A 144,179-nucleotide genomic window follows, 5' to 3' on the forward strand; every position below is an offset into this window, starting at 1 on the left:
TAAATCTGTTTACTCTTAAATCCTGAATAGCCTAGGAAAATGGTCCCAAATCATGCTTTTAAAAAATCTCTCTCTCTCTCTGCTATTAAAGAGCTTATGTTTTAATAAAATTAAAACCACACGATTCTTTCCCCTTACCTCAGAGCATCCAGCTAGAGGAAAATGGTAGCATTTTAAAATAGTGGTTTAGATTTCTGTCCTGTTTTATCTGTATATCATGTACCAGGATCCATTTGCTAACTTTACCTCATTGAAGTTCCCTCGTGCACCAATCACACATCAAAACTGGTCATGACCAGTCATAATTTTATATCAAGAGGAAGCCAGCTTCTAAAAATACGACATGAATCAGAAATTATGTGCAGCTTAAATAACAGAGCAATCTTAGAGTAAATTGCCTGCTCGCTTCACAGAGGCAGGGAGAGAGAATTAAACACTTCACCACTGCAGTTTGAGAGGTCCACATTCTTCCAGGGATTTGAATAAACAGAGGTGGCAAAATGTAAGAAAACTCTTATCTCCCTTGATATCTAGTCTTAGGCTCACATCAACAAATGCTTTTGGTGAATATCTGTCTGTTTGTCTATTCCTGTGTATGTTTGTCTGTCTCAGTCTCTGTAGGTCTGTTTCTCTATTTCTTTTTTCTCTGTGTCTCATTCATTCTGCCTGTTTCTTTGTCTCTTCATAATCTTCATCTCTATCTCTGCTGCTGCTTCTCTCTCTCTAAAAACTTAGTATTGGGGGCAGCTGGGTAGCTCAGTGTGTTGAGAGCTAGGCCTAGAGACGGGAGGTCCTAGGTTCAAATCTGGCCTCAGACACTTCCCAGCTGTGTGACCCTGGGCAAGTCACTTGACCCCCATTGCCTGGCCCTTACCACTCTTCTGCCTTGGAGCCAATACACAGTATTGACTCCAAGACAGAAGGTGAGGGTTTAAAAAAAAAACAAATTTAGTATTATTAAATCTAAAATTAAGTTGTATTTATTTAATATTATATATTGTTACATAATACATTAGTATACCATATATTTATTAAATCTAAAATCTAAAACTTTACTTATTTTATTTTCTGTCTACTTCTATGTGTCTCCTCTTCTCCAGGTCTTCTTCCACCTTTTATGACCTTTCTCCTCTAGAAAAAGGAGGATTCATATGATCTGCCTTGTTTATCAATTCCAGAAATCCATGTAGCTGGGTTCTTGAAGTTTGGAAGTTAGAGTTAAAATTAGGGTCAGATTGCAAGGGCTCAGTCAGTCTCAAAACCTGACGACTTTTGTATTTGAGCCAGAAAAATATAAGATCCTTGAGGACAGGAACTGTTTCATTTGCCTTCTTGTTTCTCCTTATCACAATGTCTGATTGCTGATTTGATCCAGCGACCTCAGTGCTAGGCAGAGAGTGCAAGAAGGCCAAAGACAGAAAATGTGTGTGTATAAATATTCAGAATAATATTTTCTGTGGTGACAATAAAATGGAAACAATATATATGCTCATCATTTGGCGAATGGCTGCACATGACATGGTAGATGCATGTGATACTAGATTACTTTCCAAAAATAAGTCATAAATATGAAGAATTCTGAGTATAGAAAAACTTATATGAACTAATTCAAAGTGAAGTGAGTAGAACCAAGAAAGTTCTGTATTATAACAATGGGCATAAAGAGAACAAAAAATGGAACTCAATACACTGTCATAATAATGTAATGTAACAATGTAATAATAATGACCAAGGCTGGCTCCACAGAAGAGTTGAGAAAATGTACATTCTTCCCTTCTTTAAAGAGGGAGACCATGGAAATAGAAAGATTAATATCCTGATAGAATTCATTAATGTGCTTATTTATCTTGCTGAACTGCTTTCTTCTTTCTTAAACTGTGGTTGAGTCACCAGTTAGAGTAGGAGGGGAAATATATTTTTTTAAAAGTGATTGTGGAAAGGAATAAAGAAATGGAGGAATTCCATGTGAACTGGAATGACCTCCAGGAACTGATGCAGAGTGAAAGGAGGAGAACCAGGAGAACATTGTACACAGAGACTGATACACTGTGGCACAATCGAATGTAATGAACTTCTCCATTAGAGGCAATGCAATGACCCAGGAAAATCCAGAGCAATTTATGAGAAAGAAGCTGTCCCCATCCAGAGAAAGAATTGTAGGAGCAGAAACACAGAAGAAAAACATATGATAGACCATGTAGTGTGATAGGGATGTGATTAGGGTTTCGATGTTACAGAATTGCTCTACTACAAATATGAATAACATGGAAATAAGTTTTGAACAATGATACTTGTATAACCCAGTGGAACTGCTTGTTGACTTTGGGAGAGGGTAAGTGGGGGGGGGGGGGGATCATGAGTCATGTAACCATAGAAAAATAAAAAGTTCATCATTTTACTGCTTATGGTTTTGCTGGTAATGTCCTCTTTTCATTCTTAAAGATATATTTTAAGGTTCAGGTCTATTATGCAAAGATAAAACAAAACATATCTATTTTTCAAATAAATCAGACTAAAAATGTTGTTAATGCCCTCGAATTGGAATGTAAAGTCCTGGTTATTTGTACAGATGGAGACTCTCCACTTAATTTCCCCTTTTCCAGGTGGAATTTATACCCAAATGTCCCACACAGATTTGCTGTTATATTTTAAAATTTCCAGTGGAATACATCTGGCAAGTTCTGGTAGAGGTTTATAACTCCCACTAACTATCTTTTGGGGACCAGAGCCTTTCATCCCTCATTTTTAACTTGATGTCCCACCTTTCCTGGATCACCCCACCGCAGCAGGACTTGTTGGTCACAATGGATCACTCAATTAAGCCATCAACTGATTTCAGGTTTAGATCTGAATAGGCCTGGCTCCCATCTTCTTCAGTCTTTCCACAGTTTGCTTAACTTTGAGCCTTCCCCAAAGAGTCTTTCCTTTCCAATCCTATCTGTGGAGCAAGGATGAGAAGAAGAGGTCAGCCTCATTAAAGCAAGACAGAATATAGGGTTCTAATTTCAGTGCTTAGGGATAGAAGAGTGGAGAGAAAAGAAAAGGTACAGCTTACATTCTATTCATACCTAGCTGATCATATTTCCAGAGCTGGGAGGCAACTTAAAAAAATATTAATAGCTGATATTTCTACAGCACTTAAAAGGTTACACATTTCTTTCTTTAAAAAATAAATACATAAAACCCCTTACATTTCTCCTTAGAATCAATGCTATGTATTGGTTCCAAGGCAAAAGAGTGGTACAGGATAGGCAATGGGGGTTAAGTGATTTGCCCAGGGTCACCCAACTAGAAAGTGTCTGAGGCTAGATTTGAACCCAGGACCTCCTATCTCTAGGCCTGGCTCTCAATTCACTGAGCTATCAAGGTGCCCCTGGTTTGTACATTTCTCTATGTGTATTATGTCACTTATTACTTATAATAATCCCAGGAGGAAGATGTTATTTCATCCCATTTTCATGAAAATAAAACTGAGGCTAGAAGAGTTTAAGTGACTTGTTCAGGGTTACACAGTTAATAAGTCAATAAAGTAGGGTTTTAATTCAGGTTCTTTTGCTTCAAAGTCCAGTGCTATGTACTATACTATGTCATCTCCCAAAGAGAGAATCTAGTCCAATCCTTTCCTTTGGCAGATAGGGAAACAATGCTGAATGATAATAATAATAGTAATAATATCTGACAGTTAAATATTAAAATACTATCATCCGTATCAACAATTAAATGTAGGTTCTACTTCATTTCATTTTACTAAAATATTATTTTGGTGTACTTTTGTATAGTTAATAAAAAAGCAACTCTTACTTTATTTTTGAGAATGCTGACTTATTGTCTTTGAGGTTTTAGTAAAATGATGCATTATGAAATGTAAAAATAGTACTGCTATTCCATTCTCTAGTCTTTTTTTCTCTAGTCTGCCAATATAAGTAACATTTTGAAATATTTCAAACTTTAATGTCAGAAGCAACAAAATGATCTTTAAAATTCTCTATTTCACACAAAAAAAATGAATATTGCTCTCAGAGGCCTACGATAAAGTATTTCTTTCCTCCTGAAACAATGTTTTGATTTATGATACATTTTTTATTTTTATTCATTGTTGCAAAAAGGAGCAACATTCTTGATTTTTCTAGGAGTGATCCTGAATACTTTTAACATGCTCATTGTTATTATTTTTATCAACATAATCATCTCTGGGCATGGTCAGGAGTCAGGAAGACTTGTTCAAATTTGTCCTCAGACACTTAGTAACCTTGTAACACTTACCTAACTTGTGCAAATCATTTAACTTCTGTCTCAGTTTCCTCAGCTATAAAATAAGAATGTAATAACACCATCTGTATTCCAGGGTTGTTATGAGGCTCAAATGAGATATATTTGTAAAACATTTAACACAATGCTTGGTACAATTTAGGTGCTATATAAATGCTATCTACTAATAGTTGTAATAGTAGTCATAGTAGTCATAGTCTTAGTAGTAGTCATTGTAGCAGTAGTAGTAAGAGGAAGAGGATGAATGGCAATTGCAGCAGCAGCAGCAGCAGCAGCAATAGTAGTAGTAGTAGTAGTAGTAGTAGTAGTAGTAGTAGTAGTAGTAGTAGTAGTAGTAGTAGTAGTAGTAGCAGTAGTAGTAGTAGTAGTGGTAGTAGTAATTCAAATATTCAGCAGAGTACTGCTGTCCTATACATGCTTAGAATTAGGGACAGCCAAATAACACAGAGGATAGACTGTTGGGCCTTAGAGATGAAAAACTCATCATCTTGAGTTCAAATATGACCTGAGATACTTACTACCTATTGCTTAACCCTATTTGCTTCAATTTCCTCATCTGTAAAATGACCTGGAGAAGAAAATAGCAAAACACTCCAGAATCTTTGGCAAGAAAATTCCAAATGGAGTCACAAAAAGTCAGACACTACTAAAAATGACTGAACAACAACAAACAATGATCTGCTTACAATGGGTTTTGTGTACTGTGCTCCCTTAAAAGAGAATCCTGAACCCAGAGTAGAATCTATACATAGGACATTCTCTCTGGAGACACCCTGGTCTGGACAGCCCACCTTCCCACATTTCCTTTGACTCTGGCAGTCTTCCCTTAGAAGATCAATTGGCTGAATTGCTCAGGAACTGCTGAGAGCATCAAAGGCTTTGAGAGCAATGGGAATACAGCCCTGCCCCCATGCTCAAGTTCCCCAACACACACACACACACACACACACACACACACACACACACACACACACACACACACACATACACACAGAGTTACAGCTCCACAGCTCCTCCAGTCCCTCTTGGCTCCTATCACAATCTTGTCTCAGATCAATGGGCTTGCTGGGGGTGGGTAGTGTGGCATTGTCTTTGAATTGAATAAAACATACTTAAATCAGGAAGGGTTTTCAATTCATTCTAATGATTTCTCTCTAGTTTTTATTTTTAATTTCTGAATTCAAAGTGTTCTTGGAAATAAATAGGTTGAATTTGTTCTAAAATTTACCCAAAATAAAAAAAAAATCAGAAGATCCTGAGTGTTTTTAAGGTAAAAATCCAGTGTTGTTTTAATTTGCATTTATTTTATTATTATTAATTTCCTAATTGTTTACAATTCTTCTTTTACAAACTATTTGTTCTTATCTTTTAACTACATCTCAGATACCAAGTCCTAACCAAAGAAATTTGATACAAACTTTTCCCCTCATTTGACTACTTTCCTTCTTATTCTAAAAGCATTTATTTTGATTATATAGAAGCATTTAAGTTTCCTGCATGTAATTAGTTATCTATTTTTTATGATTTATTTTTGCAATTGGATCCACTCCTTTTTTCATTAAGTATAGATTTCCTATTCATAACAATGTAAGACAGGTGGTCTTTTTCTCTTTTAATATTTTTTTAATAAAAGCTTTAATGTTAAAGTCATGTATCTATTTTGAACTTATAGAATATGATGTAGGATGTTGGTCTAACCCTAATTTCTTCCAGTGTTTTCCAAGTTACACAGTATTTTTTGTTTTTTTATCAAATATGGAATTTGCTCCTAAGTAATTGGTATTATCAAACACTGTGCTACTAAAGTTTTTGTTTGTGATTCTCCCTTTTCTAGTCAGCAACTTTTATCTACTTCCTTTTAGAACATTTTCAGTGTAGTATAGAGTACTAATTTAAGTTCTAGCTCTTCCATTCATTTATTGTATACCTTTCTTTGAATTTTAGTTTCTCACTAGTAAAATGAAGAAGAAAATCAAATAATTTGTCTTGAAAGTATTGATTTTTCCACTACACTTAACTGAGTTGGACAGATGATCTCAAATGGTCCCTTTTAGCACAAATATTCAATGATGTTGAAGCGTTGAGGTGCTCAAAGGATTGTGCACTTGGTGATGTCTGGCCAAAACACAGGAGATGGACTAGGGCTGAATATATGAAAATGGGAGTCTTCTGCATGAATATATTAGTTGTACTTATGGAGTTTGTGAGTTTACTCAGAGAAGGAAGAGGGAACAGAGCCCAGGGCAAAACCTTGGTTTGGGAGCAGAGTGGAGAGGACTCAGTTAGGGATTAGGATATGGAAGATGAGGCTCCAAAAAAGGAGGAACAGTTATCAGGAAGGAAGAAAACCAAGAGAGAGTAGGTCAAAGATGAAGACTTACGAAAGCCCATTAAATTTGTCAATTTAAGAAATTGTTGATAACTGTTAGAAAGAGTGATGAACAGATGAATGATGACTGCAAAGTGTTGAAAAGTGAGGGAGAGGATAGGAGGCTAAGTTATTGATTATAGACAGCTTTTTCAAGGAGTTTGTAGAAGGGAAGGTAGCTATAGGACAATAGCTTGAAAGGATGGTAGAGTAGTTTAGTGAAGGTTTTTCTAAGAATGGGGGGGGGATTTATGCACATTTGATGACAATTAAAATAAGACTCAGTAGGTTCAGGAAAAGGATGGGGGAGGAAGAGAGGGAGAGAGAGAGAGAGAGAGAGAGAGAGAGAGAGAGAGAGAGAGAGAGAGAGAGAGAGAGAGAGCACATTCTACAGATGGTTGCTATCATTGTTGTGTTTCTATAAAACTGAGAGATAAATATCAAACCCAGAATCCTTTAGCATAACCTTAACAATATATATGACCAATTTAAAAAAAAAAACTTGATCTAAGCATTTATACAATAAAAACTAGGCACATATAATCTAGAGATTTTATCTATCAGAATATCCACCTTGGACAGACTTTGCAAATGGACAATAAGATGTACTCAGAATTGACCAAGAGGAGGAATGTAGGGTGGATAGCCTTTGGGAAATAGCAAAATTGGCCTAATGAATGCAAACTTCTCCCTGAAATAAGACCAATCTTTTTAATAATAACGTTCTATTGATGTTACATAGTTTCAAGTTGTAGGCCACTACATAGTCTCAAGAGCCTTGAGACAAATTGGGGAAAATTGAGTATGGGTATGTGAGCATGTGTGTGCCTCTGTGTACAAGTGTCTCCAAAGGTGCTTAGAAATTTCAATTTTAGCATGAAAATCAAGCTTCTAATACTTCAACCTGAAGATGTTCTAAGCAAAGAAGAAGAAGAAGAAGAAGAAGAAGAAGAAGAAGAAGAAGAAGAAGAAGAAGAAGAAGAAGAAGAAGAAGAAGAAGAAGAAGAAGAAGAAGAAGAAGAAGAAGAAGAAGAAGAAGAAGAAGAAGAAGAAGAAGAAGGAAGAAAGAAAGAAAGAAAGAAAGAAAAAAAGAAAGAAGGAAAGAAAGAAGGAAAGAAAGAAAGAAAGAAAGAAAGAAAGAAAGAAAGAAAGAAAGAAAGAAAGAAAGAAAGAAAGAAAGAAAGAAAGAAAGAAAGAAAGAAAGAAAGAGAAAGAAAGAAGAAGAAATGAAGCCCAAATTCTCCATATCAGAAAATTTTTCAGATAATTTTGCTTAGCAATGTATCAGAGTTCAAAAGAAAAGGGTCCAGCCATATGATCTGAACACATGCATATACATATGCATTCTGGGAAACTATCAAGAATAACAAATATACTCATTCTCATTTTTTTCTACTCCACCTTAGATTGTCTGAGGAAGGTCCTAGATCCCTTTAGCGGTAATGTTCCCATTTATTAGGTCCACTCTTGCACATTTGGGCCAATGGATCTTCTCAAGGGATAGAGGGGAATAATCATGCAGGGACTGAGTTGAAGGGAAAATACAAGTCTCACCAACTTCAATGTGCTATTTCCATTGATTCTATTCTTTACTCTTCTCACCAATTGCAACCTATCCATTTCTTGCTTGCACTTAATCAATGACTCCTCCAAATGTGATCTGATCATTTCCACTCTCCTTTCTTGATTGCCATTAAATGAGTAATGGCCACAGGCAATTATTCTACTTCATCTATGAATAATATAGAAAAGAGACTCAAAAGGTCTTCCTCCTGACCCTCCTTCAGTATTTCATGGCCACTGCTCCTCTGAGGAAGTCCTTTAAGGTCAAAAGCTATGAGAACCTGAGCAATTCTAGGCCATACCTGCCTGCCCATGGGCAGATACCTCTAGCCCACCAAATCTTCACAGCAATGTCTCTAGGATAGTGATGGTGAACCTATGACACATGTGTCAACACTGACACATATAGCCATTTTTGATGACATGCAGTCACATCCAGGCTCAGTGCGCCTCAGGGCCCAGGAGTTGCCCAGGGAACCACGTGCCATGGCCATGCCCTGGCCCGACTGGGGTGGAGGGAGGGCTGCTCCATGTGCTGGCCATGGGGCTGGAGTCTAGTGACCTATGGCATGCATCACGTGACTGGGGAGTGTAGGGCTCCCACAGAGGCAGAGAGAAGTGTGTGCATGGAAGGAGCACATGCAGGCAGGCAAGCTGGTGGGCAGCAGCCACAGCTCTTGCAGTGCTCCAGGACCGGCCTGCTGGGAAGGGGTGGAGTTGGGTGGGGCTTGGCAGGGAAAGACTGGACAGAGCTCCAGTCCACAAGCAATGGAGGAGTGCCTGGAAGCAATTACCAAACACTTTTAGCACCCTGAAAAATACTCACAATTTTTCCCTCTATGTACTTTTGTGACACCTTATTCTCAGTGTTAAATAATACCAAAACCAACAAAAGAAACAGATTGACAGATGAAGTTAGTAATGCTTGCTTGGGCTTTTGAAGTGTACAAAATACTAACCTTCAATTGAAGTTTTAGCCAATGAAATTCAGCAACAAAAAAGTCACTAATAGGCAGGTTAGTTAAAGAATTCCCCCTCCCCCTCACTTATCTTAGTTCACAGCAACCCACACAAGTTAAATAATATCAAGACCAACAAAAGAAACCGACTGATAGATGAACAAAGAAGACACTAAGCAGGTAAGTTAAAAAATTAATTTTTTGATTTATTAAATGCAGTTGTTGACAAGGGAAAAAAACATAGAACTATTAAATAATCAAAATCACTCTTTAATCAAGGGAAAGGGGTTCAATGCAATAGTAGGCCTTGACACAGAGCTGTGTGCCACATGACTGCACAGAGTCCAAGGATTGAATTCTGGCCGCTCTGGACACCAGGATCCTTAACCCTTAAGCTAAGTAAACTGAGGTTCATTTAATCTTTCTAGGATACAAGTTTGGGGATTCTAGATTTCATGCTGACACAGTTACATATTACAATTGTACATCTTTGTTATTTAAACTATAAAAATCATGAAATTATGGGTTTTTTCTCGAAGTGACACACCACCTGAGTTATACTCTATTTTTTGGCAAAATTTGACACCCCAAACTCAAAAGGTTGCTCATCATTGTGCTATAAGAGTGGCCAATTTGGGCCTGAGAAGTCTGTTTATTTGTTTATCACCTGAAAAGTAATGGGGAGATACATGATTAGGGTAAGTAGGCTAACACATTACAATTAAGGAATTATAAAAGAAAATTTGAGTGCAGTTATGTGATATAGTGTATACAGTACTGAACTGGAAGTCAGGAATACCTGAGTTCAAAACCAGTCTCAGAAATCTGTGTGACACTGGGCAAGTCACTTTACTGTTTGTTTCCCTTCTTCCCCCCAAAAGAAAAGTGGAGTAATGGTATTGTCAAAGAATCCCATTAAAAAAAAAACAGAAGGAAAGAAAATGGGTTGGTCACATGGAGAATGTCAACTTGAAATCTGGAGACCCCAAGTTTGCCCCTTTCTCCTGAGAACTCACCCCAAGGGAAGTCCTAATAGACTTAAAGGTAGATGTAATAAAATATTAAGTAACCTTTTGACTTAGTAGTTTCTCCCATTGTATCAAAGTCCTCTAACAGGTAGCCCAGCCTTTGACTGGACCCTTCCATTTTGTATCCATTATAAAGCATCAGGCTCTCCCTGATAATCCTGCCTTGGGATCCCTATTTCCTTTTAACCATGGTAATACCAATCAATCATACTTCCCTGCCTTTAGTTCTCCAAAAGGTACTTAAGTTCCCCAAGTTCTATTGTTCTTTGGAGAAATTATCTAGCAAAGTGCATTCTCCCAGGGATAGGTCCTGGGAGCCCCAGGGAGGTGACCCTGGAGAGTTTTTGGCACTGAGCTCTGTGACAGTGGCTGATTACTGGACCTATCTCTTTCCTGATCAAAGACTTGGTTTTTCTGACTACTTTAGTAGTTCTATGTTGTTTCCAAGTGAACAAGAACATAAGTGATAACTGAATGAAACGTTCTCTCCTCATCACCACCTCTTGACTTCCTTGGTTTCCTTTAAGTTCCTTCCTCTTCCTGGAGGAAAGCAGCCACCTGAACACTCAAACAGAATCTGTACTGGCACTGATCACTTTCATCTCACTCATTGATCAGTCAAGTCTCATCTAAAACCCCACTAGTTACAAGAAGTCTTTCCTCATCCTTCTTAATCCTTCTACTGATTATTTCCTATTTATCTTGTATGTAGTTTATCCAGACATGAATGTTGTCTTCTTCATTAGAATGTGAATTCCCTGGAGGGCAGAGACAATATTTAATTTTTCTTTGTATTGTAGTGTTAAGACTCAGTGCCTGGCATATAGTAGGTACTTAATACATGTTTGTTGACTGATTAATTAAATAAATAACTGAAATTACACATATTAAAGACTTCCTATATACCAATCACCATGTTTTATTTTGTGTTTTTTAACCTTTAACTTCTATCTTAGTATTTATACTAAGTACTGATTCCAAGGCAGAAGAGCAGTAGAAGCAAGGCAATTGGGGATAAGCGGTTTGCCTAGGGACACAAAGGTAGGAAGTGTCTGAGATAATATTTGAATCCAGACATGACTCCAGACCTGGCACTCTATCCATTATAACACCTAAATGCTCCTGGAGCACCACTCTTAAAGAGTACTTAACTGAAGAAGATAATACACATAGGAGGTGTTAACTTGGAAATAACAAACTACTAAAGTAGTCAGAAAAACCAAGTCTTTAATCAGGAAAGGGAAAGGTGCAGTAATTGGCTGTTATCCCAGAGTCCAACCCCAAAACTACATAGGGCCTAAACCCTGGGGCTCCCAGAACCTACCCCCAGGAGAATGCACTTTGCTTGATGATTTCTCCAAAGAACAATAGAACTTGGGGGATTTAAATACCTTTTGGAGAACTAAGGGCAGGGAAGTATGATTGATTGGTATTACCATGGTCACAAGGAAATGGGAATTCCAAGACAGGATTATCAGGGAGAGGCTGATGCTTTATAATGGATACAAAAGGAAAGGGTCCAGTCAAAGACTGGGCTACCTGTTAGAGGACTTTGATACAATGGGAGAAACTACTAAGACAAAAAGGTACTTAACACTTGATTTAAGTCTATCTCAGGGTCTATTTCTACATCAGTCATGCCTCCACCACATTTGTAGATGAACGATGTCAACATCTTGCCACTGCGCGTGAACGCCGACACCAGGCCACAACCGCACCTCCCGTAACAACTGGAGTCCCAGGCCCCATGTGCCACAAACTCTGCGCCTCAGCCTTTGGACTTCAAAGCCACGTGAGGGTACACCGTAGATGAAAACGCACAAAGACGATTTAATCGTCATTTTCGGTTATCAAGAGACTACTACTACAGGGTCTATTGTTCTGTCTGAAATGGGAGAGGTTGGGACTTCCCTTGGGGTGAGCTATCCTGGAAGAGGCACAGAATTGGGATCTCCAGAATTGAAGTTGATAGAAGGTAATGTTTGTCCTTCATTTTCAAAGAGGACCAATGACATCTTGGGCTGATGTCTTGAGTTGCCCATGAATTGAGATAAAGTTGCATAAAGTCATCAGCTTCATTTTTTCTTCCAAAGTCATCCAAGTCCAGTAGCAGTACAAAAATCAAAAGACAACTGGCAATGACCCCAGTGTGGTGGATAACCTTGACATCTTCAATATCTAACAGGGTTCTAAATTCCACTATTCTTGCTTCAGTTGCCTTCATAGCCACTGGAACAAATTGTTCTTATCCATATATTTAACTGGGGAAAGTCTTCACATGCTTGGGGTAAACCTCTCCCTATTTCACTGATGGGTTTAGTTTTGTTAATTAGCCCACCTACTAAGATAGTGTGGCCATCAAGCATGCTATAATTTCTCATAGCCTCAGATGAGAGCTGAATGCCAAGTGGACAACAAAGATGGGTGAGCAACCCTGAAAAGGGTTCAGCAAGCCCACACACCAGAAGTGTAAATCCTATAGCAGGGTATAGGTACAAGGTTAATGGAAAGGTCTAGGATTCCTTAAAGTACAACCTGGAGGGGACAAACCTATCACCCACTAGGAAGAGGATGTGGGTCAAACTTTAGACTCAGTCCAGGAAGGATGGGGAAGAGGGGCTGGGGTTGGGTCATCAGTGCCTGACTGGAAGGATAAAAGGGGAATGCAGAATTGGCAGAAGGTTGGAGGGCAACTCAGGGATGTTTGACTAGGAATGACCTTAGAATGACCCACAATTACAGCTAGGACCATCCAGGTCCCCCATGGGGACCTACATGGCTTGGGATCAGGGAGGGAAAGCTTATTGATCTACTGGTATTGACATGGGCATTGTGCCTCCAGAAACTCAGGCAAACTATTATCAAGGAAATTCCTTTGCTCCCTTATATCCTCATGACTCCTAGCCTAAAACATCCAATGACCCCTACAGGACCCTGAGATGGCTGATTGTCCTTTAGATTTAAGATGGACAGAGAGATGCACCTCCACCCTATACCTCGATCCTATCAGGCTAAATCTCAGACATTTGTCTGTTCCTTAAAACTAAGGAATCTTTATGAGGGTCATTCCCCATGTCTCCAGGCAGACCCCAGTCAGATGACCAACCCCCCCCCCCCAATGCCTGAGTGGCTACCATTCTAGAGTCTCATCCACACCATGACACAGCATTTATTGTAAGAGTATAAAATCCCCAGAATTGATAGGTTCTGGGAGCATCTTCCATCTTGCTGTTCTACCTGTTCTATCTTCCTGGCCATTCTCAACATTGCTTTCTAAATTAATAAATTTCTCTTTTCATTTTTAAGTCAAGTTTTGAAGTCTTGCATTCTTGCAAAAAGGTATCCTTCCCAAACCCCAGGGGTGCACCTCTTCACTCCCACAACAGTATCATCTTGAATAGCCCCTCCCTAGTCATGTTAGTAGACCCCCTTAGAGGGAATTTGCAGTGGGGAAGCATATGAACAAGAGTGACCCAGGCTGGGCATGCCAGATTGACTTGCAATCTGCCTCCTTAGAAGTAACAGCATCACCAATGTGTCCACACTGATCCAGTGTTGTATTTGAATATTATTGTGGACTCCTGGGAATGAGAATCAAACAAGATTTATTTTTTATTTAAATCCCCAATACCAAAAATAGATTTCAGCATCATTAATTCCCACCCTCCCCCCTCATTTTCCAGTCCAACAAATATTCATCAAGTCACTCAGCTGGGTGCTAGGAGACGCAGTTCCTGACTTCATGATACTTCTGTTCTAATAGCTGGGTACGCCTGGAGCACAGAGAGCTACAGAATGCATGGCACAGGATGCTCATGACAGAGGTGAAAATCAGAAGTTCTTGGGGAGGTCTTAGGGAAGGTTGCTCACAGTCTAAGTGGCCTGACCCGCTCCTCTTAGAAGATTCCAGAGAATTTTCTTGTTAAATGCACTAAACTAATTATAGCTGTACTCATTCTCTTCGCTGAGCTTTGGGTCAGCGCAGCGCTTGCAAGGACTGTCATGGTTTACGGCACTGCCTCCAAGCCTCCTTCGTCAGCATGCCTCTTCTGGGCTGGCTCATCCCCTGACTGCTTTGTGCCAGAGAGTCAGCTCTGCCTGTTCTTCTCATTTCCCAGCTGCCAGGGCCAATGGTGCGCTTCTCCAAATGGAGGGCAAGCTAAAGATGCAAACCCGCCGGGCAACAGAATGAATGTTAATCCCCTCATGAGTTTCTATTCTTAACTGTTCGGCAAATAGGGGCCGAATGTGTTGTTTCCAACAATGAAAGAGTAATGAGCTGGAAAAACAGATGGCTGAAGGCCTGAAAGGCCTGACAGGGTTAACCAAGCCCATGGCTGGAAGAGGGAATTGTGCCATCTCCAGCTGAGTTTTCTTCGCAAACTCCAAGTCGAACTCATTCTTTTCTGGGGAGAAAAAAAAGACTTCTTCTGGGAAGGAAGATTAAAATCTGGAAACACTAACAAGAAAGGAAGAAATTGCGAGCTCGGCTATGGGTGGAAAAACTGTTCGGTGCCAGTTCAGATTTCATTGAAATGCCCAGTGTGGCTGCTTTCCTCCAGGGAGGGAGATGGAATTTCAAGAAAAGCCTTCCCTGGGCTACTCGGCATTTATTGTGCTCTCCAGGATACTAATGCTTGCCAGATCCTTGTCCTCTTTCTAATGACCTTTGTGCCCAGAATTTGCCATATATAATTAATTCATCCTCTGTGAAGGTCTCTGTCCCCTATAAAATGTTAATGGGAACTAAATATGCCTAGCAAAGAACACTTCCCACCAAGGAACGCTGAAATTTGGAGACAAAGCTGAAAATTGAAGGCGAGGGCTGCAACTAATTCATCCTCTTGCCTCCTGAGTATTCTAGTTCAGCAACAGCACAGAATAATACGGAGAAGGCAGTAAGATGGATAACGGGTACTTTATGGTTTCCAAAGAAGGTAGTACTATTCTCCCCATTTAAAGATAAGGAAACTGAAGTCACATAACTTGTCCAAGTAACTCACCCAACCAACATGGGCAACGACCATGAGAAGGAGGAAGGAGGAAGAACTTGCCCAACCACTTGTTCTTTGTTGTTGTTATTAAGTTATGTCTGAGTCTTTATGACCCTGTGGGCCAATACTGTTCATGAGATTTTCTCAGCAAAGATACTGGAGTGCTTTGCCATTTCTTTCTCCAGTGGATGAGGGCAAACAGAGGTTGAGTGACTTGCCCAGGGTCACATAGCTAGCAAGTGATTTGAATTTGGGTCTTCCTGTTTGACTTCCTGACTCAGGCCCAGAGCTTTATCCACTTAGCTACTTCCTTTTAAATTCATACTTACCATACTGTGATTATCTTTTGTTTAGGAAAACATCATAGACAGATAAGAAAATACAAAGTGCTTTCAAGAGGGAGAAAACAATAACTGAGTTGGAATTGGGGCTCAGGAAATTGGATAAGCTTCATGTAGAAGCTGTTCTGTGTTTTACTGGAACCTGAGGGTTTAGAAGGAAGGAATGCTTTTGGCACTATAATAAATCAAATGTATCTGCAAATCCCTGCATTAATAATAGCTAATTTATATACTGTTTTAAGACTCATGAAGTGCTTTGCCAACATTATCACATTTAATCCTCACAACAACCCTGGGAGGTAGGTGGTGTTATTACCCCTATTTTACAAATGAGAAAACATTATGGGCCTGTTTCGAAAAAAGCAGTTCTGTTTCTTCCAAGTTATGCCTGACAGGGAGGTTTCTGCTGAAGGGTGCTTTGTGGAGAATAATGATGCTGTAAATTTGCAGATGTTTCCAGCCCCCAAGTTTTATCACTAAATCTTAACTTTCATCTATGTGGCATATATATCACCAGTTACTGCATGCTCTTTGTATCCTCTTATTGGGAATTTCCAGTGAATCATTGCTATTCAGAGAAGGAGTCACTTTCCAGACGCAATGCAAGAATACCTTGTAGGATGTTTTATAATATTTAAAGCAAGTTAACCTATAATGCTAATGTTTATCACTTGTCCTCTCAACTCTAGAAAATGTCCTTTATCATTTATGGGAAAGGTCTCTTGAACTGTTTATACCTCTAGTTCTTAAAGAAACAGAATGGGCTCCAATAAAATGATCTGGGCCACCACTTCTGCAGATTAACAGGGGAAGGTTACGTCCCCCCATTTTTACTTCAGTGATTTTACAATCTTACCAATGCAGATATTCTACAAGAGCAGATGTTGGTCCTAATGTGCCTTCTCCCTCTACAATTTTTGTCTATGACTATTTCTAAATATGCAATGCTTCTGATCGAATGGGAATATTCTTAAATATAAGCCATTATTAGCTTGTAGAATCATCAAATTTGACCTGGAAAAGACTCGAGCCCATTCTGAAGCAGGGTTTAAACCCAGAACTTTGTGATTCCAAATCCCAGTGTCCCATCCACTATGCCATCCTGACCCTCACTGGCTAACTAATGAATGATTAAAATGACAGACCAACAGAGCTCACGATGTTTAGCCATTCTGCATTTATAAACTCAAAATTAATTTAAGGTCTTTTCTGAGAAATTCCAGTGAACCAAATCTAAGACTAAAAAAACCCATTTGGGTCTATAATGATTGATAGTGAATGAGTCCAACTACACATTAAATATGACTATTATTATCTAAAGCAATTTAGAACAGTGTATATAGAACATCTAGATCAGCAACAGTGTACTAGTTAGAGCAGAACACCACTCAATTGGACATGTGGAGATAATGGATATCAGAAACAGTCATTGTGCCCTTAGTAGAAGAAGAATAACTAAAACCATGGTGGAACCACAATAATACTTCATGGAGTATTGGAATATAAATCACTGGATCATAGGAACTTAGTGATCATTTCATCTAATCCCCTCATTTTACAGATAATTCAAACCCAAGTCTCATAGGCTGATCATCCTCCTGAACAAGGTAAGGAGACTCAAAGAACACTTTTTTTTTCCTTCTCACCCCAAGTTTTTAGATAGAATGATATGTCCTTAAAAACAATAACAGCAAAAATAATAAATAGTACTACTATCAAACACAATGAAAGCTTCAATGAGAAAATGGGGAAGGAGAATCTAAGTTGTAGTCAAGGGACACATCCTTTGTGTGAATTTTAGATTTACTCCACCCTGCTTAGTCTTTAGAATTCTAGCAACCAGGAACGTATACACCCCCACTTAAGGATTAACTGAGGAGGATGACCTATGACCAACATGTGCTAGCAAGTGACAAATCAGAAACAACAGACAGACCCCCCTGGGCTGTCCTAAGCTAAGCTACCATTGGTACATGTGCCTATTTATTTCTGTCTCTCTCTCTCTCTCTCTCTCTCTCTCTCTCTCTCTCTCTCTCTCTCTCTCAGAGAGATTGGACTCTCTTGGTGGTGTTGGGAGCTCACTGGGTGACTTTGGGAGCTCTGGGTGGTGTTTTGGTGTGCTTGTGGGTTTTGGTTTAGATGAGGTGTCTTCCCTGAGAGATCTTGGTGAGTGGTAAGGCTGCTGATTCTTCCTTTCCTTGACCTCCTTAAAGGCACTATTCTTTGAGGAAGCCCCTCATCTCGAAGGAGACCTTGTGGCTGGAAGTCGAACTAGATTTAATCTTCTGAGAAGGCCCCTTGGCTGAGGCCTCTGAATTCCCTTTGACTTACTCCAGGGTGGAGAAAATCTCCTACCCTTATCCTATTTTCCTTCTTCTTAATTTCTTCCTCTTATTGTAATTAATCCACCATAAAAATCCCAAACTGACTTGAGTATTTTATTGGGATTGAATTTAAATCCCTTGTGATCACTAATATATTCAGTCAACAACCCTAATTTTACCCTTAAAATCTGTCAGGGTGTTCAAAAGTGAAAGGGTGTAATACAAAAAAATGAAGGGGAAGAAAAGGAAAACTGCACAATTAGGGCTTAAAAAAACTTAATTCCCTTCCCAAAGAGAAGGGAACTAGAGGTTCTGAGGAAGAGGGAAGATGCTTTTCCTTCAAAGTATGATATACAAAAGCTCTCAAATGAGAGATCAGCCAATAAGAGTTCAAGGAAGAAGAAAGTAGTGGTAATCAATCAGTCAGTCAACTAGCATTTATTAAGTGTGAACTATGTACCCAGACTGTGCTGTTCTGTGCACAGAAATTAATGAGGATGAGGGGGAGGGTTGGGGAAACAGTCCCTGTTCTCAAGGAGCTCATAGCCTAGTGGAAGAAAAAGCAAAAAAACAATACTAAAAATAAATAAGATCTAGAAAAGACAGTTTGGGGGTAGTCTCGGAGGATTAAGATTAAGGAAGGCTAGGTAGGGCTTCTTGCACAAGATGGGACTTTAGTAACTGGGGATTCCCTGCTTTAGGCTACCAAAATAGGTATTTGTATACCTGTTGACAATAATAGAATCTATTGTCTTCCTGGGGCATATTTCCAAGACATAATATAGAACCTCTCAAGACTTATCAAAATGCAGTGATAACTATCTAATCGTAGCGATTCACATGGAATCAAATGATACTTCCCAAGGGAACCTACAAAGTACTGCCAACAGTTACGAAATCTCCGGCAAACAACACAGACCCTAGGGGCCCAGGCTCAATTTTCCTGACCGTTCACTATTAAAGGTAAGGGATTCAGGAAGAAAAAAAATCACTTTGGAAATTAATAACTGACTAGGAAGAAGTGGGTTGAGATTCCTATTTCATTGTTTCAAATTCAAAGATGACAGATTCCTTGCTAGAGATAGAATAGATGGAGAGAATGCTGTCAGGAATGTGTTCTCTGGCTGTCTTGCACAATTGATTAAGAAAAGAGAAGGCTTTAAACCAAAATGATTGGAGAAAGAAGACATATATGCATGTATGTGTGGATTTATCTACCTAAATATATGTATGCACACATGCATATTTTGTATATGTATAGATGTAAGCATATGTTTTATAGTACATGAAGATATGCTATGGTCCACAGTATTTAGCTTTGATGATATATATGTAGATGCATTTAACTTGGGTGAGATCCAAGATTAGTTATAGAGAAAGAAGAGAGATTGAAGTTGAGACACCCAAAAGTTCACCAGAGGAAAAAACAAAGTCAAGAGAGCATTGAAAAAGTTATGACCTCAAATTTTTCAATAAAATGCCCAAAGTTTAGACCAAAAAAAAATGATCTTGGCAACAGCAAGAACTGAATTCAAATCCTAAGACAGTCACTTACTAGCTATGTGAGACCCTGGGCAAGTCTTATAACTTCCTTCAGTCTTAGTTTCTTCTTTTGTAAAATAGGGATAATAATAGCACCTACTTCATAAGGCTGTTCTGAGAATCAAATGAGATCAGATATGTGAAATGATTTCAAAGCTCAAAGTGTGACTTTAAACATGCCTAGCTATCATTATCATTATTATTAGTTCCAATGCTCTAAGAATCCATGATTTCCCAATGTGTTTACTCAACACTCCGATGTGTGATATAGTCAGAAGTGTGCGGCAGCCAGCTCCAGCTTTTGGGACCAGACTGTTAAATTTCAGTGTAAAGCTTTACACCTCAGAAATTGGCAAATGCTACACATTGGGGTTTAATTTATTGTTTTGCTAATTGTCTAGACTTAAGAAAATGATGACATAAATGTTTGCAATGCAATTAAACTTAAAACTGTGTCACATGCCTACATTCTGAAGTGAGGAAGACCTGAATTCAGGCACTGAATAGGAGTGGGGCCCTGGGCAAGTCACTTAACCTTGTTTGCCCCAGTTTCCTTGTTTCTAAAATGAGCTGAAGAAGAAAATGGCAGGTCACTCCAGTATCTTTACCAAGAAAACTCCAAATGGGGTCACACTTACTAACTGAAAAAAACCGAACAGCAACAACAAATATTCATCAGGTCTCCTTTAGCCTACCAGGTGGTAAGCCTGAACTTGGTCTATCCTTGAACAGCAGATATAAAATCTATGGACCTATCCTAAACTTTTCCCACTTTATAGGACAGAGTTTGCACTACACTAATATAGCCTTTGAGAACCTAAGGACGCCTCTCTCTGACAACAAGCCACTTGCTTGCAGGGACACTGTAGTACAGGCCCTCATTACCCTCACACTTGGATTACTGCTACTGGTGGATCTGCCTACCTCAACTCTCTTCTCCACTCCCCATTCAGCCACTAAGATTATTTCCCTAAAACACAGGTCTCATCATGTCACCTCTCTACTCAATAAAGTCCAGTGGCTCCTTATTGTCTTCAGAGGCAAATAAAAATCCTCTGTCAGGCATTCAGAGCCCTTTATGACCTAGTCCCCACCTAACTTCCCAGTCTCCTTGCTCCTTGACATACTCTTCAGTCTAATAACACAGGCCTCCTGGCTGTTCCATTAACAAGACACTCCATCTCAACCAGCTCTGGGCATTCTCTCTGCTTCTACCCCTTCCTTTTAAGTCCCAACTAAAATCCTACTTCCTGCAGGAAGCCTTCCCCAAAATCTTTTAATTCCCGTGCCTTCTCTCTGTTGCTTTCCATTTATCCTGTATATAGCTTACATTGTATGTGTGTATTTGTATGTTGTGCTACACCCCATTAGATTGTAAGCTCTTTGAGGGATAAGCCTGTCTTTTATCTCTTTTTGTAACTCCAGCACTTAGCACAGTGCCTGGTAGATAGTAGGCACTTCATAAATATTTATTGAACTGATTTGATTCTATATTACATTAAGTGCATACACAACAATTCAAACTGATTTGGGATCTCATCAGTTTGATTGTTCCCTCTGGCAAGGAGATCAGAATCCTTCCATGCATTCATACCTACCCATTCATACCAATTTCTTTTGACTTCCATGTTCAACTGTAAGTTCCCCAAAGAGAGTCGATGCAATGAGCTAGAGGATACCAGTGGAACATTGGCTGTCCTGTTCTTCTTCTTCAGACTTGTCTATCTTCTCTTTCCATCATAGGCTTCTTTGATGATTTCCTCTTACTCCTGTTTGTCTTCAGAATTCTTCATTGACTACCTATTGCTGTCTGTTTACACCCACAAAAGGTTTCTCCATTACTTCTGTGTGGTTCTTATCTTTCACTCTTCAGAAGAAGTGGTATACACATTTAATGGTCAAACAGCCACCTTAATAGAGAGTTGGCATAAAAAGTGTTTCCAGGAGGAGCTTGGGATCATTAAAGAAAATTTCCAATGTCCTGAAGGCAATACAAAAAAAAAAAAGAAATCTAGATGTAATAGGCAGTTAGGAGGATACCTACTCTCATCCCTTTCTTTCAATTTATCCCTTAAACCAATGAGTTATTCCCTAACACGCTGTCACCTAGACTAGCCCTAGTTGCAGCAACTCTTCCAGACTTTATCCTGGAATCCAGGGATCAGTTTGAAATTCCCTAAATTTCACAATTAATATATCTCTGAAGTGCCTTGTCAATCCTCAAAAAATCAGATATAGCATTGTAAATACACGCACACACACACACACACACACACACACACACACACACATTTGCTGAGGCCCTTAGGTAGCATATAGAATATTGGACTTTGAGAAAGAAGACTTGAATTCTACTATTGGCTCAGACATTGACTAGCTGTATGACCTTTGGGTAAGTCATTTCAAATGTCTTTGCTTTAGTTTCCTCACTTGTTAAATTGGAGATAATGGCACCTCCCAATAATCAACTTCCTAGGGTTGTTGTGAAGATCAAGGGAGAAACTATATGCAAAGGGTTTTGCAAATCACAAAGAGATTTATAAAGGCTAGGTATTCCTATATTATTGTGTATCAAATTATTTGAAAAATAGTCATCTGTGCATAGCCTAATTCATATTTATGAATATTAAAGGTTCTACGAGTTTGTCAGGGTAGGCATTCCCTCCACTCACACATTCTGTACCACATATAAGCCTTAGTAGATGGTCTTCCATGAAGATGATGATTTAAAAATATTTTTTTTCCATTATCTGTTGGTCAAAGTGGGAATGTCTCTCTCAATTTAGTATAACTCTTGATCAGTTCTCTAGTGTTAAAGTTCATGATAACTTTATAGTTTTACAGTTTGGACTAGAGTTCACCATCATTGGTAATTGGTCTCCAGCCCTGACCCAGCTAGATGACCTTTTAGAATGAAGGGTTGGCAAAGTGCCTCTGCCCATGTACCAGTCTCCTGTTAAACTGCTGTCCAGGGTGAGATGATAATACGAGGTGGGAGCCAGTTCAGGGTTTTATGTGATTTCTAGTACCGTGACTCAGCACCAGTCAGTAGTACTGAATCAGTCAGCTTTTAGCACCACCAAGTAATCTAGACCTCAGCAAAAAAGGATGGTGCTCTAATCATAGCAGGCATTGTAAGACTATCCAAGAAGATAAGGCTCTCAGATGTAGGCGTGTTCTTAAAGGCTTGTTAAAAGGAAGACAAGGCATAGCATCTCATTTGCCTTGAGGTAGGGTGGGAAGAGAAGGAGGTCTTCTCTGGATACAATATCATATGCAAGCACAAGAAGTCATTGAAGACATGGACAGGGCAAATGATTCTTACTGGCTAAATGCTAGATAAATCAGGACACAGGCAATCAGCTGGAAAAAAAAGCCTTCCTATTGGAGGAAACAAAACCTTGAATGGTCAGATCCTCTGGATTATTGCTACAAACTGAAAATAGGTTAAAATCATTTAGATATTTGTAACACATGAAATGCCTTTCCAAATGTGGAATTAATTATAGTTTTAGTTTAGTTGTTTTTTTCTTTGTCTCCCTCTATTTGCTCCCCACCACTACCTCTCGTCCTGTTTCTCTCCCTGGCCCTCAAATCATTAATGGTGTTTTTCACACATCCAGGCTCATAAAACTCTATTTGCTTTCTCTGTGAAGCCATCTCTGCCTTCACAACCAACATGACTTTCAGCAGACATTAAAGGTTTAAACTTGGATACAAAATGAGTAGATGCTTGTTCTGGTCTCTGTTAAGTTCTGTAATCACAGGGAAGAAATTCTGCCAAGATGAAGATAAATAGGAGGGGGGGGGGGTGCGGAAGAGGGGGAGAAAAACAGAGACGAGCACCATGCTAAAAACAGTATAGACTTTTTGATGAAAATCTATCTGCCTGAGAGGCAAGGAAGCATGGAAATGGTTTATCCAAAATGAGTCTTAAAAGCCTGCAGTAGAGTCAAAACTACCATTGTTGACTTGGCAACTGTATCATGACATCCTATTTCATGTCCCGTGTTGGAACACAGCACACACTGATTATAGAGGGATAGTATTCTATTTCTGGGATTTCCCAAAACTGGACCAAGGTCCTTATTCCTTTTTAGAGTGAAGATTCAGCTCTTCAAAATGCTCTGGATCTGTTTGGTAAACAAAATCCTTTTATGTGGTTTGTTTTGCCTTTTTTTGGTCTCATAAAATTAGGGCTGATATTCATATTTCTTTATATTGAACACATGAATGTTGGAAAATTATTGGCCATCTGTCTTTGTAAGCATCTGTGCACATGTATTCAATTTTCTAACTATCAAGAGTAGGGCTGTTTTTAACCTTTGTGTGTCCTGGACTTCTTTTGCAATCTATGAAGCCTATGGCTTCTTTCTCAGAATGATGGTTTTAAATGTATAAAATAAAGTGTGTACACTTACAAAAGAAGCCAATTATATTTAAATTGTTATCAAAATATCTTATTTAAAAAAAAAAACAAGTTCACAGGCCTCAGGTTAGGAACTCCTGGTTTTGAAGTACTTATCTCTGAAAAGTTTGTCTCTGATGCTTCATTTTGTCAAGGAGATGACCCTGGGTTCTTGATGACTGTCGCTGAAGCACAATCTTTGGCAGGATATACAATCCTGGTAAGACTTCTATAGACTCCTGACAACAGACTAAATCTACTTTTCCAAGAATCACCACCATCATCATCACCAGCCTAGTCACTTGGTATTGGTTTCTTTGGTCATGGAACCTCACAAAATAAAAGAAAAATTTAAATGGAACTCAGTCCTTCTTCTACATTACTAACGACAGAATAATGAGAGAGGGAATTAAAAATCCCACAGTTTTCAGACTATCAATAAAGTTTCATTTTCCTATTGATACTCTAAATGTGAGATCCTTATCTGATGACCACTGAGTACTCTTACCACTAGAGGAAATGATTATATCAATCTTGACATTCTTTCTATAAACAAAAAGAAGAAGAAGGAAATTGAAACCTAATGAAAGGTTGGGTTTTCATAGACTTTCCTTGGATAGGAAATAAAGAAATTATATGAGTCTCTCTCATTGTTCACCCAAAGGCAATAAGAGACATCATTTCATGTGATGTCTGGTTATCTCATATTGAAGTATTTGTGATAACTATTTGTAAAAATAAAAACAAACAAAAATAATTGTAGATTGTGCCCCAGTGCCTGTTGTAGAAGATGAAGTAGAAAAATTCTAACAAAAAATGATAAAACTGTTCATATTAAATCAACACATACTTTATTACGTGGTGATTTCATTCAGAAGTTAGCAATAAGTCAGAATGGAAGGCAATGCCTTAGAAAACACACCAGGAAACCAAATGAAAGATGTTAGAGATTTGCTTATAACACAGAAAGTTCATGCCTATTTATCATGAATATTTTTAAAGAAAAGAATGAGGACCCTTTGGATATGGCTAGCATCAAATATTTCAAAATTGAATTGACTTACTTAAATCAAGAAATGACAAATTAAGAATGTGGTTATGAGCACCAACCTGGATTAACTTGTTTATTTACAGTCAGACTACGTACCTTTTAGTCCAAAAATCAAAATTATACAAAGCTTGAAGGAAATAATTGAAATAACTCAATTTTAGCCTAAGAAAGACATAGAAATAGACTAAAACAATTTTATAGATGTTTGACTAGTAAAAATCAACTCCCTTAAGAAAGAGACCAAATGAACTCCAAAGGTAACTTACTCATCAGTGCCTATAATTTGCCAAGTGGAAAGATATGGCAAAGGTACCACTCATTTCAACAGGAATTTATTCTGTCTATGTCTATCTATATCTATCTCACTACCACCTCTTATTACCTATCAACTCTTTCTGTTTGTCAATCAGTTTGTCAAATATTGCTGAGGATAATAGAAAATTATGTACCCTATCATATCTCTAAACAAAGGATGAGGGGGCAGCTGGGTGGCTCAGTGGATTGAGAATCAGGCTTAGAGATGGGAGGTCCTAGGTTCAGATCTGGCCTCAGGCCCTTCCCAGCTGTGTGACCCTGGGCAAGTCACTTAACCCCCATTGCCTAGCCATTACCACTCTTCTTTCTGCCTTGGAGCCAATACACAGTATTGACTCCAAGATGGAATGTAAGGGTTTAAAAAACAAAAAACAAAGGATGAGCCTATTTTAAAGAAAGTCATGAGAGAGAACCAAATAAACAAATTCGTCCTGCAAACATGTAAGAATGAAATAAAAATAGAACAAACACAATAAGCAGAAGAATGGAAAGTACAAAGAAAAAAAAATTATAACAAACTAGTTTTTTTTTTTTTTTTGTGCCAAGAATGGCAGATTCATCACATTTGAATCCTGACATTGTAATAACAAATGCTTGTACTGGGGTGAAAGATGAGGGTAGGGTAGGAATGGCACTAAAGAGAATAAAAATGAGAGAAGCAACTGAATTAGACCAAATGTGTATAGAGATTTGTACTGGAAGCAATTATGAGAGTAATAAGGAATTGATTCCCAGGGTATCTGAAGGAAGGAAAGAAAGCAAAATTTCAGAGTTTATTAACACTCAAAAAGGCAATTAAAATAATACCAATTACTAAACCATATGCCTACTTTACCCTTTAAATAAAATGTGATGAGAATCATCTACATATATATCAAAGATACTTATTCATAGGGGATAGGCATACAGTCACAAACAATATTCTACCATAAACCATATCTTTAACAACCTACTGTTGGCTGAAATACACAAAAAAATGCAAGATCCTACTGTGCTTATTGATTACAACACACACACACACACACTGTAAAGATTAAAATTTTAGGGGATACTGAGGCAGGTAGAAATTAGTTTCTCTCTGAAAGGAGTATTATATTTTTTAGAGGTTTATTAAAGGTTAAGGATTAAAGAAAATACAGAATAAGAAAGCACATGCCTAGGCCAGAGAGGCCTAGACAGGATAACCTCACATCATGGAAGAGACGCGTCTGTTACAAAACGAAAGTCCAAAAGAGCCCGAGCCTATTCACAACCAGGTTTAAATATCCCATCTCGCTCTCAGCCCAGGTGAGATTACAAAGCTTTCTGGGGAAGTGGAGCAAAGGCTTGTGGGATTGAAGTGCTGGATTTGAGTCTATTTTTAAAACAGGCATGTCCACATACACTCACACACAAAATTATGCAGAGTAAAATGCCACCATGGTGTCCCCTATTCACATAACAGAGATAATATTGTTCAATGCCACTCTGGTAAATATAAGGCAAGATAAAACAACTACAACAATAATAAGAATGGAGGAGTGTACTTGCCACAGGCATTGCCACTGTCATGGAAGAGATCCCATGCATAATTTGAATTATTCCAGATAAATGGTGAGACCTTCCAGATACCCCTCTGGTAGATGACATTGTACAGATTGCATAAAGCCTGGTAACACTACAGAGTCTCTTGGAGGAGATCTGTAACCATTCATTCAAGGGAATTTGTCTTGACTATCCACACAGGAAAAAGGGAGATAAATAATATCTACTGCCCAGTTATGATATTATGACATTCATTTAGGAGGACAAATTATAGTGAATGTGTATATATGGTTATATGTGACTATATGTGATATAATACATATATGATGTTTTTATATAGGGAGGGAGAGAGGGAGGAAGGAAGGAAGGAAGGAAGGAAGGAAGGAAGGAAGGAAGGAAGGAAGGAAGGAAGGAAGGAAGGAAGGAAGGAAGGAAGGAAGGAAGGAAGGAAGGAAGGAAGGAAGGAAGGAAGGAAGGAAGGAAGGAAGGAAGGAAGGAAGGAAGGAAGGAAGGAAGGAAGGAAGGAAGGAAGGAAGGAAGGAAGGAAGGAAGGAAGGGAAGGAGGGAGGGAGGGAAGGAAGGAAGGAAGGAAGGAAGGAAGGAAGGAAGGAAGGAAGGAAGGAAGGAAGGAAGGAAGGAAGGAAGGAAGGGAAGGAGGGAGGGAGGGAAGGAAGGAAGGAAGGAAGGAAGGAGGGAGGGAAGAAGGATATAATCATTTGTTAAGTACCTACTATGTGTTAAATATTTTAGATAGAGTGATCAAGGTAAGCACTAGGGATACAGCTACAAGCAAACAAGATTATCCCTGCCTTTGGGAAGCTTAAATTCTTCTTTAAAAATGTGGGCAAGACAACACATGAAAGGAGCTGGAAATGGGTAGGGGGAAGGGTATGACACACTGAGGAGCAGGTATGAAGTGACATGTTGACCTGGTTCTGGGTAAGATAGGATAAAAAGCTCCACTATCAGAGTTGTGAGACCTGGAGGATAGAATCCAAGGTTACAAGGGCTGGGGAGGCAGATGATGAGAAGATGGTGAAGTGAAAGTTGTACATTTGCCAACTAATAGTCTGCATATTAAGGAGTCATTCTTCAGGTGAGAATTTTCTATATAATCAACTTCAGTGATATGACTTTGAATCTCCTAGTACTTTCTGATCATTTTCCAGGCAGCAGAGTATGTATTTATGTCACAATGCAACTCTGAATACTTACCCAGACTACATTTTGTTAAAGGGCAAGGTTCAAAATTGATCTTTTTTTGTTTCAGAGACTTTTGAGCTAGGTGGTCTAGCTGGACCTGGAGGCAGGAAATCCAGAGTTCAACTCTTGGAAAATTCCAAGCTGGGTCAACCTGGACAAGTCACTAAATTTCTATTTGCCTCAGTTTCTTCAATTATAAAATGAGGAAAATAATAGCACCTACGTCATGAGCTTGTTGTGAGGATCAAATAAGAAAAATATTTTTAATGTGCTTGCCTAGCACTTTTCCTTGTTTCCTTCTCTCCTTATTGATATTAAGTATTCCTTTCATCAGTGCATAACTCATTGTGCCCGGAGGTGAATGCTGCTCAGATTGGCTCTAAAGATGTGATTATTACATTTTCAAATATCTCCATGATTCTTCATTTCACCAATAGATATGGAGTGTCCCCAGAAATAGCTTTGTAGTAATGCCATTCCCACCTTTCACTCCAGTTTGGTGATCCCAAGAATGTTCATTGTATGATTGAGAAACAATGGAAAAGCAATGATTCAGAAATTTAGCAAGCATCTAAATCCACCCAGATTATATATATATACAGAGAGAGAGAGAGAGAGAGAGAGAGAGAGAGAGAGAGAGAGAGAGAGAGAGAGAGAGAGAGAGAGAGAGAGAGAGATTAGGGCAATATGTTAAAATACAAAGTAAAAAGACAGGTACACAGGCAACAAAAAGCCAAGGCAGGCAAGCGAATGGTTATAGGGATAGAACAGAGTAAAATGGAAGGATTTCTACAGGAATCAAAGGAACAAGGTCATATGGGGAAGTGAACACACAAAAGGCACCAGAATCCAAATCCTCAATTCTGAAGTCAACCCCTCTCCCTTAAGTCCCAAGGACTTCATTTTCCTAATGTTTATAGGTGGAAGCAGGAAAGTTTTTGAACCAGGTTAAAATGTGGAAAAATAAGAAGAGATTCCAATAAATACCTTCTGATTGGTTACCTTTCATCAGGAAGTAGGCATATACAACAGGCCAAAAAACTAGAATTAGATTCCTCTCAATATCTCTCCTCTATTGTCCATGAGTACTTCTGGATAAATAGTAGACAATTAGAGGATTTCTTTCCCTGGCTCACTTTTGCCTGGATATTTTCACATTTAGAGGGCATATTAGAGTTTAGAAAGCACTGTCTTCATGTTAAGCCCAAGAATTTTCTAGGACTCCATTTTACTGATAAGGAAATTGAGGGGCACAAAGATCAAATGACTTGTCTAGGATCACAGCAAGGAAGTTAATTAGAGTTGGGATTCATTAAAAAATGGAACAGTACTACCTGATAGCACACCTGTGACTCAGAACAGTTAAACCTGGATTCACAGGATCCATAGTTCAAGACTAGCAAAGGTTTTTGTAGTCTACACATGGTTCCTTCTACTTGTGTAGGATGGTTTTTTTCCCTTGGAGAAATGGAGAATATATCTGCTTTTCTCTATTACTGATAGGATGGATCATTTTTAAAAATATTTATTGTCTAACTTAGAATCAATATTGTGTATTGGTTCCAAGGCAAAAGAGCAGTAAGAGTTGAGCCATGGGGGTTAAGTGACTTGCCAGGGATCACACAGTTAGGAACTGTTTGAGGTCACATTTGAACCCAGGACCTCCCATCTCTTGGCCTGGTTCTCCAGTCACCTGGTAACCACCCTGCCCTGAAATAAATAATGATAAGAGACTATATTGATTGGTATCAATTGGTATCAATTACCAATCAATATAGTTCCTTATTATTATTTATTACACTCCCCCCCCATCATTCTTAAAGAACTGAACGTGATCTGCTAATTTTTACATTTCAAAACAATGAGTCTAGATGATCAATTCTAATAACTATGGGAACTGGGTAGAAATAGGAAGTGTTTTGGTTCTTTTCATCATGTAATTTCACAGTTGAAAAATCAAAGGGCAATAATGGCTACATGCTAAGATTGAATGAAAAGTGCTCAAGAAGCCAAAAGAGAAAACTAGGATCCTCATAAATAGAAGAACGTTGACCTTGTGCTCAGTGTCTGTAGACTTGTTTCATCACTATTTCAAATCAAATCTGAACTCATCCTCATCTTTAAATTTTCTCCACATCCCCACATTAGCTGCCTACACACTGAAGGAGGCATTACCATTGCCCCAAGCACAGAAACTTGGAAGTGTTTCTGATGACTCATTCTTCCCTCCCCACTGCCAAATGCAACAGCTCCTCCCCACCCCACCCCACCCCTAGCATCTTAAGGATCCTTCTGTAATTTAATGAGGGATCCAGACCTCTCAGATGCCCAAGTCACACTTCTTATTGTTACAGGCTGACTTTAAACTCCAACTCCGACCAGCTCTTTGTAACATGATCTGGTTCATTCCCCTAAATGTTCGTACTTCATGTTCTCTAGTATAGTTTAAAAAGGGGGGGGGGTCTGAAGTTAGGAAACCTGGGTTCACACACTAGCCCACATACCTAACAGCTGTGTGATCTTCAAGGGACTGAACTTTTCTGCACCTTGCTTTCCTTGTTCATGAAAACAGTTTCCTTTTGTCTGTTTTTTCTCAAGACCAAAGTTGTTGCTAATTCCTAAGAATTAGGTGGCTAGGTGGCACAGTGGATAGAGTACCTGTCATTTAGTTAAGGCAGACTTGTCTTCTTGAGTTCAAGTACGAATTTAGGCACTAACTAGCTGTGTGACCCTAGTCAAGTCACTTAACCTTGTTTGCCTCTTTTTTTCTCTTCTGTAAAATGAATTGGAGAAGGAAATGGCTAATCACTCCAGTATCTTTTGACAAGAAAACCCTAATAGGGTCATGAAGAGTCTGAAACAACTGACCATTTATTCCCAAGGTCTTTTGCCTAACTTGGGACCAGAGTATCCCTTACAAATTCATCCCATTAAGGGTGCCTTTAGTAGAAATGGATTTTATTCCAAGGCTTCAAATTGTTCAATATGATCCAGAAATGGAAAAATTTGAATTATAGGCACTCTCTTTCTATTGTGGGAAATCCAGGATAAGACACTAAAAGAATCAGTAGTGTGAAGGTTCACAATCTTCATTTAAGCTGGCTGGACAGGTGTAAAAGGTAATCAAATTCACAAAGTGTATTTGGTAAATGCACTTATTGTGCAAGATCACTGTCCAAACTGAGAGTCCTAATAATATCTAGCAAGGACAGTGCCAACTTCCTTGCTTTCTCAATCATGTAAAGGAAACACATGGTCTTTATGACTCCTGAGATGGTTAGGTGAAGGGCTAACATTCACACAAGTAACTTTTCTGGACCTCAGTTTCCTCATCAGTAAAATGAGGGGTTTGAAATCAAGACTTCTCCAAATTGCTAATAAGAAAAATGTAAACAAAAACAGCTCTGAGATTTGTTTCACTTTGCACACAGAAAAGTGAGAAAAATGACAAAAATTGGCATTATTTTTGTTTCTATAAAAACTTTTTAATTTGATGTAATCAAAATTATTGATTTTACATTTTGTGATTCTTTCTAGCTCTTGCTTGGTTTTAAAATCTTTCCTTTACCAAAGATCTGACAAGTATACTATCTGTGTTCACCTAATTTGCTTATAGTTTCCTTCTTTATATTCAGGCCATTCACCCATTCTGAGTTTATCTTGGTGCAGGGTGTGAGGTGTTGATCCAGACCTAATCTATCCCACACTGTCTTCCAATTTTGCCAGAAGTTTTTGTCAAATAATGGATTTTTGTCCCAGAAGCTGGGATCGTTGGGCTTGTCATAGACGGTCTTGCTGAGGTCACTTGCCCCAAGTCTATTCCACTGATCCTCCCTTCTGTCTCTTAGCCAGTATCATATTGTTTTGATGATCACTGCTTTGTAATATAGTTTGAGATCTGGGACTGCAAGGCCACCTTCCTTTGCAGTTTTTTCATTATTTCCCTGGATATCCTTGATCTTTTGTTCTTCCAAATGAACTTTGTTATGGTTTTTTCTAATTCAGTAAAAAAGTTTTTTGGTAGTTCAATGGGTATGGCACTAAATGAGTAAATTAATTTGGGCAGGATTGTCATTTTTATTATGTTAGCTCATCCTACCCATGAGCAATCAATGTTTTTCCAATTGTTTAGATCTAGTTTTAGTTGTGTGGAGAGTGTTTTGAAGTTGTGTTCATATAGGTCCTGTGTTTGTCTCGGCAGATAGATTCCTAAGTATTTTATTTTGTCTGAGGTGATTTTGAATGGGATTTCTCTTTCTAGTTCTTGCTGCTGAACTGGGTTGGGGATATATAGAAAAGCTGATGATTTATGTGGGTTTATTTTGTATCCTGCAACTTTGCTAAAATTGGTGATTGTTTCAACTAGCATTTTGATTGATTCCCTGGGATTCTTTAAGTAAACCATCATATCATCCGCAAAGAGTGATAGCTTGGTCTCCTCATTGCCAATTTTTATACCTCCAATTGCTTTTTCTTCTTTAATTGCTACTGCTAGTGTTCTAGTACAATGTTAAATAATAGAGGTGATAATGGGCGTCCTTGTTTCATTCCTGATCTTATTGGGAAGGCTTCTAGTTTATCCCCATTGCAGATGATGTTTGCTGATGGTTTTAGATATATACTGTTTATTATTTTTAGGAAAGGCCCTTCTATTCCTATGCTTTCTAGTGTTTTCAATAGGAATTAATGTTGTATTTTGTCAAAGGCTTTTTCTGCATCTATTGATATAATCATGTGATTTATGTAGGTTTGCTTTTTTTAAACATTCTTTTGATTTTGTTTTATTCTTGATCAAGTCATTAGCTTCTAGTTGCCCAATTCTAATCGTTAAAGAATGATTTTCTTCTGTCAACTTTTGAGCATCTTTTTTCATTTTGGACCATTTCTTCTTGCACTGTTTCATTTCTCTTCTCCATTTTCCCTTTGCGACTCTTAATTTTTTAAATCCTTTTTGAATTCCTCCAGATTCTGAGACCAAGTCATATTTTTCTTTGATGCTTTGAGTGTGTTTGCTTTGCTTTCACTGTCTCCTTCTGTGTCTGTGCCTTGCTCTTTGTTGCCATAAAATTTGTCTATGGTTAGGTTGGTTTTTTTATGTTTGCTTATTTTGTCAACCTTTTTCTTGACTTTCACTTTTATTTTAAAGGTGAGCTCTGTTCTCAGCAAAGAGAGGGCACTCTTAAACTTTAGTTATCCTTGATTCTACTTGTAGTCTTATTTCTTCAAGTTTCAGTTCTTTTAAGTTGTTATGATGTCCTGTGGGCTAGAAGGTTCAAAAGCCATCTCTTACTGCTGATTCAACCACCTCCTGAGACTGCTGATGGCTTCTAGAGCTCAGAGCACTGTGAGATACCCACTGCTGGAGCTCAACTAGCCTCAGGCTTGGGTGGGGGCATTTGGTTTCATTTTGGGCTCCATTATGTCAGGTACAATGTGGATTCCTTTATCCTATGGCTCTTCCTTGAGCTTTGGTAAAGGCTAACTAGGTCTGAGCTCCCATAGTTCAGCACCCTGGGGACTGTCTTTGTTGGTGACCTGGGAGGTATAAACTTTGGGTTTATACCCATCTCAAGCTGAGATTCAGGTCCTCACTACAAGTTTGGGCTGGGGCTTCTGACTTTGTTTTAAGTTTAAACAGAGCAGGCACTCAGTGCAGACTGCCTCATAATAGGATTCCGGATCTTATTGCAGACTTGCTTGGAATTTTATGGCATGTGTGTTGGGTTGCACTGCTACTGGCCTGGGCAGTCTCAGGGTCTAAATATTGGCTTGAGTTCAGAACTTTGAACAATAGATTTAGAGTGGGGCAGCTTGTGCCCATACTTCTTGTAGTCTTCTGCTGGCTGTGCTCCCCTCACCTCAGTGAACCAGATGTTCTCTGCCAGAAGTGGTTCTCTGCATGAAAATTGTTTCACTGTTTCCTTGTTGGTTCTTGCACTCTGATATTTATTTTGAGGCATTATTTTAAGGTTTGTTGGAATTGTTTCTCATGGTAGCTTGAGCTTTTCCTGCTCTACTTTGCCATCTTGGCTCCTACCAGTTGTTTTTCTATTTCACATTTTTTTCATTCTTTTTTTTTATTGTTTCTTAATGTGTCATGGAGTCATTGGCTTCCACTTGCCCATTTCTAATCTTTAAAGAATCATTTTCTTCAGGGTGGTTTTGTACCCCTTTTATCATTTGGCTAATTTCATTTTTTTAAGTTATTTTCTTCCATATTTTTTGTGCCTTTTTTACCTAGGCTGTTCCACCCCCCTCCCTTTTTTTCCTTCTTTCCTTCTCATTTCTTTACTCACCTTTTTCTCGACCAGTCTTATTTGATTTTGAAGGGTTTTGTTTGTTGTTGTTCTCCCAGAAATTCTTGTTGGGCTTGTGACCCACTCACTATTCATTTTTTACCCTTTGAGGCTTTGTTTAGCTGGTTTTGACTTCATTGTTTCCCCCCCACTTGTGTCTTAATCTTCCTTATCAATAATCAGGTTATTTTTTTGTTTGCTTATTTTTCAACTGTAGTACTTGATTTGGAACTTCATGTGAATATTGGGCTCTATTCCTGTGTGGGGCTATGGGAAGGGGTACTGTCAGAAACTTTAGGTTTTTTCATATAAGAGATGCGTCTCTGGGAGAAATAAGGGTACACGTTTGGAATTCTGGTTTAAAAACCAAATATAAAACTTTTTAAATGAGTAATTTAAATTAGATGAGCCTTAAAATCTGTGCTTGTTCTAAATATTATGATCCTATAAGGCTACAGATCTTAAGGAAGCTGAGTTTTTTAAAAATATAGAATAAATTCTTAGCAAGAGAATTGTATAAATTGAGATGTTGAGCCTTTGTGATGTCATCCTCCAATAGTCCCTTAATATTTCCCAAAATTCCCTTTTCCTGCATCCCATTTTGCGTGATTGTATTTAAGTGGCTGTAACTCCTCCCTCTGCCTCTTTTTTTGACCTGTGACTGGGCTGAATTCAGGCAGTTCTTTTGCTCTAGTTATTATTAATAAAAATTTTAAGATAAAATAAAAGATTTAAAAATAAATATACTTCATTATTGAATATATTAACTTTTAAACTCACAAAAATCTCTAATTATAAATCTCAAAGGAAAAACCTTGCTAACCTCATAAAGAACAGTAACTTCAGAATGACACCTTTATGTATTAATATATTGGTTGGTGTATTTTGTTTGTGTTGAGAGGGATATGATAAAATTAAGGATATGATAAAATGGGTTCAATAATTACTTAGTGGGGGAAGGCTTGAAAATCCTATGTAGAAAAAAATTACCATAGCTTGGCAGCATTCATATAAATTTTGGATTGTACAATGGCCATCAGAAAATAATATTACTTTATTTGAATTATTTCAATCCTTACAATTATGAAGTAGCAATATAGATGATTAGATAAAGCCTAGACTGAATGATAGTTCTTTAGGAAAGTATTAGAAAAGTAGAAGCGCTATATCCATTATCTTTTAAAATATCTATTTCTCTGTCTCCATTTTCCCATTGATAAAATGTTTCAAAAATCACATTTATTTTGAAATTTAAAATGCAGAACAATTTAAGCTTACATTGTAGAGAACCTCATAATGTTTTTGAGTTGGTCTAAAAAACAAACAAAATTAAATCAATGAGCTGTTCAATGAAAAGCAAATATATTTATTATGCACTTTCATATACATAAGGATTTTTGCTTAATATAATACAAGGAATAAAATAAAAATTTTACAATGTGAAATTCAATGTACATTGTAGGCTATTTACAACCCAAAACCAGGGATAAAAGAAATTAAAACAATAGTTTGCAAACTAAGTTTGCTGAAAAGTATGAGTGGAGGACCTCAAACATAAACAAACAACATTTGCATAGCAGAAACAATATTCAGAAAATAATAGCTTGGTCTTTTGAGCTAACAATAATACTTTCAGTAAGAACTTGGGAAAGAGAAGATTAAAGGCATCATTACAGTCCTTAGCTATTCTTTTTTGTTCTGATATGTTTTCCTCCAAAACCTTTCTCCATGTGTAGACAGATATTTTCAATAGTGTCTCTTACAGCTTCCCTATTAAGGGGAATGGAATGATATACAAATAAAAGGGATGACAGAGTGGTAACTGCAGAGATAAGGCTGTAATGTTCAACTTTCAAGAAGATCTGAACACTCTGGAATAACTGTTTTGAGTTTGTTTTGTAATGTGGAACAGAGGCCACAACAGCCGTGTCATTCAATCACACAAACAAATACACAAAGCAGGATATCTGATATCCTTAACAGAGCAGTTCATGTCTTATTGGAAAATGAGAATTTACACAAAACAACTATGTAGGAGAACTTAATTTTGGAAAATACTGCCTTTAAATGGGTCTTCTTTTTCTTTTTGGCTGTTTTGTTGTTGTTGTTGTTGTTGTTTTTTAGGTTACTGATTTTGTGAATTTCCTACCAATAGTTTCAAGTGTAAATAGCATGGATATGAAAACATTCAACTCCGAAAAACAAGCCTTTGTGAAATGAATTATATTCTTTGCCCTTTGGCCACAAGGTGCATTTTTGTTACAAATACAATAAAATTAAATAAATAGAATCCAAACAACTCAAGGTTAATAGAAAACTGGTCGTTTTTAGGGTTCTCTTTCTAAAGAAAAATACACCTAATAAGTAGAGCTCCATCTTCTAAAATATTGTCAATGTACTAATAAGCTTGAGGAGTCAAGTCTGTGCTAATACTAGGATGTGTTCATATTTACTTATGGAACCATTAACACTCTTAAGGCTACTTTGCAAGAGTTTTGTTACTTTATAAATGTCCCATAGGGACAAGAAGTTCAGTACTCGAAACATTCACATTAGAGTTATCAATATTGCCATGTCGCCGTAACAAATTTCAAAACGTATCCCGCATTTCTGATTATCAGAGACATGTAACTGATGTCGTAAAGTCAAACAAAATGAGCTGCACTGATTTAAACATGAATTTTTAAATGGGATTCAACTGGAATCTTAACCCGTTAGTTAAGTATTTCCATGACCTTAAATATTCAACACGTCATGGTGAGCAGGCATGAAGACGGCCGTGCTGATCTCCTCGTTTTAATGGTAGGGGTGATGGATTCGGGCTAGCTCATCCATACTCTTGCCTTTCTGCAGGGGCCAACAGACCGCACTCATCTGGACAGAGGCTGAAGTCAGCCGTCACAAGTGTTTCTTTGTGCAAAGCTATATAGTCCACACTAGGGTCAAAATCACGTTGCTGGCTTTAACCACGATCATGTTCTAACCAGTTATGCTAAATGTCACCAAGAAAAATATACACACGCACATCAGTTAGCATGGCTGGCTGATTGGTATGTATTGATACCCAGTAAGCCAAGTATGTTGTGGATTTGATCCTCAGAGGGTCTAATGGACTTCCCCTTGTTTCCTGATCACAATCTTTGCAGCTGTCCTGGCAATGTACAGAAAAATGGGGAGAATGCATGGAAATGAATCATCACTACGAACCAAAGAACGGATATACAGTCCATTGGTTGGTCAGTCTGCAGTATTATCTATGAAGGGTAACATAGGTTACATTCATCTCAACATGGCCTAGTAAAGAGAACCCTGGATATGGAATCAGGAACACTAATTCTACCTCTGATACCTAATTTGTTGTGAGACTTAAGACAAGAGTCTTAACCTCTATGGGCTCCTGGTTCCTCATCTGGAAGATAAGGGGCTAAACTGAATGAAAGATAAGGTCCCTTCTAGCTCTAATTCTATAATCCTAGGATTTCAAGAATAGTCACTCGATCAAACAATTAAAAATCAATATAAAATTGTTTTAATGATGCCATTTTGGTTGTATGCTAAATTACAGGATAGAAATAGCTGAGATGTATGACATTAGAATTAACATTGTGGGGGAACTAGTACTGAATTGGAAATAAATAAGGGTAGTGGTCAATGAACCGTCTATTCAAGCAAGAAGGGTATTTTCAATTACACAGATGCCTTTAGCACTACATACAGACACCTGAAGCATGGATCTGGCCCTGAGAATTTTCATGCCTTAAGAAGAATGGTATAACTCATTGGGGGGTGGAATGACCAGTGGAAGGTTAAAGTGCAGCCCAATGAATGAAACAGCACCCTGATCTGCTTGCTTTTTTGTTTTCCAAGGCCTGTAAACAGAGATGAGGGGAACTGTGAGTGAACATTTATATTTGATGATTTAAAACAGTTCTTTGATTGCTTAAGGATTATTAAATAACTATTTGTCAACAAGATTTTTTTCTTTTTCTCTTTACCTATCCTGTGGCATTTAAGTGTAATCTTGCTTTTATCCAATGAGCAACAAAGTATAGAGAACATGAAGTCACTTCTCAAATGATGTAAAATTTGGTTTTCTTGAAAAAAAAAAGTTTAATGACATGAGAAAGGAACCATACACCACAACAATGCAAATGTTATTTGATTTGTATGTCTAGTTTCTTTTGCCACAATAAGAAAAATAAATACAAGGAACACTTAACTGTGGCACATGCACATATATCAAACCTTGAACTATTAACTCAAAATTGCTTACTCGATTTTTTTTCAGCTTGTGTCAGGGAAATGCAGCCAATATGTATCTGCATTTGAGAAAAAAAGTGCTTATTCTGTGTAGTGAATACAAAGTACACAAAATAAAATTTTGAAGCACAGAGGATTACACTGAGAAGGCAGCCTTCAAATGTAGGCACGTTATAGTAATGAAGGTAACTACTGCAGAGATCACAGTCTTCATTTCTCCAGCTGTTCAACAGGCATTAGATGCTTTTGTCCCAGGCAGCTGATGAATCATGCTAGCGACAAATGTCTCCGTTTCACAGAAATAGGAACTGGTGCAAACATTAAAAAAAAAAAGTATAGATTAATTTTGGCATTTTAGGAACATATTAATATTTTTAACATTACAGAAGTAAAAAGAGGGCTAAATGGGCATAATTGCTGAATTGGCTTCCTATTAGCCAACTAAATTAGCCTTTTGCAGAAACTTCTATCCAGTGCTCAGTTCATTCCATAAATGCTCTCCACTTTCAAAGAGTGACTAAATTTGCCAAGGATTCTCTGAGTAGTGATAAGAAAGCCTTTTTAACATTCTTGGAGACTGCACTCAAGTCTGAGAGGATGATCTACTACTGAAAGCACAGAAAACCCAGCTATAACAACCTTCCACCTGCCTAATCAGCAGCAGGCATTCCAATGAAAGCTTGAGAAAGCCTCAATGTTCAAGGCAGAGGAAAAAGTGAGATGCATCAGCGTGGGCAAAGAGTAAAAATGATGGAATAAAACAGCGGAATTTTGAAGAACTCTACTCGTAATATGCAGGACCCTGTTCCTAATGCAAAATGATACTGACAAAATTAGTAAACAGTTGTGTAGGAAAAAAAAGAAGTTTTACATCATAGACTGATTTACATTCAGTTTTAAAATTCAACGGATCACCTAATTTCTTAACTTTGCAGTCAATACATCTTCCTACACCCTCAACCCCTACAAATTTTGCTCCCAGGGCCACGCATCAACCATGAATCCTGAAAAATAAACTGAATGTCCCAAGGAATGTTCCAAGAAGCTTCTATTAGGGAAAGGTTCAGTCTCTCTGAAGAACATGCTTGTCTTCTGCTGAGTTTCAATTTAATATTCAACAAATGTTTCTTAGACAACTTAAAGCCTGGCTGGCACTAAGTTAAACCCTGGGAATACATGAGGTTCAAACCAAACAGTCTAAACCTTCAAGTAATTTATATTCTACCGTTGGGGAGGGAATTGTAGAAGTGAGATAAAACACATGGTACAAAGTTTCTGTGGCTCCTTCCTCTGATTGGTCAGTTCTTAGTACCTCTCTTTCAAGGAGGGGCCCAGGCCATCTTTTCCCACTCTTTTGACAAGAACAAAATTTGACTCTCATATAAAACACTTATTTGCTATTTGGTCTCCCATAAATCATTTAAAACTCTGTGTATCTCAATTTCCTCATCAGCTAAATGGAAGGAACCCAATGAGGCAGTTGCTACAGAAGTCCAGGAGTAAGGTAAGGAAAGGATAAGATGGCTGTGATGTAAAAAGATGTGAAATGTTATGGAGACCGAGCTGGATAGCATTTAGCAACTGACTGCAGATAGGGCAGGGTAAACAGAAGAGCTGAAAATTACTTTAATGGAATTACTTTAATGGTATATCCCTGGATGTCTGAAAAAAAGGCAATATCTTAGACAGAAACAGAGAACTTGGGATTTTTTAGGGCAGAGACACTGAGTTCTGTTTTGGACATGCTGAATTCGAGATTCCTACTCATGTGGCAATCTCAATCAGGTAGCTGGAGATAGCAAGTAAGATCAGTGATAGATGGGACGTGGGATTCCTCTGCAGAGAGATATGCAATAATTGAGCACAAAGGGGTTAATAAGTTCAAGAGAAAAGAAGCTTAGTGAGAAATATGGGCCCAAGACAGAGCCCTGTGGCATATTGACACCGAGGAGGCAGAAGACAGAAGATGATCCTGCAGAGAAGAAAGACACTTTCACTATCTTTCCTCTCATCCCTCACCAGTTTCAAGAAGGAAAAATAATTGACTTTGATTATCATTAATTCCATAAAAAAATTCAGAATGGGTTGCCACAAAAAGGTGGCCAGAAGAACCCAGAAGCTGCTTTAATCAGGAAACAATTGATTTCCTTGTCAAATAAACAGCAATGGCAGCCAAAGACCATATAAGAATATAAGCAAACCAGTAAAATATGATGGAGAGGGAGAGTAGAAGATTATCAGCAATATTATCTTATAAAATAAGAAACATGGAAACAAAACAAACAAACAAAAAAACAAAAGCAAATTTTGGCAGAAGTCTTAATTAACTAAGTTACATTATCCTGAAGGCATTCAAATACAAAACTGGCAGCAGGTCAACCAAAAGGAAGAAAATAAAGTAAGTGTACTTTATAATGATCTACTTTCATCATCAATGACAATAAATCATCACATTTAGAGACTAATACTACTTAGTTTCCTACATCTCTTTCATAGGACCATGGACCAGAAATAAGATCACTTCATGGTTGAAAAACTTGGGTTCAGAGAAGTTAAGTGATGTGCCAAGATCATATAGATAGTATCAAAGGTGAGGTTTGAACCCAGGTCCTCTAACTCCATAGAAAGTCCTTATTATTTATGGTACTATCAAGGAAACTCAAATAGTATTTAGATCAAGTGACAGGATCAGAACACACAGTCATGGAGAAAAATCCATCTTGGAAGCATTATAATCTTGGAAGCACTGAAGCACTGATTACCAAGATATCACAGAGAAGAAAGAATAACAAAAGGATTAGCCATCCAATTAATAATTATTCAAATATCTGCTGTGTGGCAGATACTACAAAACTCTAGGGATACAAACACAAGGAATGAACCATCCTTACTTTCAAGGAGTTTACATTCTAAAAGGGGAAACAAGACATAGACATGAAAAATGGAGTATCTCGAGAAAAACAGAGAAGCCAACTCTGCCAAGCTGTTTGCTGAGTATGGCCAGGTATAAAAGGTATAAAAGAGCTATAAAAATTCAACAAAGAGTCTATATTTGCTCCCAGAGGCAATATGGAAATACTGATCAACTTAGTAGGGGATTAAGGCTGGAAGAATGGCAATACCATTGGCAGAAATAGGGGAGTTTGGAAGAGTGCCAGATTTATAGTTTGGTTTTATACATTGAGTTTTGGTTTATATATATTGAGTAATGGATCTCTGTGACATCCAGTTTGAAATAAAAAGGTAAATAAAAGTTAACTAATCTAAAAGATAACTGGTAATGTGAGAATGAAGCTTAAGGGAGAGATAGGGTTTGGATCTATAGATATAGGAAATATTTAAACAGAGTTGATAGTTAAATCCATGGGAACTTATAGGGTGTCAATGACAAATAACAAAAAGTGTTACATGGACACGGAGGAGGGAGAACATGGAAGATGATTCTGCAAAAGAGCCTGAGGATGGAAGGTTCACAAAGGTAGAATCAGGAGGCAGAAGTGTCATGAAAATCCAAAGATAAGAGTGTCCAGGAATCAAAAGCAGTGAACAGTGTCAACTACAGGAAAGAAGTCCAGAAGATTTAAGGAAAAAAAATCAGAATGAGGAAAAAGTCACAGATGATACATTAATACCCTCAAAAAACATTCAAGAGTGGGGCATCTAGGTGGCTGAGTAGATAAAAAGCCAGGCCTAGAGATGGGAGGTCCTGGCTACAAATTTGCCCTGACACTCCCTATCTTCACTCCTCTTCTGCCTTGAAACTAATACTTAATTTGGTATTGATTCTAAGACAGAAGATAAGGATTTATTTTAAAAATTAAGAAGGCATTAAAGAGTAAATGAGTAACAACTGGCCCATCTATGGACACAAGTCAAGATAACCCCATATGAAAATATAGATTCCACAATCAAGGTTTGGCATATATTGAGCATTTAATGAATGCTTTTCTCTTAATTTCCAGTCAAGCGTATGACTAAAAGATATAGAGATAGTAGAACAAAAGAGCCTTAACGGTTCTTCTACAAAAAAGGATATTTTTTCTTAAGACTATGCAAGATTCTTTGACAGGATAAACTACAGAGAAGACTTCAAACACCCTCTAATTTGTAACCTTAAGTTAGACAAAAATCAGGGAGATTTATTTTGTCAAAGATTTTTGCTACTGACAGGGAGGATGTCTTAGACCAAAAAAAAAGGCAAAGTACTGATAGAAAAAGGATACATCTCAGATGGTAAGGTCCTCCAGATGCTCTATTCTTAAATTCATTATTCAATAAACATTTAGTAAGCACCTACTGTTATAATTAAAATTAGTTGTAGACATAAACTGTAGTGAGTTAAAATGGTGGAAGATATAAATTATGATAGATATAAGAGAGGGTGAGTAAATTTGACCGCTAAAAATATGTTTCACTACAGTATCTTGGTTTTTAAATCAAATATAAGGTGGTCGCCAGGGAATATATTGCCAAATTATGAATATGCCCAAGTCAACTGGGTTTTATAGAGAATTTAATTAATAATACAATGAGCAATTAAAGAAAGAGAGAGAGAGAGAGAGAGAGAAAAGGTATAAGTATGAAGGGCCTTAAGCCAACATGGCCTAGACCTGAATCTTAAGAGAGAGAGAATCAGTCAGTTTTTTTATCACTCACCACAAGATTTGTCTTAAGCAAGGATGTCTGGGGAACAGAGTCTCCCCAGAGGGAGTTCCAGCCAGAGTCAGCCTCCCAAGGGACTTCTTCTCAATAGATCTTCAAAGGGCCTCCTCCAAAAGGATCTATCTCCAAGGATCTAAGGATCTCCAAGCCTCCTTTGCTCAAGAGATTCCTTTTCTTATATAGGGTTTTTTTTTCTATGTCACCTCCCCTAAGTTCTTCCATCTACCAATCACTGTAGATGTTTCCTAAAGGACAGCCCATCTGAATTCCTGCTAAGTCAACTAATCCCCTCAGTAAGTCTGAACCAAAGAAAAACACAGCTGAGTCGACTAATCTCATTAAGAGAAAACCTGCCCGACCTTTATAGGTACCTAGCATCCCATTGTATCAATTCTAAAAACAGGCATGGCTCAAAGAACTCCTTGCCTTATTATAAGCATGGGTCCAAGTACTTTCATTGTTTAGCAAGGAGTTTTCTCCCCTAAAGCAGTCTTAAGTACGGGTGGAGTAGAGGTCCTCCCATTTCTGATCCTGGTGAGTTCTCACATGAAAATGGGGAATGTTTCAAGTAGGGAATTTGTTCCAATGGAGGATTTTATCTACTACAATTTATGTCTTCCACTCTTTTAAATGCCATAGTTTATGTCTACAACTATTTTAATTATAACACTACTACATTCCAGGCATTCTGCTAAGCACTGGGGATAAAAAAAAAGATACAAAACCTTCCCTCAAAGAGCTTATGATGTAATGGGACAAACAACATGCAAACAAATATATACAAAGCAAGCTATATACAGGATAAATGGAAATAACTAAAATAGGTTAAATACAGGAATTTCTAAGAGATTGGGGAAGGTATCCTCTAAAATCTGGGATTTTAAGGAAGCCAGGAATGTTGATAGTCGAATGGGCAGGGAGAACTTTCCAGGAATGAGGGACAGCAAGAAAGAATGTCCAAAACTGAAGATATATGTTAGGGAGTAAGTTTTTAAGAGGACTGGAAAGGTAGGATGGGGCTAGGTGATAAAAGGCTTTGAATGCCAAACAGAGCATTTTGAATCCTGGAGGCCACAGGAAGCCACTGGAGTTTAGTGAGTAGAGGATGCACAGGATTATGGAAGAGACCTGAAGCATGCAAACCCACCAGCAGGCAACTATAATAATCCAGGTATGAGGTGATAGGGGTCTGCACTAAAGTGGTAGCAGGATCAGAGGAGAGAAGGGGAGTGTTTAAGAGAAGCTGCAAAGGTGGACTCTACAGGCCTTGGCAATGACTCTGAGATAGGAGTTGGGAGACAGGGAGGAGTCCAGGTTGACTCCTAGGTTGAGAGCCTGAGTGAATGGAAGGAGGGAGTAGCCATCTACAGTAAGAGGAAGGGTAGGGAAGGGGAAGGGCTTAAGGGAAAAGATGGTGAGTTTTGTTTTAGACATTCTGAGTTTAAGATGTCTACTGAACATGCAATTCAAGGTATCTGAGAGGCAATTGGAGATGCAAGCAAGACCAGAGGTCTGCAAAGATCAAGGCTAGAAAGGTAGATGTGAGAATCATCACTATAGACTGTAATTAAATCAATTGTAGCTGATGAGATCAGGTGAAGTACTACAGAAGAAGAAAAGAAGGCTCAGGACAGAGCCCAGAGGGACATATGGTTAAGATCTGGAGAAGCATCCAATAAAGATGACAAAAGAAAGGTCAAAGAATAAGGAGTAGCAGTAGAGTGGTTTCAAAAATCTAAAGAGGAGGAATGATCAGTAATGTCAAAGGCTGCAGGGAGGCTAAGGATAACGAGGACTGAGAAAAGGTCATTGGATTTGGCAACTAAGAGATACTGGAGTAACTGGAGAGAGCAGTTGCAGTAGAATAATTCAGAAGCTGAGTGTGTGGGGTTAAGAAGAAAACAAGAAGAGGGAAAGTGGAGGCACCTATTCTAGAGAGGCTTTTTGAGGAGTTTTGCTACAAAGGACAGAAGAGAAATAGAATGATAGTGGGAATGAAAAGATCAAGGACGGTTTTTTCAAGATGAAAGAGAAAGGGATATGTTTCTAAGCAATAACAGATGAGTCAGAAGAAAGGTAAGAGACTGGAAATAAGGGAAAAGTAGATATGACAGAAGAGATAATCTGTTAGAAGAGATGGGATGAAATGAGATTACTTAAAAAAAGTAGAGAGACTGGATCTGGTAAGGAGTAAGGCCTCTGAGTCACATAAGACAGGGCTAAAGAAGGAGAATAATAGAGGGCATCTGAGTGAAAGATGAAGATGAGGGGAGAAAAGAGCTCCTGGCAAATGGCAACTTTTTTGCAAAATATGAGGCAAATTTCTCATTTGTGAAAGTATGGGGAGAGTGAGTCATTGAATGTTTGAGGATAAATTAAAAGGTTTAGAAGAGGCACTCTGGAGAGTGGGAGAGAAGGGATATATGCTAGAATTTCCTGGTAGCAATGAAGGTCCAGTTGAGGTTGTGTAATAGAAATCTGTAGTGGACTCAGAACAGTTGTGTGATTTTCTCTGTGGAGTCTAGATCCAATGTTTTTTCCATGACTATTCAATCTTACCAAGTCTAAAGATGATTCTTTTGAGATACCATTAATACTTTTTATTTTTCAGGAGATGGAAAAAAATCAAAAGGATGACAAGGAAAACCTCCCAGAATTTGCATATGTGTAAAAACAAGAGTCCGAGAAATTAGATCAAATAGTGTGGTCCCTGAAAAATTCTACTTTTTCACATTAATGTTATAGCTCTATAACCCTCCTAAAGACGCAGATATGCATCAAGCCTTAACAATAAAATCAATTTTCATCAATACAAAAAGGTAATTAGATTAGAAAATTGTCTTTAAAATTTCACATTAATGTTATTTCATAAAGATTTTTGCTTCTAAAGACTCCATAGAAAATCCTTTTAAGAATTCATTTATATCAACTATATTACTTCCTAAAGTCTTTGGTTTTCAGAACCCTCCAAAAAGCCTTTTAAGATGTAGGATTAGGGAATTATATTGAAACAAAAAAGTCAAAACATTTTTCTTTGAAATGTAAGGTTGCCTTAACTGTTATACATAAAAAGGCAACTAAAAAATTGGTAAGACAAAACATAGCATCACATTATATAGTTTTTTTTTAAGTCTTACTGGAATATAAGGGCTTATCTTTCAAAAAAAGGAAATGCCCATTCTACTATATGTAAATATATTCTTGAGAAGCATGTATAACTATGTACCTCTACAAAGACAAAGGAAACCCAAAGTAATGAAAATAGTTATAGTATTTTTGTAGACTTTAAATTGGAAAAATAAAACCTGAAAATCAATAAAGCATTCCACTTATTATTCTGTAAAGAACCTACAATTTCATTATATGTGGATTTTCTATACCTTTCATTAATGCAGGCTGAAAGGATTTTGTGACTTAGTAGATAGGATTCCAATTGAAAAAAGTTCCTGACCCTGCAGCTGACATGCTGATGCACTCTTCTGAACTTAGCATGGATGGTCCTTGAACAATAGCAAATAGTTCATCAGTAGGCCTATACTCAAAAGATTTTCTGGTTCTGAATAATATGCCTGAATTTACATTAATGGTACATAACTTTTGAGAACTTAGTCACCTCTACATCATAATGAGGCATTACGGTGAGATTTTAGAAGTATGACTTATATTTAGCAGAGAAGCTAATAGAACAGAAATGTATTATGACTACATATTATCAAAGAGGTTTAATAACATGTGGAGTTTTATGAAAACTCTGGGCAAATCACTTAATTTTTTAATAGTCCAAGCAAGTCCCAATGATTCTATAACCTACAAAACAGACGTGGATGGATCAGTCTGGGTAGATACAATATCTCATTGGGAACTGGCTATACTGATAAAATTATAAATTCAAATCCACCCTGCCTTCCCAAATCCTTAGGCTTATAAATATCTGAACCTGCAGCAATCTGAAAGCCAAAGTATAATTTTTATTTCATCTTTAAAAATAATTTTCTGTTTCACAATCTAATAGATAACCCCATTAAGTTGATTCAATAAAAGTTATTTAGCTACATGTTACAGCACAAAAGAAAAATGTCAAAGTATAAACATATTAGGTGTCCTGTAGCATCAGAATAGGCTCCAGTGAATGCTTTAAAAGACCTTTGTTTATAACCATATTGACATTTATGAAAATTTACCTTTTATAAAGGTGTTTCCTTTTTGTAGTTGAAACTTGGATCTGAGCCATCAATCTGAAGCTTCAGGGCTTGTTTAAGGCTTAACTCTGTCTCTGCAGGAGGATAGCCTTCTAGAACTTCCTGATGCCCTCTATCCTGTATTGTTCGTGGGACTGAAACCCTACCGAGGAAAACTTGATTGTTTTGTAGGTGATAATTTGGATTTGTCATTATTCCATTTCTCTTCTTCTGTTCACCACTTTGTTGATGAATTAGGAATTGCTGCTGAGATCGACCAACTTCTTGCTGAGATGGAGGAATCATAATTTTACACTGTGATTCTGTTGGCATTTGCTTAAGTGGTGTACTAGTCCCAGATTTGGCAACAGGTACCCTTTTATCAAACTGAGTCATTTCATATTCTAAAACTTTTGGTTGTGAAGAATTGCTAGGTTTAGATTTTTTCCCAGCAGAACCAGATTTGTTAGAATTTTCTGATTTCCCTCCTTTACTTGCTTTAGTTGATTTCAAACTGGGCTTTACTTGGCTCCACTCAAACTCACTACTTGGTGAATTATGACTCTGTCCTAAGGACTGTGTTGTAGAAGATGGGGAAACAATTGACTGTCTACTTCGGCTTCGTGGCAACGAATGCTGCTGTATCTGCTCTGTAAAAGACATGTTGTGGAAGCTATCAATGGGGACTGTCTGAGCAGTTGCTGTTGAAGAAGTAGTTCTCAAAGAAGAATTTTTGGAGCTTTTAAGAGAATTATTTGACAGTGATGATTTCTGGCGATCAACTGTGGAATCTGGAGATTCTGAAGGAGAACTGAATGCGTGAGTTGGCCCATTTGATAAGCTCCGCAATGTAGGCTGCATATCTCCTCCACCAGTACTCCCAGAACTATTTGACTTTATTGTTAATGATTGCATTTTTGAAGACACCGACTGCAAAGGCTTTTGCTCCATTGTGTGAACAGGAGATGGTGAACAACCATTTAAACTAGATGCACCATATTTTTCCAATAATTTAATTATCTGAGAATGTCCATTTTTGGCAGCAACTCGCATAGCAGTACGTCCAAATTGATCTGCATGGTTTGGGTCAGCACCATGTTCTAGCAATATCTGCACAGCATCAATGTGTCCTTCTTGAGCAGCAATGCAGAGAGCAGTTGCACCTTGATTACATGTGTGGTCCACTACAGCCCCATGTTCAATTAAAACCTGGACCACCTTTACATGGCCCTGCCAGGCTGCGGACTGCAAAGCAGACCGCTTTTCATTGTCCGCAGCATTAATATCAGCATGGTATGTCATCAAAAGCTGCACCATTTCTAAATGACCCTGCCAGCAGGAAACATGAAGTGCCGTCCTCCCCTCAGCATCACTTGCTTCTACATTTGCACCATTTTCTAAAAAGTACTCAGCCATCGTAAGTTGATTTTCAAGAGCCAAAATGTAAAGTGTGGGTCGGCCATCAGCATCTTTGTAGTCAACATCTGCTCCATGGCTAAAAAGTAGTTCAACAATGTCCCTGTGTCCTTCTAAAGCAGCAACCCGCAAGGAATTCCTTCCATCATATCCTCTTTGATCAATGTTAGACTTATTTTCCAGTAATATCTGTACACAATCATAATGTCCCTCTTGGGAAGCTAAAATGAAAGGTATACGGCCATCGTTATCTATTTCATTTGTTCTGGCTCCTTGCTCAATAAGCGCTTCACATATTAACCTGTGGCCTTCAAAAGCTGCCATGTGCAATGGTGTCCATCCTGCATCGTCCCGGTGATTTTCATCTAATCCTCTGTCCAGCAGAGTTCGTACCACCTCAACATTTCCTTGTGCTGAAGCTATGCTGAGGACTGTCCTACCTTCACTATCGATGCTATCAATGGCAGCACCCCAGAATAAAAGTGTATTTACTACTGAAGCATGACCCATAGAAGCTGCTGCTAAAAGGGGAGTCCGGCCATTGTTATCTGTGTGATCCACATCTGCTCCCCCTTCTAGAAGCAAATCGACAACATCCACGTGTCCTTCATAGGCAGCTACCAACAAGGGAGTCATGCCATCTTTATCACAGTGATCCACCTCAGCGCCACGGTCAATTAAAAGACTAACAACGGACGCATGCCCTTTACTGGCAGGCACACAGAGGGCAGCCACAGAGAGTGCGGTCCTCCCATCCACATCCTCATGGTTCACTTCGGCCCCATGGTCCAGCAAATGCTCCACAATTTCTCTGTGTCCCATATACGCTGCGGCTATCAGAGCAGTTCTCCCTTCGTTATCAGCTTTGTTAACTTCAGCACCATGCTGAAGTAAATTCAGCACAATATCTTCATGCCCTCCCCAGGCTGCCGCTCTCAAGGCAGTTCGACTATCGGCATCTGCACAATCCACTTTGACGCCAGCATAAAGGAGAGCAGAAACAACCTCAGTGTGACCTCCCCAAGCAGCAGACCGTAATGCTGTCCAGCCGTCATGATCATTGTGATTGATATTCGCTCCACAGCCTATCAAACAGTTAACCACCTTGGTATGTCCCTGACGAGCAGCCAGTGTCAGCGCTGTCTGGCCATGAGCATCTTCAATTTCCAAATCTGCTCCCCTGGAAATGAGTAAATTAACGACATCAAGATTGCCACTATATGCAGCATTAGCCAACAAAGTTCTCCCGTTTGAATCACACTGGTTTACAGACGCTCCATTGTCTAATAAGGTTCGAATAGAATCTTCCCTTTCTAAGGCTTGCCGGACAATGCAAGAGGTGCGATCATCTTCGCTGTGGACGTGTGCGCCTGCTTTTACCAACAGCTGCAAGACTTCCTGTTCTTTGGGGATCAAAGTAGACAGAGAATCTCGGACAGGTGTACCATTCCATATCATCCAGAGAGCTAACTCAGAAGTCTCTAATTGCAAGTTTGAATTAATCAAGTGTAATGCAAATTCTTGAGCTTCTAAAGGAGTTAAATCTTTTGCTTGACAGGTATAACTCATTGCAAGCATTCTGTGTCCCTCTGCTGCATTACATAAATATTTTTGTGTGCAATGTTTGACGTCTAGTAGCCACTCTGCAAAACTATAATGAAACAGTATTTTAGTATTTCCTAGTCCATCAACAAGAAGTTTTGAGAGTACATCTAATTTGCGTTGGAAGTCTTCTATGGTCAATGACATATTTTTGGTCCATACTGCATGATATAATTCTGTTATGGTGAGTGGTCGGCATGCTGCAAGAATTACATTCAGAATAGGTTGAACTTTTGCGAATTGTTTCCTCACAAAAAGTCTTTGACAGAGCCAGAGATATAGCCCATTGAGGGTTCCAGGAATATCACGGATTTCTCTTAACATAATAAAATTTTCCACAACTCCATCTAGAACTCGTTCTAGATAAAGGAAACAACCGCTGCTTTTGATATGGAGCTGATTCAACATTTCTGCAGTTTCCTTTGTGAGGTGTTGTCTCAAGGCTTCTTCTTGATCCAGACGATGGAGAATGTACTGTTGGACATCCTTAACAATGTAAGCTTTCCGAAGATCATCAAGACTTATTTTTCGAAAGCCTAGAGAAAAGAGAGAGACATGTCAAAGGGGACTTTTGCATGTACAATTCTAATCCCCCCAAATCATCACGGTATCAGAGATGCATGGGTAAAGGTTATAAATCCTATACAAGAGCAGATTAACTATTTTAATATAGAAAAACAAATTAGAAAGTTTTGAACATCACTGAAGACAAAAGCTGAAAATGAACATTACTGATGTATTCTTATAAATATAGAAATTGGTCATATTGCTATTTGCATTTGATGAATAATTACCAATTCCAATTGAAATACTTTCATTTATTTTACAATATTATCTAAGCAGTATTATATTTTCTCTGCAGTATCAGTATGGAATATGCTCCTGATGTCTTAAATGAGAGGCACAAATCAGAATTAAAACAAGATGTAACGTATGGATTGCCAGGAGTGCATAAAACAAAAACAAAAACTAACCTGTCTAGACTTTTTAAAACTTTTCAGTTTAGGTCAAATTTTGGAGAGATCAAAAGAAATGTGATATCCATAAACTATTTTTTTGTATTCTAATAAACTGCATTGTCCTTTTTAGGGGCAATTTTGGATATTCACTAATTTGAAAATATTTCTGAGATTATTTCTCATACACTTAGTGCATCAATTTTAATTGTCTTTAAATTAACCACATTTAATTGAACAATCAAATAAAAATTCTTAATTTTCAGAAAGCAATGTAACATCTAACTTACTTTAGTTATATTAACATAATATCCCCCCTTTTTTTTACTAAATCCAAATTGATGGAACATTATTGCCAACTGATGAAACAGCTCCACCAGCATACTAAAATAAGCAGATTCTTATTAAATTATTAATGAAATACTTAAAAAATATTTCCAATTCATCTTTTTCTAAACATGCTATAAAAGAAGACAATATACTTTTCCCCCATAAGGGCAAAACAAGGGTAAGTAACATCTGTTACTTGGCTTAATAAAATTGCTAAAAATAAAAGCAGCGAGCATTCGGTATTTAAGATCAATAATGTTTTTCAGTATTCATCTGTATGAAACAGGGCTTTCATATTGTTATAAAGAGATTTTTCTTTTTAAGGTCTATTGTTGTCTTTTGTTTTTAGACCAGTCAATTTTCACTTAACTACTGCTCATTAAGGCTTCACTTCCCTTATAACAAAGAAATTTAAGGAAAAAATATTTAAGGAAAAATCATCAGAACAGTCAAAAATCAATACATTCCGATATAAACACAGTCTCCTGCTTCTCAGCTGAGAGGAATGAGATTTATTTATCCCAGTCAGTAGGACTGGGAGTGGTAATTAAGCAACATTCAACTTCCTTTTAGTGTTGTTTCTTTTATGATATTATAGTGATCATATATATAATTCTCCTGATTCTTCTTACTTTATTTTGCATCAGTCCACACAATTCTTCCCTTATTTCTCTGATATCTGACTTCATCCACATCTGTTGAGCTATTCAAGTTTATAGTTATGGTTAATATAGAAATAAACTTTGTATGACTTCACATCTGTAATTGATATAATGTTTGACTTTTCAATGTGTTGGAGGAGGGATAAGAGGGAAAGATTTTGGAATTCAAAAAATTTTTAATGAATGTTAAGGATACACAGTTAAATAAATGAACAAATATGTAAAAGAAAATTTATAGTTGCCACAAAGTGTCATTAAAAATGGTTTGAGGGGGCAGCTGGGTGGTACAGTGGATTGAGAGCCAGGTCTAGAGATGGGAGATTCTAAGTTCAATTCTAGCCTCAGTCACTTCCTAGCTCTGTGACTTTGGACAAGTCACTTGACTGCCACTGCCTAGTATTTACCACTCTTCTTCCTTGAAATCAATACACAGTATTGGATGGAAGATAAGTGTTTTAACAAACAAGAAAATGCTCTGAGACAGAGTGGTCCTTTTCCCTCTGTCTTTAAATTCCTTGGAGAAATATTTCTAAAAGAAGAATCTTTGAATCAAAAATACAAACAGTGCAGGATGAAACTTCCGACATGTCTTCATTTGCACTGTTCCTCTCAGTGATTTAAAGCAATCTTTTATGTGATCATAGTTGCAATTCCTCCTTTGCAAATGGCTTGTTCATGGTTCTCTGATCATTTATCATGAAGAATAAGTTTATAGTTCAATCTACAGCTATATTCTAGATACCTTATACATAAGATACATATAAGAATTACTTAAGGCAAAGATTATTTTCCTACTTGACAGGTTCTTGCTTTCCAGATGCAATGATTTTGCTTGAACTTTTAATTTTACATAATCAAGTTATTCTGTTTAGTCTTTTGTGATCTCTATTCTGGGTTTGTTCATGAATTTCCTCCAAATTAAGATGATGAAAAACAGTTGTTTTTTGTTCCCCTGGTTTTTTTAAAGCATGATCCTTTATATTTAGATTATATATTGTGGAAAGGAGAAAAATTATAAGGCATGCAAAAGGACAAGAAGCAATGGCTGGAGGTTGATCAGCTGTCAATCAAAGGAAGATTCCATTTGGAATGTTACTGGGAAACAGTTGAAAGCAAGAACCAGCTGCTGACTGATTTCTGGGTTTCTTGGCTGATGGTGGTGACTTTGAAGGAAGAAGCTGGGTTTATCTCTGGGACTTGGGATAATCAAGTTGGAGGTGGCCTGGATGACTTGAAGGCAGAAGAAGGACAATAGTCCTCTGTTTTATGGTAGTGACTGAATTGTCATTTCTCTCAATATCCTCCAACCTAAGACTCACTGTAGATAATAGGGAAACCTCCAACCCTCCTACCTCCATCCTTCATCCTTTCCTATCTTCCCCAATAAACCCTTACTTGAGATAAAGAAGAGAAAAGAGTATTTCCTCCGAAACATCATAGCTCACCCTGAGTGACTCAGAAAGAGACTGAAGAAGATGGGGGAAGGGGAAGAAGAGAGAGGCTGAAGAGGCTGGAAGAGGGAGGAAGGGAGATATAGAGGGAGGGGGATAAGCAAAGAAAGATAACTACCTGATCTATTAGTTATCTAATATCCATCAAATATACCCCCTACAATATTATCTATTACAATATTCATTCAATGCTTCTCATAAATTGTGGAGCAAGAAGTCTTCCATTTTCCTAACCAGTGAATAAAAGAGCTTCATAAAAGTATGGTAGATTATATTCTTAATAACTGAGAATACATTTTTTACAAAGGTATTATTCTGCAAAATTTTAATAGAATGGTACTGGATAATTAAATTAAAATGCAAAATTAAAATTTTTAATTAAAAATTTTAAATTTTAGATTTCCTTGAAAAACTTCTTGGACAATTCATCCTCTCCTCCCCCCTCTCCCTCCCATTCTTATCTGGTACACCTCTATGATTTTCTCTACTTTCATTCTGAGATTTGTAAGGATAATTTTAGGGTTGTAACCTAATCTAAATTATTTTTGGTCACCAGGAAATATCCCAAATAAAATACCCAAGTCAATTTTTTAATTTATGGTGGTTTAATTAATATAGAGGGAAGGAATTAAGGAGAAGGGAAAGGGAAAAGGTGCAGGATTTCTCCCGCCTGGCCTGTGCCACAGGGAATTCAAAGTCCTCAGCCACAAGGTCCCTGAGGAAGATTAGTGGCTTTTTAAGAGGATAGTGTTTGGAAGGTAAAGGAGAAAGAATCAGCCTAAACTCCGATAGAGCTCAGTAAAGATTCCTCACCTGAACTAGGCTACTCAGCTTCCTCCAGTATGGTATCAAGGAAAACTCACTGCTAAACCCAGACAATAGCAGCCCCCACCCAAGATGCCGAAATGCTCAGCACGCTCCGCCAGCCTCCTCTCCACCACCAAAGAGGCCAGAGAGAGGAAGTGACGCGAAATATATAGATGGTTTTTACATCACTTTCCTGCATCTTACATGTAACAATGGTAGCTTAAGCTTGACTTAGGACTGTCCAGGGGTCTGTCAGTTGTTTCTGATTTGTCATTTGCTAGCACATGTCTGTCATAGGACATCCTCCTAAATACTTAATCCTTAAGTATAGGTGTAGACATTCCTGTTTTTGTTAGACTAAGAAGAGTGGAGTAATCTAACGTTCACAGATTAAGATATCTATCTCTTGTTTTTATCATGTGGGTATATTATTTTTGTAGGCAGTCACTCATCCTCTTTAAGATCCCAGGTCTACTGGCATAGTTTGTGGTTATTATCTTTATTTACTCTCTACTATAACATCTACTTTTCATTTTTAATCAGATAATTTTAGCTTTTATTTTCACCAATTAGCTAATGATTTATTCATTTTTAAACCTTTCTAGTGTTTTTGTTCATAATTTTATCTAATTTTCCTCTTATTTTCACAATTTCTTCTTTTTTAACTTTAGTTTTCCAAATTTCATGGAAAGTTAATTAATCCTCTTTTTTCCTGTTTAATATGCTATCAAAGGAATATATTTTTTTTACCCCTGAGGAATTGTTTAGTTTCTTCTCAAAACCTTTGTACAACTATCTCATAATTATTATTCCTCATTTACATAGTCGCCATTTTTATGACTCGTTCTCTGACTCACTCATTGTAATTGTTCCTTAGTCTCCATTTAAATCTTTTTTTCCTTGTGCTTCCTATATTATTGATTTAAAAATACTATAGTCTATAAAGCTTACATTTAATCTTTCTGCCCTTTTGCAGCTAGTCCAACTATTATGACCACTACTTCTTCTCTGACATTGATGGAAACAGTCCAAGACCCTGAACCCAAGAGCCTTGGGAATAGCAGTGATCCTCAAAACACTAGACAAGCTTCTAGACAAGCTCCTGAAGATACTAATGAAGGGGAGTCATGATTCTGGAAAAGGTGTCCACATTTCTCATGATGACCAGCAACAAGTGCTGACCAATTACCACCAAGAAGCAGAAGGGCACAAGAACCATGGGAATAGTAGCACTAATCTTGCTTCCAAAACAGTTCACATAGTCATCATCTGGGAAGGTAGCTCTGTGTAGAAGAAGCTAGTGAGTCCCACCAATTGCCAACTTGAGGGCAGACAAGTCAACCTAACTGAAGCAGAAGAGTACCCAGAGGAGACAGGAAGTGGCATGAGCCAGGTAAATTGAATTAACCACAACCATCACCAACCTATGACCACCATCTCCCCTCACACCTGGATGGAGATAATTCAGGACCCTGAACTCAAGAGTTGGGAAATGCAATGCTTCCAGCCCAGTGCACTCAGCCATCATCTTAGCAATCGACTCTGTGGTGATACATCCTAGCCACTATAGACAGGAGCTATAACCACAGCTACTGAAGATCCAGAAAAGAAAAAATTTTGCCACCAGTCATTGGCCCTGCCAAATGGTTCAACATCAGAAACTGATAGGATTTCATTCAATGAAAAAAAAAAAAGATATTTATCATCTGCTTTGTTGCAGCACCTTAGGGATCATGGGACCTTTGCTTGCAGCTGAAATATATATATGTTGTGTCCTCCATTAGCCTGCCAGTCAGTCAAAAAAACATTTTTAAGAGTCTGTATTAGTCAACAACTGCTAAGTGCTGAGGGATAAAAAGAAGGGTGAAAGACAGTCCTTACCACTGAGTTCCAGATCATGGGGATTATGTAATTATGTAGAAGTATTCATATATAAAATTAATTTATTTAATCAACAGAGGGAAGGTCCTGGAATGTTGACTCTTCATAGCAAGGACTGGCTTAAGTTTTCTATTTGTATACTAGCACTTGGCACAATATTTGGCACATAATTAAGCATTTTATAAGTGCTTCATTCATTCATTCACCTCAAGAAGATTCACTTTGGTACAGGGAATATTCTTTCAAAAGACTAATAATTGATATTTCTTTTTTAAAAAACCCTTACCTTCTGTCTTAGAATCAATACTAGATGTTGGTTCTAAGGCAAAAGAGTGGTAAGAACTAGGCAATGGGGGTCAAGTGACTTGCCCAGGGTCACACAGCTAAGAAGTATCTGAGGCCAGATTTGAAAACAGGACCTTCCATCTCCAGGTGTGGCTCTCTATCCACAGAACCACCTAGCTATCCCTTGAATTACATATTCACACTCATTACCATCCTTTATTTCCACTCCTATTTCTCTAGTCTTATCACCTTTTATTAGAGCTTAAATCATATGCTCCTTTAATGAAATTATAATATACTTCAACTCCTTATTTCTTTCTCTTTTAATTTCTAAATTTTCATCACCATTCATGGGCTATTTACTTTCCCTTCTATTTATTCTTTCTATATCACTATTATACCTATCATATTTCTATACTATGAGTTCTAGTGGAGATTAAAAAAGAAAGTTCAGTTCTCTTCAATACCATTACTAGCTATAATAGAGAGATATTAGAGGAATACTTGAGGGTGTCTATCAATTCCCTAGATGACTAACTGATTAATATTCCTCCCTCAATACCTCCCTTCAGCTCCCTCTTCAGAAGCCTTTCAGCTTTGCCCCTCCCCCCCTCCTTCCCAGAGTGGACTATGAAGGCTTAGAAAAAATACTCTTCCTCTCTTTCTCAAGTAAGGGGGTTTACTGGGAAAGACAGGATGAGGATGAAAGATGAGGTGAGAGGGATGGAGTTATCCCTAGACTATAAGGAGGATTAGGAGGATTTGGGGAAATATCAGTCCTGTCACAGCTATGACAGAAAAGTCTGTCAGGGAGTTGTGAAGGACAATTGATTTTCTTCTGTCTTCTTCTAATCAGCCCAGTATATAACGGGCAGTCACCAACATCAGCCACACAAAAGTCTCAGCCTAGGTCAGAAGAATCCAGTCTCTCCCTTGGTCAGAAGCCGAGGAAGTCTCTCAGTTCATCCGCTGGCTAGGCTCCAACTGTTTTCCTGGGAACATTCCAAATAGAATGTTCACCTTTTGACTGACAGATGATGTCCCCAGCTTTCTGTCTTGCATGCATGAAAATTCTCCTCCTTCATGCCTCTTCCACACAGCACAGTCATCAATGACAACCATTTCTCGCCCCCTCCATTTTTTTATCATTTTATCAAGAGTCTATTTGATGAGCCTACACTTTGGACTTAAGTTCCCCATTAAGCATTTATTAAGCATTAAGTGCCAGATCCTGGAGAAAGAAACAAAAAAAATGAAACAATCCTTTCCCTCAGGAGGCTTATATTCTATTGGGAAATACTCTGCATATAGTGTATAAATATGATTTATGGTCCAGGGCACTCCAAGGCAGGATGAGTTCATATTAAGGACCTGACGCAAGGGGGAAGGGGAGAGAGTAATCATATTTCTTTGCCTCATTGCTCCTAACTAGTTATTCTAGGAACACAGCATAATTAATATAGTGGTTATGTTTACACCAAATATGGGTAAAAGTGGCCCCCAAATACATATATTTAAGCAGGCAAGGGAATGCACAATATGCATATGGGGTAAAAATAGTCTTTATATTATTCAACAAAAAATGTAGAAGATGAGGATTCTCAGAAACTACTGAAAAGAAAAATTATACAAAGTATGCAAAAGGACCAATAGTTCCCCTGGAAAAAATACTTGGATACTTTATCAGACAATCCTTTTGACATTTGAGAGACTCACCCTAACATTAGCAATACTCATCCTGTGGTTTAGAACTAGCCTACTCTACCCAAGGAAACATACTTTGGGGACCAGTAGACAAACTAAACTTTCTTTCCTACGAAACCTACACCGTTCAAGGAACTAAATGGCTTTGTTCTTGAGGAAGGGTGAAATGAAATAACTATGTGTCCTATCCACTTCTTTCTCCAAAGAAGTTGCTCAATTAGACAAGTCCTTTATAAATTTTAATCCCAAAATGCTCCATCCTGGGAAATCTTGAGACTATTTCCCACAAGAAGCTGACATTCAGGAAATCTCCAATCTCTGACAAGAAGGCTAGATTCCAGGCTGACACAGTCTAGAGAATTCAAAGTTCCCCCTCCCTCCTCTACACATTAGGGATGGAATTACTCTCTCAGACTACATGCAAGCACAAGTCTATCTCTGCCATGTGTTTCTGCCACAAGTTAACATTCCAGTTCCTGGGGAAGGAGGGGGATGGAGGAGAAGCCCTTCCTGGATTAGGTTAACTTAATTTTAGAAGAAGGTATATAGGGAAAGGAAAAGTATTAAAAAGTGAGAAACTACATTGATCTTCAGAATTCATTTTTCTAAATCTTCAAAAGAAGCCAATCCACTTGAGTTCAAATCACTGTTTTTAGGAGGCATGTCCAAAAAAAGGAGTAGTCTGGGTCCTCTAAGGTGGACAGAGGGGGCTCAGATGTCTCCAAAGGTCCTAAACTCATTAAGATTAACTGGGGAACTCATGAAATTGGTCAGTTACATATTAGCATCTATTCATTAGGCACAGTTTCTAAAACATTCCAAATTAATAGTTTTTCATGAGAGCACAAACATTCCATAGCAGGTGGGCCTGAAGATTACATTTATCTTCAAACACATAATTATACAAATTTGACAACCAAGCAAAGTTTAACCTAGATCCTATAGTAACATCTGCTTTGGTGCTTGTAAGGGCCTGCCCCAACACAAAATAGGAATGAATGTGCTTTCAGGGCCCATGCCCACTCACCCCCCTAACCTAGGATAAAATATTCCTCCTAATACTCTAGGTCATATACCTTCCTACCAAAGTTCTTCCCTTACCCTTCCCATATCCTCCCCAAGAGATTTCAAGGAAGACCACTTCCCTTCTCTCAGTCAGGCTAAGTGAGATTGCATTTATGACTTCTTCCTATCATTTAATTTTCTTCCCCTTTCCCAATTCCATTTTAAAACACATGTGCGCACGCGCATGCACACAGACACACAAACACACACCTCATTCATGAGGTAATGTCCATTTTTATCCAGAAAAGGTTAATTCAATTATTTTTTTCCTTTCCTGACTTTCACCATTCATTGGTCCCTTATATCACTTTCTTTCCAAATGATATGTTTGCTATTAACCAATATAAGTTTTTTTTTTCCTCTTTAAGGAATAAAAGTCCTGCCTCTTCTTGGACTATTGAAGGAACTGAGATTTTATTTAATCTTTTCTTTTTCTTTAAATCCTTACCTTCTATCTCAAAAACGATACTAAGTACTGGTTCAAAGGCAGATGAGTGGTAAGGTCGAGGCAACTGGAATTAAGTGACTTGCCCAAGGTCACACAGATAGGAACTGTCTGAGGCTAGATTTGAACCTAGAATCTCCCATCTCTAGGCCTGGCTCCCTCTTCACTGAGCCACCTATCTTCTCCATATCCTTTCTTATTAACTGTACTGATGGACCTTTGTTATATTTCTCACATGTAAAATATTTCCAATTTATTAGCTACAAGAGTTTAATTTTTCTACTTTGATGGGAATTAAGGGGAGATAATAGGAATAATTTTTTAAATGACTGCATTTTGTTAATCAATTATAAATTCTATGATGATAATACTGTGGTTTTAGTGATTAACAATACAAATTATATTTAAGGCTCACTCTCACTCTTGGAAAGGAAAAAACAAAAGGAAAAAACAAATACTAATGTTAAGAATGACTTGTTGGCAAGAAGCAAATAGATTAGGGATAGTAAACCATTGCTATCTACTTACTAGACACATCTGAACATCTTTTACAGTGCCATTCAATTAGAACACGTAAAATGTACATAAAAAGGGAATAATCACTGGCACCAGACTCTAGAATCAGGAATCCTTGGTCTAAAATAAATGTTATGCCTTGGCTGACTTCTCCTAGGAAAACTCTTAATATGTTGTTGGGAGTAAGGTTAGGACTTCATAGGTGTGCCTCAGTAAATTTATCTTTTTGCCCCCCCCCTTCAATTTTATTTTCAATTTCTACTCCCTTCCCATTTTCACTTCAATAAGAAAGAAAACCAAAATCAATTACAAATATGTAAAAATTTCCTCATTGGCCATGTTAAAAAAATCTAAAACAAAACATAATATTCAATCTGCACTATAAATGAGCTTTCTATCTGGGAGTGGATAGCATGCTTCATCATAAGGCCTCTGGAATTGTGGTTGTCACTCTGTTGATCAAAGTTCTGAAAACTTTCAAAAGTTGTTTGTCTTCGCACTATTGTTGTTGTTATATAAATTATTCTCCTCATTCTGTTCATTTTACTATGAATAGAAGTTCATTTCAATCTGCACATACAAGGCTTGTCAGGTGTTCTTTTTTTCTTAATTTCTTACATCAAAATATCATTTTCCCACATTCATAAACCATAACTTGTTAACCATTGGGGAACTGATGGACATACTCTCAAGTTTCTAATTCTTTGACACCGTAAAATGAGCTGCTATAAATATTTTCATACATATGGATCTTTTTACTTTTTCTTTTGATCTTTCTGGGATATAAATCTAGGAGGAATAATGCTGGATCTAAGGATAGGCACAATTTAATAGCTTTTGGGATATAGTTTTAAATTCTTTTCCAGAATGGCTACACCAGTTCAGTTCTACCAGTAGTGCATTAATATACCTACTATACCTTACACCTAGATGCTAGTACCTCTCTCCTCAACTGCAGAAGTACAGCCCTTCCTGTATTTGTTATTTTGCTTTTTTTAAATCATCTTTGACAATCTGATGAGCATGAGGTAGTACATCAGAATTATTTAAATTTGTATTTCATCAATTATTAGTGACTTCAAGCATTTTTTTCATAAGACTGATGATAGTTTGGATTTCTCATTTAAAAACTGCTATTCATATCCCATGATCATTTATCAATAACACCTTATTCTTATTAATTTGAATTAATTCCTTGCATCTTAAAATCATAGAAATTTGGTACAAATTTTTTTCTACAAATTTCCTGCTTCTAATTTTAGCTAAAATGACAATGCTTGTTTACAAACTTTTAAGTTTTATATAATAAAAATTGTTTTACTTTACCTCGCATGAACCCTTCTGTCTTGTTTGATCCTAAACTCTTCCTCTATCCACAAATCTGAAAAGTAATTTCTTCAATGCTCCTTGAATTTGTCATGTCACCTTTTACATCTAAATAATGTACACATTTGGAGCATGTTTTGGAATGTGGTATGTGATGCCAGTTTATACCTTGTTTCCTCCAGTTTTCCCAATAGATTGTTGAAAAATGAGTTTTTATCCCAAAGCTGTGACATTACATAAGGCTATAGTGTTTATTTGCTCCTGTATATTATATAACTAATTTGTTCCACTGATAAGGGTGTATGGGGTGTTCAGGGAGGGGTAGCACCTGTGATACAGAGGGCTTGTCTTGCCCTTCTAGGGCAGCTCTCCAGCCTCTGACCCCCACCTGACACCCAGCTCTTACTTGTGGCTCCCAATAGCTGCTAGCATGCGGCAGCGGCCACACCCTGGGCAACGGCTAAACCTTGTGAGGGTAGCCATCAGGTCATCGACCCCTGGTGAACCAGGGCTTTGCTCACCTGGCATGTGAAGACTGCTTCAGTGGAACAGACGGAAGAAACGAACAAGAAGGTTCAACGGCTGAGAGGGCAACACAGCAAAGCACTGTGGAGTGCTCAGGGCGTGTTGGAGCACAAAGGACAACACGGCCACCCAATGCAGCTGAGGAAGTCTCCAGGTGTAACGACTTTTCGTGCCACTGGACCCAGGCTTCCAAAGCCGAGAGAGTGGGACTGTCTCTGTGCATCGACTTTTCCACTTAAATCTCCTTCACGCACAAGTGTCTTTGTGCACACTCATCTATCATAGATGAAAGCGCACAAAGACAATCGTCATCCTCGGTTACCAAGAGACTACTACTAGTGTTTCACTGATGAACTTCTCTGTTTCTTCTCCAATATAAAATTGATGACTATGGCTCTGCACTATATTTGAGGTCAGTACTGTGAGGACTCCTTCCAGTCCCCTCCCACACCCACCCCCCAAATTAAATTCTTGATCTTTGCTCCTCCAAAAAAATTGTTAGTATTTTTTCTAGTTCTATAAAGTAATCTTTTGGTAGTCTGATTGGTAAACATTTAATACGCAAAGTAATTTAGAAGGTATCATTTTTATTCAATTGGTTTGGTCTAACCATAAGAAAATAATATTTTTCTAATTAATTAGATCTGTTTTTATTTATATATTTTATAATTGTGTTCATCTGGTCCTGTGTGTCTTAAGAGGAAAACTCTTAGTATGCTATCTGCTGTTATTTTAAATGGAATTTTTTGTCCTATCTTTTCCCACTGGATTTTGTGGTTAACATACGGAAATGCTAATAATTAGTGTGGGTTCATTTTATTGTTGGCAATTTTGCTCAAGATGTTAATTATTTTGACTAGTTTTTAGTTAACTAAACAGGATTCTCTAAGTATCATATTTTTGCAAATAATGATCAATTTATTTCCTTTTTGCCTATGCTTGTTCCCTGAATTTCTTTCTCCTGTATTATTACTATGTCTAGAATTCCTAGTACTATAGTCAATGGTAATGGTGAAAATAAAGATACTTAATTTTATTTCTGATCTATATAAGGCCTCTACTTTTCCCCCATAATAGATAGTGCTGATTTTTGGTTTTCGGTAGATACTAATTTTCATACTAAGTAAAGTTCCATATATTCCTGTGCTTTCTACAGTTTTGTTGTTTTTTTTTTTAACAAGAATGGATACTGTATGAAGTCAATGACTTTATCAAAAAGCTTTTCCTAGATGAAAACGTCACTGAACTTAGAATCAGAAGATGTGCACTAAAATATTGGCTCTTCATATGTATGACTTTGGCCAAATCATTTGCACTTCATAGTATAAATTTCCTTTACTAATGAGGAAGTTGGGCTGGATAATTTCTAAGGTCCTATTTAATTTAGTCCTATGATCTTACATGTCAAGGAATAGCTGGAACTTTCTTTGGAAACAGAAACTAATGATCATTACTAAATTTGCTTTTGCAAAGCATTTAGCATAATGTCTGATACATAGAAGGTGCTTAATAAACACTCAGTGACTGACTGACAGCTTTGAAAGTACTATAAACAAATCATATTACATGATTCCTGCCATCATTAGTCAGTCAACAAGCATTTACTAAGCATTATCTATACTAGGTACTGTGCTGCTAAGTACAGACACCAAAAAAGGAAAAACAAAAACACAAAAAATAATCTCTGAGCTCAAATTCTAATGACTAGACTATTCAAAATCCCCAAAAGAATCCATGAAAAATTAGTAAGGTTTTACTGAATTATGGAAATCTTCAACTGTTAAGTTGTTCATAGGTTTAGACCTACTACAGTCAACTTGACTGAGGCATTTTGTCTTACAATTCTCTATATCTTTGACAGCACAGTGAGTACCTTGCATACAGCAGGCATTCAACAAATGTTGGTTGGTTTCATTTTGTCTCTCTGTTACAGTTAAAGTTGTTCAAGGTAGAAATGATGGTTGATGAGACTTAGAGCCTGAACAGCAGATAGTATTTTAGCATGTACTTATTTCTCTGAAAGAGGCATTCATCCCGTGTTACTAACATTTATTTATAGATATATACATCTGATAGAAAATTATTATGACTTTAAGGGACTGCATGCACTCTATCAGTATGAATAGTGTCTCCATTAACACAGATCACAAAGTTCTCTATAATTGTTTTTAAGATTATTGAGGATGAAAGGTTCATATTTCATTACTTGAAAACATAGATTTATAGCTTGAAAGGACCCAGCCTCTTCATTTGATAAATGACTTGTCCAAGATCACAGGAGTGGCAATTAAGTTGATGGACTAAAACCAAACTTCTGACTTCAATCTGAAGGCTCTTTCTCCTGCACTGTGTTAGCCTGTGGCCAAACTGGTGATAAAAACTTATGAACACTGCTAGGCTAGTAGCTGTTCATAAGATACCCAATCCAGTACTGGAAGCTCCTCCACCTTGATAAACTCTAGGAAAGCTTCTGCTCTACTCATATAGTCTTCAGGAGCTCAGGATGAGACCCAAGAGGATAATTTTGGTATAAATAAAATACATAATAAATTGGTGCTAATATTTTGAATTTAAGTTATTAAGAAATATGACACATATATGATAGCTACAAATCAAAATATATTTACTCACCTGTAAACATTTTGGTAACAGCCTTACTCTGTTTGCGTGCAGAGCAGAGAAGTAGCAGCCAAGGTGGAAAGAATTCATGATGACCAGCTAACAGCTCTGCCACAGTCCCAGACAAGCCTGAAGTCTGTTCACCTTCAGCAATATTACAACCTTCATCAACAGAATCAACAAGCAGATAGAGACTCTGTTGGGGTGGCTTCATTCCCAAAAGAGGGAGGAGAACACACCTGTAAAAGACATATGTCTCTCAGCTTTTTAAAGTGTATTATATTAATTGACTTTGATGTTTATATTTATCATTCAATAAATGTGAAGTATTAACAATGCATAATTATTGTTATGAAACAAATTATAAAATCAAAAAATAAAAGTTTTAAGAATGAATACTTTATACAAAGATTCATGTTCTAGCTACAAGTATTTCATATTTCTAAAAACACCCATTTCAACAACTTCACTAATTCAACATAAGAGGGCAATTAATGTAGATCAAGATGTAAAAATGGGTAAGATGATTGCTAAGCCCCCTTCTAATACCAATATTCTAGGATTCGATATTTGAAAAGCTTGAGTTGGAGAATAATTTTTAAAAGTAATATAGTTTTAGTATTTTAAACACATAATACAATTTTAAGTTTTAAAAGTGTTAAGTACAGAACTAGTTGAACTAGTTTATCCTGCCTTAAACACTTATTAGTTTTTGTTAACCTTAGAAACTCACTTCATCTTCCAGAGCCTCAGTTTATTCATCTGTAAAAAGGAGATAACAATACTTGCAATAGCAACAAAGTTGTTATTAGGAAAAGTATTTTGTAAATTTGAAGTGCTACACAGATGCAAATTGTTATTACTAAAAGTAGTGTTTAGTAGAGACTCTTTGAAGACTTGCTTTAACTAAATATTATTTTGTACTTGCATCAATAATATTTATAACTCCACACAAGAATGAAAATAAATAAAGTAGCTGTCAAGATCAAAGTGTTCTATGCCAGGCCTAGCTTAGGCTCATCTGAGTACAATATTGGAGTCAAAAATCATAAAATCATTAACAAAATAGTTTGCTCACCAATAGAATGGTAATATTCAGTAAAGGATATTCAGTAAAGATACAGCATTGGTTCATTTGGGCATAGTAACTCCGTCAGAAGAGTATGCTGAATCCTACAGCAATGTTAAGTGCATTAAGGCTGAGAATCCCTGACTGCTCATGCATTTGGCTTTTATGACTTAGAAAGTTATTTCAATAATTTGATTCCTAATTCCTTAGACCAATTAAGTCCTTTAAAAAATGGTATGTGTGTAGTTAAATACATCCCAATGACATGTATAAAATTAATATTCATTTAAAAATTTTTTGAATTCAAAATTCTCTCCTCTCCTATTACTTACCCCACCCATTGAAAACTCAAGCAATTTAATACTGATTATAGATGTGAACCATACAATGCCAATTTCCATATTAGCTATGTTGCAAAAAGACAAAAAAGACAAAAAATAACAAGACAAAAAAATGAAAGAAAAATAAAATTTTAAAATTATACATTTAGAGTTTATCACTTCTCTCCTTGGAAAAAGATATCATTTTCTATCGTGGATCCTTTGGAATTGTCTTGGATCACTGTATTGATCATTTGTTTTCATTATTGATCATCTTTACAATATTGCTGTTACCATGTACGTTTTCCTTTTTCTACTCACTTCACTTTGCGTGACTTTATATGTCTTCTCAGATTTGTCTAAAATCACCTTGCTCATCATTTCTTACAGTATAATAGTATTCCATCACAATCATATGCCACAACTTGTTCAGACATCCCCAAATTAATGGACATTCCCTCAATTTCTAAGGCTGCCAGCATGAAAAAAAAGCTTCTTATTCATATTTTTGAACAAATAGGTCCTTTTCCCTTTTCTTTGATCTCTTTGGGATACAGACCCAGTAGTGGTATTGTTGGGTGAAAGGGTATACAGTTTTATAACCCTCTGGTCATAGTTCCAATCACTCTCCAGAATGTTGGATCAGTCACAAATGACAGTGCACTGTGTCCTAATCTTCTGCATCCTCTCCCAACATTTGTCATTTTCCTTTTCTGTAATGTTAGTCAATCTGATAGGTATGAAGTGGTCCCACAGACTTCTTTTAGTTTGTATTTCTCTAATCGGTAGTGATTTAGAGAATTTTTTCATGTGACTACTGACCTTTTGATTTCTTCCTCTGAAAACTATCTGTTAATATACTTTGGCCATTTATCAAGTGTGGAATGGCTCTTTATTTATTTTATAAAACCTTAACATTTCCCTATATATATGAGAAATGTATAATTTATGAGAGAAATTTGACATGGTTTCTAACCTCCCCCCAGTTTTCCATTTCCTTCTAATTTTGCTTGCATTAGCTTTGTCTGTGCAAAAGCTTTTCAAAAGTCAAGTAATCAAAATTGTCTTTTTTACTCCTCTTGATCCTCTGTATCACTTGTTTGGTCATAAACTCTTCCCTTATCCATAGATCTGACAGGTACATTTTTCCATGTTCCTTTAATTTACTTATGATAACATGCTTTAGGTCTAAATATCAGATCAAATAAGTCTTAAGGGAAACTTCGCCACTTTTGAGGAAGAAACCAGTCTATGTGGTAGGGACCGTTCAATGTCCTTAGGATATGTATAGTGAATTCCTGGCAGCACAACAGGAACTATTACCATGGCTCTCAACCAGATGCTGCTCCTAATACATTCCACCCCTTCAGCGGCAAGTTCCTAAAGGTCTTCTAGGGTATTATGGTCAAACTCAAATAAAATGGAAGCCACTCACTCATACACAGGGATCCCCCCAGTCACATATGATTTAATTTTAAAATTAAATAGTATCTATGTTTTATTATAATTTTATGCATTTTGTGAAATATTTCCCAGTTACATTTTAATGTGTTTCAGCTCACATTTGAGAGGGTTGTGGGCCATGTGTTTGATACCTCTGTTCTACTGACCTTCTAACATTCATATTATTTTAGGACTGTTAATCATCAGTTCTGACTTTGTGTAAGAAACCTGATCTAGGGAGCAAAGAAGCATATGTTACTGTAAAGTCAGAATAGGAGCCTGAAGAAACCAAGACCATAAATTCCAGGCTTTGTCTCCCTCTTTCAGAAGGACCTCATCTAGAGATAAGATCTAGGGCCACAGAGATAATGTGCCAACGGATCACAATTAACCACCTGATGTAAAATGGTGACGATGACAAGATTCACCCTGTCCATAATCAGAATTTCTTTGTCTATTATCCAGAACCCTTTCTCTCTTCCAGGGAACATCAGGGGTGGTGATGTCAAACCTTTAACTCCTTAAAATTCTCAACTGAGGAAACAGTACTCTGTTTCCTCTACTACAAAAGCTAGGAACCCTTTTCTTCCAAGTAAATTGATATTCACCATTTACAGAAAGACAATTTCACACTCCCCACACAGGTAATTATTCCATCAAGCCTAAGAGCCCAGACTTCTCACATACTTAGCTTTTATAACTTAGTCATATGGGAAGTTATATCAACAGTTGAGGATGATTCCCTTTGAGTAAGAAACTAGCCTATTTGGGAGGGCCTTTTCTGTTTTCTTAGGCTCTGCATGGCAAGTTTCCAGCTGTTCAATAGTCTTCTGGAATGGGTCCGAGCCAAATTAGTTTTAGATGTTTCTTCTACCATATATAAGGATATCTATGTTCAACTCCCCTCCCTTACCAAATCAAAGTCTTTGATTCCCCGTTTATTTCTTCTTCCTGTTTTTGGAAGAGGATGTCATTTTCCATCTAGCTAAGGTTAATCCTTTCATCTCTGCAGCCGTGACTCTCTTGCTTTTTTTCTATGTCTATCTCCTAGTTCTCATGCCAGTTCTCATCACCATCTAGCTCTTCTGAGTTCTTGTTCTTCAACCCTTCTCTTTCCCTCTTTACTGGCTCCTCCTCTAGATCTAACTTAAAAAACGTTTTCTCCTGACCCCACTAACTGAGCTACTACACCATTTCTCACCACTACTAAGTTTTCAAAGAATAGTTTGTTTTTCCAATTCCATCTACTCAGTTCTTCAAACCCTTGTAAAATGGTTTTTATAGCACAGGTATAGCTAGTACTTAGTATATTTAAAGATGATTATAAAGTTGCCTTTCAGTATCTTCTCCTTTGTGATGATCAATCTCTTTTTTTAAAGTTTATCTTACTTTCTAGTTCATCAATCACATTTATAGATGTTCTCTGAAGCCTTTCCAGATTTTCTTCTATATCTCACTTTAATTGTGCCTTCAGGATGTTATCAGTGCTCAATGGAAATAGGAAAATTGGCAATTTATGTTTCTACCTATCTAATAATTCTCTCCCTATATTAGGTAAAATTCTTTATTTCCAACTTATTCTATTTACCATTTCTTTTTACTACTCTGCATTTATTGGGTTTGAGTCTACTTATTTCTGATCTTTTCCAGTTAACAATTTGAATTTTAATATTGTATTCAATATGTTCTGGCATCTATTGAAGCTTAAAGTTTCATCCAAACTTTAATTATCTTTAAAATTGGAGAGAACAGTGTCAAAAAGCCAAAGAGGTGGTCTGAGTGTATTGTGGAAGGGATGTACAGAAAATTCAAGAGGTGTCAACTCCTCTCTAAAGAAACCCTCCTTCCTCGTAATCTTGAGGAGGCAGGAGATCATAAAGCACTAGGCAGGGATTAACGGGAAGAAGAGCTGTAAGAAAAAGGAAACAGCTTTCTGGAGGTGGTGACAATAAGGATAGGTATCTGGGGGCAGTAAAGAGAAGTTAAAGGCTAAGGCTTCCAGCTGGACATGCCTGAGGCAATTCAGGAATTGAAGGAAACTGCTGGAAAAGATAGCAACTGTGGGAAAATCAGGCAGGAGCCAGAGGCATAGACATGAAAGTACAGAGAATGCTAATTCTGGAGAGGAGATACTATAGGAGGAGCTCAGTCTCTATTAGAGCAAGTTCACTGACAGAGCCTCCTCTCCTAAATGCTGGTAAACTTTCTGGATGGGCTTTAAAAACAAACCATTATGGAGAAAAAGAATGTAGGAAGCAACACTCACCATGGAATGAACAATAACTGTTGCCCTGTTAATAAGACATGGGTACAAGCAAAAAGCCAAAATGCTAAATTCAGGAAACAGCAAGCAGGCCAATTTAGAGGGAACTTAATAGAGTTTGTGCAGGGGAATAATGTGCAATAAGCCTCAATTGCTAAGAGCTTTAAATGTCAAGCTGAAGCAACCATATTTTACCTAACAGGCAATAGGAATCCCTGAAGATTTTGAGCAAGGGAGTGCACACTCTTGTCTTAGAAAGATTACTTTGCCCACTGTGGGAAAGATGGATCAGAGTGGAGAAACTGAAGGAAGAAATGCCAATTAGGAAGCAAGTTAAATTCAGGGACTAAAGAGTATGGTCACTATGCAAATGGAGAAAAGGGGACAAGAGATGCAGAGGTAGAATCAAGCAGACTTGGCAAGTAACTTTGCCAAGAGGGAAGGAGGTTGAGAGGGAAAAATCAGGAACAACTTCAGGGCAGGTAGGTGATACAATGGATAGAGTACTGGACCTAGAGTCAGGAAAACTCTTCTTCCTAAATTCACATCCAGTCTCAGACACTTAGCTGTGTGACCCTGGGCAAGTACCTTAATCCTGTTTGCCTCAGTTTTCTCATGTCATATGAGTTGAAGAAGGAAATGGCATATCACTTCAGTATCTCTGCCAAGAAAATCACAAATAGGGTCACAAAAACATGACTGAAAAAGCCTGACCAACAACATAGAAATCATTAGCTCTACCTAGGGCAATTAGGTACCATAGTCAACAGAGTGCTAGCCCTAGAATCCCAAAAGCCTGGGTTCAAATCTGGACTCAGGAATGTCCTAGCTGTGTGGCTCTGGGTAAGTCACTTAACCCCAATTGCTGCTCTTCTATTTTAATTGATACTAATCGGAAGGTAGGAGTTTAAAAAGAAAAGGAATAACTTCAATGTTATCAACCATATATGAATGGAAGAGTGGTGGTATCCTTAATAGGAATAGGGAAGAATGACAAGTCATCTAGAGAGATAATGAGTCTCCATTTTACACATCTTTCAATTTAAGTTGTCTAAAGATCAATCTATCCATGTAAGATTTTATACTATTTATATGTTATGCTTTAATACTTTTATGTATATTACATACTATTCCTTTCATCAGAATACTCTCTCCTCCCTTGACTTTCAAACTCCCCACTACTGTCTCTTTTTGAAGCTCTTCCTGTTCTTCCAGACCAATGGGATTTCCCAAGAATATTTGGTACTCTTCTCTTTTAAAATTGACAATTTCATTGACTCTACATAGATGCCACTACTACAAAAATGAACTCCAAATTTCTATCTCCAACTCTGCCTCTTTCCTGAGCTACAGATCCACATTTCCAAATGCAGCCTGGAGGAGGCCACCCACAACCCATCCAAGTGCTAGGGGAGCCAAGTAAAGGAAGAGTTTGTGTAAATTAGGAAGAGGATTTCCCCACAGTGGCTATCTTTCCCTTAAGTTTTCTACAATTTCTGAATTTCATCAGGCATGTCCAGCTGGAGACCTTAGACCTTTTAATTTCACCTCACTGCCCCCAGCTATCCATCATTATTGTTACCAACTCCTGAAAGCTAAGTTTCCTCTTTCTTAAGATGGTTCTTCTTATTAATCCTAGCCTAGTGTTTTAAGAGTAAGGATTTCTTTTCTAGAGGACCTGACCCTTGGATTTTCTCCACTCATCTTCTACATATGAGAGAACTTTTAGTCAAACCACCTATTTGTCTTTCTGAGACTACTTACTAGCTCCAATTAAAATGATAATTAAGTTTAGACTTTGTCAGAGATTTTTGTTATAAAAACTGTTTTCCCAGTTTGTTGCTTTCCTTCTAATTTTGGTTGCATTGGTTTTGAAAAGGTTATGAACAAACTCTTTTTAATAAAATCAAAATTACTCATTTTATATCTTGTAATGTTCTCTATCTCTTGCTAGGTCTTAAATTCTTTTCTTACCCAAAGATTTGACAGGTAGACTATTCTAGGTTCACCTAATTTATTTATAATTTCCCTCTTTATAAAAGTTTAAGTCATTTACCCACTTTGAATTTATCTTGGTATAGAGTGAGAGATGTTGATCTAAAACAGTGGTTCTCAGCCTCCCAATTTGTAGCAATGAGAATACATAATGCTTATCAGGTATTTACATTCCGAATCATAACTGTAGCAAAATTAGTTTTGAAATAGCCACCAAAATAATGTTTTGGTTTGGGATCACTGCAACATGAGGAACTGTATTGCGGGGTCACGGTATTAGAAAGGTTGAGAACCACTGATCTAAACCTAATTTTTCCCATAATGTTTTACCATTTTCCCAGCAGTTTTTGTCAAATAGTGGGTTCCTGTCCCAAAACTGGGGATCTTTGGGTTTATCAAATGCAACATGCTGGGGTAATTTATACAAAGTCTAATTCACTGATCCATCTTTCTATTTCTTAGCCATTACCATATTGTTTTGAAGATCACTGCTTTATAGTAGTTTGGGATCTGGTACTGCTAGGTCACCATCCTTCACATTTTTTTTAAATTAGTTCCTTTGGTATTTTTTTCTTTTCTTTGTGTGTGTGTGTGTATGTGTTGTTTTGCTTTAATGAATTGCCATCTGGCACTTTGGGTAGTCAGAGGAAGTATGAAGGATATAATTAAATATCAAGGTTACCTAAAAACAAATCAATTAAAATTAAATGCAATTTTTTCAAACACACAAAAACACAAAGAAATGAATAAGAACTTTTCTTTAAGATCTCAAAGCACCTTACAGGAGGAAGGAAAGGACTTCTGAATTTAGTCCCCATCAACCTACAGAGCATTTGAGCAGAACATCTTTTTTTTTTTTTAAACATTATTTTATTTGGACATTTCCAAACATTATTCATTGGAGACAAAGATCATTTTCTTTTCCTTCCCCACGCCCCAACCTCTCCCCTAGCCAACATGCGATTCCACTGGGTATCACATGTGTTTTTGATGCGAACCCATTTCCATGTTGTTGGTATTTGCATTAGAGTGTTCATTTAGAGTCTCTCCTCAGACATGTCCCCTCAACCCCTGTAGTCAAGCAGTTGCTTTTCCTCAGTGTTTTTACTCCCACAGTTTGTCCTCTGCTTGTAGATAGTGTTTTTTCTCCTAGATCCCTGCAGATTGTTCAGGGACACTGCATTGACACTAACGGAGAATTCCATTGTGTTCTCTTGTACCACAGTGTATCGGTCTCTGTGTACAGTGTTTTCCTGGTTCTGCTCCTCTCGCTCTGCATCACTTCCTGGAAGTTGTTCCAGTCTCCATGGAATTCCTCCACTTTATTTTTCCTTTGAGCACAATAGTATTCCATCACCAACATATGCCACAATTTGTTCAGCCATTCCCCAATTGAAGGGGATCCCCTCATTTTCCAACTTTTTGCCACCACAAAGGGCGCAGCTATGAATATTCTTGTACAAGTCTTTTTCCTTATTATCTCTTTGGGTTACAAACCTAGCAGTGCTATGGCTGGATAAAGGGCAGACAGTCTTTTATCGCCCTTTGGGCATAGTTCTAAATTGTCCTCCAGAATGGCTGGATCAATTCACAACTCCACCAGCAATGAATTAGTGTCCCTACTTTGCCACATCCCCTCCAGCATTCATTACTTTTCCATAGCTGTCATGTTAGCCAATCTGCTAGGTGTGAGGTGATACCTCAGAGTTGTTTTGATTTGCATCTCTCTGATTATAAGAGATGTAGAACTTTCAAGTTTTTTTTTATTTGCATATCCAATTCATTGATCTCTGCTGTCCTTAGTTTGTTAATATATGCACTCAGGGATATGAATTTTCCTCTGATTACTGCTTTGGCTGCATCCCATAAGGTTCGAAAGGATGTCTCACCATTGTCATTTTCCTTGATGAAATTATTAATTGTTTCTATGATTTCTTCTCTAACTAACCGATTTTGGAGTATCATATTATTTAATTTCCAATTAATTTTTTATTTGGTTCTCCATGTACCCTTACTGATCATTGTTTTTATTGCCTTATGATCTGAAAAAGTTGCATTTATTATTTCTGCTTTTCTGCATCTGTATGCCATGTTTCTGTGACCTAGTGTATGGTCAATCTTTGTGAATGTGCCATGTGGTACTGAGAAGAAGGTGTATTCCTTTTTGTCCCTATTTATTTTTCTACATATGTCTATTAACTAATTTTTCTAAGATTTCCTTCACTTCTTTTACCTCTTTCTTATTTATTTTTTATTTGATTTATCTAAATTTGATAGTGGTTGGTTCAAATCTCCCACTAATATGGTTTTACTGTCTATTTCTTCCTTCAATTCTCCTAGTTTCTCCATTAGAAATTTGGGTGCTATACTATTTGGTGCATACATGTTGATTAGTGATTTTTCCTCATTATCTAAAGTCCCTTTTAACAAAATATATTTACCTTCCCTATCCCTTTTAATCAGGTCTATATTTGCTTTGGCTTTGTCAGATATCATGATTGCAACTTCTGCCTTCTTTCTATCAATTGAGGCCCAAAAGGTCTTACTCCATCCTTTAATTCTGACCTTGTGGGTGTCAACCAGCCTCATGTGTGTTTCTTGAAGACAACATATGGGAGGTTTGGGGATTCTAATCCACTCTGCTATTCGTCTACATTTTATGGGTCAGTTCATCCCATTCATGTTCAAAGTTATGACTGTCACTTGTGGACTCCCTGGCATTTTGATATCCTCCCCTAATTCTGACCTTTCTTCTTTAGCTATAACCTTTTAAGCCAGTGGTTTACTTTAAATCAGTCCCCCTAGTCCCCTCCCTTGATATGTTTCCCTTTCTAGCCCCTCCCTTTGTGTTCCCTCCCCCTCCCCCTCTCTTTCCCTCCCTTTTTGTGTTCCTTCCCCTCCTACCCCCCCCCCCTTGGTTTTCCCTTCTCCCTTACGCCATTGGATAAGATAAAATTCAAGATCCCAATGAATCTGGATGATCTTCCTTCTCAGAGTTGATTTCACTGAGAGTAAGGTTCAAGTAAAAACTCTCTTCCTCTCCTTCTTATAGAAGAATTCTTCCCCTCCCCTTCCCATGTTTATCTTTGTGTGAGAAAGATTATTCTATTTAGTTTTTTTCCCCTATTTCTTGGAGTATATCTTAGTACCATCAACGATTCCTCCCTCCCTTTTCCTTTCTATCCCCCCCTTTCTCCATATCATCTTGATGCCCCAAACTTTCCCTATGCGTGATTCTTCTTACTACTCTAATGATGCATACAATTTGAGAGTTGGACATTACATTTTCCCCACATATTAATATATATAATTTGATATAAATGTGGTCCTTATAGAAGAGAGTTTGAATAAAAGAAAAAGATAACATTTTTCTCCTTTTCCCTTTCCTTCATATTTACCTTTTCATGTTTCTCTTGCTCTTTGTGTGTGGATATCAAACTTTCCACAGATCGCTGGTCTTTTCTTTACAAACGCTTGGAAATCTTGTATTTTGTTGAATGCCCATACTTTCCCCTGGAAGTATATAGTCAGTTTTGATGGATAGCTGATTCTTGGTTGAAGACCCGGCTCTCTTGCTTTTCTGAATATCATGTTCAATGCCTTACAGTCATTCAGAGTGGAAATTGCTAGATCCTGTGTGACCCTGATTGGTGTTCCTTTATAAATTGTCTTTTTCTGGCTTCTTGTAAGATTTTTTCTTTTGCTTGGAAGCTTTGAAATTTGGCAATTACACTCCTGGGAGTTGTCTTTTGGGGATTTAGTGTAGAGGTGTTCTGTGAACTCTTTCAATGCATATTTTGTCCTCTTGTTCTAGAATCTCTGGGCAGTTTTCTTTGATATCATGTATTATGACATCAAGATTACTGTTTATTTCTGGCTTTTCTGGTAGACCAATGATTCTCACATTGTCACCTTCCTCTGTTTTCCAGGTCTGTCACCTTGGCAGTGAGATATTTTATGTTTCTTCTAATTCTTTAGTCTTTTGACTTTGCTTTGTTAATTCTTGCTCTTTTGCAAGATTATTGTCTTTCAGTTGCCTAATTCTGACCTTTAAAGACTGCTTTTCCTTTTCAGTTTGGTCTGACCTGTTTTTTGAGGCTTTGAACTGTTTCTGCATTTGCATATTTTGGTCTCTCATATTGCTGAGTTCCTTTTGCATTGTTTCCCATTTTTCATGCCAGAAATAATTTCCAATTTAAATACTTCAAGAGTTTGTGGAAAATTTCCATTTCCTTTGGAAGGTTTTGGAGCATTTGTTTGTGTTTCCTCTTCTATCTCCTCTGTATTTTGTATTTTTACTCCATAAAATGTGTCCAAAGTCACCCTCTTCTTCTTGCTTTTCTTGGTATTTGGAGGCTTTTCCACTTCTGTACTGTTTGCCATTTCTATCTGAGTGAGGAGGACTGGCTCTTAGTGTATCTGTCTGATGGTCTGAGGCTTTAGCCCCAGGCAAATTGTCCATTCTCCCCAGCTGCGCTGTCTTCCGGGGGAAGCCCAGGGTCTGCCCTCCCCTGCCTGCCGGCATTTAGGGTGTTACTGCTCTCAGTTCCCTCCAGTTGCTTCTCCACTGCCTTACTTCCACGCTCTGAGCCTGGCACAGCACTGTCCACATGGTACCTCAGTGCCTTTGCTGGCCCTGAGGTTTCTGTCCTTTCAGAAGACCCTGCACTCTAAGGGGGAAGGGGTCCTGGCCTCCCTGAGCTCCCTGAGGGCTTCTGATGGGATTAGGTTCAGCTGGGTTGGACTGGATGTGCCCAGAAGCAAAAACCTCTGATGAGACTCAGATGGAGCTCCCCCCCCCCCATCTCTCTCTGTTTCCCTGCTATCTGTGTTGGATGCCCCCCATACTGGCTCAGGTTGCTTTCAAGGTGTGCCCTTCAAAACAGCCGGCCCTGAGGCCCTTTTGACGGTCCTGAGGTTCCCACAGCTGCCACCGGCTCAGCACTCTGGGTTGGGGGGAGGGGTCCTGGGACCTTCCTTCTGCCTTCCCCTTAGACCCGAGTGATCTAGAATTGCGGCTTTTGGGGGGCATACCTTTTGATCCGAGTCCAGGAGGAGGGTTCCCCGGCTCTGTCCTGTTGTTAAGTTTGAATTTCAGTCCCCTAGGAGCATTCAGTTTGTGATCGGTAAGGAAGGGTTTTCAGAGGTCTGAACTTTTGCTGCCTCTAAGCCGCCATCTTGCCTGGAAGTCCTGGTATTTTTTTCTTAATTTAATTTTATTGATTAATTAATAAAATTTTTCCATGGTTACATGATTCATATTCTTACCCTCCCTTCCTCCCAACCTCTTCCCATAGCCAATGCTCAATTCCACTGGGCTTTACATGTATCATTGATCAAGACCTATTTCCATATTATTGATATTTGAACTAGGGTGATTGTTTTAGAGTCAACATCCCCAATCATCAACCCATGTGATTAAGAAGTTGTTTTTCTTCTGTGATTTTTGATTCTTCTGTGAACTCCCACAGTTCTATCTCTGGATGTGAATAGTGTTCTTTTTCATAAGTCTCTCAGAATTTTGGATCCTTGCATTGCTTCTAGTAGAGAAGTCCATTACATTCGATGGTACCACAGTGTATCCATCTCTGTGTATTATGTTCTCTTGGTTCTGCTTCTTTCACTCTGCATCAATTCCTGGAGGTCATTCTAGTTCACGTGGAATTCCTCCAGTTCATTATTCCTTTGAGCACAATAGTATTCCATCGCTAAAAATATACCAAAATTTGTTTAGCCATTCCCTAATCAAAGGATATCCCCTCATTTTGCAATTTTTTGCCACCAAAAAAACAGGACAGCTATAAATATGTTTGTACAAGTCTTTTTCCTTATTATCTCCTTGGGGTATAAACCCAGCAGTGCTATGGCTGGATCAAAGGGCAGACAATCTTTTAACACCCTTTGGCATAGTTCCAAATTGCCCTCCAGAATGGTTGGATCAATTCACAATTCCACCAGCAATGCATTAATATCCCAATTTTGCCACATCCCCTCAAACATTTATTACTTTCCTTTGCTGTCATGTTAGCCAATCTGCTAGATGTGAGGTGGTACCTCAGAGTTGTTTTGATTGGCATTTCTCTAATTATAAGAGATTTAGATCACTTTTTCATATGCTTGATAGTTTTGATTTCTTTATCTGGAAATTGCCTATTCATGTCAATTGGGAAATGGCTTGTTTTTTTATACAATTGATTTAGCTCCTCATACATTAGTAATTAGACCTTTCTTTGTCAGAGGTTTTTGTTATAAAGATTTTTTTCCCAATTTCTTGCTTCCCTTCTAATTTAGATTGCATTGGTTTTGTTTGTGCAGAAACTTTTTAATGTAATCATTTATTTTACATTTTGTAATTTTTTCTTAACTCTTGCTTAGTCTTAAATTCTTTTCATTACCAAAGATCTGACAGGTAAACTATTCTGTGTTCACCTAATTTACTTAAGTCATTCACCCATTCTGAATTTATCTTGGATAGGGTGTGAGATGTTGGTCTAAACCTAATCTCTCCCATACTGTTTTCCAATTTTCCCAGCAGTTTTTGTCAAATAATGGATTTTGGTACCAAAAGCTGGGCTCTTTGGGTTTATCTTACACTGTTTTGCTGAGGCTATTTACCCCCAGTCTATTCCACTGATCTTCCCTTCTGTCTCTTAGCCAGTACCATATTGTTTTGATGACCACTGCTTTATAGTATAGTTTAAGGTATGGTACTGCTAGCCCCCTCCTCCCCCAACCTTCACATTTTTTTCATTGTTTCCTTTGATATTCTTGATCTTTTGTTCTTCCATATGAACTCTGTTATATTTTTTTCTAATTCTATAAAAAAGTTTTTTGGTAGCTTGATATGCATGGCACTGAATAAATAAATTAATTTAGGTAGGATTATCATTTTTATTATATTAGCTCACCCTATCCATGAGTGATCAATGTTTTTCCAATTGTTTAGATCTAGCTTTATTTGTGTGAAAAATGTTTTGTAGTTGTGTTCATACAATTCCTGAGTGTCTTGGCAAATAAATTTCCAAATTTTTTTGTTATCTAGAGTGATCCTGAATGGAGTTTTTCTGCCTATCTATTGCTACTGAGTTTTGCTGGAAATATATAGAAATGATGATGGTTTATGTGGATTTATTTTGTACCCTGCAATTTTGCTAAAGTTAGTATTTCCATTAGCTTTTTAGCTGATTTTCTCAGATTCTCATATTATATGCAAAGAGTGACAGCTTGGTTTCCTCATTGCCTACTTTAATCCTTCAGTTTCTATTTCTTCTCTAATTGCTGCTACTACTACTAGTATTTCTAGGATGCTATTAAATAGTAGGCAATAATGGGCATCCCTGCTTCACTCCTAATCTTATTGGAAAGGCTTCTAACTTCCCCATGGCAGATGATACTTGTTGATGGTTTTTAAAAAAGACTGCTTATTATTTTGAGGAAAGGTTCTTCTATTCCTATACTTTCTAGTGTTTTCAATAGAAACAAGTTTTGTATTTTGTCACAGGCTTTTTCTGTATCTATTGGATAAATAAGACAACAGCAAGAATATGTTGGATATAAAATTAAAATTAACTGAAAAAGATTAGAAAGAAATGATATCTAACTTAAGTGCAGAGTAGTAAATTTTAGAAAGTAAAAAATTATATAAATACAAGATAGAAACTGATTGGATATATAAAACATCAATTTTCCTTTGCATATATGAAAAATACATAAAATATCAATTTTCCTATTTCCATTGAGCAGACACTTTTTTCCATGTTCCTACCAATGTCCATTTCCCCCCTCCTACCCCTACTGCCTAGGCAGAAACCTCCACCCCATCCCCATCTCTATCCCTCCCATATGAAAATCTGAATCTTCATTCTACTCAGGTGCATTGGCCTTCCTCCCAATGAGGGGGCTGGGGTGGGTAGGATGAGCCCCTCCAGGTTTGTACCCTGCAGAGTAGATATAGATGCTTATACTGTCTGGATGAGCAGAAAATCACCAATTATTATTCTTCCAGTAAAGCAGAAGATCTAGGTGGCACAACAGATAGAGGTTGGGCTTGGAGTCCAGAAGACTTCCTGCCTTAGATACTTAGTACCACCAGACTTTACTATCTTACTATACTGTCAGTTTCCCCAGGGAATTGTCATATGACTTGCCAGTGTGCCTTAAGGATCATTGGGCTCTGCCACATTCCCTGGCATTTAAGTTTTTCCATCCCATCCTGTCTAAAGCCAAATCTTCTATATATGTTCTCTCCCCCTTTGAAAACAGAGGCTAATTTTATTTGTATTTTCAGACCTTAGCATGGAGCTTGGCATATAGTAAGTACAAAATAAATGATTTTTCATTCATTCAAGTGCCTTTTATATATCTCCATCAATCTGGAAACTTCATTTTCCAAAATCAAGCTTATCTTTCTCCAAAAATTGCTTTCTCTTCTGACTTTACATTTCACTATTCAACAAATCTCTTAAATTTGAAACTCAAGTTTTTTTTTCTTTTTTAAACCTTCCTTGCCATAGTCAGCATTCTACTTCTGCTTTCCATCCTATTCTCATCTTGCAGAATTTCTATCCAACTCAAATGTCACTGTGTCCTTGAAGTCTTCTTCGATCTCACCATTCAGTAATGATCATTCCCCCTTGTAACTTTTGTAAGTATTCTTTCCTTCCAATGAACAAAACCACCACCTATTCTCATCCAATGTAATTCCTATTTATATTTTCCTTGAAACTCTCCAAAGATGATCTAGTTAAAAACATTGGGGGCTTTCCCTGGTTTCCTATAATATTTCATGGTTATGAGTGCAACCATGTAATGATGATAAAATAGACTGTCATTTCTCTCTCTAGCAATGGCTTTGTAGGCTCATACCTAGCATTAGAGCAGGAAGGGATGTAAAGGTCATTAAGTTCAACACACATTTTAGAGATAAGAAAACAGGCTTAGGGAAGATAAGTGACTTGCACAAGGCCACATAACTAGCAAATGTTAGAGCCAATATTTGAACTTGAGTCTTTGTGATGAAAAGTTCAGCACTTTCACCAGAATACCACATTACCTACCAATGCTGCAGAGTAAAAAGACATGTGCAATCTTTCCTCCTTATGACAGAATGACATAACTGACAACTTTTGTTAAAAGCCCCAATATTGTGCTTGGGACATCAAGCCATTATTTTTTAACAAATTTAAATAACTGACTTCTCAATATCTATACTCTCTATCTTCTGCCTGACATTGAGGCTTTCTCTAGTCTTATCAGTCCATTTATACAACTTAGTCTATTATATCTCTCTGAGCACAAACTCACCTTCCTAGCTAGAACAGTCTCTTCATAGTCCTAAACATGTCATGCACCTTCCTAATCACTCTCCATTGAATAAAGACCTACTTTCAGAATCTAAGAGGCAGTGATAAGGATATGGTGGTATGGTACCAGCAAGAACTGAATAGCTATTAGAAAAGAAGACTTTGGGGACAGCTGGGTGGCTCAGCAGATTGAGAGCCAGTCCTAGAGACGGTGGGGAGTGGGGTGGGGGAGGTGTCCTAGGTTCAAATCTAGCCTCGGGCACTTTCTAGCTGTGTGACCCTGACCAAGTCACCTAACCCCCATTGCCTGGCTCTTACCACTCTTCTGACTTGGAACCAATACACAGTATTAATTCTAAGACAGAAGGTAGGGATTATTAAAAAAAAGAAAAGAAAGGGAAAAAAAGATAGGAAGAATCTTTGGGATTCAGTGCATGGATATGAAAAATGAGAAGAAAGGAAAAATGAAGGAAACTTGAGCTATATAATTTCTAAGTACTCTGTTAAATTATTAAAAACATGGAACACATAACTGAGAATAAAATTGTGAATTAGAAAGTAAAAGCCTACAATACAGAACAATCAGGATAAAAATGGTAAAGTTTTTATTGCTATCCCTATAAATTAGCAGTATTCTCTAAACAAAGAAAATAGAGGGCAATAAATCACTAAACTCACAAATTACCTTTATACAAAGTAATATAGTTTTAAAAACTAAACACCCACAAGTCAGAAGAAATTGGATGACTCTAGGTTTCCTCTACATTTCTAAATTCCCTCAAAGGGATTTATTTTATCCATGTGGGATTATACTTAAGATTATATTAATCAAGAATTTATCCTAACATGCCAGGCACTGCATATCCCTACAGAGAACACAAAGGCAAAATAAATCTACAAAAGCAGAAACAAAACATATTTAAAATAAATAAAAGGTAACTAGAAGGGGGAAACTACTATTGTCAGAAGGGAAACCTAAAATTCATCCTGTCGAAGGTATGAAGCTTGAGATATTTTCAAGAAACAAAGGATTCCATAGACTGAAGTGAGGCCTGAAGGCATTCCCAGCATAGGGGGCCATTATGTATAGGAAGTAAGGAAGATTAATAAGCAGACATTAATTAGGATGAGATGGGGGAAAAATGACAAAGCTTTCCTTACTACTATTTACACACACATACACGATGCTTAATGAATAGTACCCACCATTTAGTAATCCTTTAATGAATGCTTGTTGATTGACTGATTGATGTCCAATTCTTAAGAAGGACAGAGGAAATCTACCGCTTGCTACATATTGGGGAAAATACTGTCTAGTTCTCAATATCCCAACCATTATCAGCACTCCTAGAACTGAAGCTCCTATGCTCAAATAATCAGTGACTTGTTTTGTAAAAATAAAGCTAAGGATGAATATCCTAAAAGGCATTATGTGAGTATTTGACATGCTCACCCTATACATTTTCTAAACATACTAATGTAATTGTTAAAATATATTACAAGGTAAGATTAGACAAATGTTGTTATCACCATGAACAAGCCGTAAGTAAAAGCAGTAGAAACCTTGCCTTATTTTATAAGTCCATGTGGGAAAAGTATCATTTTTATTTTCTTTCTTAATTTCTTTTTTTAAAGCAATAATTGTATATTGCATACTAATATTTCTTCTTTATTGGTTAAAAGCATGGGCCAGGATTCCAAAGAAATATACCTCCCTCTTTCTTTCTCCTTTGTCCAAAACCCTCTTAAATGTAAGAATACTGCCAATATCCTCCCAGTGCAGCTGGCCTTTAGTTAGCAGGGGAAAAGGCAGCTGCAAGCCTATTAGAGTAATTTTAAAATGAAAGCCATCCACTGTTTTTTTTTTCTTTTTTAAACATAGTAAGTTTACTTGATGCCTCTTGCTTAGGAAGTCAATTTCCCTTTTAAAGTGCCATAAAACTCACAACAGTATGCAAATTTTTGTTCTGGTTAGAAACTATTGAAATAGCTTGGAAAAATCTTCCCACATGAACTTGCTACTCAAAAATTCTCCACCTTCTAGTCATTCTAGACAGTAGCTGCCAAAATTCTTTCTTTCCCTTTTCAGTTTAAAATGTGCCATTTTACTCAGAATAAAGGGAGCTTAACAACAATAATCATCACTAGTTTATTCATAAATTTAACCTTCATATTTATTTTTAAGGAGACTAACAAAAGTGGAATAAAGGTTCATGTATCCTATACTTAATCACAAAAAGAATCAGAAGGTATAATTTTAAATTCTAGTTCATGAAAACACAAGCTTCTTGAAAACTAGTAGAACTATAAAACAACTAAGTGAGCTTGTTCAGCTTAGCTATCTGCATGTATTACTGGCTTACCTAACAAAAAAACTTCTTCATAATTTTAATCATCAACCAAACACTAAACATATGCTGGAAGGGTCCCTACTTTGCCACTTTTCCCACACCATACAGGAATCAAAGCAGCATTAAGTTTTGCTAGGTGGGACCCTTCCCTGGGCAAATCACTGGACCTCTTGTGGACCTGAGGTTTCTCGTCTGGAAAATGAGAAGGTGGCCTAGATGATCCCTGAAGTTACTTTTAGCTCTAAATTTGTTATCTTATCAACTTTTGAAAAACTAATCAGACAGTGTTCAAAGCTAGCTGTGACAATTCACAATTCTTTTAAAGCTCCTCTGATCATTAACTCTTTGGGGAGTCCATTCACAATGTGAGCATAGAAGCTCACAAAAGAAAAATCTTTTTTTTTGGAGCATAGGAACAGTGATCAAACAGTACTGCTCAAATCACTGGCCTGGCCCAAGTCAAAAGCTGACTACCTTCATTCTAAATAACTCAACTAGAAATGGTTAGCAATGTTCTTCACACCTTTCCCACCAAAGGAAATGGACAAGAGGGTAAACTGGAGCAGGAAATTGGGTCATTAAACAAAGAAAGGAAAAAACAAAGAAGGAAAAGGGTCAAAATTACTTATGCCTAGATATTTAAGCAGAAGATAAGACTTCCCCTTCATGCAAAAATCTGTCAAATCAATATTTTCAACTCCTCCTGATTCAAAATCATGTTTAATATTTCTCTCTACTTATCTAAGAGAAAAACTACATTGATACTGAAATTCGTCTGGAAAATGTTACTAATAGGTAAATCATAACACATGAAATTGTTTTTGTAACTTTTCTTAATGTCATTTTGTGGAGTATACTTGTTTTCAAAATTCAACATATTTGAAGTGTGCTACTTGGGTCTAAGGATTATAGTAGACTCAGCACTATAAAGAATCTTAAAATTATTCTAATCCAACTTCCTCATGTTGCAAAGGAAACCCAGAAGCTGAAGTGACTCACCTAGGTTGGAACCAAGTCAAACTTGGACCTAGTCCTCTAACCCCAAATTCAGTGTTCTTTCTCCTACAAAATGCCAGGAACTAGTATTCTATCCTTTTAAAGACAATGTTTTAATACTGAAATGTAAACACACACACACACACACACACACACACACACACACACACTGGACATAGAAGGCATGATGCCCAATTTTAAACAAGAATATTAGAGCAATTTGATCAAATCATATTGGTGACGGGATACAAAAATAGATGGCAAAACTTATTAGAATCATTGTTCATACAAGTGGCAAAGTTACTATTTATAAAATTCTCACGGTTTTTCCAAACACAAATAATTGAAATTTTTGTTTGCTAGTACTACTAGAAAAGTCACTTGTTTTTTAGACCTGCTTCAATACAGGTTGCAAAAAATTGCTATTGGTGTTCAGTTATGTCCAGCGCTTCGTAGACCATGACATCCATGCAGTTTTCTTGGCAGAGATACAGGAATAGTTTGCCATGTCTTTATCCAGAGGATTATGTCAAACAGGTTAAATGACTTACTCAGGTCACAACACTAGAGGCCAGATTTTAATTCAAGTCTTCCTGACTCCAGGATCAGTGCTTTATCCACTGAGACTTACCTGTCTCCTAAGTGACTTCTCCACAGTCACCCAGCTTATAAGTATTTAAGGCCAAATTTGAACTCAGGTCTTCCTAATTCCCAGACCCAGCACTCCATTTACTGAGCCATCTAGCTCCCCCTGAGGTCACACAGCAAGGAAGGCTGAATTTGAACTCAGATCTTTCCAATTCCAAACCAAGCACCTAGCTACCTAAAAATAGCAGCTTGTATTTTCTGAAATTTCACTATATACATATTGTGGCTACTTTAAAGAGTTTGTCATTTTATTCCCTGGATCCAGTTCACCAATAATCACCAAAGTGGTCCACAAAGGATCTGTAGATGATTTTCTAAGAGATAATTACATTCTGTTGAAGACGTGAAGATCATTCCCATGAGTTTCACAATAGTATTTTGGTTAACCACTGTTACCTTGAGCCATCAATAGTTCATAATGTTAATGACAAGAACTATCTGCTCGGTTAACAGTGTTCAACTAAGTTCTGTATTTTGATATTTGAGCAACTGATTTATTTATATTCTATTCCAGAATACAATTTCCCAGGTCCAGATGATTTAACTTGGCTTTAAGAGCCAGTATTTTCTCAGTATCTGTTGGTTTCCATAAAAAAATTAACTTAAAAAAATTGACCAACGGTTAATTCTAAAAAGTTAGCACTTTCTAACCGCAAGTTGGACCTAACCAAATAATTTTTACCTATCAATCATTTAATCATATGTAAACATCCAACAAGCATGACTTCGAGGGGGGAAAGTTTATATTTTTTAAAATTTGATTAGGATTTTTTAAGTTGGGAAAAGTAGAAAAGCCAAAGAAGAAACAAAAACTTCTGAAGAGAAATCGCCTCTTTATTAAAAATGTAAAATATGGCATCAGGAAATGTTAAGTTTTCAACAAAATATAATCTACTTAATTGAGTTGGGAAAAATTCAATGATTCTAAGTGGTATTAAAGATCAGGCAAGCCCCTGACAAAACTGGACTAGCAAAGTCAGTCCTCCCTTCTTTGACAGGATGCAATGTGCTGGATTTGGAATTAGAATACTGGGTTCAAATCCTGACTCTATTTCTTATCCACCTTACTGATAGGCCTGGGCTGTTCAAATTAACCGCTGTGGGCCTGAGTTTCTATACCTATAAAATGAGGGAGAAAAACAGAGGATCTCTCAGATTCCTTCGAGTTCCATTCCAGAACTACGATCCATTTCCTCCCTGGCAGGGAGCCCTATTCATTCTTTTTCACGCTAGGATAGCCCCCTAAAAAAGTAATGTTACCAAACCTCAGAGTAAATGAGCTGTAAATAATAAATACTACCAGGACTTCAGAAAAAGAAGCAATCTTAGTCCAAAAGTATCACCCCCTACATGTAGAATTTCAAGGTTTGGGGGGAAGGGGGGGCAAATAATGGAAGATCGTTCCTCAGATCTTCTGCTGACTGACAAATAGTGAAAAGGCTGATCCTGTGAAAGTAGCAACACTTGAAACTTTGCTTGCCAGTTAAGTTTGAAATAAAGCTTCCTTTAACTAGACAGAAATGAGCTTAAATATTTTTTTTTCTAATATGTAAGTAGGTTGGAAAAGATGATCTCTAAGGTCTTTTCTAGAAGTAAACTTATGAATAATACTAATCTCTTCTCCAGACTAAACATTTTCAATTCCTTCAAACAGTACTCATATGGCATAGGCCTGGATCCCTATTTGGCTGCCCTTGCCCAGATGCTCTTTTGCTTGAAAATATCTTTCCTAAAATGCAGCTGTTAAAACCAAACAAAATAAGCCAGATAAGGGCAGAGTTCAATGAACCAAGCCTTTGCCCCATTTGGTCTGTACACTATGCCTCTCAATATATCCTGAGATCACAGGGGCTTTTTTTGGCTGAACTGTCACACTATTTACTAACATTGTAGTTCACTAAAATCCCCAAATCTTTTTCAGAAAAACTGCTGCCCAGTCATACCTTTCCCTTCTTGTACTTGTGACCTTGATTTCTTTTGACTCAAGTATATTTATCTCTATTAAATTTCATCTAATCATTATGGACCTACAATCCTAGCCTGGAAGAATTTTTTGGATTATAAATCTATTAAATCATTTAAAAATATTCACAAATGTACGGATTGGAAAAAAGATTATGAAATGTTAAAAGCAACATCTATCACACTGTATAATTTTTAAAATGCAGAATTAAAAACAAAAAATTAAGAAAGAAATATTAGTACTTGGCATTCGATGGCATTGTGAGGTTAGCAAAAACATACTTCATATACATTATGTCATTTGGATCTCTGGACAATGTTGTGAGGCTGATTCTCCAAATGCCATTCTTAATAAATGACAAATGACTTGTCCATAGCCAAAAAGCCAGTCACTACAGCGTCAGGATTTGATACAGGCCTTTCCTGACTCTCGTTCTGCAGTCCTTTCCTCTACACAGGGCTTTGAGCTCCAGGTTTGTAAACATTTCAACATTCAATTTATTTCAATAAGTGCTCATTAACACCCAACTACCCGTCAGGCAACGTGTTGGGAGATACAAAGGCAACAAACCTTTGCCCTCAAGTGTATTGAAATCTAATAAGGGAAAATAACTTGCATACAAAGAAACCAATAGATTTTTTTTTTAAACCAGACCTGTGATTTTACCAGGTATTCAACTTCCTCTACTGATGCAGATCTGTACCTTCTGCCCTTTATATACTATTAGAAAGTTTTCTTGGCTTTTAGGGGGAAGCTGATTGGCTTTCTGAGGGCTGTACAGTTTGTGAATTTGAACTCAAGTTTTTCTAACTCCTAACGTCAGATCTTTATCCCATCTTCTCCTGGCTTTAATGATTTTTTTTTTCTGTGCAACAGCTTTTCAATTCCTAATAATCGTAAGTATTTATTTTATTCTCTGTAATCCACTCTCTTCCTTTACATACACATACAGAGAGTAATTCTGAAGGAAAAGAACACCTAAGGGAATCAGGAAAGCCCAGTTATTCCATAAGGTGGTATGCATATAGAAATATAGAAATATATAAACAAATGTTTATACAAATATAGATATAAAAACTTGCTGATAAAATCAAATGTGCAAAAGTACAATAAGTATGGTTGAAAAACATTCAACTGGCTTAAAAAAAAACACCTACAGAATTCTAAAAACTAGAAACTATAAATTAAGAATTTCTGTATAATAAAAGCTACCTTGATTTCATGACAATATGTGAAATAAGGGAAAAAACAATCAGATGCATTTATGGCTTAAACACATTATTCAGTAAAAGCAAAGAGAAATTAGTAATATATGACAATCCCTACCAAATACCTATCATCTCCAAACAAGATTTAATATAAAATGAAAAAATACTTACATATTTACAAAGATACAAATGTATATAGGCTTAAAGATCTTTCTTGCAAGAAATGAGTACTAAATTTTCCTCATATATAAGAGGATATTCCACAAAATATACATACATTTAAAACAGTTTGATGACTTATTGTAAAAGAGATTATACAGCAGCATTTTGTTATACTAAATTAAATGCATTTTAAAAATCAACACAATGAGATTTTATATTCTCCACAACTTTCAATTAAATTGTGAGATCATAGAGATGTGGCCAATTGTTAAATATTGCTTCCCCGTTCCTTAAAAATGGCTTTACTAACCATACCCTCGACTTGTGTATAGATAACTTTCAAGATGATTTTGAATAGAAGGGAAAATGGACATATATAATAGAAATTGCTGATGTTCCTTCAGTCCTTTTTTTTTTTTAATATATATTGGTACGGTCTGATTTCAGTAAACTGGTTCCTCCAGGCCCTCACAGCTGTAGACATAACCCATTTAGTTCTCCTTTGAGTCATTTCTATCTCCTCCAGAACTACCTGAGAATCTATGTTGGGGTCCAAGGGTGACTGGTTTCACTATCTTTGATGGAGAAGAGTATGCTGAAATGTTTTATATAATCATCTTTTCATTTCCAGTTTTGAATGAGATGACTGCTTAGTCTGAAGTCTTATGAAGCTTTCTTTAAACTGGTTTTACCTTCCACCCCTACTCTCTAGGTTAGGCTCACAACTGTCTGTCATCTTTTTTGGTACAATTTAACAAATGAGATTTATAAAACTGTTTTAACTGAACACCGTATCTTTTTTCCCCTCTTTTTCTAAAAACAAATTATTGTTTCCCATCCACATATTAACATCATTTCAGGATTCTTTGGAAAATGTAATCACAGAAATACTCCTGTTCAATGAACCTCTGCTAATAATCATGAGAGGAGGAGTAAAACAAGGAGCTGCATACTATTCTTCAGAGGTATTTGCCAACGTAATGCTGGATATCTGCAGAGGCCAGGTTGGGTAGGAATCACCTGTGGACAGAGAGGTACTTCAGATGCCCCCTACTTAGGGAGGGCACTATGTTCCTTCAAGATATTATGTCACTTTTAGGAAAAGTTCTATAATTAGCACATAGCCAAAGGAATTTGGTCCACGAATCCACAGAGGAAAAGAAAAACTAAATGCATTCTATTGCATCCTATTGGCCAGATTGCAATATAAATTTAAATGGACATGCTAGAGAGCTTTCCAATAGCATGTATATTAGAATATAGGTCAGATGGATAAGCTAGCCCCATAGGGAAAAAGAAGAAGCATGGACTATATTGCTTGTAGATAATTGCAAAGCTCTTTTATAGACCCCAAGCTTCCCATGAAAGCAAAGATCTATCTTTTCAATAATAACATTTCAGTATTATCATTTACTGACTAGGTGACCCTGGGCAAGTCTCAATCTCTGCCTGCTTCAGTTTTCTAACCTGTAAAATGGAGATAATAATAGCACCTCTCTCCCAGGGTTTGTGCCTGGTCAAACGAAATCAAATATGACAATATTTGTTAAGTGCTTGGAATATTGTACGGGCTTAATAAATGAGTTTCTTTCTTTCTTTCCTTCATTCCTGATGTTATTACATGGCATGTGGAACAGAACTGTTTTTAAGGACTAAAGATGAGTATCACACTCAGGGTCATGAAGAAGTACATGGGGGACTAGATCTGGCTGCAATACATGACCAACAGTGAAGGACAGGAGTAAAGGAGGCTATCAAAAAATTTATGAAAGGAAAGGAAAATATACAATCACATGGCAAGAGGGAAGGATATTAGGGAAGGCTTCTGACATTTTGGGTTGATCCCCTATGTCAAAATTTGGTGGAGAATATGATAGGAGTGGCAGAGAACATGTCGTGATTTGATAAGATCACAGATTCATTGTGATAATTTATTCCAAAGATACCTATCTAATAGAGAAGATGATCTTCCAAATTAAACTGCTCTATATTACTTCTCCAGTGATTGAAGAGAAATGGCAAAAACAAGTGGCATTACTATATTACTTTATTTTGTTGGACTAGCACAGGAAGCATTTTAAAATACTTTAAAAAACCAATGGGGCACACCCAATAAAAATAATTTTTCCATTTTAAAATAAACTCAAGTTTGGATGAATTTCAGCTCCTACTAGATCTGAATGGTCTCAGAAATAGAATATGGAAATTAGAACTAGAAACTATGTAGTTATCCAGCTGAGTTAATCACTACCAATTCACTAAGTATTGAGAGTCAGTCAGTCCAGAAACATGTCTTACATGCTAATCATGTGTCCTTGTTATGGTGCACACATGTAGAAGTAAAGACAAAAGATAAAGTCCCTACTGACAAAGAGTTTACCATAGTAATTGTGCCATTTCTTCTGGAAAAGGGATATCAATTGATTTTCCTATCTACTAATTCACCATCCTTGGGATTCTCTACAAAAAAACTCCAGGTCCTGGCCACAGTACTCTTATAGATGTTCTATTCCTCCATTAAAATGCAAGCTGTCTGAGAGCACTGGCTGTCACATTTTTCATTTTCATATTCCAAGTGCTTAAAGAACAGTGTCTGGAACACAGCAAGCACTTAATATATTTCTTTAATCCATTCATTCATCCATGCATCTAACCTTTCATTCATTTAAGAACCAGGCTGACCTGGATACTACCAACTCTATGAGGCATTCAGTCATCTCTCTCTCTCTCCTCGCAATTCTCCAGTAATTGAAAACAATACTACTTAATTTATGCTGCCTTGTACTAATTATTAAGTTACGTACTTCATGCCTACTTTCCCTTACTACAACACATGTTCCTTGAGGGCTAGCATGGTATGATGGTTTTCCATACTCCTAACAAGATCAACCACCTAGTCAGCACAAGATTAATTTACTGAACTAGTGATTGCAGCAGGTTCAGAGAAGTAAACAGAAAAATAACTTCGTAGAAATAATCTCTTTCACATATAGTATTCTTAGAGTACTTTAACATTCTCCTTTGTGTTAGATCTATCTCAGCCTTCTTACAATATACAACATATGGTTGAAGGGGAGGTACATAATGAGTGGTGCAGTAGATAAGAGTGCTGGGTCTGGAATCAAGAAAACCAGAGTTCAAGTTGGGTTTTGGACATTTACTGCTGTGAGATTTTGAGGAAGTCACTTACCCTGTTTGTCTCCATTTCCTCAACTGTAAAATGAGCATATAATAGTACCTCCTCTCAAAGTTATGTGGATTGAATGAGACAATATCTCTAATGTGTTTAGCATAGTGACTAGCAAATAGTAGGTGCTACATAAATGTTAGTTGTCATCATCATCATCATTATTAGCCATTATTGAATTTCCCATGGTATAGAGTAGCTTCTCAAAGAAAAGAGAAGGAAGGATAAAAAACCATAACATCAAGGAGTTGGCCTACATAATCTCTAAGGTCTTTATAACTCAAAGATTCTATGACTATGAAAAGAACTAAGCAAAAAAGAGCATAAGGGGCTCAAGAGTCTTGAGCAGAGTATCAATGGAGACAGTCATAATGAAGTACAGTAAGGTGGACTTTGGTAACTAGAAGAGAGCTAACTGGCCAAACGAAGTGGGAACAAGTGACGGAAGATTCTGATCTTCACTGACAAAGGGTAAATCTGATTATGAAAATTTTCAAATAAGAAACAATTGTAGAAAGCATTCGTAAGTACACAGTTTGTGTATAATATAGGCATTGCAAGGGGAAAAAGTTGCTCTCAAAAGAAACAACTGAAAGCAAGGGAGTAGTATAGTTTCTAGACCTATTCTATTTTTAGGTTTTTTTGATGTCTGGGGGGTAAGGGGAAGCAAAGTTGCAAATAGAAACAAGACTTGTGGCCTCTACAAATGATCTGGATTAAAATTCTATTTGTACATGCTTAAAAAGTTAATAACTACATTAGTAAAACACTACCAAATAAGACTGATCTGAATTTAAAAATTAATACCCAGTTGCTTAACATTTTCCCCCTTAAACATGAAAGTCAAGAAATTCTACCATTATTCCTTAACAATCACTTTAAGTAGCACTATCCTGATAAAATGTTAAAATCCATATTTACATCTGTTTATTTCAACCAGTTTATTTCAATTAGAACTTTGCTTCCTTATATATCCAAATAACCAAAGATAATAACTGATGAGAATCAAGTATAAAATAGGTTTCTTAACATTTAGATACTCCCTAAAAATCTTTCCTAAACATGGTGCTTTTTTCCCCATTAACACAAGAGTTCATTCCACTGAAACTGCTCTCCCCAAAATTGCCAATAACTTTTAAGTTTCATGCCTTTTCTCATTACTAATCTGTTGTGATCTCTCTAATGCATATTAAGTCCCCTGTTCTGTTTTGGGTGTTTCTTTTCTTTTTTCTTTTTTTTGACACTGCAGCTCTTGGTAGTTCTCCTCCTGAAGGATTAACTACTTCTCAGGTTCCTTTGCTGAACTATTATCCCTCTTCTCTCAACTCCTATCAATTTGTGTATCTAAAGGCTCTCTTATGGACTCCCTCATTCAGAGACTTAACAGTTCTCATGATTTCAAGTGTCATTTACATAGAAGACTCACATACGTATAAGGTCTTGTGTATCTCTTCCAAGCTCTCATCCCATATCATCAATGTCGAATATGCATCTCAAACCCAATGCTCAGGAGGTATTTCAAGTGCAACACAATACTACCCCTCCCCAAATTCATTCCGACCTACCCCATTTCTAGTCTTATTAAATGCTACTTTCCTCTATGATCCAGTTACATTAACAGAGGATGAGAAGAAAGGAGAATATCAAATGAGAAGAGGGGATTAGAAGGAGAAGAAATCCAGGGTGAACAGGATCACCTTAAAAAAGATTAAAGTAAAAAAGGAACATAATACTGTGTTTACAGTGGAAAAAAGAATCTGCACAGAAAAAAAATTAATGAAGCTAGAATAAGAAAGTGGTAATGTGGGTAAAAAAAGACAAAAACAACTCTTTATCAGATTTCCCTGATAAGGGTTTGGCAGTCAAGGTATGTAAACAATTAATAAACACATATAAAACTGTTAGCCATTTTTCAACAAATAAATGATTAAAAGATATGAACAAAACAATTCTCAAAAGAACTACAAAGTATTCGTAACTACATTTAAAAATGCTCAAAATCATAAAAGAGAAATGCAAATCAAAAAAGACTAGAAGTTTCACTCACTCCCTGAAAACTGGTGAAAATGCCAAAAAAAAAAGGCAACAATTAGTTTTGAGAGGGAATGAAAAGATAGGTACACTAATACACTGTTGGTGGAGCTGTGAAATGATAAGAGAGAGAGAGAGAGAGAGAGAGAGAAGCACTTTTTGAGAGAGCTATACATGCTCACCAGCAGTGGAATAATTATAGTATATGAATGGAATGGAATATCACTGTGCTATAAGAAATGATTAATCCAATGAATATATGGAAGTCTGGAAAGACCATCTAAATTGATACAGATTGAAGTCAGCAGAACCAAGAAAAAAACATAGTGTCTATAATAACAGAAATGGAAAGAAAGACAAAAAAAATCAAAAGTAAATGTAATAAAATAAAAAAGATCAAGTGGCACTTAAATAAGAGCTATGAGCAAACATACACCTTGTTAGATTTTATCAATGTATTGAGGAGTTGTGCCAGCTTTTTTTCATCTCCAAAATATAATGGTCATTTGTCATATGGAATGTTCTCTGGGAGAAAATATGGAACACTATGGTGATGTTAGAAACAAATATCAGTAAAAATTTACTTTAAAATAACACCCCCCCCCAAAAAAAAAAGAAGAAAAAGAAAAGAATAGGAAAGGGAATTGACAACTTGGCACAAAACTTTGTCCAAGCAACAAACTCCCTGAAAATCAGAATGAAGCAAGTAGAAGCCAATGACTCTATAAATAACATGAAATATTAAAATAAATTCAAAAGTCCAAAAATATATAAAGAATATCATAACAAAAAAAAACACATCTAAACTGGAAAACAGATCAGGGGGAAATATTTAAGAATTATTGGGCTATCAAAATACTATAAATGTGCTCTCTCCCATGAAAAAAATGTCATATTTCAGATATCTTAAAGAAAATTGCCTAGATCTCTTAGAATTGGGAACAATGTAGAACCTAAGAGAATCTACCAATCACCTTCAGAATGAACTCCCTAAATGGACACTCTAAAGAATACAAGTCAAAAATTCAGTGTTTTACCTGAAAGAAAAAAGTATTGCAAACAGAGAAAGAGATTATTCAAGTAGTGGGGAGCCACAGTCATAGTCACATATGATTTACCAGGCACCAATATAAAGGAAGCAGCATTTTTGTGAATACAATATTCCAGAAAGTATATCCTGGAAATATTCTTTACTTATAGGCAAGAATAACATACCCAGGAAAACTGAGTATAATATTGAAAGGAAGAAAATAGATTTTTAATGAAATAAAAGACTTATAAGACTTCTTGATAAAAAGACCAGAGCCTTTCAAATATAGGAGTAAAGAGAAATAAAAAGGTAAAAAAACATTAATAAACAACTATAAAGGACTGGTTGTTGCTCTTTGTACTCTATGAGGGCCAAAATGACATCACTGGTGATGTCTTTTGATCTACTTGTGAACTGAATTTAAGTGAAGTAGAGCTGTACAAAGCCATTAGCCTCACTCTCTCTTCCACAGTCGTTCAAGTTCAATGGCAAAAGTCAAAATGACTGGGGGGATGGCCTGTGATGCAGTGGATGACCCTATGTCTTCTTTGATGTCTGACCAAACTCTAAATAGTCCACAAGTCACCTTCATGGCCTGTAGAAAAAATGGTTCTCATCTACCCATTCGGCTGGGGGAAATCTTCACATGCTTCAGGTAGACATCCCCTAATTCACCACCAGGCTTGAGGGCTGTTAGTTACCCTCAACCCAGTTTACTCTGCTTGCTGAGAGCTTCCCAGTTGTGGCAATATGATACAACTTCTTGGAACCACAGTTGGCAGGGGGGTGGGAAGTAGTCACCAAAGTAGGAAAGCAGCCCTGAAAAGGGCATGACAAATCTCTGCACCCTAGGTACTAGTCTTCTCTGAACACTCCATATTTAGAGCACCTAGTAAAATGACTGAGAAGAAAAAGTTAGAACATCTAGAGAAGAAAGAGAATATCCAGAAGAGAGTGATCAATAGCATCACAGGCTATAAGGAGGCTCAGTAGAATGAGGCTTGAAAAATCATTAGGTTTGTCAATTATGAGATCACTGGTAATTTTGGAGAAGGACTAAACAAGGATGAACTGCTTTCATATAAATGTAATACATGTCTTTCCTCTACAACCTATTACAGCAGAGTTCACAGAGGGTATTCAATTAGACAAGGTCTGGAAATGTTTTGACTGTCTTAATGATCTTAAAAATAGAAAGAGAGGGGAGTAGGAATACACTGGGTAGGGGAGGAGAAAAATTATGGGGAAATTATTCCATAATCAAGGTACGAAAATTGATATCTATACAATTAAAGAGGAAGAAGTTGGAAGAGAGGCTGACACTTGAACCTCCTCATCTGAACTGTTCAAAAGAAAAAATACATACATAGGGGGCAGAAATATATTTAACTCATCAGGGAAAACAAGAAAGAAAGGGGAAGGAAGTGGGGGAAAGTGGGCATTAGGAGGGTAGTTTAAGAATTAGGCTTAAACAAAACCAACTCTAAGGATGTAACTCTTCTTGAGGTGACAAAGATTGGGACCTCTCATAACTAATAATTTTTTTTAAAAAATCATATGGGAAGAATTTTTAATGATATGAAAGAGACAGGAAATCATAAATAATAAAATACAGTTGAAAATCTTTTGTAAAAGAATAATCAATGCAGCCAGAATAAAAAAAAAAGTTGTTGATTGGGGAAAAAGAATGCTGGCATTAAAATATCAAAGTATTAACAATCATGTGAAAGGCTGAGCCAAATAAAAAATCAAGAGCTATAAATATCAAAATAACTATGATGTTCCAACATTTCACCTCACTCACACAAGAAAACTCTCAAAAATGACAAAAGATGGAAACAGTGTATTTTGGAGGAGCTAAGGAAATATGGGCACCCTAAAACACTATTGGAAGAATTGTGAATTTGTCCACTTATTATGGAAATGATTTGAATTTATGCTTAAAATATGATGAAAATATTCACACACTAACTGAAATATGCTGGGCACACACTCCAAGGAGGTCAATGACAAAAAGGTATAAGTATAATGAAATATTCATAGAAATACTTTTTGGGTTGGCAAAGAATTAGAGAGGAAAAGTAGATAGATAGATGTCCACTGATTTGAGAAGAGCTGTGTGATATATGAATGTTATGGAAGATTACTTAAGAAATAAAGAAAAATATAAAGCATTAAGAAACACATGAGAAGATTTATAGGACTAGATGGAAAATGAAGTAAGCAGAATTAGAAAACAATATACCCAATGACTATAATAATTTAATAAAAAAAAACACAAGACAACAAAATTGAATATTAAGCAACTATAACAACCATAGCTTTGTTCTGGAGGATTATTAAGAAAATTCTTTCCCTCCCATAAATGGGGACCTCCAAGCATGGATACTGAATACACTACTGAATATTGCTGATAAACTAGGAGATTTTACTGAAGTATTTTTTTCTTTTTTCTCTCAAAGTGATGGTCTTTTGTGAGAGATGGGAATATATATTCAAAGTGAGAATGATGACATAAAAACAAAAACTAAGGATATAAATATCAAAAATATTTTGTGAAAAGACTCGGCTTTAAAAGACTCAACCAAATCTGAGAGGGCAAAGAAGTCCAACAGAAAACATGTCATTCTTTTAAACCATTTGGAATTAACAATAACATCTAAAACAATCCTCCTCTACCAGAACTAGGTACCATCCCTTCAAGGATAAACAAGGTAAATTTATGGACAATAAGCAGAAGTGCTGACTATAAAATATAAAGAACTTAAAAGTTTAAATAAATTTATCAATTAATTTCATTGATTTATAGAGGAATATTTTGGGCTCCATGATTAACTTTTTAGTTTGTTGTAGTGTAAATCCCAAGAGATGTGAATCCTGACTCCCATGGTTACTAACTCTCTGTATAAGTCACCTAGGCTTTTATATGACTGTAGTATTTTACTTTGCATTATTTCAAAAATTTAGTTCCAAATTTCTTTATATTCCCACTATTTGCCCATCATAACTGTAATATAATATTCAATTATATTAAAGCAACAACTTACTTAATATATTCTCTATTGCTTATTTGCTTCCAGGTTTGCTTGTTTTTTAAATGGGTCTTCTGCAACTTTAAAAAACCCTGCCCAAATATTTAAGGTCTTTTTTATTTTTCTTGTTGAAGTATATGCCCAGGAGCAACTAGGTGGCTAAATAGATAGAGAGCCTGATCTAGAGATGAGAGGTCCTGGATTCAAATGTGACCCCAGACACTTCCTAGCTATATGATCTTGGACCAGTCACTTAACTTCCATTGCCTAGCCCCTACCACTCATGCCTTAGAACCAATACACAGTGTTGATTCTAAGACCGAAGGTAAGGATTTTTTAAAATAAACTTTTAAAAATAAAATTTTAATTAAAAAAATTTTAATTTCCAACCACTGCTGGATTTACTTGACCAAAGATTGTGATTACTTTGAATCTCGTATGAGAAAAAGCAAAGACAGTACAGTTGGACTATAGTGTGAGAAAGAGAGTAAAGGGAAAGGTAGATTGTTGACAGATGGTAAAGAGTTTTGAATACCAGAGAAAAGTTTATATTTGATTCTGGAAGCAACAGGGAAACATAAGCTGGATACCCAGATCTGATTCTATGAGACTGAATTTAACTTTTAGTTCCCATTAATAGGCTGCTTTCAGGTGTGATACAGTAAAAAACCAGTGGATTTTGAATCTGAAGTAGTGATTGGATCCAGCAATGTAACCATAACTCTGGTCCTTAGTTAGCTTCCTCATCTGTAAAATCTAGGGGTTATCTCCAAGATACCCCTCAGTTCTGGCTCTATGATTCTAATAAAGTTTATATACTTGGTTTTATTAATAAGCATTTCTGTAAATCTACCAAGTTATTGGTGGAGTGGAAAAGACTATTAACATTTGGCAAGAATAATGGTAAAAGGAACACCATCACAGATGAAACCACAATCCAAAGCCTAAATTGGGAAAATAGATGCAAGGTGACATCAAATTGCATAAACATATAATCAGCTAAAATTCTTTGAGTGATCACATAAGAAGAAATGGAATATCTTTAATTTGTGTTTTATTTTAATTTTCATTTGATTAAATGAGAAACAAAGGTATATATTTGGTTGATCTTGTGATTTATTAACAGTAGAATACTAGCGAAATAGGACACCAAAGTTGTCCAGGAACAAAGACCAGGCTTTCTAACTGGAAAAATGAGGAAAGGGAAGATAAAGTGATTAGCTCCCTCTGTCAACCAGGAAGCAGTATTGATATTGGTTTCACACACAATAAATAATTGCTCATCTCATTTTCTGAAAGACGCTGGCAACTACAAATCATATATATATAATATCATCAAGAAATGATATTTAAAGATAGAATCAACTAAGCATTAATGATCAGAATATCTGTACATTGATGCTTTAAAACAGAAATCAATACTAAAAAAATGAAAAAAAGACTGAATATTTGCATAATTGTATTAAGTTCCTTTTTTTTCAAAAGCTTGTCAATCAGTCATTAAGCATTTTAGTGCTTTACTATATGCTAAACCAGATTCCAATGATTTAGAATTAGCATTTCAACAGCCCAGGAGCTTCAGAGAAAGTTTAAATACAAAAGAAATATCAAAATTAGTTCACCAAAACAAGTTTCCTGAAAAATTAAACCTTAATTTTAGAGAACACTGAATAGGGAACAGTTTGCCATCTCAATATTTTATCTAAATTGTATTTTTGAAGTCAAATTTGAACTCTTCTTACATTTCTGGCTCAAACTTTCCTTTGTAGATTTCCTTCACTAACTTTAGAAGCAGATTACAGCTTTTGCCCAGAGTTTGGCTATTAGCCAAATAATGCAGAAATTTTGTCCTGATGTACTGCATTTTAAAATCTTGCAAATGTAGGGCCACAAGTATCATATTAAATGAAGTTATATAGGAGCTAATTATTATAAAGTTGCTTTAAGGTTTGCAAAGCACATTATGTTATCCAACGTGAGCTTCATAAGGATGCTGTGAAACAGGTTTTTCAATGAAAATGAAATGAAGAAACTAGCCCTGAGAAGTTACTGGCTTAGAGCAAGCATGTATCTGAGGCAGGACTGAAATGCAAGCTGAGCACTATGTCCATGACACCACCATCTAGTTGCTTCCTTGTGGGTACGTACATGTACATACTGGTGCTTAGGGAGGCAGTTCTCTTCTTTTCCTGTGTCTCTGTCCCATGGACAAACATCCTTTATGACAGCCCAATGAATGGTCCATTCCCCAACTTCAGCTAAATAAACCCTAGTAATTTCTGGATACCATCTGACAAACTGAGCATTCCAAAATGCTGGTTCTTCACCACTTCCAGGACAACTTCCTAACAAGCTGGCCTGGGCCATTCTCAGGCCTCTTCCAAAATGCCTGTTCCATCCCCTTCTTACGCACGGGTGCTTCTCACCCATGAACTATCAGAACACAGATCCCTTACAGTTCTCTTCTCCTGTATAATATGCATTCAAAGATTACTTTAATATTTCCACCAAGCAAAAAGAAGCTGTTTCTTTCTATGGACTATGTGCTTATAACAAAACTACAGAATGATATCAGAGAAATTATTGTTCAGGCCGGCTTTTCCAAATCCTTATTCCTCTTGGTATGGTAGGAAGAATATTAGATTGAGTGGGCTTTGAAATCGTGCATCTTCTGCTTATTAACTGTGTATTCATTTGCCAAGTCGTTTAACCTTTTTAAGCCGGGTTTCCTGTTGTTGTTTTTGTTCCCATCAATATCATTATTAGACACTGACTTTCTGAGACAACCATCGGGAACAAGCCCAGCAGCTCACCTCAGCAAATAACCAACAGTTTATGGCATCCTTCTCATCCTCTAATTTTCGATCTTTCCCAACCAAGGGCTCCTCCTACCATGGACAAATAGGTGCTGATATTCCCTGTCCTTGAAAAACCTTCTTGATTCAGGTGCTGATCCGTCATTTTAGTCCTGTCTGTCTCTTTGTGACCTCATTTGGGGTTTTCTTGGCAAAGACAATGGAGTGGTTCGCCATTTCCTTCTCCAACTCTTTTTACAGATGAAGAAACGAAGGCAAACAGGAGGATTAAGTGACTTGCCCAGAGTGACCATAGTTAGTGTCTGAAGTCAGAGCTGAACTCAGGAAGATGAGTTTTCCCGACTCTAGGGGAGCACTCTATTCATTGTGCCACCTTGCTTCTCTGATTCTTGATTCTCACATCCCCTTAAGATAGCATTTAGAGAGCTCTCCCCTTTCATAGCCAAACTCCTTGAAATAGTGGCTTACATTCAATGCCTCCTCCTCTCATTCACTTGTAATACAGCTTCTTGACTGCCTCACTCTTTTACTGCTCTCTCCAAATGTCCTATGAGGGCACAGCTGGGTGGCTCAGTGGATAAAGAGCCAGGACTAGAGACAGGAGTTCCTGGGTTCAAATCCAGTCTCCGATTCTTAGCTGTGTGACCCTGGGCAAGTCACTTGACATCCATTCCCTAGCCTTTACTGCTCTTCTGCCTTAGAACCAACACACCATTGTGATTCTGTGACAGAAGGTGAGGGTTAAAAAAAAATTACCTATGAGCTATTAATTGCCAAATCCAAGGGCTTTTCCTCATACTTCTGGTCCTTTTTGAAGCGTTTAGCACTGCTGATTTCCTGCCAGGCTAGACATTCCCCTCATTCCCCTCCCTTGCAGGAGATAATGCTTTCTCCACTTTCCTCTTAACTGCCTTGTTGGATCATCATTCATGGCCCAGTCCCTCTGTGCAGATACACCCCAAGCCTGTCCTAGACTCCTTTTCTTTTCTCTCTACAGTGTCTTGGTGACATTACCAGCTTTCACAGTTTCAACTTTTGTCAGCTGCCAGCGCTCTACAGCTCAGGGTCTCTTCTGAACTCCAGGATCACATCCCAACTGCTTTTTGACCTCTGAAAGAGATCTGAATGTCCTGCAGGCATTTCAAATGCAACAGATGGATAAACAAATAGCTTCTTCCTATTTGTTTCTGCTGAAGGTGCCACCTTCCTTCCAGTCAAGCAGGCTGCCAAAGGCTCAGTCACATTCGGTATTTAAGTTTTATCAATTCTATAGTTACATGCTCAATCCATCTTGCATCCATCACCTTTTCTCTATTCATAAGACAACCAACCTAGTTCAGAGTCTCATCACCACTTCCCTGGATTACTGCCTCAAGTCTCTTCTCTCTTTGATTCATTCTCCACACAGATGCCAAATTGTATTCCTAAAGTACTGGTCAGACCATGTCACTCTCCTGCTCAAGAAGCTGCAGTGGCTCCCTACTGTCCAGTAGCTCTCTATGAGATAAAATACAAAATCCCATTCAACATTTCAATCCCTTCACAATCCAGCTTAAACCCATCTTTCCCATGTATTACATTACACATTACTCTTCTTCAGGCTGTCCTATCTACTGGTGCTCATGCGCTGTATGTGCTCCATGTCCCATTTCCAAACCTTTGCCTAGGCTATCTGCACACTGATGAACCCTTCTCCGTGTTCTCACAGACCACCACTGCCTTGGCAAAAGCCTTGGGTAAATATCCATGCACCCAGCCAGCACATCCATCATTGGGGTAGACGTGGCTCACCTTCCTCACCACCATCAGGAGCCCTAGGAAGGGCGGCCCCCAGGCCCAGTCTGGCTTTCAGGTGGGTCTTGGCAGCTCTCTGAGGAAGTTAACTCCTGTGAAGAATGAGGTCAGTCACCCTCACCAAAACCAGCTGAAATGAAGCAGCACAGCCCCTTGAGGGACAAACAGGTTACCATCATGTCCCCTCAGCTGGTGGGGACAGCCTCGAACCCAAGGATCTACAGAACAGCAATGCTTCCAGCCTAGTGCCAGCAGGCATCGCCTTAGGAAGCGGCCTCTGGGAAGATGAAGCTTGGCCACTGCTAGTTAAGGCCCAGAAAGAATGTTTAGCCCACCCAAGACCTCGACACTGCCAAGTGGTTCAAAATCAGAAAACTGAAAGGATCTTAACAGTAGAAATGGCATTAGAGAAGTAACTGACAAATGCTCCTCATTCATTTCCCCTCACTCATGGGATCCTTGTCCATCCTCAAGAAAGAAGATTTCACCAAATCAAGTGTTGCCTCTTTAACAGGAAGGGCATGCTGACACCATGTCACCATCCCTAGCCCATCTCACCGCCCCATTTCATTAGTTTGTGTTTAGGTACTTATAAGGCAGTATGGTATTGTGGATAAAGAAAGCTGCCCAAAGGCTAGGACCACCTGATGACCCACGGGACCCTTGACACCTCACTCCTCAGTCCTCCAAGCCAACTGTCAAACATGCTGCCCTGCACCCTCCCCAAGGTGGCCCAAACCAGAACAATATGGACTTGGGAAGTATTTAGCCAAATAAATAAAGGTATAGCACAGTATAGATAGCCTTGTATTTTCAAATGAATCACTATTCGGCCCGTAGGGATCCTTATGGACTGTTTATAGAGTTTTTGGCGGGCCATCCTGTTTCCCTTTGAGTTTGACCTCACTGCTCTAAGCAATTCTAAAACTCTAAGTTGTAGATTAGACACCAACATGTATCCTATTCAGGAGTTCCTGTGCCAATAATTACAGCAACCCAGTCCCTACCCTAATTGTCTGCAGACTGGTAAAGAATGTAAGCCCCCTGAAGGCAAGGATTGGGGTCCCAGGTTTTGTCTTTGTATCTCTAAGATTTAGCACAGTGGCCACCACACTGCAGGTGACTAATAAGTGCCTGATGAATTAATTAACATGGATGCCAATAAAACCAGAGGCAAGTCAAACCAACCAAAAGATGGAACTTTCTTCTCTTACTTGATAAGGTAAAGCAGACTTTTATGAATGTTAGTGTTTTTTTATTTTGTTGTACATATTCAATATCTGAAATTGCTTTGAACACCTGAAAAGAAACTTAGCTGTGTGATCAACTTAATTTGACAAAATTTAATTTAAATTTTCATCATTTAGGGCTACACTATCAACAGATCAATAATGATCTTTGCTGATTACAAGGCAATGCCAAATTTTCCTTGGAAAATGGAGTAAAATTAACAATTAAAATATCTGCTTACTTTATCAATGAAGTAATAGGGAAGAGCCCCAGACAATTAATTATTGAATACCTTTCTGCAGATTCTGAATAGTCAAGATTCTCATTAAAGAGGAATCAATTCCTTGAAAGGATGTTAGTTGAAATACAAGCAACTAATTACTCCAGGTGTAGAATTGATTCTCCCAGAAAATCCTTTTCTATGTGGCTACCATCTTCTCCACAGTAATTCTAAGGCACTCCCCTTGTAATCCACTTGCCTTCCCAAAATCTCCTATTACTGCCCTTTCGAACCAAAAGTTCCCATTGGAAAATTTAAAATCAAACAATCTTCTTCCTTAAGTTTCCATCTGGCTTCAGGGTCTTCTATTAAATCAACTACAACTAAACTATCCGCCAACAAACCGTTTTCCATCAACATGCTGATTTGGCAAGTGAAAGCTGAAAGTTGAAACTTCATTCTTTGTTTCAACTATTTTCTAAAATGACAGAAATCAACTGAAATATGGTTTGCAATCATAACATTAGATGTTTTTATTCATGTAAGGCACATTTATGTTTTCTCAATGAAAACATGTCCAATATCTTTAGCATTACCTTTTAAAAGCTTCAGCTGGGTTCCTCTCGCATTCCCCAGGCTGTAAGAGGCTTTGGACTGCTGGATCCCTTAGCTTGTCCTCGTACCCCTGGATTAGTCCACTGTGGCAGATCTGGGCAACTAGACCTCGAACAAATCCTCCAACGCAGAGGGTGTCAGAGTCCTGGGCTTTGCAAAAATGAAAGGCCAGGGCTTGTCGATGTAAACCTCTCTGCAAACTTGTAGGTGAACTTGGCCATAATAGCTCAGTACAGAGGGCTGTCTTTCCACTGCCAGGCCCTCCTACCAACAACACACCCCAGGCTGCTCCTTTCCCAGAGACAACACTAGCATTATTCCCAGGATTCACGAGGGATGGGTTGTTGATAGCACTGTTACTACAGTTAGTTTTCTCCTGGAGGCAATGTTGAAGCTTGTGGAAAACCCACTCTCTACAGTAAAACTGCTTCCCCTGCAGCAAACTGGTTTGAGCCATTTTGCAGGCCTTCTCTTCCCAAGGACTGGTCATAGTAGACTGCTCTCCTCCTTCAGCATTTGCTAAAACCTGAGGGAATATAAAGGGAAATCTGGAGACCCACTAGGTAATACCTTGCAAATGAAGCTCCAAGTGGGATCACTACTAAATGTTTCTCACAAAGCACATTGGGCAGAGAGTTCTTTTTGCAGATGTTTAATTTTATTTCCAACCGTTGTCTTGAGTAGCAGATAATACATTAGTTTAATTGTTGATCTGATGAAAAGATGTCTGGTCCCAGAACTCAATAATACTTTTCATATGGCTCAATAGGTCACAGAACTCCATGGCTACATCTGGAATTTATAGAAATTGTGGATGTTTCAAGTATAGAGATGAGACAATACATCTGGAATAACTAAAGGAAAAGCCCAGTCTTTCAGTGTAGATACCAAAGGCCTCTCTTGACTACTAGTGTTAATTTTGTGCCTGAAAAGCACATCCAGAAAAGCTCTCCTCCACAGGAAAATTGAACAGAGAGCTTTACTCTAGAAAACAAATGACCATTTTCAAGCAGACACAGCCCCAGACTTCTTTAAGGAGAGTCACTCAAAGCGATGGACCGTGGCCGTTTCAGACACCGGCAAAGCTACAAAAATGATTCCGATCACAGCCTCTTCTCTTCAGGGCAGTAAAGCTGTGCAAACGTCAATTCCTCCTTAACGCCCGAGAGTGAATTTTCTGGGACCAGAAGATTCTCCCTGAACCTGTTCACAGGTTCCTTGGGTCTACAAGGTCCTACAAGGTCCGGAGAGTTTACATCTTCTACCAGAGACTGAAATAAAACAAAGAGACAAACAGAAAGCATGAGCTCGGGGTAGCTCCGGACCGGTTTACTATCCGGATAGCAAAAAGGCACGATTCGGGGGTGGTAGGGTAGGGTTCTTTGTAGCTTGATCCGGGTCGAGGCTTCATAGGACTTGGGGGTTCGGGTGCTCGAGGAGCCTCAGCGGTCACTGTTCTTGCACAAAGTTGGGAGCCAGCCCCAGCCCGGATCCTACAAAGACTCTCTGGCGGCCCGAGCTCCGTTTCCAGGAGGTTCTGAGGGGCCCTGGGCTCTTCCCTGACTGCCCGGCCCGCGGCTGCGTCTTTAGGGACTCGGCCGCCTCCGAAGGAGGACGCACGGCGGGGTGCGGGGGCTCCTGCGAGCCCGCCCCCGCCTGGGCTCTGGCCGGAGGAGACAAAGCGGGGCGCGCTGGGAGGGGGAGGGGGCCTGGCCCCGGCAGGCCCGCAGGAAGGGAGCGCGAGGCCTCCGCCCGCCTGGTTACCTCCGCCGCCGCTGCCTCAGACGGCGCACGCCCGGACACCGCGGCCTCCTCGCCGCCGCCGCCGCCGCCGCCGCCCCTCTTCCGAGCTCCCGGCCACCCCCACCAGCACCGCTGCCGCCGCCGAGGCTGTTGCTGCTGCTGCTGCTGCCGCCGCCGCCGCCGCCTCCGCCACCACCACCATGCCTCTGCCCGCCTCCCCAGCCCAACTCGGCCCGGCCCCCGAACGCAGCGCGCGCCTGCCTCCGGCCCGCCCGGCCCGGCTCGTCCTCGTCCAGCCACCTCTGCCTGGGTTCCGACTGCCTGCTTCCCAACCCGGAGCGCGAGCCCAGCCCCGCCCCCGCGCGCGCCGCCGCGACAAGTCCCGCCCCTAGAGCGTCCCACGCGGCTAGGCCACGCCTCTCCGCATCGTTCTCTTACCAGGCCCCGCCCCCGCCGCTCCTCAGCCCGGCCTCGCCCCAGAGAGCCCAGGCCAGCCCCACATCTCGGCGTGAGCTGAGCCCGGCCCCTTCCGTTTCTTTACCTACCCTCAAGCCCCTCCCCTTCACTCTTTTCCATCCAAGTCCCTCCCGTCTTCATCTCCGAAACCACACCCTCCCCACAGCTTCTGTTCCCAGCCTGGCCCCGCCTCTTCTACCCTCCCAGCGACCCCCGCCGAGGCCCACCTAGTCGTCATCTCCTCCTTCCCTGCTCTCAAGTCCCACCCATTCGTAGGAGCCCCGCTCCTCACGCCCACCCGATAAAACTCTGCCCGGTCCTGCTCTCCAGCCCCGCCCCCTTTCTGAACCCCGCCCGAGGCCCCGCCTCCAGCTTACCTCTCCGCCCCTCAGCCCTGCCCGTTGGATTCTTTTTTCTACTCAGATCCTTCTCCAGCCCCTCCCCTGCTACCCACCTCCCCAAGTCTAGTCTGCCCAGACGCAGCTGGCGTTGCCCACTTTCCTACACTGCTTCCTTTGGAGTTCGAAGGATTTACACCCGGTCGTGACCCGCAGGCCCTTCTTTGTTTCTTTGGTCCAAAAAGGAAAGGTGACAGGGAGGAGAAAGCTTTGCTAAAAAGCACCCCCTACTCCAACTCCTCCCAGGATGGATGCCCCAATGCCTCTCCAGACCCCCTTCCCCAACGGAACTTTTCCCCAGTGCCCCTCCACAGACCCCAGAGTGACTCCCCCGGAGTCCCTCCAGACCCCACCCCTCCCAACTGTGACTCTCTCCAGCGCCCCTCTAGACCAGCTCCTCCCACCCACAACGTGATTCTCCCTAACCCTCCTCTAAACCCTTCCAGGGTAACTCCAGCTCCTTGGGACAATAATTCCCACCGTGGTTCCCTCAGTGCTCCTCCAGACCCCTCCAGCTCTTGTCAGACTGACTTTCTCAGTCTCCAAGATGTTCTAAAGGCTGAAGTCAGAGAATTTTGGTCAAAATCCCCGCTCTACTCACCCTGCATAACTGGGCAAGTCTTTCAAGATCTCAAGCCTGTTTCCTCATCAACCAATCAAGCGTTTATTAAACACCTGATCGACACCAGGCGCGTTGTGACAAGTATGTGTCATATATATGTATATATACATATATGTAATATATGCGACATACGTGATATTACAATATACAACGTGTTCACATATCCTGATATACACATTCATATATTCAACATATATATAGAAAGAGCTAACATTATATCAGGGAGCTACAAATGCATATATTCACATACATATACATGACATATGTATATATGGGATAGAGACCAAAAAAATACAAGAATCCAAGGTAGTTTGGGAGAAAACTCACCCGCAGGGAGAGGGGGCAGAGGCAGGAAAAGTCTCCAGTAGAAGATGGTGTTTGAACTGTTTCAAAGGAAATCAGAGATTGTTAGAAGCCTCAGTGAAGATGAAAAAACTTTCAGAAATTCGGACAGCCACTATGACTACTGGACTTTAGAGTAATGGAAGGGAGAAATGTATTAGAAGATTGAGAAGATAGGAAGAGGCCAGGTTGTGAAGAGCTTTAACACAAACAATTTAATCCCAAAGGTGAGAAGAGGGGGTTTTTTGAGTGAGCAGAGGGAGATTCATCCACTTTTGCAAAATTGCTTTGCTGGTAATATTAGAAGGTGAATTGGAGCCAGAGAGACAAGGTAAGGACTTCTCAGATCCATGCCAAATCTAAATCCCTGAGTGTAGAGACTTTATTTTCTCCTTCCATATTTTGTATCCCACTGTGCTTGGCACATAGTAAGTAAACCCTTAGAAAATGTTTACTGCTTAATTAATTCATTAAATTTGGAGGAATATAAGCCTGTTGTGGAGGGTGTGGATAGGAAGTTAGGGAGCCTGCATGGAAGGATAATGATATTTTCCATAGGAATAAGAAAGTTAGGAAGAGAGATAGGGGGAATTTGGAAGGGACCAACATAAGTAATGAATCTTTTGGATATGTGGTCAAAATGTCAATGGAATATTCAGTTTGAATAATTTAAAAATGTAGTGGGTGATTCAGAATTTTGAACTCAGCAGAAATGAGGACTGGATAGACAGAATTCTGAATAAACTTATAGGAAATGAAGAGGTAATTGAAGAGATTTAAAGAGGAACTGGGGAAAGCCTATGGGTAGCTCCAGGGTACAACCATCCATATATAAGGGATAGAACAAGAATGATGAATCAGCAAAGGAACTGGAAAAGAAGCAGCCAAACATAGCAGGAGAATCAGGAGAAAAAAAATATTAGGAAAACCCTGGAAGGAGAAAGTAGATGAGAGAACAGAGTAATCAGCATTGTCAAAGGCTCCAGAGTTCAAGGATGGGCTCTAAGGAAAAAGGTCATCAAAGTTAGTGGTAAGGTCAGGAGCTAGATTGCTTCTAAGAGAGTCTGAAGATAAGGGAAGGGAGGCAGCAGAAGTAGACAACTTCAAATATACAGCAGGACAATAGTTTGATAAGATGATAGAGTCAAGGGAAGTAGATACTGGAATAATTGTCTCTGATGTGGAATCTCACATCCTATTTGTGAGGGACCTGACTGACCTGAATAAGGTAGGCTGATTCATAGGACTGAGAGCTTGAAAGAAACTCAGTGAGATGAAGTCTAACCTCATTTTACAAATAAGGAAACTGAAGCTTACCCAAGTTGACACAGATAGCAGAACCACAATTTGAACCCAGGCCTTTCTACTATGAATTTAGAGCTTTTTCATTAAAACACCCTAAAGTATTAGAAAAATGGTGACTACAGGTTTTGGATGCTGAGAAAGGAACTTCAGTTCTGACTTCTATAAATGGAAGGCGTTGAACTGGACTCCTCAATGAGTTCCCTTCCAAATATAAATCCTGTTATGTTCAGAATCACAAAATATCAAACTCGAAGGAACCTCGTAGATAACTGAATTCATTATCGTTGTTGAGTGAGAAAAATAGTCCCCAAATGGGAAGTGAGTTGCCCAAAATCACATAGCCCAAAAATCAGAGCTGGAAGTTGTAGATCATCTAATCTAAGCCCCTCATTTTATAGATGAAGAAAAGGTTAAGGTATTGATTTGCCCAAAGTCTCTTAGACATGGCGTTTTCTCAAGACCTTTAATGTACAGGGAACAATGGGAATTGTACTAGAATATAGAGCTTGTGAAAGCAAACATAGTAAGTCTTTGAAAAACTTGAGGGCTTTAAAACTGGAGTTTATATTTTATCTTAGAGGAAAGAGGGAGCTAATGGAGTTTCTTGAATGAGAGTGATTTCAAAAACTTGTGCCTTTTAGTGTAAGTCAAGATCTCATTAGCTTTCTTGGATGCAGCTAATTCTTACTAAATTTCTAAGAGTCCTCTAAAATCACATGGTCATTTTAAAGCAAGTCTTTCCAATTTATCTTCATGGAACATACATTTACATTTTCAAATCCTCTGCTCAGAAAGCAGTCGAGAGGAACTAGAAACAAAAATGTGCTCTCACCTATAAGAAAGCTTCTAATTGATTATTCAAAAACAAAACAACATTGAATCAAATCTACTAGAAAAACCTACTTTTATGTTTGTTACCCCTTTCTCACCTGGGAGAGATTAAAGGGAAGGCAAACCATTTTTTCCCTGGGCCTTAATGACTAAAAGGTACAAAGATCATGGTGACTAGAAGGATCAATAATCAGAGAGATTGCTGCTATTCTTCCATATTGTTTATTACTGACCCATCAGAAGAGTTTGATGTTGTTGACTTAAAGATAAAAAGTGTTGCAACTAAGAACTTTCCCCTGCAAGCTCTGAGCCTTTCTTTAGGTCATCCTCTAGAGATAAAAGGGGGAGGAAAAAATAATGTTCAACCTAATTTAAATCCTCCAGTGTTCAAATGTGATTAGGAATTTAAAGAGAGAGGAAGAAGAGAAGAGTAAAGTAAAGGTGTGTGTGTGTGGGGGGGGGGGGGGGACAAACAAACAAACAAGCCAGACTTTGATTCCTATGATTTAGAGCTATTAGGGGCCAATGAGATCATCTATTTCAACCCTCTCATCTTATAGTTGAGGAAACTAAGACATATTAACGTTAGATGACTCATTCAAGAGTGTATAGGTAGTAAAGAACAGAGCCAGAAAGTGAACCCATATCCTCTGATTCCAAATTTAATACAATTCCACTATGCCATGTTGCCTCTGTTAAAATAGGCTCACTATCATGCAACTTTCTCATAAAAAAAATTTAAAGTATTATATAAATGCTAGTTTAATGTTATCACTATTGTTCATATTCCACTGAAAGTGATAAGATGGATTCCTTACCAATTTAACATTTTTATTTTTCAACTATTTGCCATGAAGTCTTCTTCCTGGGCTCATTCCCTCTCACTTTTCTGGGTGTCAGTATAGGAGCTGGTTCCCTCTCTTCTAGGGTAAGATGAATGTAAGTCTAAGCACAGATCCCTCCAGTTTATATGTCTTGTAAAGTCCCCATTTCCCATTATAAAATGTCTCCTCTCCTCACTGGGAGTATTCTTAAGTGATATTCCCCCTCCCACTGGTGAAATAAGATTTCTCTTTTTCTTTTCCCATTTCAATTCTTCCCTTTCTCTCCACACCCATTTTCTTGTTTGCCTTCTTCCTAAGAGACTACATTAATTATTTCCCCTTCATAGTTAACATTCAGCTTGATGGATCTTCATTGAAAGGGAGATGTTAAGAAATTCATGAGAAAAAAATGAGGTAAGCAGAATATTTGACTTGAAAATAGATCTAACAATATAGAAACAAGAAAAGCAAGTAAGTATAATTATCAAGAATGGGATAAATAATGCAATCAACTCTCTCTTCTTTGTAGAAATTATGTTGATGTTTTAGAGAAACTGAACTAAGAAGTAAAAGAAAAAAACAGAGTATTTATGTGATAAACACTACCTAAAGACCTAAAAATTCATGACTATAGAGTCAGGAAAAGGAAAGATAGAATATGAGTTAAAGTCCATAAACTGTGATCCCCTATGAATGAATCATATTTCTGAGATGGATAACAATAAGAAAATTATGGAAACAGGAGGAAAAGACAAATGCAAGCTTGAGGACCCCCCCCCCCCCCCCCATTCAATCTAAAGTAGTTAGAAAAATAATTTTGCAGGCATGTTGGTGGCTCAGTTGATTGGGAGCCAGAGATGGGAGGTCTTGGGTTCAAGTTCAACTTCAGACACTTCCTAGCTATCTGACCTTGGGTAAGTCACTTAACCCTTATTGCCTATCCTTTACTGCTCTTCTACCTTGGCACTAATACACAATCTTGGTTCTAAGATGGAAAGTAAATGTTTTTTTTTTTTTAATCAAGAATGGGAGCTCTAGAATAGGAGAAAAGTAGGACTAGGAAGGAAGGAAAAAGAGTATCACTAAAGAACACTGATTCTCATGCAAGGAGTGAGGTAATGGATTTCATCTGGGGGAAATTTGCACATTAGAAAATCAACTCCTTCAAGAAAGGGCTGTACCTTCCAGCATGTCATGACAGTCCAGAATATACAAGTCCCGAAGGAGAGCCAGCACCTAAAGTGGTAGAGGGAAAAATGGAAGAAGTAGGTTTATCTGGCCTTAGGATCCGTAGGTGTGGATAGTAATTACTGTAAAAGCAATTAAGTAATACCTTACCTTGTGACTCGAGATGCAGAATGACTCCTATCACATTACACTGATTCCATTCCATTTCATTTCCTTCCTGAATTGACATGAAGATAGAAGAAAAAGTTGAGGATGGAGTAATTGCAACAAAATTAATAATATATATATATATAATGTAATAAAAATAATATACAAATGGGTTAGAAGAGATACACATTTAGTACTCCATGTACTTATGAAAGACAAAGACTATAGAAATAACAAACACTGTAGTCTATATATAGTCCATTAACTAGAGAATAAAATTCAGAATAGATTAGAAAGGGACAGAAGGAAGGAGAACAAAGCAAAATAAATAAATAAACACCTTGGGAAAGGGCTCAATAAAAGAAAGTTACAATAACAAAAGAGGTAGTAGAGGGATGATTTTGTATCAAGCTTTCAGCTGATTAGGGAAAGAGAAGGGTAAAAGAAGGTAGGAGAAATAGATAAATACTTTACAAATAAAGGAGAAGATCAGATTTGAAAAGAAAGTCAGTAAATTTCAGAGATAGATAAACAAGAGTTGCAGAGGAGAGGCAGTTTATGGAAATAGACCATCAATAAAATAATATAATCAAATTTTATCACAAGAACAAAGTACTGACTTAAAGGAGGGAGAAGATAAAAAATATTAAAATAGAGGAAAAGAAAAGTAAATCAATCTTAAATGTGAATGGACTAAACAGTTCAATAAAATGAAAGAGAGTGGTGGAAGAGATTAGAAAAGAAACTGTCTACAAGAAAAAGAGACATAAAAAACAGACAAATAAAAAAGAAAAATGAAAGATGGGGAAAATTCATTATAAAAATTTTCTTTAAAAAAGAAGCAGAAATAAATTTTAAAAAATGATAAAAAATAATCCTTACATAAGACAAAGCAAAATAAAACAACATACTATTAAGAAAGATAATAAGGGAACTAGATTGTATTTAAAGGTAAAATTTAATGCTTGTCACTATAGAAAAGGTACATGCACACTGTGATTTTTAAATCTCCTCCATCTTGCTTGGTCTAGCACCCAATAATGTGCACACCCACACTACAGGGACATGTGCTAGTCAATGACAAATCAGAAATAACTAACTGCCCACCTGGGCTGTCCTAAGCCAAGCTTGAGTCGCCATTGGCACATGTGAGGCACAGGAAGGGAGGTAGAGAACAGCCTCTGGAGTTTGCTCACTTCCTGTGGACCAGGCTAGGCGCCAGTTCGTTCTAGGAGCTCAAGCAGGGAGGAGGTCTGCAGGCAGCTTTCCTTCAGTTCGGGCACGTGAGTGAAGGACTGATTCCCTTCTCTACCTTGGCCTTCCAAGGCCTAAAACTCCCTCTGGCTCTGCCAGAAGGTTGAGTTAACCTCTTTCCTCATCCCCTTCTTTAATCTCTTTCCTCATCCCCTTCTTTCCTTCTCTCCCTCTTCTTTCTTACTCCCGTTGTGATTAAACTACCATAAAACTCCATTCTGACTTGAATGTTTCATTTAGGATTTTCATAAGTAAAATCTTTGGCGACTTTAAATTAATATATATCAGTCTTTTAAAAGTGGTTTCATTATCACAACACCTAATGGTGTTTGAGCCCTTCCATTGAGGTGAGAGACCAATCAGTAGGAGTGGCAGTCAGATGATAATTCCACTCTTGCCATGATGGCCCTTCTGTCCCAATTCACTCATATCAACTAATATTCTTATTCTTTCCCCCCTCTTTCTGCTGGCCCTAACTAGTGATAAAACTCCTAGCCTTAGCTCTTTGGTATCGGATATTTGTTTCTGTTTGCTGAAATTATAACCTAACTATAACTCTTGACATACTCTCAACATATGTATACTCTGGCAACCAGATCACATTGGTGGCAGGGACCTGTTGACTATGGCTGACTGTGTTCCAGGATAGCAGTTGGTGATTAAGAGCCTTACTCAACTGGATGTCATAAATGAGAAGGAAGAAGTCATACAGGATGAACAGGCATGAATTGTTTGTGATATGAATCACTGGAGGGAACGTGCAAATAAATGAAAACTCAGATCCATTTAAGCATTTAGAAATTCACCTTCCTTATTCCAACATCCTCAATTTTAGTTAGAACCCCAAATTCCTGAAGCAAGCCAGAAAAAAGAATAAGATATACACATTTAAAAAAGATATGAGAAGAGATATGTAATATATTGAAAAATATTTATGAGTTCTAGGTTTTGGTAAGTGCTACCAATGCAAACAAAAAGCCCTCCCAAAACCTTTATCTCAAAAGTTTACATATGCCAACATTTTTCCATGAGCAACACTTTAATCCAATAATAAACACATTAAATGCCCAAAGAAAAAGAACGTACATGTAATTAGAAACATGTATTTCCAACCTCTATATACCATCTATGTTACTTGCCAAAATGGCAATGGCAAAGCCTAGACACATCCCTTTGAACATCTACAATTCAGTATAAAATGGAAAAGAATGATTTCAAAATATATTAAAATGCCTACACATACAAAGGTTTTGGCAATATCTAAAATTGATATAAAGTCTATTTACAATTCATATATGTCCTAGTACATAGTCTGTGTTTGTAAAGGTAGTATGTGGTGCTGAGAACATTCTTTAACATAAATTTTAATAAATTTAATAAATTTTAACTGATTTGTGTCAACTAGAAAAAACGCAGAACTATTAAATAGTAAAAAATCACTCTTTAATCAAGGGAAAAGGGGTTAGCGCTACTAATATGACAACAGAGCTGCTTTCCAAGACTGCACAGAGTCAAGACACCCTGGTCACCAGCCCCTGGGAGTGCCACTGACTGACTCAGGATGGACTCCGAGGAACAAAAGAACTTGGGGAACCTATATACCACTCTAGGTGACCTGGGGGCTTTAGGATTAGAGGGACAGTTCATTGACTTTACAATGGCAAGAAAGGAAAATGAGGAGTTCCAGACAGGAATAATAGTGAGGGGCTGATGTCCCACAATGGACACAAAAGGGAAAGACTCAGCCCATGGCTGGGTCACCTTGGTCATGGACCTTAGCCTAGGGGGAGAAACCATTGGGACAAAAGGGATGCTTAATATTGGATGGGATTAGCTGTTCCCACCCAAACTACCAGGAAGTTCACTGTCTGGTGAAGAGGGACCTTCCCTCAGGGGGAAACCTCTCCTGTGACAAGGTCAAAACCTGGGGTTTCTATGCTCAAACTAAATAAACTGGGGATCTCTATAATTCCATGTTGACATTTGTAAAAAATAAATGGCAGCACAAAAACTGTAGGAGCCTTTAATGTACTTCTCTTAAATATTAGACAAATAAAACAGAAGATTAAAAGGATAATATAGAATTGAACAACATGTTAAACATCAATAACTTATGGCATATTGTGAATAGAAACATTAAAATATATTTCTTCATATCATATGGTACCATTCCAAAAGCAGACAATGTATTAGAGCAGCCTTGGTGAAAGTTTCAAGTTTGAGTGCCCAGAGGACAAATTCAAACTATCTGTGAGCCAGAGGGAGGAACTGCTTATGTTGGGTGGCTGGTCAGAGGGGTAGGGCATGCAAAAAAATGTGCTTCAGCACTGGAAAGAGGGGGGTTGGAGCAGTTCCCCTGTTCTGGGGAGGCATGCATACTAATACTTTGCCAATGCTGTACTAGATGATAGAGAAATTATAAATAAAAGTTTTTAGGGGAAAAAAAGACCTACTAATCTTTTCATAAAACAACATAAAACTTGTCAGTGATACAAGGACTACAAAAAACCCCATATGTACTTATTAATAATAATTAGATAATATATCCAAAAAGTATTCAATTAGCCAAATTAGAAAATCAGTAAAAGAACCAAAAGAATTACAAAAGAGGAAATCTTTAAAGTAGAAGAGAAATAGATTTTAAAAATCAAAAGACATTTGTATTGAAAAATAGACTTAAAAACAATTCTCTGAAAGTATTAGAAAAATTTGTGAACCTGTTTCTATAAACTGATCAAAATAAAATTATCAAATTAAAAAACCCCAAAAGATGAAATCATGAGAAAGAATAAAAAGATTAATAGTACTTGAGGGGAACAATCACATGCATATGCAATACATTTTAAATGAGTTATTAACTACAAAGTATAAAAAATATAAATTAATAGAACTTGAAATAGAGACCTTAGACAACTTTGTTTTAGGAAATGAAATTGAACAAACTATGAAGGGATTGTCAATGGGAAGTAGGAAGGCTGTGAACAGGTGAATTTTATCAAGCATTTAAAAGATAATACCTGTCAGACACAAAATCTGAAAAGCAAGAAAGAAAATACCTTACAAACAATACCATGATCCTAAACAAAGGAGGTAAAACAAAGAAAGGGAAATAGAAGCCAATATTACTAAAACATAAAAATTTAAAATTTAAAACAAACAGAAATCGAATGGTTATTTATCACCAAAATTGGTCAGTATGACCACTTTGGATTTATACCAGACATAAAAGGATTATTTAACAGAAGGAAAGCAATTACCATAATTAATCACACAGTTCTATCAACAGAGAAAAATGATTTGACAAAATACACTGCTCTTTTAGGCCAAAATCTCTCTAAAGCATGTTGTCAAAACTCAAATAGAAATGGGACTCACCAGTCCTTACATAATGTCATCCATAGCTTATCTATTTTTATTTAATTTGTCATATATTTCCCAATTACATTTTAATCTGGTTTGGGCTGCACTTGAGGATATTGCAGGTCATAGGCCCACAAGATTTTTGTTAGAAACAGGCTCTAATGTATGGTCATGTTTTAATATGATTAAAAAAGGGTTGTTTTGTTTTAATTAGAACTGTGATTTCATCTTGAAATTCCTAATAAGGACTTCCCTCTATGAATGCATTCACTGCAGATGATAGTGTTAGAGACCTTCCCAGGATCTTGAGAGGTTCAGTGAATTTGTCCAGGCTTATACATATTAGCACTCGTCTACTATTTCCACAACAGGATTTGATCCCAGATCTTCCTGAATGAGAAGCCAGTTCTCTATTATGCCATGTTTCTCCTCATCTATCCAACTCTTTGTTAAAGAAAGAAAAAAAATAAGAATCTGACTTCTTTTTTAGAAGTTTTTTTTTTCCAGTCACTTCTAGGAGATTTTCCTCTCTGGATGCTACTGGAATTAGTTGGTGCTTATTCCAATCTTGACATCTAAGCAACCACCATCACCATTTACATCAGGACCATAGCTACTAGGAAGATTTACCATTACTATCCAGAGAGTCAAGGCAGTTTTAGAATCAACAAAGTTAGTTCTCCGTCAACACAGGAATTGTTTGAGGAAAACCTTTACATGGTAAGACAAACAAACAAACCAATAACAACAAAATAGGGTCAGAACAGATGCTTATAATTTTAATGCTTTTTCCTGTAAAAAAACTCTTTTGAAACTGGGTAATGGCCTCTCCTAGGCACTTTAGAGAGAGCAGCAACTTCAATTATACCTAAGTGAAATCTATAGCATCATAGGGAATTCAGATTCAAACACTAACTAAACTCTGGCAAGGAAGGCCACACACTGTGATGGAATGAATATTGGATTAGGAGCCAGATTTCAATGTTAGCTTTGCTAGTGTAAGACTTAAGGCAAGCACTTCAGCTTCACTGATCTCAGTTTGCTTCTCTGTAAAGTGTGGAGGTTGTGCTAGGGTACCTTTAATCTTGGGAAAGGCCCTCTTTCCTTTAAGAATATTCCCAAGTATACTGTGTAATAAGGCTCTAAAATGATCTAGACTCTCACTTGCCTCTGTGCATTCTTCAGAGAAGTGATATGCTCAAAGGGACCAGTCAGTGCTCACTACTGTCCCAACCTTGCACCCTACCCATCCATTAGACCCCTCATGATAAATATATTCTGGGAAACTGGGTCTGAAATGTCTAAACACTGCTCAGATTGACATGGAGATATAGCAGCTCTATCTCTAGACCTGGACAGTCATGGGTGATAATAGTGATAATTGTATATAATTATAGTAAATGTGATGATAATTTGCAACTAATGTTAAATGTCATTTGTCAGGGTGAAAAACCCTAATTAAATTCTGACAATTTTGCATTCTTTGTGTCAGCTTCAGGAAAGCAACAGATAAATTAAATCTCTAATTCAATGTATGCAAATCATTAAATTGATTATATCCAAGGAAGAGAGGACTGTTTTTGGTTGATGGTCCTCAGGCACTAGACTCCTCCTAGAACCACACTTTCTTTTGTTCACTTGTAATTTTTCCATTACTTGCCAGGCAAGCCTTTGGAAAACCTTTGGAAAGACAGTCCCAAAAAGTCCGGTGGAATTACTATGCGAGGTCTAGATGGCCCATGGAAAAGCTTAAAAACCAGCACTCCTCTCCCCCTCCAAAAAAACAAACAAACCACTAAACAGTCCCATTTTCATTTCCCTGTTTTATTTGCTTCAATTTAATAGACATTTATTAGTCACCTGCTCTATTAGGTGCCAGGTGCTATGTCAGGACCTGGGATACAAAGACGTGAGAGACAACTCCTCTTGACAGGGCAAGCAATGAGTGAAGGGGTGATTGTATAAGTGAAGTGTATTTTCCCAGTTACGGTGTAGGAGACAAGCAAGAAAACAGACTGTTCAAGAAGAAAATCTGTGCTGAGGATGAGAAAACATATTCCCTGGTATATGTGAACTGAGGGAAAGTAAAGAGAGCATAATTAGACCAGCAAATATATTAACTGTGGATGTGTGTGTGTGTGTGTGTGTGTGTGTGTGTGTGTGTGTGTGTGTGTGAGCATACACACAGGTACTTGCCAATATCCTGGAATTAAACCTCAAGTCCCTGGCTACCTCTTCTGAGTTTTTATACCTGGGCTTAGGTCATGGGCAGCAATAAACAAGAATGTTTCTAACTTTGATGGCAAACTCATGGGTTTAAGAGGTACGTACATGGGGCCAGGTACTTTTTGAGAGCTGATTTATTTTCTCAATAGCTACTTTAAGGAGAACGCCATCACCACCAGGAGAACTGTACAATAAAAACCTAACTCTGAAGACTATGAAGGAGAAACCAAATAGAATCTTTAGAAACCTAGATGTGTATTGAGAAATTTGGCTTATTCATTAAGTAGAATATATGATCAAATGGCTCACTAAAATTTGGTTTGAATGTGTTTAATCACTAGTATAGCTGTATTTCAACTGAAGGCAACAGTAGCATTCTATGAGGAATCAATATATTTAAATCTAATTAATAGACATTGAAACAATTTCCATTGGGGAATTCCTGTTTATATTAAATTGCTACATAAAGTTGAAATTCTGAAAAATAAAATTATATGAGTAACTTGATCTACTAACCAGTGGAATGATCTGGTTCATTTAAGATTGCTACCAATACTTGGAGTCGTGAACACAATGGTTCTTGTATCTAGTTGAGACATCTAGTTAATATCCTACCAATTCCCATAGAAGGAAGAGTGAATTTTTTTTCTGGAGGTAAGCAAGGAGAAATTTTAAATTTTAAGAAAATTGAAACATGTACAAAACTTTCAGAAAAAGAAAAAAATGTGCTAAATATTTAATTGCTATAATCATAAGGATTTCAAGAATGTCTTTGGAAGGTGAATGGTAAATGAAAATCACTTAGTAGGAGGGATTATTTTCAACTTCTATCTTGCCTATAAGTCTAAGACTAACAACTATCTTTTCTTCATATTTTGTACATGTAATGTGAAAAGGGTAATTTCCAAAGAGTAATACCGCTGCACAGGGACAGTAGTTACAGGAGAACAGATTTCAATGGGGAACCGTGTAGATATGCAGTCTAAATCCGTCTCCTCACAGTTCCCTTAGTCTTCATGGAAGGAGGGGGTTCTCTAAATTTCCTAGTAAGAAATGAAGGACAGAGGTTGGAAAATTAACTCTAATTGTACCTCCGCATGAAAGCACCTGGGGAATTTGGGAAGATGACCAGTCTCTGAGCCATGTATTCTAAGGCTTAAGTGGCTCACAGACAGGATGAATTAGTCAAGTAATATTTCACCAGCTCACAGCGAATCCCCAAGAATGATGAACATAATGAACAAGTATGTGAATAAATGCAATTTTTAAGATAAAAAAAATAAATTCCAGAGTCATTTGGTTGCAACACTCAATGCTTCACCATATGGCTTAATAGGTTCTATCTATTGAATACAATACAACATCAGGGGGGAAAATCTTCCCAGAAAGCCTAAGGAAAAAATAAAAAGAGCAAAATTAAGCAGACCACGTTTTATGACCCATTTAGTCATAATTTGAGCTCAAATATGTGATTCCCTGTATGTAGGGAATTCCTGGTGAAGATACACCTTCCAACAATGCAGATAAGCAATTCTTCTGTCACTTAAGGTTTTAGAAACTTGAATGACTCTCCCAACAGTCATGTGGTCAGTGTGTATTAAAGGCAAAAGTTGAACCCCTCTCTTTCTGACCCCAGACCAACCCTTTACTCACCTTACCATGCCTGTTGAATATGCCTAATGTACCTAAGAAATTTGGCAGTGGTCCAGCAATTCTAAGCCCAACTCTTTATCCTCTCTTCATCTGTCCTTCGGGTCATTTGAGATAGCTTATAGGAAAGCACAACAAAACTTTATTTTTAAAATTTATTTTGTTTTTGTATGTCTCATATTTTTCCTTCTCAGATAAAAAATTGAAGAGATAAGATGAAGGTTAAATATTAAAGACTAACTATGAGCTACTTGAATTATTGTTTGTATTGCATTTTTGTATATATGCTGAGCATAGTGCCTTGCACATAGTAGGTAAGATAAATGCCTGTTGGATTGTATTGTGTTGAACAAAAGAAGTTCACAATAAAACCAGGACAAGAGCTTAGACCTTCCTCCATGTTCCCAACAGATACAATGCTACATTAGACTTTAGATAAAAAGCTCTTTTCAAACTTGGGTTGATTATGCATCTCTCTGTTGTTTCCAATTGTTATGAAAACATCTGGTTGAAGCATTCTTCCTCCTAATAAATGAGAATCCAAACTTAATTCATGGAAGGGGGCAGAGGAAGTCTCTAAATTAACAGCATATTATCTCAGTAACATGGACTTTGAATTCTAAATGGCTTCTGTTTGTAACCATTTGATAACTACAGAACTTTTATTTATTCCAAATGGTTCTGTTTAACTTGTTTCTCTTAACCTGGGAGATCCTTTCATGGACCATGTTGTAAATAAAATAATAGTACTTGTGGGATTTAAATTAGAAAGTGTATCAGGTGAATCAACTTAATTTCTTTATCCAAAGTATACACTTGAAAGTATAACATTAGTAAGTTTCCATGGAAGGATAGCCATGTATGTGTTACCAGGGTTGATGGAAGTACATTGTTCTATTTTCCTTTTTGCTTTTCCATAACTGAAAGGAGAAGCTAAGGGATAAGAAGAAGAGAGACCCATTTACCCACCAGTTTTTTCAGACTTTTCTTACAGTTTTTGGTAAAAAAGTCAAAGCAAAACAGAAAACAACTAGACTTCTCTTCAACCCTTGATATTAGCAGATACAAAAATAAAATAGTTTCCTAGAACACCAAGATTTTGTCCTGTGTAATCAGTGCAATAATTGCAGTCAAAGACCAAACTCATAAAAAGGAAATAAAAGTTATGATGTCTAACACTTAAGTTACACAGGCTTATTTTGAACTCAGAAATAACTGGACTAAATATTTCTATAACAGAGAAATATTGGAAAATATAGAAATTGGAAACATATAAAGTCATGTGAAAGTACCCCTAAGAAATTATTCAAACTACACATATTCATAAGTTTAAGAAAACTTCACATAAATTAATAGGTTTAAGGAATCTCTACCCTTTCTGGGTCAGTAGAATATAAGGGATTATTTTTTATTTTGCCTGAATCTACAGTGTCTAGCATACTACCTGACACATAATAAGTACTTAATAAATGCTCTTTTTAAAAATTGGATTTGTTTAAAGCTTAATTGAACATCATGGAAAACCAACTATCATATTCTCTTTAAAATATCCTTTAGTATTGTCAGATATTAAAGATTAAACTGGTTGAACTATATGTTTTGCATCCTTAGAACTTTTCTATAATATTCAGTCACTTAATCTTGGTCCCAGAGAAGAGGTGAGAAAATATAGCTGCTTTTTTTCTTTGGAGGGGTAAGAGATTGACTATAGGGGTATAATATTACACGTGTTATCAAGCCTAGTCACTGCTTATCAATTAGATACTATCTATGAAAGATTTTACATGATAGAAGATACAGTGAGCTAAACAATTATTTCCTGAAGAAAAAAAGAGAATACTTAAACTTTGATTATCACCTTGAGAGAACTGAATCCAATGACTATGTTTCAAAAATTGAGAAGCAGTTTTAGTGATAAATAACAGTAACTTGAACTGTAAGCTTTTTCATAGTCAATATAGCACAAATTATTTATATCTTGGTTTTATTGTTATATCATTAATAAAAAGTATACCCAGAAACACTGATGTTTATTAAAACCCAAGTCTCCCCTAGAATTACTTATCCCAAGTACTAACTGGGGACAGAATGGTTTTGTTTCATCTCATACTAATATCGGTTTGGAAAGAAGTCTGTAGTGAAGTGCCCAGGGATCTATTATTGGTTTGGTGCTGGTTAATATTTTTATGGTAAGTTGGATAAAAAGATAGATGACATGCTTATCAAATAGATACTACCTCTGAAAGATTTTACATGCTAGAAGATGCAGTGAGCTAAAATGCTTTATAGTTGTCAGTCAATAAGCTTTTATTAAGTCCCTACTAAGGGGCAACTAGGCGGCTCAGTGGATAGAGCCAGGCCTGGAGATGGGAGATACTGGATTTAAATTTCAGAAACTTCCTAGCTGTGTGACCCAGGGCAAGTCACTTAACACCAACTTTACCACTCTTCTGCCTTGTAACCAACACTTAGTATTGATTGTTTCTAAGACAGAGGGTAAGGGTTAAAGAGAGAAAGACACACACACACACACACACACACACACACACAGAGACAGAGAGACAGAGACAAAGAGAGACAGAGAGAGACAGAGACAGAGAGACAGAGACAGAGAGAGACAGAGAGAGAGAGAGAGACAGAGACAGAGACAGAGACAGAGAGAGACAGAGAGACAGAGAGAGCTCCTGGTACTATTAAGCACTAAGGGTATAAAATGTGGCTATGTCTTTATGGCTTCTAGAGAGGCAAGCATTTAGCATATCTTCCTCCCATTCTTCTTCATGGGAGATTTTGAGTTCTACCAGAAGGGGAAAGAGGAGGGTAGAGCCAGAACCTGGATCTTCTGTTATCCTCAGAGGTAGGGGTACTGGCTTAGAATTAAATACTATTTGCCTAGAGGAAGTAACTATAAAGTTTTAGCTAAACTCCTGATCACTATTCATCAATGGGAAAGGGAGGGCCCCATGCTTTATATTCAAAGATTGACCTCCTCACCAAATGTTCCATAATGAATACAAAGTAAGTAACAAAGTACTTTAAGTCAATAGCAAAACAGAAGTCAGAGAATGTATACATATGAGAATAGATACTATACAATATAGGCTGAAGTCGCTCTCCCATTGAGAGAAAGGTAACAACTCAACCTACTACCTTCAGGAAAATTCCCTGAAGTGTCTAGCATAGCAAGCTGTGCATAGGGACATGATGGAGATTGCCACCTGCTTGCATGCAGCTTCTTCCTGGAGTCTTTTTCTCCCTTCAACAAAAGATAGAATGGTCCACTATCTCTCTCAAAGCTGGAAGTCAGAAGAGCCCAGAGAGACTGACAAGATAGGGATCTCTTCTCTGACTGTCACCAAACTCTGCCCCACATCTCACATAGGCCTAGGACATTTGACTTCCACCAATGAGGAGAGTCATACCTATGGGCTTGGAGGTATGGACACAAAGAAAAGCATTGATTGTGAGGAGCTCACAGACTAATGAGGGAGATTTGACTACAACTATATTCAAAGAAAATATATGCAGGATGATCAAGAGAGGGAAGACATTGAAATAAGGGGGATGAAGAAAGGCTTCCTGTCGAAGACAGAATTCTAGCTGGAACTTGACAGAAGCCAGGAAAATTAGATGGCAGAGAAGAGGAGGGGGAAAGTTCTGGGCCGAGAGGATAACTAGTGAAATGTCTAGAGTCTCATGATGGAGTATCTTATCCAAGAAACAACAAGGGGATGCTTCTTTGTCAATTAATTGTTGATCAGAGTTACAGGGATGTTGCCCATGAAGAACCTTTTGATTCTTCTCTTGGATCTTAGCCATATAATAGTCTCCAAGAAGAAAATCATTTTCTGTAACATTCAACGATATCAAAGGCATATTGCCTGTTGTCAATCTTTATTATTGCTTAATGAAACAATTGGATTCTTTCAAAGGTATTTATAAACATTTTAAAGCTATTTGTAATGTGCTTTGAGAATATCTATCAATTCTCTTTCTCCTTTTGGAGATGGAAATACTAATCTTTCTTTGGCTACCTTAAGGAGATGGACTCTATGTTTTATTAATGCTTCTGGGTTTTGGTCATTCTTTTCCCCAGATTCATTAAGACCAATTTTATAGTTCCAAAAGTGTATTTTGAGATTTATATTAATTTTTAATAATATATTTAATTTTAATTCAGTTTGCAGATGCCTCAATACAAAAAGCTATAGCTATGTTCTTTTAGCTCTATGTTCTATGACTCTTGTCTGAAGGAGATCAATGTATTTATTTGCATGTATTTCTCTGATCCAGTGATTTGATTTCACCTTCAAATTCAAACTTGGAGCCTTCAGTCTATTTCTTTCCTTAGTACTTTACCCAAAAGATATATTTTTGACAGTAGAGAAATATTCTACAATATGGAGAAGCTGATTAATGTATTTTTTTCGTGGTATCATATAACTTAACGTCATCCATTCACATAAGTGATTAATGTTTTTGTAGAGCTCTCTCTTTCACTTGGAAGTTATATTCTTTTCTGTTTAGAAGAGATGGTAATCAGTTTCAAGATAAGGCAGAAACAAAGGAGTTGCAACTATCTCCTTGAAAGTTGTTACTTATTTTAATTATTTTTGACATTATTACCTTGGTGACATGATTTAAATAGTAAAGACTCAAATGTATTTGTGTACATAGAAACCACTCATATTTTCATGATACTTGGATCCATTTTATATATGTATATATTTGTTATATATATAATTTCAGTATGAGAATAATTCATGAATGGAAGGAATGATTCAAAGCTTTAGAATAGCTAATAAAAGCAATATAAATCTTTCATTCAGCAAATGGACTATAAGTTTTTCTTAGCAGTGAGACTAGACTCCTGGGAATGGTTAAAAACCTTTGGTTTCCCTTTGTATTTAAAGGGAATTTAGCTCAAAATTGTCTAATGGTTTATTTATTTATTTATTTTTGTTCTGCTCAATGGAGAATGGATAAAGAAAAGATGAGTCAATTTTCTGTTTTCTACTGCTAGCTAAAAGCTAGCAACATCTAAGTTTTTTTTTTCTGTAACTTTTCCATTTTTACACTATTTCAATTGTTGGATAAACCTAGTGGCCATCTACATATGTTAATATGGTTGTTTTTGGCATGGTGGCAGAAATGGAAAGGGAGAAGTTTTTTCCTCAAAAAAATAAAAAAAATCTTTCTTTAGTGAAAGCTAGGGAAGAAGTGAGAGGTCCTGGAGGAGAGAAAGGTAGAGAAAGACAAAGATACACACACACACACACACACACACACACACACACACACACACACACACACACACAGATATACGAAGATACACAGAGAGAAGTAGCATATGAAAATTTGTTTTATCTCCTAGACATAGTCAGGGAGACAGAGAGACCCATAAGGAAAAGTGAACTGAGGACACATTCAGAGTGAGGGCATGAGCATTCATCTCACTGCTACCAAGGTCACCAAGGCTTCATCATCTATTTTTTTTTTTAAACCCTCACCTTCCAGCTTAAAATAGATACTGTGGGTTGGTTAAAAGGCAGAATAGTGGTAAGGGCTAGGCAATGGGGGCTAAGTGACTTTTCCAGGGTCACCCAGTGAGGAAGTCTAAGGCCAGATTTGAACTTAGGACCTCCTGTCTCCAGGCCTGGCTCTCCATCCACTGGGCCACCCAGCTGCCCCTACAAGGCTTCTTTCTTATTGATACAGCTAGACAATTAGTTTGGAGCTGCTAATAGTCCTAACTGGTGATAGAATTCATCTCCCATCAAACACACATGCCAATACTCCTCTGCAACTGAGGATATGTTATACTAGACTCATATATTGTTCATCCTCTGAATTGCTTTGTAAAGGTCATTTTCCATCTCTCCCACGACATAGAATCTTTTTATTTTATTGAAATATTTCAACCCTTTGCCCCCTTAAAATTTTTTACCTTATTTTCCCTCCTCTTTTAAGTAGAATATCAGTCTAGCTTGATTACTATTGCTTTCTTTTGAAATAATTTTTCATTAAAAACTATCCACAGAAATTTTTTTGTTTCTGATCTGAGGAAATCCTGCCCTTTAATTTTATTTGTTATGTTTTATTCTGCCAGGGACAAGTCTTTCTTCCATAATCAATCAGTTGCAGTCATGGAGCATTGTGAATACAGAATGCTTTTTTGTTGATGCTACTAACATATTATGCATGTTTTGATAAGATTATGTGCATGTACCATTGATTTTGATTTATTGTATGCTGTTGTCTAGATAGCTACCAATTGTAAATATATGAATGCAATGAGTTTTAACTATTTCATTGCCACTACTATATCTGCTTTTTTTGTTGAGTTTAACAGCATTTATAGCATATAACATTGCCTAATTGTGTTATTTTTGCATAATATTGAATGCTTCATATTCCTGCTGACATTTCTGATTTATAATCATAGGGGTAATCTTTTGAAAAAAAAATGGGAGCAGACTTGATTACAACATGTTGTTGCCTTATGCATGTAGAGACCCATACAGGCCTCCTAGTATTAGGAGACACAGATTAGAGGACTAAAGAGAGTATTTTTATATAAATTATGTATATATGATCCTTACTATATACACAGAGAATTCCCAAAGCTATTATTTGCTGCTCTCTCACTCTCTCCTCATAATCCTATATTGGATGTATAGAAATTTACATATATATACATTCATGATCTATACCATATATGCGTGTATGAATATATTCATTACATATGCTATATTGCATAATATATACACATTATACATAACACAGATTTTATATATACACATGTAAAATATATATATATACATATTACCTCATGATTAATATTAAGCTCTATTTTTAATTTACCTAAACTCTTCCAAATTCCTCTCCAAACAACTTTGAAATAACACTTATAAATGAATTCTGAGGCAGCGGAGCCAACATAAGGTCAGGGTGAAACAATTTCCCAGCCCAAGACAACTTAGGAGGAAAGATTTGTCTCTACGTTGTTAGTGGGGCCTGGAATGTAGCATAGCCATGCCATGGCAACACCAACACCAGGCCTTAGAGGCAGCTGCATCCTCAGCAGCAGCAACTCTGAGAGCACTCAGCACCCAAACAGTAAGAGATCAGACAATTGATCAGAAAGAAATTAAAGAACATTCTTTGCTGGTCCCAGATTTAGGACTCTGTTGCATTGCCCATATGTGGTTCTGGTCACAGTTCTATGAAGAAAAGGAGCACTAGTAGTATCACTTGTAGCTGAGTGAGAACAGGGTCCATGATTATAGTTCTAAGAAAAAAAAATATAAGAAATCATGAAACGTTTTATCAGAAAATAGATTGAGAAGGGTTAGTTTGAGAATAATTTAACAATCTGAAGGTCCTGATAAAAAAAATGGTCCAGGCATCATCTTTTGAAAAATTATCAGAGACAACTGATATCCTAAAACAAGAGAGTAAAGTAGAAATTGGAAGCATCCCTGATCACCTCCTGAAAGAGATCCCCAAATGAAAACTCCAAGAAATATTATATTAATATATATTATACATTTTATAGATGAATATATACATTATATATTATACAACTCTCTGATCAAGGAGGAAATATTATAGATAGCTAGGAAACCAACCAACCAATAAAAACTTAAATATCATGAAGCCTTAGTCAAGTTCACACAAGATATAAGCAACTTCCACTTTAAAGGTTCAAAGGGCTTGTAACAAGATATTCCAGAAGGCAAAAGTGCTAGGATTATGACTCAGAATAACCTACTCAGCAAAACTCAGTGTAATCCTTCAGGGATCATAATAGATTTTAATGAAATTGAGGACTTTAAAGTATTCCTGATGAATAGATAAGACTCAAGAGAAACATAAAAGGGAAATAATAAATCTTAAAAAAAAAAAGGTTAAACTGTTTATATTCCTATATGGGAAGATGATAATTATAATTCCTAAAAATTTTGTCATTATTAGGACAATTAGAAGAAGAAAATCTTGACAGAAGGCATGAGTGTGAATTGACTATGATGGTATGATTAACAAAAATGAAGGTTTGAGAAAAAGGGATACACTGGGAGAAGGGAGAAGGAAAAAGAAGAGCAAGGAGAAACATCTCACATGAAAGAGGCACAAAAAGAAAAACCTTTACAATGGAGAAGAAAGTTCTGGGCCAGGTGACAAGCAGTGCTTGAACCTTATTCTCATCTAAATTGACTGAAAGAGGGAATAACATCCAACCTCCACTGCGTGGAAAAATGTGTCTTACCCTATAGGGAAGTAGGAGGGGGATAATAGAAGGATAGAAGTCTGGTATAAGGGATGGAAAATTAAGGGGGGCAATGGTCAGAAGCAAAACAGGTTTCTGAGGAAGGACAGGCTAAGAGAGAGAGAAGAAGAAGAAGAAGAAGAAGAAGAAGAAGAAGAAGAAGAAGAAGAAGAAGAAGAAGAAGAAGAAGAAGAAGAAGAAGAAGAAGAAGAAGAAAAACAAGAAGAAGAAAAACAAGAAGAAGAAGAAAAACAAGGAGAAGAAGGAGAAGAAGAAGAAGAAGAAGAAGAAGAAGAAGAAGAAGAAGAAGAAGAAGAAGAAGAAGAAGAAGAAGAAGAAGAAGAAGAAGAAGAAGAAGAAGAAGAAGAAGAAGAAGAAGAAGAAGAAGAAGAAGAAGAAGAAGAAGAAGAAGAAGAAGAAGGAAAATAGGATGGAGGAAAATGCATAGTTCATAATCATAATTTGAATGTGAATGGCATGAACCCACCCATGAAATAAAATCAGTAACAAAATGGATTAAAAAATCAGAATCTAGCATTATGTTGTTTACAAAAAAATGCACTTGAAAAAGAGAGATACACAAAGAGTATGTCAAAAATAAAGGGGTAGAGCAGAATATATTAAAAAAATTATTTAAACATATTTTTCCATGTTTACATGATTCATTTTCTTTTCCTCCCCTCTTTCATCCCCCCTCCCAGAGCTGACAAGCATTCTACTGGGTTGTACAAATGTTATCACTTGATACCTATTTCCATATTCATTTTTGCTATAGAGCAATTTTTTAAAGCCCAAACCCCAAATAACATACCCATATATATAATATATATGTGTGTTTGTGTGTGTGTGTGTGTGTGTGTGTGTGATAAATGATGTCATATGTTGTGCTTTTGCATTTCTACTCCCATAGTTCTTTCTCTTGATGTGGATGGCATTCTTTCACATAAGTCCTTCAGGAATGTCCTAGCTTGTTGCATTGCTACTAGTAGCAAAGGCTGTTACATTGGATTGTTTCACAGTGTTTTACTTTCTGTGTACAATGTTCCCCTAGTTCTGCTCATTTTACTCTGCATCAGTGTATTGAGGTCCTCCTAGTTCATATAGAAATCCTCCAGATCATCAATCCTTACAGCACAATAATGTTCAATCACCATCATATACCACAGTTTGTTCAGCAATTCCCCAGTTGGGGACAACCCTTCATTTTTCAGTTTGTTTATTTGTTTGTTTTTTGCCACCATAAAGAGCATGGCTATGAATATTTTTGTACAAGTAGTATTTTTCCTTGTTATCTCTTTAGGGTACAAACCTAGTAGTGAAATTGCTGGATCAAAGGATATATATTCTTTTAAAGCCCTTTGTATATAATTTCATATTGCCTTCCAAAGTGGCTGGATTGGAGCAGAATATTTCAAGTTTCAACTGAAATTTAAAAAAAGTAGGAGTAGGAATTATGATTTCAGATAAAGCAAAACCAAAAATAGACTTAATTAAAAGATATAAACAGGGAAAATCTATATCTATATGTAGATATATATATTAAAAGTATCATAGACAAGGAAATAATAGCAATACTAAACATATATGCACTAAATGGCATCCAAATTCTTAAAGGAAGATATCACTATTATTTAGTTGTGCTAGAAATGAAAACTATAGCAACAAAAAAGAAGAAATTTAGAAAATTAGAAAAGGCAATGAGGAAACGAAACTATTGCTTTTTGCCAATGATATGATGATATTTTTGGGAAATTCTAGAAAATCAACTAAGAAACTAGTTGAAATAATTAACAACTTCAGGAAAATTACAGGATATAAAATAAAGCCATGTAAATCATAAGCATTTTTATATATTTCCAATAAAGTCTAGCAGGAATACATAGTAAGAAGATGATGGAAAATCCTATCCACCTCCAGCAAAAAAAAACTGAGGGAGTCTGAATTCATGTTAGTATACTTTAAAAAAATATATTTTTCTTGGTTTTATCTATCTATCTATCTATCTATCTATCTATCTATCTATCTATCTATTGGTCTGTCTTTTATTTGCAACAAGGCTGTTAATTGAAATATGTTTTCCATGACTTTACACACATAATATATATACAACTGCTTACCTTTGCAGAGAGGACAGAGTAAAGGGAGATTGGGAGAGAATTTGGGACTCAATTTTTAAAAAATGAATGTAATTGAGAAAAATCAAATAAAACACAATTCCTTCAGACCTCCAAACCAAATAACAAATGCCTTAACATAAACACAGGCCACAATATATGCTTTAATTTCAATAAATAAATTGTACTTGAATGAGTACATTACCAGAGACAAAAGAGTTTCCTTATAATCACCCAGACTATAAAATTAATGCATAAAAATATAAAACTATGTTTTAAAAATATTCCATCATAAGTATTACTCATAATCTCCAAATTACATGAAATGAACAGTTTTCACAATACAGAGACCTAGTGGAAGGAATCAAAACCACACAGGAACAAAAAACAGTATATATCACCATTATAATCTTGTATGTTAGATGCTTTCATATAGGCATACATATCATTTTAACTTGTGTCTCTTAAAAAGGTTTTTTTTTGTTTTGTTTTTCTTTTCCCCCTCTTTTTAAATTACCTTTTGATGATTCTCTTGAGTTCTGTGCTTGGGCATCAAATTTTCTGTTCAGGTCTGGTCTTTTCTTACAAATTCTTGGAATTCTTCTATTTTGATGAATGACCATACTTTCCCCTGTAAGAATATAGTCAGTTTTGCTGGGTAGTTCATTCTTGGTTGTAGAACTAGTTCCCTTACTTTCTGGAATATCATATTCCATACCTTTCAGTCCTTCAGTGTGGATGCAGCCAGATTCTGCATTATCCTCACTGTGGTTCCATGCTATCTGAATAACTTCTTGGCAGCTTGTAATCTATTTTCTTTGGTCTGATAGTTCTTGAATTTGGCTATAACATTCCTCGGTGTTGTCAGTTGGGGATGAAATACAGGAGGTGATCTGTGGATTCTTTCAATCTCCACTGTTCCCTCTTTTTCTAAAATATCAGGGTAGTTTTCTTGGATAATTTCCTATAGTATGATGTCCAGGATTTTTCTTTTTTTCATGGTGTCTTCTGGTAGACCAATGATTTTTAAATTGTCTCTCCTCAAATGATTTTCTAGATCCTCTGTTTTGTGAATGAGATGCTTCATATTTTCCTCAATTTTTTCATTCTTTTGGTTTGTTTTATAGTGTCCTGCTGGACTGGATTAGAGACTGGATTTCATCCCTGGCTTTTTGGTCATCCTTCTCCTTCTGGTCTGATTTTCTTTGGAGATCATCTTTCATTCTCTTTACCTCATCTCTCATCTCCTTTATCTCATCTTTCATCTCCTTTGCCTCATCTTTCATCTCCTTTGCCTCATTTTCAAGCTGGTTGATTTTAGCTTTCAAGATACTATTTTCTGTTTCCAGATGACTTATCTTAGTTTTTAAATTCTTTTCCCAATTGTCTTCAGCCTCTCTTAATTGTGTTTTGAATTTCATTTTGAGTTCTTCCAAAGCCTGTATCCAATTCGCTTGGATTTCTGATTTATCGTTTGATGATCCTGCCTCCTCTGTTCCATTTGCTCTTTGTTTGTTGCCTGTACAGAAGCTGTTGATTGTAAGTTCTTTCTTCTTTTTCTGTTGTTTGCTCATATTTACCCCTTCTTTACTCCCCGTATTTCTTTGTGCTCTTACTCCTCTCAATATTTTTGGTTTTGGGGCTTTCTGTCAGTTTCCCCTCTTGGAGCTTTGTCATATTTCTCAGTGCAGTCTGTGAGGGAGGGGTGTTGGAGCTTGGGCTTCCCTGACCTCTGAAGACTTTTGATGGGATTAAGTTCATCTGGGTTGGGCTGGATATGCTCTGAGGCCAAAACCTCTGGAAGGCTGGAGCAGTATGGAAGGTCTCTGCCTCTGTGATCAGGTTGCCTGCTCTGAGATCCCCCTCAAGCTCCTTTCCCACAACCTGTGTTCAATATTCTGAGACTGGCACAGCCCTGCCCACAAGGTACACCCTCCAGATAAGCACCTTTGCCTGCCCAGAGGTTACTGCTGCTGCTGGAAGCTTAGCACTCTAGGTGGGGGGGGAGGGGTCCTGGGACCTTCCTTCTGCCTTCCCCTTAAACCCGAGTATTCTCAAATTCTGGCTTTTTTGGGGGTGCCTTTTGAATTGGGTCCAGCAGGAGGGTTCCTTGGCTCTGTCTTGTAGTTAGGTTTGATTTTTCAGTCCCCTAGGAGCATTCAGTTTGTGGTTGATAAGGAAGGGTTTTCAGAGGTCTGAACTTTTGCTGCTTCTATGCCGCCATCTTGACTCTGCCTCTTATGTATATTGTTAGATGCTTTTAATAAACATGAAATAACTGATTTGATATTCCAATAATTTTTATTCAATTACAAAAGGAGGTATTTTATCTGCTGGCACAATGATCTAATTTTTAAATAAGTAACAATAATTTGTTAACATTGCCATCACATCATCATTTCATTATTTTCATCCTGCTTAATGGAATTCAGGGGTTCTGGATATGTCAATATACTAGTCTTGTTATATTAATTTGGCCCTCTTCAAAAGCCTTATGAAAATCAATTTGCCATGGATGACAAGAATTCTGATAGCACAAGAAGCAAAGACACATTAAAACGAATCAGAAATATTAATCCCTCATCTGCTGAAAATGCTTCAGTGAAGATGATGTGGATCAAATAAAGGAGGCAAATCATGAATACATTTTGGTTCAGAGACATTCAGTGATAGTCACACACATCCTTTCCTACTCTAAATGTTTGACCCTAAGTGTCTGATCAAATATATGACATTTTATTCCAATTAGACATATTAAATTCATTCAACATGCATCAATTTAGATGTCACATAAACAATGTGTGGTGATAAGAAGCAATGTCTACATCAATATTCCTTTGTAAGTGCCTGGCCCCAGTCAGAGTCCAGGTGCTTCAAATCTGATCTAATTCAAATTCAATGAGATTTCAATCAATGTGCCATCAGAGGATCCCATGGGATAATCCTAGCCCATAATACTTTAAGACATCCCAATCCCCTCAAAACAAATATATAAAAAATTCATGTCAGTTGACAGACTAAATGAGAAAGGTATTAGCAGAATTTGGAGTAAGTCATGACCAAATGTGAGATTGTCTTCATTTTCTCCTGGCTGTTCACAGAAAATAGAATTTGGGTGTATTTTGTTGTTGTTGTTTTTAAAGTTTGTCTTATATCTTTATGAATATGAAGGAACTGCTTCAGTTCTAAGATCTATCCACCTATTCATTGCCATTCCTAATATCCAGTGAAGACCCAGAGATGACAAGGATTTCTTTATTTCCCCTAGAATTCCCATTCTTTCTTTAAGACACAGAAAAATCCTCCCTAGATTAAGTTTTGCAACAGGCTACAGTGTATATTCTACAGGATTAAAGTCACCAATTCTTGTAAACATGTTTCCAGATCTTTTAAAAAAGAAAATATTTATCCTCAAATTTGAGAAGGAAAAAAAACTGAGCAACTAAAGTTCAATATTTATTGACCAGCTTGCTGATTATGAACATACAGACATCCTTGTGACCTTTCTGCTTTTGCTCTCTGGACACAAATTCACTATGTTTTCTTTTGAGCCAGGTACTGATATTTCTGAAAAGTAACAGTTTAACTCCAAGTCCTATAAATGAAGAGAAATTGACAACCATCAGTGGTAATGTCCCCAAAATGTCAGTGAAGAGTAGAGCAGGTATTATGTTCTCAAATAACATCAGAACCTCCCTACCTCCAACCTCCCTACCAAAGGTACTGAGTTTGAAGTCAGAGATCTAGTTAAATACCCCAGATCTCACCAACCTGACCAACTTACTAATTTCCACAAATAACATTCCACTTCCTAATAGAATATTGTGGAGCAGCTACATGGCTCAGTGGATAGCATGTCAGACCTGGAAATAGGAAGTCTTGGGGTCACATCTGGTCATAGGCATGTCCTAGCTTTGTGCCCCTGGGCAAGTCACTTAACCCCAATTGATTAGCCCTTATCAATATTCTGCCTTGGAATCAATATTTGTTATTTATTCTAAGAGGGTAAAGGTTTAAAAAAGCAGAATATGGCCAGTCTATGTAAGTATACTTTGGATTTGACAGACTCACTTCTATGTGAAACAAGAATATACCTGCTGACCATTGGAGACAAGAGGAACAATGCTGCCTGAAGCAGCACTGTATCTTCCATAAGTATCCTTTCCATGCTGTAGCCAAGCAAAGCCCTTTTTATTACTATGGTTTATATATGAATACCTCATTTCATTCCATTCCTGGACCAGTCTGAGTCAGATCTGGCTCAGAACAATTAAGAACACAGTTCTCTGTGGCAACTTCTGTTTACAAGAGTGCAGTCAACCTGACAGAGATGAATAGGCACATGACACAGGATTAAATTGTCAAAAATTCATCCCAGGACAGGATGCTGTCACATTTTTTCTTGTCTTCTACTGCATCTTTATCAAATATTTAAACCATCTATCAATATAATTGCACTTAAACTTAGGGCAGAGAGAATTTGAAAGATCAAAGTCAGTTGATGAGCTGTCAATCAGCATAATAATAATTGACATTCCCTTAGCACTTTACATACATTATCTCATGCAATCCTTACCACAACTCTGGGAGCTAAACATTGTGAAAATCATGCTATCCAGACTGGTACAATATTTATGCACGTCTCTAGGTAGCAAAAGCAATGACATTTTCTTTCCCGATTTTCAAGGAGAGCTCTGATTTTCATCAAGCTGCCAAAGTCATTTTGGGGGCTAAGTCTTTTTGTGATAAGAATTTATGAAAACATTGTTACCTCAGATTTATCTTGACTGAGATTCCCATTCATCATCTATCACCTTCTCCCATTCCTCAAGGTTGAGAACTTGGGATAATCATATTTGTTCAAAAGAACAAGAAGGATCATAATTGGAAAAACATGGCAAAGTAGATGGAGGTCCTCAGGTGAGGAAGCGTAAGGATAATATTAGGAAATAAGTATTGTTTTATTAGTTTAGGGATAAGAAATAAAGTGGCTGCTTGAGAAAAGAAATGGAGTTTGAAGCAGAGCTGAGATAGTGTGTTAATTTCAACTGCTGACAGTTATAACCATTTTTCTATGTCAATTACTCTCTCTGGCAGTTGGCAGAGATACTCTCAGTGACCCTCTCTCAGGGCTAGAGGAGGGAACATCTTTGTCTCTCTCTCTATCTGAGGGAAAGACCTGAAGGAGTGCAGTGTTTTCCTTTCCCAACTTGGGAAACATTATTAAATATCTATTGTGGTTTTTATAGATTGTTTAACACTGAGAAGACCAAAGAAAAACCTGGTCTTTGGTTTGGACTCTGAATATGTTAAGACTCAGAGTCCTAACTTGATTCTTGTTGACACTCAACCAGCTAGTCTTTGCTATTTTATAATTTGAAGGTGAAGTTAAGATTTATAAGGATAATAGTGATAGTTTTTATTTAGTATAAATTTGGGTTAGTCAGATTAGGGAGGATTAGTGTAGCCTGTGAAACACAGGAGAAACGGTTCCTTGCAGAATCTGGGAGTTTATTTGGGTGGATTTAGAATCCCTTAGAATTAGAAATCCTTTATTTATCCATATATATTTCAATAAACATTTTATTTTTATAATAAAAGTCTCTTTAGCATCCTTGTGCCTGGCCCTGAAGGGAAGTTCACATTGGAGCTTCACTTCATCACTAAGGATACTTTTGATGCAAACAGTTTGAACAAGATTGGAGAGTTAAACAGTTTTGAAAAGTTTTGAACCTATAATTGAACAGTTTTGAACCTATATTGAATAGTTTTTCCATCTAAATATTTTATTTTTTGGCTCACCAAATTTTATTTTTATAGAAGGCATGGACAATTGGAGGAAGGAAAGAGAATAAGTTGTTATTAAGTGTTTATCATGGGCCAAATGCTGTACTAAGAGTGTTATAGATATTATCTTATTTGATCTTTACTAAAACCCTTGGATTTTAGTAATTTTAGATTTTGGATTTTAGAGGTAGATGCTGTAATATGCCTCATTTTATAGTTGAGAGAACAGAGGCAGACAGAGGCTAATGTCTTATTATTAGGTAATGACTTGCACAGGGTCATACAAACTGGCAGGTATTTGAGGTCACATTAGAACTCAGATTTTCCTGACTCCACTCCCAGTGCTCTATCCAATGAGTTAACTCCTACTTAAAGCACTAACTCTGAACCTCAGTTTCCTTATTTATAAAGTGGAATGGGGATAGCACTTGCTCACAAGGTTATTGTGAGGGTCAAATGAGAAAATAAATATAAACATTTCACAAACCTTAACATACTATATCAATATCTGCTACCATATCACTTAAACCACCTTGCCCATAGATGTGAACAATACATTTTCTTTTCCTTATTTTAAAAATTTGTTTATGTTTTTTATTTATTTTTATTATTGATACTTCTCAGTGACTCTTCTCCACCTCCCTGCCCTAAACACACAATCCAAACCCTTTCAAATGAAACACATTTGCTATGTCTAGAAATAAATGCCACTTTCTGCATTTATTGTACACCACTTCATCAAGAGATAAGTAGTTTGCTTCATTGTCAATCCTTGGGTTTCTTGATGGCCATTTCAATTCTTGAATCCTGACATGAAGATGTTTTCTAAGAGTGCTTTTCAGGGGTGAGTTTAAATGCTTTACAACTGAATCTGGGGAAAAAACTTGGTCACGGCATACTTTTAACACCTCCATTTTCTTGTCTAGACAATCAATAAAACAATAAGTTGTATTGTAATTTGTAATATTTGCAATCTGTAAATTTAACAATTGATTCTTTTGAGCCAGTTGAGTTGACTCTAGCAAACCCAAATAACTGATCGCTAGAATATCTTATTAAAGTATTTTTCCCTACTTTCTTGCCATTTGGTATCATCTTGTTTAAATGAACAAATATTGAAATGTATAGTGTCAATCGGCCAAATCCCAAGAAAAATAAGGCAAAGTGTTTATTTTTATTGTTTTTTTTGTAGTATTTTTTAGATGTACCCAACTCTTTGTGATCTCATTTAGGGTTTTCTTGGCAAAGATCCTAGAGTAGTTTTCCATTTCCAGTTCATTTTATAAAAGAATAAACTGAAGCCATTAGGGTTAAGTGACTTGCCCAGAGTCACACAGTTAGTCTCTGAGGTCAAATTTGAACTCAGGAACATGACTTCATAACTTCAGGCACAGTACTACACCCAGTGTACTAACTAGATTCTGAGATGTTTATTATCTCAATATTAGTATTACCACTTGTGCCCTGGTGGGAGAAAATAAATGGACATTAATTTTTATTAGAATATGAAATATGAAATACATTAGGATATGAAATATGCCCAATGAAAGAAAGATAAGTAATATACATGTAAAAACCCTATTTAAATAAACATGGAAATGTAATCATCTTTTATGTGTAGTCTCTATATATAGGAAATAACATACTAAATAAAACAAGTATATTTCCTCAGTTCCTCACATTGGATTTCACAGAATTATTTTTAAGAATTTATCAGTGCCTATAATTCTCATATTAAGCAACAAAATTGATGATCAAGCTACAACCCAGGATTCATTCAATGAAAGAGATAGTTTGATGCAATAAGAAGGAACCCTCTCAACTGGATGTCAGAAGACCTTGCCTCTAAAACTTGCTCTGTTACTAATCCTTGGGTAAATTACTCAAACTCTTTAGACACCTTTACTTGTATCTAAAATGAGACATTTGGGTTCATTGATCTTTAAGGTCTTTTCTAGCTTTAAACAAATTCTGGGACATTAATTTTAGTGTTTACTATATACATAGTCCTTTGCCAATATCCTACTTCAGCCAGAAAAATAGACAAATATTTATTAAGTGCCTGGAACCAGGTACAATAATCACCACTAAGAAAAAAAAAAGACAAAACCAATAGTGCCTACCCTCAAGGAACTTACAGTCGACTGGAAAAAGTAGCATTAATGCAAGCAAAGTTTAAAATGAGAAGTAGAGTTGAAAGAGTCAGAATGTAAAGGGAGGTCAGTTCTGTGACATCGCATTTATATTAGTCTGTCACACCTGAGAGAATTATAGAATCATCAAGATGCAATGGAGCTTCAGAGAAGACTGCAAAGCTAGAGGTTCCAAAAGGCAGAGATAAGGAGGGCACACATTCCAGGCATGGGGAACTGACTATGCAGAGGAAAAGCAGCCAGAGATAATGTATCCTTAAACTACATTTAAAACCCTTACCTTTCACCTTAGAATGAATACTATGTGTTGGTTCCAAGGCAGAAGAGTGGTAAAGGCTAGGAAATGGGGATTAAGTGACTTGCCCAGGGTAACACAACTAGGAAATGTCTGAAGCTTAGACTATATTTAGAGAAGCCTATCTTATAATACTTTGGAGGTGATAATGCCCCTGCATTCTTTCCTGGTTGAACAACAATTAGATTATGCTGTTCTGGTTCTGGACACAAGGGTTTAAGAAAAATATTGATAAATGGGAGAGTTTCCAAAGAGTTTTGTTTTCATGTCAAAAAAAAAATTGTATGTGTCTAGCATGGAGAAGAGAAAACTGAGGTTGAGGTAGGGGAGGGCAACATAGGAGCTATATTCAGAATTTTAAAGGACTGTTATCTAAAAGAGTGATTCGACTTGTTCTCTTTGTCCCTGGAGGACAGGATCAGGAACAACCTGCAGAATTTGTAGACTGCTTCCAGCTTGATGTAAGGAAAATCATTATTGTTAGAGCTGTTCAAAACTGATGGAATGCTTTAGAAGGTGACAAGTCTCCCCTCCCCATTGAAACTCTTCAAATGGTAGCTAGATGACCATTTTTCTCTTGTGTTAGCATGGAAATTTCTTTTGGATCTGGGTTGGGCTAAAGGGCTCTTGAATTCCCTTCCAAGTTTAAAATTCTAAAATTCTGTGGAGTAATAGGGTTTGCAGAAGTGAGTACTGTAAGATAGGACTAGAAACTAACATTAGAGTCAAAATGGAGAAGATGTTGAGTGTCAGTCTAAAGTGATTAGACTTTGGTCAGTAGGAAATGAAGACCTATGGAAGGCCTACATGAAGGAATTCTTGTAGAGTTAGATTAGTTTACAGTCCTTTGAATACTTTGCATTTTACTGGAGATTTTCCATTTAGACATTAAAAGTCACAGGCCTTTTTTCCATTAAAAATCCCATTTTTCATTTTTTAGATAGAAACAATCTTCTGCTTGTGTCCTTGGCAAAAGTTGTACATATAGATGAGTCTACCTTAGTTGAGGATAAAATTCTGACTTTAGTCTCCAAAGTGGATGGTAGGATGAACCTAAATTTTATTACAGTAGAGAACTAAAGCTTGTAACTTGAGAAGAGAAAGATTGATTGATGACAGTTATTAATTCCCTGAAAAATGCATGGGAGATTTTTTTTTGCTCCCAAGAAGATAAAGTTATATATACAGAACACTGCAATCAAATATACTCATTTCCCCAAGATGATGTATTTTTATTATTATGATCTATTTTTTTCCAAAGTACATTACCTCAAGGATAGATATAATCTATTCCTCTCTATATTCATACATTTTTTTTAGGGATTATTGAGATAACAAGAGGCAGCTCAGTACCACAGTGCAGAAAGTGTAGGATTTGGAGTCAGTAAAACCCGAGTTTGAACCCTGTCTGCCTGACTTACTAGCTATATGACCTTGGGTATGCCACATAACCTCTCTGGCCTCAGTTTTTTTCATCAGTAAAATGGGGAAAATAATAGTATCTATTTCACAAGGTTATTGTGAGGATCAAATGAGATATTATGAGGATCAAAACCTTAAAGCACTCTATAAATGCTAGCTTTTATTATGACAAAATTTGTACACATATTCCAATTTTTGAACAAAGTTCCACTTGACATGCCCCTTACTTCTTTCTAAAAATCCACATATTTATATTTTTATAGAATCCTCAGGAAATCCATATATTCCTGTCCTATGTTAAAAGGAAATCCATTACAATGCATTTGGCCTCATGCTGTTAAAAGAAGAAAAAATAAAGAACACATTTTTCCATCCATTAATAATCATTATCTGTATTCATTATCTTGGGGTCATATATTACATTCATTAGACCTCCCCTTTTTAATTTATTTTTCCATGCACTTGCCAAAGAAATATTCCTTGAGTATAGGTTTAATTATGTCACATGCATACCTCCTAAAAAAGCTTCAAAGACTCACTGTTGCTTCTAGTATAAAATCCAAACTGCTTCATGATCTGGGCCCATCTATTTTTCTGGAGTTATTTCATTTTGTTTCCATTTATATAATCTATGGTTCAGCCAAACAAGCCTGTTTGTTTCTTGTAGATTCTGCTTCCCCCTTCCCCCCCCAGATAAATAGTTATCTATCCATACTTCTAATATTCTGTACTTGTTAAATTAACTTTTGGACCCAAAGCATTTAAGCCTCTCGACTCTCTCCTTCTTAGATTCAGCCCAGTGTTTTAGCTTGTTGAGGGATCCTGAGTCTGTCATTCAGGATACCGGCTATATTATCTATATTCATCTTCATGAATTACTTTAGCTTCTGAGCCGTAATCAGTATACTTTTCATCAACAAATCATTTCTCAGTCCTTAACAAAAGCAAAATCTCTTATGTTAAAGACAAAGCAGGAACAGTAATTATACAACATTCTGCCCATAAATATGGAATAGATTCTACCCCAAATACTGGGTATCCCCCAAGTGCTGGGCCTGGAGTCTGAAAGACTCATCTTTCTTGAGTTCAAATCTGGCCTCAGATATTTACTGTGTGACCCTGGGTAAATCACTTAACTGTGTCTCAGTTTCCTCATCAGTAAAATGACCCGGAGAAGAAAATGGCAAACCACTCCAGGATCTCTGCCAAGAACTCCAAGTGGGGTCATGAAGAGTTGTATATGACTGAACAACCACAAAAGTTTTAATGACATTTTAAACTCCATTAATTATTTTAATAACAATTAGAGCTTAAAACTTGTAAAAGATTTTTGAGATACACAGCATCTGTAGAGAGAGTGAACACAAATTTAGGTAACCATAGTAATGATGCAAATGTGTAGGGAACACATTAATGGAACTATTATCTTTTCTCTTTTTTCATCTTTTTCTTTCTCAGGGACTGATCTCACAAACACCACCAATCAATAGGGTGTCTAGATTGGTTAGGCAATTCTGATTGTTCTTCAAGACTGGACTACACTACTCTCACACTAGGCAGCTCCATTGTTTAGCTGCTTTACTACTGAACAAAGAAGCTCCATGGAGAGGATAGCGTTGTACTCTTTCAGAAACAGTAAAGACCCTTATATTACAGTGGTTTTTCAAGTTCTATTCCATTTTCTGGGCTTTTAGGGGTTTCTTGGTCCCTAGGAAATATGTATTGTTCCTCCTGTGTTTTGAAGAGGATGGATGACATCATAGAGTGATATCTTGACTTGAGTATGGACTAGATTCAAATGAGGTAGAATCGCAGTGTCTTCAGATGAAGTCTCCACGATGCTCTCTTCAACCACCTTCATGGCTATTGGGACAAATTGTTCTCAACAGCTCATTGCTTCTGGTGTGGGGGAAATCTTCTAATGCTTGGAGTACATATCTTCTTAACTCACCAACATATCTGAAATCAATGGGTTACTCTCAACCTGGTTTAGCCCATCTACCAGCTCAGCAAGCCCCCACACCAGAAGCACTAGTCCTCCCTGAACACCACTATATTTATTTCTGCCAACCAATCTTCTAGGAAACAAGTAACAGTAAAGAGTAATATGATACTTTTTTTTTCCTACTAGGCTTTGAATTTTTTCTTTAATTAAACCTTTCTGCTGAAGAGCTGATTCCCCTTAGTGAGAGAATTAATTCTAACTTATGATGATTATCTAGTACATTCACCAAATTTTCATCTTTGTTGGCTAGGCCATAACCAGGTGATGGATATAATTTTTTAAACGTACCTTCCATCTTAGAATCAATACTGTGTATTGATTCCAGTGCAGAAAAATAGTAAGAAATAGGCAATAGGGGTTAAGTGATTTGCCCAGGGTCACATAGCTGGAAAGTATCTGAGGCCAGATTTCAACCTAGGACCTCCCATCTCTAGGTCTGGCTCTCAATCCATTGAGCCATCCAGTTGCCCCCTGAAATGGACATTTTTGTTCCAACCACAAAAGTAGTTTTTGGGTTCAGGCCTCATTAATTTTTATTTTTTATTTTTGAAAATTTTATTTAATTAGATGATTTAGAATATTTTCCCATGGTTATAACACTCATTTTCTTTCTCTACCCTCCCCCCAACCCCCTGTTGTATGTGATGTGCAATTCTACTGTGTTTAACATGTGTCATTGATCAAGACCTAGTTCTATATTATTAATATTTGCACTAGGGTGATCTCCAGTCATATCCCCATTGACCCATGTGACCAAGCAGTTGTTTTTCTTCTGTGTTTCTGCTCCCACAGTTCTTCCTCTGGATGTTGATGGTGTTCTTTCTCATAAGTTCCTCAGAATAGTTCTGGATCATTGTATTCCTACTAGTAGAGAAGTCCATTGCATTCAATTGTGCCACAGTGTATCAGTCTCTGTGTACAATGTTCTCCTTGTTCTGCTCCTCTCACTCTGCATCAATTTCTGGAGGTCATTCCAGTTCACATGGAATTTCTCCTTTAGGCACAATAGTATTCCATCATCAACATATGCTACAATTTGTTCAGCCATTCCCCAATCGGAGGGTATCCCCTCATTTTCCAATTTTTTTTTTTGCCACCACAAACAGAGTGCAGTCCTCATTAATTTTTAACTCTAAAGTTATTCTGTTGGTTTTACACAAATGGACATTTTGGAAATAAGGCAGTAAGGAATTCTTTTCTCTGAAGAAGCGCATTATCTTTGCAGTTAGTTTTTAAAC

The 144,179-nt window shown here is 37.3% G+C and overlaps 1 protein-coding gene across 1 annotated transcript; it reads right to left on the reverse strand.

Moving 5' to 3' along the window:
• Nucleotides 1–35,530: 35,530 nt before the first annotated feature.
• Nucleotides 35,531–105,687, reverse strand: ANKRD50 (ankyrin repeat domain containing 50). Its single transcript, XM_001362588.4, has 4 exons — nucleotides 104,532–105,687; nucleotides 64,888–65,114; nucleotides 47,289–50,839; nucleotides 35,531–38,753 (listed from the first exon to the last, which is right to left on the reverse strand). The coding sequence occupies exons 1-3, from the start codon at nucleotides 105,038–105,040 to the stop codon at nucleotides 47,292–47,294; spliced, it is 4,284 nt and encodes a 1,427-aa protein (XP_001362625.1). The 5' UTR covers nucleotides 105,041–105,687; the 3' UTR covers nucleotides 35,531–38,753; nucleotides 47,289–47,291.
• Nucleotides 105,688–144,179: the final 38,492 nt, after the last annotated feature.

This window comes from Monodelphis domestica, chromosome 6, assembly GCF_027887165.1.
Source record: "Monodelphis domestica isolate mMonDom1 chromosome 6, mMonDom1.pri, whole genome shotgun sequence".
Classification (NCBI taxonomy): Eukaryota; Metazoa; Chordata; class Mammalia; order Didelphimorphia; family Didelphidae; genus Monodelphis; species Monodelphis domestica.

Coding starts and splice junctions, on each gene's coding strand:
- ANKRD50 (XM_001362588.4), bottom strand. CDS start 105,040: ATGACCAGTCCTTGGGAAGAGAAGGCCTGCAAAATGGCTCAAACCAGT. Junction 65,115..104,531: donor CCAGCTGAAGCTTTTAAAAG/GTAATGCTAAAG, acceptor TGTCTTTTACAG/GTGTGTTCTCCTCCCTCTTT. Junction 50,840..64,887: donor TGTTACCAAAATGTTTACAG/GTGAGTAAATAT, acceptor TCTTTTCTCTAG/GCTTTCGAAAAATAAGTCTT.